The 111504-nt window shown below is 51.5% G+C and overlaps 38 protein-coding genes across 38 annotated transcripts; 21 read left to right on the plus strand and 17 right to left on the minus strand.

Moving 5' to 3' along the window:
* Positions 1–207: 207 nt before the first annotated feature.
* Positions 208–1756, minus strand: T310_2141 (uncharacterized protein; the record flags this gene model as incomplete). Its single annotated transcript, XM_013474948.1, has 7 exons — positions 208–246; positions 311–366; positions 442–549; positions 625–712; positions 762–1078; positions 1158–1173; positions 1406–1756. 7 exons carry the CDS (start codon positions 1754–1756, stop codon positions 208–210), a joined length of 975 nt encoding a protein of 324 aa, XP_013330402.1.
* An 824-nt stretch (positions 1757–2580) lies between these two features.
* T310_2142 (uncharacterized protein) lies at positions 2581–3519 on the minus strand (the record flags this gene model as incomplete). Its single annotated transcript, XM_013474949.1, has 4 exons — positions 2581–2805; positions 2880–3110; positions 3152–3361; positions 3454–3519. 4 exons carry the CDS (start codon positions 3517–3519, stop codon positions 2581–2583), a joined length of 732 nt encoding a protein of 243 aa, XP_013330403.1.
* Positions 3520–4220: 701 nt separating this feature from the next.
* On the minus strand, positions 4221–5795 carry T310_2143 (Multidrug resistance protein fnx1; the record flags this gene model as incomplete). Its single annotated transcript, XM_013474950.1, has 1 exon — positions 4221–5795. The coding sequence occupies one exon, from the start codon at positions 5793–5795 to the stop codon at positions 4221–4223; it is 1575 nt and encodes a 524-aa protein (XP_013330404.1).
* Positions 5796–9177: 3382 nt separating this feature from the next.
* On the plus strand, positions 9178–10067 carry T310_2144 (uncharacterized protein; the record flags this gene model as incomplete). The annotated part of the gene is made up of 3 exons (XM_013474951.1): positions 9178–9413; positions 9499–9715; positions 9828–10067. The coding sequence occupies 3 exons, from the start codon at positions 9178–9180 to the stop codon at positions 10065–10067; spliced, it is 693 nt and encodes a 230-aa protein (XP_013330405.1).
* Positions 10068–12944: 2877 nt separating this feature from the next.
* On the plus strand, positions 12945–15615 carry T310_2145 (C6 transcription factor; the record flags this gene model as incomplete). Its single annotated transcript, XM_013474952.1, has 4 exons — positions 12945–13261; positions 13390–13435; positions 13496–14226; positions 14292–15615. The coding sequence occupies 4 exons, from the start codon at positions 12945–12947 to the stop codon at positions 15613–15615; spliced, it is 2418 nt and encodes an 805-aa protein (XP_013330406.1).
* A 301-nt stretch (positions 15616–15916) lies between these two features.
* Positions 15917–17622, minus strand: T310_2146 (Oxalate decarboxylase; the record flags this gene model as incomplete). Its single annotated transcript, XM_013474953.1, has 3 exons — positions 15917–16584; positions 16656–16878; positions 17170–17622. 3 exons carry the CDS (start codon positions 17620–17622, stop codon positions 15917–15919), a joined length of 1344 nt encoding a protein of 447 aa, XP_013330407.1.
* A 430-nt stretch (positions 17623–18052) lies between these two features.
* Positions 18053–19826, minus strand: T310_2147 (uncharacterized protein; the record flags this gene model as incomplete). The annotated part of the gene is made up of 6 exons (XM_013474954.1): positions 18053–18206; positions 18270–19015; positions 19064–19089; positions 19142–19181; positions 19230–19619; positions 19674–19826. The coding sequence occupies 6 exons, from the start codon at positions 19824–19826 to the stop codon at positions 18053–18055; spliced, it is 1509 nt and encodes a 502-aa protein (XP_013330408.1).
* A 741-nt stretch (positions 19827–20567) lies between these two features.
* T310_2148 (uncharacterized protein) lies at positions 20568–21450 on the minus strand (the record flags this gene model as incomplete). The annotated part of the gene is made up of 3 exons (XM_013474955.1): positions 20568–20791; positions 20847–21148; positions 21197–21450. 3 exons carry the CDS (start codon positions 21448–21450, stop codon positions 20568–20570), a joined length of 780 nt encoding a protein of 259 aa, XP_013330409.1.
* Positions 21451–24195: 2745 nt separating this feature from the next.
* T310_2149 (Mrsp1) lies at positions 24196–24685 on the plus strand (the record flags this gene model as incomplete). The annotated part of the gene is made up of 3 exons (XM_013474956.1): positions 24196–24248; positions 24312–24605; positions 24670–24685. The coding sequence occupies 3 exons, from the start codon at positions 24196–24198 to the stop codon at positions 24683–24685; spliced, it is 363 nt and encodes a 120-aa protein (XP_013330410.1).
* Positions 24686–26372: 1687 nt separating this feature from the next.
* On the plus strand, positions 26373–28408 carry T310_2150 (uncharacterized protein; the record flags this gene model as incomplete). The annotated part of the gene is made up of 6 exons (XM_013474957.1): positions 26373–26922; positions 26983–27269; positions 27318–27439; positions 27495–28234; positions 28294–28308; positions 28386–28408. The coding sequence occupies 6 exons, from the start codon at positions 26373–26375 to the stop codon at positions 28406–28408; spliced, it is 1737 nt and encodes a 578-aa protein (XP_013330411.1).
* Positions 28409–31107: 2699 nt separating this feature from the next.
* On the plus strand, positions 31108–32010 carry T310_2151 (antigenic cell wall protein; the record flags this gene model as incomplete). The annotated part of the gene is made up of 1 exon (XM_013474958.1): positions 31108–32010. The coding sequence occupies one exon, from the start codon at positions 31108–31110 to the stop codon at positions 32008–32010; it is 903 nt and encodes a 300-aa protein (XP_013330412.1).
* Positions 32011–32595: 585 nt separating this feature from the next.
* Positions 32596–34577, minus strand: T310_2152 (Catalase; the record flags this gene model as incomplete). Its single annotated transcript, XM_013474959.1, has 10 exons — positions 32596–32675; positions 32746–33144; positions 33196–33280; positions 33331–33618; positions 33671–33794; positions 33842–33942; positions 33989–34223; positions 34269–34398; positions 34475–34508; positions 34566–34577. 10 exons carry the CDS (start codon positions 34575–34577, stop codon positions 32596–32598), a joined length of 1488 nt encoding a protein of 495 aa, XP_013330413.1.
* An 878-nt stretch (positions 34578–35455) lies between these two features.
* On the plus strand, positions 35456–36686 carry T310_2153 (choline dehydrogenase; the record flags this gene model as incomplete). The annotated part of the gene is made up of 5 exons (XM_013474960.1): positions 35456–35489; positions 35536–35617; positions 35671–35823; positions 35864–35942; positions 36000–36686. The coding sequence occupies 5 exons, from the start codon at positions 35456–35458 to the stop codon at positions 36684–36686; spliced, it is 1035 nt and encodes a 344-aa protein (XP_013330414.1).
* Positions 36687–40915: 4229 nt separating this feature from the next.
* T310_2154 (uncharacterized protein) lies at positions 40916–45170 on the plus strand (the record flags this gene model as incomplete). The annotated part of the gene is made up of 9 exons (XM_013474961.1): positions 40916–41053; positions 41113–41806; positions 42142–42584; positions 42698–42940; positions 43044–43379; positions 43439–43524; positions 43734–43894; positions 43950–44171; positions 44230–45170. The coding sequence occupies 9 exons, from the start codon at positions 40916–40918 to the stop codon at positions 45168–45170; spliced, it is 3264 nt and encodes a 1087-aa protein (XP_013330415.1).
* A 1288-nt stretch (positions 45171–46458) lies between these two features.
* T310_2155 (uncharacterized protein) lies at positions 46459–48476 on the plus strand (the record flags this gene model as incomplete). The annotated part of the gene is made up of 5 exons (XM_013474962.1): positions 46459–46518; positions 46575–47297; positions 47345–48084; positions 48265–48293; positions 48421–48476. 5 exons carry the CDS (start codon positions 46459–46461, stop codon positions 48474–48476), a joined length of 1608 nt encoding a protein of 535 aa, XP_013330416.1.
* Positions 48477–48957: 481 nt separating this feature from the next.
* Positions 48958–49954, plus strand: T310_2156 (uncharacterized protein; the record flags this gene model as incomplete). Its single annotated transcript, XM_013474963.1, has 6 exons — positions 48958–49114; positions 49189–49327; positions 49399–49552; positions 49610–49657; positions 49719–49874; positions 49904–49954. 6 exons carry the CDS (start codon positions 48958–48960, stop codon positions 49952–49954), a joined length of 705 nt encoding a protein of 234 aa, XP_013330417.1.
* A 592-nt stretch (positions 49955–50546) lies between these two features.
* Positions 50547–53615, minus strand: T310_2157 (2-deoxy-D-gluconate 3-dehydrogenase; the record flags this gene model as incomplete). The annotated part of the gene is made up of 9 exons (XM_013474964.1): positions 50547–50879; positions 50974–51524; positions 51777–51786; positions 51829–51832; positions 52175–52213; positions 52295–52636; positions 52751–53142; positions 53210–53422; positions 53484–53615. The coding sequence occupies 9 exons, from the start codon at positions 53613–53615 to the stop codon at positions 50547–50549; spliced, it is 2016 nt and encodes a 671-aa protein (XP_013330418.1).
* Positions 53616–54157: 542 nt separating this feature from the next.
* T310_2158 (Galactonate dehydratase) lies at positions 54158–55413 on the minus strand (the record flags this gene model as incomplete). Its single annotated transcript, XM_013474965.1, has 3 exons — positions 54158–54902; positions 54963–55184; positions 55238–55413. The coding sequence occupies 3 exons, from the start codon at positions 55411–55413 to the stop codon at positions 54158–54160; spliced, it is 1143 nt and encodes a 380-aa protein (XP_013330419.1).
* Positions 55414–56184: 771 nt separating this feature from the next.
* Positions 56185–60746, plus strand: T310_2159 (Multidrug resistance-associated protein/mitoxantrone resistance protein; the record flags this gene model as incomplete). The annotated part of the gene is made up of 4 exons (XM_013474966.1): positions 56185–56235; positions 56290–57094; positions 57227–59054; positions 59084–60746. 4 exons carry the CDS (start codon positions 56185–56187, stop codon positions 60744–60746), a joined length of 4347 nt encoding a protein of 1448 aa, XP_013330420.1.
* A 1214-nt stretch (positions 60747–61960) lies between these two features.
* T310_2160 (4-hydroxy-2-oxoglutarate aldolase) lies at positions 61961–62896 on the plus strand (the record flags this gene model as incomplete). Its single annotated transcript, XM_013474967.1, has 1 exon — positions 61961–62896. The coding sequence occupies one exon, from the start codon at positions 61961–61963 to the stop codon at positions 62894–62896; it is 936 nt and encodes a 311-aa protein (XP_013330421.1).
* Positions 62897–63995: 1099 nt separating this feature from the next.
* T310_2161 (Protein flp) lies at positions 63996–65679 on the minus strand (the record flags this gene model as incomplete). The annotated part of the gene is made up of 2 exons (XM_013474968.1): positions 63996–65423; positions 65473–65679. 2 exons carry the CDS (start codon positions 65677–65679, stop codon positions 63996–63998), a joined length of 1635 nt encoding a protein of 544 aa, XP_013330422.1.
* A 494-nt stretch (positions 65680–66173) lies between these two features.
* On the plus strand, positions 66174–68214 carry T310_2162 (Cytochrome P450; the record flags this gene model as incomplete). The annotated part of the gene is made up of 9 exons (XM_013474969.1): positions 66174–66399; positions 66451–66479; positions 66540–66749; positions 66814–66907; positions 66961–67160; positions 67211–67706; positions 67783–67936; positions 68001–68075; positions 68127–68214. The coding sequence occupies 9 exons, from the start codon at positions 66174–66176 to the stop codon at positions 68212–68214; spliced, it is 1572 nt and encodes a 523-aa protein (XP_013330423.1).
* A 1377-nt stretch (positions 68215–69591) lies between these two features.
* T310_2163 (Cellulose 1,4-beta-cellobiosidase (non-reducing end)) lies at positions 69592–71343 on the plus strand (the record flags this gene model as incomplete). The annotated part of the gene is made up of 8 exons (XM_013474970.1): positions 69592–69670; positions 69721–69789; positions 69834–70128; positions 70181–70434; positions 70489–70626; positions 70680–70937; positions 70997–71238; positions 71299–71343. 8 exons carry the CDS (start codon positions 69592–69594, stop codon positions 71341–71343), a joined length of 1380 nt encoding a protein of 459 aa, XP_013330424.1.
* Positions 71344–72843: 1500 nt separating this feature from the next.
* Positions 72844–73889, minus strand: T310_2164 (F-box domain-containing protein; the record flags this gene model as incomplete). Its single annotated transcript, XM_013474971.1, has 2 exons — positions 72844–73599; positions 73656–73889. The coding sequence occupies 2 exons, from the start codon at positions 73887–73889 to the stop codon at positions 72844–72846; spliced, it is 990 nt and encodes a 329-aa protein (XP_013330425.1).
* Positions 73890–74995: 1106 nt separating this feature from the next.
* On the minus strand, positions 74996–75705 carry T310_2165 (uncharacterized protein; the record flags this gene model as incomplete). The annotated part of the gene is made up of 3 exons (XM_013474972.1): positions 74996–75368; positions 75517–75539; positions 75586–75705. The coding sequence occupies 3 exons, from the start codon at positions 75703–75705 to the stop codon at positions 74996–74998; spliced, it is 516 nt and encodes a 171-aa protein (XP_013330426.1).
* A 2485-nt stretch (positions 75706–78190) lies between these two features.
* T310_2166 (uncharacterized protein) lies at positions 78191–78979 on the minus strand (the record flags this gene model as incomplete). Its single annotated transcript, XM_013474973.1, has 2 exons — positions 78191–78465; positions 78532–78979. The coding sequence occupies 2 exons, from the start codon at positions 78977–78979 to the stop codon at positions 78191–78193; spliced, it is 723 nt and encodes a 240-aa protein (XP_013330427.1).
* A 514-nt stretch (positions 78980–79493) lies between these two features.
* T310_2167 (C6 transcription factor) lies at positions 79494–80844 on the minus strand (the record flags this gene model as incomplete). The annotated part of the gene is made up of 2 exons (XM_013474974.1): positions 79494–80702; positions 80761–80844. 2 exons carry the CDS (start codon positions 80842–80844, stop codon positions 79494–79496), a joined length of 1293 nt encoding a protein of 430 aa, XP_013330428.1.
* Positions 80845–81137: 293 nt separating this feature from the next.
* T310_2168 (uncharacterized protein) lies at positions 81138–82107 on the minus strand (the record flags this gene model as incomplete). The annotated part of the gene is made up of 3 exons (XM_013474975.1): positions 81138–81252; positions 81308–81347; positions 81453–82107. The coding sequence occupies 3 exons, from the start codon at positions 82105–82107 to the stop codon at positions 81138–81140; spliced, it is 810 nt and encodes a 269-aa protein (XP_013330429.1).
* A 1076-nt stretch (positions 82108–83183) lies between these two features.
* On the plus strand, positions 83184–85747 carry T310_2169 (uncharacterized protein; the record flags this gene model as incomplete). Its single annotated transcript, XM_013474976.1, has 5 exons — positions 83184–83238; positions 83287–83362; positions 83431–83777; positions 83825–84501; positions 84596–85747. The coding sequence occupies 5 exons, from the start codon at positions 83184–83186 to the stop codon at positions 85745–85747; spliced, it is 2307 nt and encodes a 768-aa protein (XP_013330430.1).
* A 589-nt stretch (positions 85748–86336) lies between these two features.
* On the plus strand, positions 86337–87623 carry T310_2170 (Monocarboxylate permease; the record flags this gene model as incomplete). The annotated part of the gene is made up of 2 exons (XM_013474977.1): positions 86337–86874; positions 86923–87623. 2 exons carry the CDS (start codon positions 86337–86339, stop codon positions 87621–87623), a joined length of 1239 nt encoding a protein of 412 aa, XP_013330431.1.
* A 2763-nt stretch (positions 87624–90386) lies between these two features.
* T310_2171 (Cytochrome P450 monooxygenase) lies at positions 90387–92301 on the plus strand (the record flags this gene model as incomplete). The annotated part of the gene is made up of 4 exons (XM_013474978.1): positions 90387–90596; positions 90676–91296; positions 91543–92153; positions 92283–92301. The coding sequence occupies 4 exons, from the start codon at positions 90387–90389 to the stop codon at positions 92299–92301; spliced, it is 1461 nt and encodes a 486-aa protein (XP_013330432.1).
* A 1216-nt stretch (positions 92302–93517) lies between these two features.
* Positions 93518–95407, minus strand: T310_2172 (uncharacterized protein; the record flags this gene model as incomplete). The annotated part of the gene is made up of 2 exons (XM_013474979.1): positions 93518–94872; positions 94918–95407. The coding sequence occupies 2 exons, from the start codon at positions 95405–95407 to the stop codon at positions 93518–93520; spliced, it is 1845 nt and encodes a 614-aa protein (XP_013330433.1).
* A 409-nt stretch (positions 95408–95816) lies between these two features.
* Positions 95817–97432, plus strand: T310_2173 (uncharacterized protein; the record flags this gene model as incomplete). The annotated part of the gene is made up of 4 exons (XM_013474980.1): positions 95817–96027; positions 96104–96547; positions 96639–96757; positions 96824–97432. The coding sequence occupies 4 exons, from the start codon at positions 95817–95819 to the stop codon at positions 97430–97432; spliced, it is 1383 nt and encodes a 460-aa protein (XP_013330434.1).
* A 753-nt stretch (positions 97433–98185) lies between these two features.
* Positions 98186–98725, plus strand: T310_2174 (NADPH-dependent FMN reductase Lot6; the record flags this gene model as incomplete). The annotated part of the gene is made up of 1 exon (XM_013474981.1): positions 98186–98725. The coding sequence occupies one exon, from the start codon at positions 98186–98188 to the stop codon at positions 98723–98725; it is 540 nt and encodes a 179-aa protein (XP_013330435.1).
* A 588-nt stretch (positions 98726–99313) lies between these two features.
* T310_2175 (uncharacterized protein) lies at positions 99314–101442 on the plus strand (the record flags this gene model as incomplete). The annotated part of the gene is made up of 5 exons (XM_013474982.1): positions 99314–99378; positions 99411–99880; positions 99927–100331; positions 100453–100986; positions 101018–101442. 5 exons carry the CDS (start codon positions 99314–99316, stop codon positions 101440–101442), a joined length of 1899 nt encoding a protein of 632 aa, XP_013330436.1.
* Positions 101443–102909: 1467 nt separating this feature from the next.
* On the minus strand, positions 102910–103966 carry T310_2176 (uncharacterized protein; the record flags this gene model as incomplete). The annotated part of the gene is made up of 2 exons (XM_013474983.1): positions 102910–103859; positions 103909–103966. The coding sequence occupies 2 exons, from the start codon at positions 103964–103966 to the stop codon at positions 102910–102912; spliced, it is 1008 nt and encodes a 335-aa protein (XP_013330437.1).
* A 3791-nt stretch (positions 103967–107757) lies between these two features.
* Positions 107758–108829, plus strand: T310_2177 (uncharacterized protein; the record flags this gene model as incomplete). The annotated part of the gene is made up of 3 exons (XM_013474984.1): positions 107758–107894; positions 107951–108362; positions 108437–108829. The coding sequence occupies 3 exons, from the start codon at positions 107758–107760 to the stop codon at positions 108827–108829; spliced, it is 942 nt and encodes a 313-aa protein (XP_013330438.1).
* A 1005-nt stretch (positions 108830–109834) lies between these two features.
* T310_2178 (MFS sugar transporter) lies at positions 109835–111502 on the plus strand (the record flags this gene model as incomplete). Its single annotated transcript, XM_013474985.1, has 6 exons — positions 109835–110107; positions 110189–110314; positions 110370–110376; positions 110481–110772; positions 110827–110934; positions 110986–111502. Coding segments are annotated over 6 exons (1323 nt in total), but the record flags the coding sequence as incomplete, so codon positions are not given.
* Positions 111503–111504: the final 2 nt, after the last annotated feature.

Raw genomic sequence — 111504 nt, forward strand, 5'->3', positions numbered from 1 at the left:
CTGTTGACTCTGCTTGCACCAGGCGAGCTGGCTAGATCCATGGCATGTAGTTGGTGATGATGTCAGAAGGGTTGGTAATTATAGTATCTTCCCTCTCAAAGATTCACTCTACCATTGCTGTCTGAAGAGAGTTGAGGGATCTGTATGGCCATAGGTTCTGCCCATATCCTGAGGTAAATTTGCACAAGACTCGTTTTTAATACGCTCTCAGCGCCGCATCGTAGCGACAGCCAGCATTTGAAGCAACTATAGGACACAATTAGAATTGATATTATTTTGAAAAGTCCCGCAGTTCAAGATCTCAACATACCGAGGTGGAAAAGTTAGAGTTCTTTCCCTCTCTGGCGATCTGTTCATCCAGTTTTTCTGCAAGAAATATGCAGTTAGTAAAGCATATATTATCGATGCGAACGTCGGTAGAAGTTTGGTTGGCATTCTTACCTACTGTGCAGTAAACCAAGCGGCCAACTTGCGGGTCTGTCTCGAGACTTCGCAAAAAGTTCCACGCTCGCCTTGAGTGGCCGACTCGGACGAACTGGAATGAAACATCTGTCGAGGCATGTTAGCGATTTATATATCAAGAATATATATATCAAGAAGTAATAAGGAATTTGCGAGGCGAACCTCTTTCGTTATACCCCGGACACGCATTTAAGATACTCTTGCAACGCAGAATCGCGTTCTTCACCGCTGAGCGATGCTCCTGGGTAGGCTGGACACTGTCAGTCAGCATGGCTCCATGAGCGAAGGCAGATGCATACCTGGCCATCTGTTATGATAGTAACCAGGACAGGCCGCCGCAAGGTCCCTGCTTGTGCCTTCTGCAGGACAAAAGGCCTGATCACCTTATTCTCCAACACTGTGCCGAACTGCGTGGGGCCATAATACTGGACTTTACTCAGGAAGTTTTGAAACCTATTCAGGTATTTGACATGGTTCCAGGTGCTGTCAACGTTGCAGTTGAGGAACCTCATGGACATTCTATCGGGGTTCAGGACCAATACAATTTGTATGAGGCGCCTCAGTGTCTCGTTCAGGACCGCCCTTTTGTTGCCCATACACATCAATCTGCTGTTATCTGGGCAAAGTTATTTAGGAGACCTGAAGATAGTATTGGGTGCCTTACCACATAGAACCACAGTATTATGCGCACCTACCATTGTCAACGCTGGACTGTATTGCGGAGGTAAACATTCATTTTCAAGCATGTATATCGCTCCTTTGGTCGCACATTGAAGGTGGTGACAGAAACAAGAGGGGAGATCTCATAGATCAATGCATTCTTCGAAAAAGTTGCACAGGTCTTCTGGAGTGGTGTACTGATAACAAACAGAACTCAACCATTAGCCTGACCAAAAAAGAAAAAAAAAGGAAGGAAGAAAGAAAGAAAGAATGTGTTGCATACATCCACGCATTGAGGAAAGTACGCATTAAACAGATTGCATATCGATTCCGATGAGTCACACGGGTGGTAATAATCGTCGCTCTCGTTCTCGTTTTCGATCTCGTCGTCGTCGTCGGCCTGGTCATCAATCATCTCGTCCAGGTCATCGCCTTCTGCATCACTGTCAAGAGAATTGTCGTTCCCTTCTACGGAACCTGGGACACCGTTATAGGACTCGTCAGGAACGCTCCTGTATGAATTGCCAACATTGTCGTCTTCATCGAAACGGGAGTATTCGTGTTGGGCCTGATAGCCGTGGAATTCTTCGTACGAGGCGTCATACAAGGAGCGTTGTCGATTGTAATGCGACATATTAGCTTTGTACAGTACTTTGGATGTGATCCTTTAATTCAGTGTTGAGATCAACTGGATTTGGTTCTCTGCAACAATTGCAGAATGATTAACGATCTCTGCTCTTTTATGTTATGGAGACAGAGTCTTACTGTGTAGATCTGCGATCTGCCATCCTCAAGCAAGTGGGATAAATGCGCATGGTATATCCACCACATTTCCCGCTGGAAGGCATTGCTGTTGTAGATCATCTGCATGAATCGAATTGAGAGGGCAGAATGGCTCCACGTTAACACAGAACCCACACCTGCAATCTGTTCATGCCAACAAGAACGGCATGAACTGTCCCGAAGGCAATTCGCAAGTTTGTATTCAGGCTGCATGAACCAAAGTTCTGTCCAATCGATCGAGTCTGCCAAAGTTGGGAACTATCTTCATGTGCCGATCACTGTGATCAGTCTGTATGAAACAGGGAAGGAGCGAGTTGAGCAGGGTGTTGGGGCTGCACAGTTTACTCTTCACACATTTTCGCGATATCGACCTCAATCCGTATGGTGAGGCGGACCTCTGTCCGGTTCAATCCCAGTCTGCAGACGAACCCCTTCGATAGAGTGTTATTTCATCACGTCACCAGCTGAATGAAAAAATAATAAATTGATCGGCATTGACTCAACAAAACTGATTCGCAGAGTTTATACTATGGGAAGTTGAGAGCTATTATTGATCCCGACAGGAGGATTGAGAAAGTTTGCGCAAACTCGAGAAAATCGCGAATATAAGACTCGACTTTTTTTTTTCTTTTTCGTACACACTCATTGTTCTGGTACCACGAGGAAAGAAACGAACTAGCTAGCAAAAACGGCGACGCTACCTGACGACTGGTCTTCTGCAAGAGCCAACGGCCGTGGCCTCCCCCATGTATCGCAAGGCAGAAATCGCCAGGAACCAGAATGCTTGCGCGCGAACACATAGTGTACAATCCACTCGGACAGCGGCGGCATGGCTGGCCACTGGTTGCCGCCTTGGAAGGTCACGTCTCGCAGGCCGAGAACCATGGGTGGTATCACATTCTGCGAGATCAAATCAGCAGGGATGAATAATAAGAAAGGGGCGTGCTTGAAGGAATGTCTGTTTGCGAGCGCACCTTGTCCTGTTTCCCTGCTTCTGCCTCGCAGTCCTTGTACACCTTCAGCAGAGCTTCCCCGTCATAAGGCCGCATGGAGAGCAAGCTCTGTATCTCATCGCTCAAATGCTGGCGCAGCCCAGGAGCCATTTCCTCGATGATGCCGTGCAGCGTCGCCGCATTGTAATCCGCAGGCTTTGTCTCAGCACCATAAGCGAACAGCCTCTTCAGCGCAGGCTGGAAAGCATGGTGCTGGTCGACGTTTCCTCCAGAAAGCCCGGTATGCCAATCACCTTCTCGAAGCCCGGGAACATTTTCTCCTCCTCGAGGACGTGGTGATGCGAGACCCAGCCTGCCAAGGCCTTGACAAAGAAGAGCAGATCCGCCACGTCGCGGGGTTCATGCACGTACGGCGCCTGCAGGTAGATGCTGTTCAGGCCGCGGAGCATGGAGTTGTGGGCAAAGGCCATCTCGTTTGCGATGTAGACGGCCGGATGCGAGTTCTGTGTTGTCAGATGGGAATTCCATTATACAGTACGTACGGAGTAATAATATGCCGTTCATGCGATTGTTTCGACTGGAAAAGCTGGCTTACCACATCCATGGTCTTGGACGGAGTCTCGATCAACTCCCATGGCCCGCCGGCCCAGGGTTTGGACATGGTGGCTGCTTCTACAACTCAAGATCAGAGAGAATGAATCGAAGGTCGAGAGTACTCCGTATACCGTGGATGATCTTATTCTTCTAAGTAGGCTATTAATATTAATAGAAAGAAGCTCGATAAGTAGGCACTCTGTCGACTCGTCGACTGAGTCAGCTGTCAGTCCGCTGTTGGCTTAGCTGTCGCGGCACAGCACCAACACAGCTCAGAGAAAGAAGCCTGACTGGGGATCGACCAGTTACACAAGTGACAGCCTAACAAACAAACGAATGCTGCTAATATTAGGTATAGCAAGGTTGTCGCCAATCACGGAATCTGGATTAGATATAGCAAACGGACACCCGTGACAAAGAACGGGAGAAATGCGATCGATCGAGTAGGTTCTTAGGTTTATTAACAATCAGCTTATGCATTGCATATATTTTATAATTAATTGTACTTAAATGTCAATAGTCCAGCTTAAAAAAAAACAAGGGGCCTGGAATATAGCCATAGCCAATATTCACCACACACACCATATAAACCGTTCTATTTTGAGTTCCATCACGCTCTATCGACGCCTCTATGACACCCAAGTCTATGAGTCTATGTACAGTATATGCATAATATAGAAGACAGGTTTATAGAAGAGAGGTTAGGTGCAACCATGCTGTAGAAGTAGAGTCCTGCCCTTCCTTCTACCAGCAGCTAAATGCAATCGTTCATGACATCTCGCGGATCGAAACTCCCGACCTATCATCCCCCACCACATCACTCTTCGGCGTCACCAGCCTTTTGCCGTCCCATTGGTCCTTGATATTGACGTCTTGGTCTTTGATGTGGACGTCCTCCAGACCGTATTCGGTCTCCAGCTCCGTCCGGAGACGGACCTCTTTCTCGAATATGGCCAGGACAAAGGCAACACCCGCGAAGACGATGGCGATCTGCCAGACGAGACGCAGCGCGTCCGTGAAGAGTCTTTGGACCTGTTGCTGCGTGGCCGGAGCCAGAGAGTTCACAAACCCCCGGCTGGCATGCTGGTACGCTTGTCCATGGGAGAGACTCGCGCGCACCGACGGATCCTGCACCTGACGCAAGCCGTGCTCAATTCGCGTGTTGAAAACGGCAGCGGGTATGGCAAATCCCCAGATGTTGCCAAAGCAGCGGATAAAGGCCATGCTGGCGGTGGCGGCGGCCTGATCTCGTTCAGCAAGACCAGCCTGAAACGCTGGGAGGAGTGTGTCAAACACCATCCCGGACCCGGCAGCGGCGATGATCTGGAAGATGACCCATTCGGCTGTGGATGATGTCGGACCTAGCAAGCTGAATAGTCCCAGTCCCAGTGTGGCCAGAGCAAATCCAACAATATGGAGAATCTTATATCTGCCAAACTTCGAGAGCAGCAGAGCCGCGACGGCAGCCCCTGGAATGGCCATGAGAACGCTGGGCAGCAGCTGCACGCCCGACCGGGCTGGACTGGAACCGAGAATGACCTGGAAATAGAGGGGGAGGAAGAAAATGACCCAGAAGAGCAGGCACGAATTGATGAAGGTATTGGCGAACACGACCACGGATGTCCTGCTTTGGAACAGTCTCACCGGAGTCATGGGCTGAATGCAGAAACCAGATCCTTCATACAACAAATAAAGCACAAAACCGCTCAGTCCCAGCACCAAGGGGGCGATAATATGCCCTGATTCCCACTCGTACTTGGATCCACCGTAGGTGAGCGCAAACAGGACCGAGACACTGGCCATCACGAGGATGATGGCTCCGAGAACATCGATCCTCTTGAGGCGTTGGGCAAAAGTCATCTGCCGGTTGTAGCCGACATGAAGGAAGAAGAATAAAAGAATCGCGGCGGTGCCGCCGATGGGAAGGTTTAGATAGAATATCCATCGCCAGGTCGTCGTCTCGACAATAAGGCCGCCCAGAAAGGGGCCCAACGACGTTCCGAGGGCGAAGATAGCGAGGATCATGGCCATGAAATTGCCTCGCTGTCGCAACGGCACCAGGTCGGAGATGATCACCTCCACCATCATCTCCACGCCACCACTGCCCAGGCCCTGCACCACGCGACCGGCGATCAGCATGGCTCCGCTCTGTGCCGTGCCGCAAATCGCACTGCCCACGGTATAAATGACGACAATCGAGATGGTCAGCCATCGTCGCCCAAAGAGGTCAGCGATTTGCCCGCAAAGCGGGGTGACTACTGCACTGGAAACGGATCCCGTCAGCGAGAGACAGCACTGGACAAGGGCGACAAGAAGCAACATACCTCGACAGCGCAAAGACATTGTTCACCCAGACATAGCCATTGTCAAGCTTCAGGTCCTGGACGACGGTCGGCAGCGACGTGATGAGAACGGTACTCTCCAGCGCCGTCAAGAGACTTGTGATGCACAGGGCGACGATAATGCCCCAAAATCGAAGGCTGCGAAGGTTCCTCTGCTGACCATTGGGCGGTGTCGTTGCCGTTGTCTCTATCCTGTCCATCGTCTCCGTCATCTGCGCCGTCAGCTGCTCTCTCGACTCCATTGCACTGCCTGCCATCCTTGCAAGAATTTTTGTGATGGCGGTTGAATCAGAAGTCAGGTCGAGTCAAGTCGAGTCATGCCAATTCACCCACTCATCCACCGACGTTTTCCAGGATCACAAGGAGCGGCCGCAAGAGTCATCGTGGATTGACGACGCTCGATTCGTGAAGAGAAGAAAATATGACCAGGAGCATGGCTGCTGCATGCGATGTCTTCGGGACCCATTCCGTTTAAGGGGAGCTATGTCGCTGGCCGTGTAAACACAGCTAACCCATTGGGCATGCTGGCCATGCCACAGTGGGTCGATGTCCGCCATGGTCGAGAAGCTGGAATGATCGTCGATCGACCGTCGTTCCCTCAGCGACGAGTTGGGAATTGATCCACCGCTAGCCATGGCTAGTGTCGGCAGGGACGAACCTTGCTTCCAAGTTTGGCTCGCTGCTCCACCGGCAGAAGCTTGTCCTTGTTTGCTGCAGGAGAGACGCAAAGCATATTCTGATACTCGTCATGTTACGGAGTAATTACTCGTCATTCGTGTGATATGACGGCGGAATCCGTGACTCGGAATTACCATACTCCGTACGTCGTGACCCGTGACTGCCCGCCGACTCCCTTCAGCCAGAACAACAGCTCAATGAATCATCCTTTACAGTTTCAAATTCCATCAATCAACGTGAGAAATTCTCAGTCAAAAACAATATGGCAGTTTCTAAATGTTCTCACAATAGACGAGGCGCGAGAGATGATTCTATGTGCTGATCCTCGAGAAAGAATATATTTCCCTCAGCGCTCTCGCCGGCCGTGTCTCAGGCCAACCATCACCCAGTGTTGGCGGAACAGGAAATCAACCATGGAGCAAGACTGAATTCAAATTGATAGTATCATACTAACTAATCTGCATAATCATAAGAAGCAGTCTTCTGGGTGATAGGAGACCTGCAAACAGTGTAGATGGTGAGCATACACAAAGAATACCAACAAAATAGTGTACGGCAACAAAACACAAATCACCCAGCCCAGCCCAGTACACTACCAGGATAGATATCATATCTAGAAAATTCATCAGCTGAGGGTCAATATACATACATAATTCTAAAGTTGGCTGCCTACCTTTTGACCTTTCGAAGCCTCGTTGCAGTTAACTGCTCCTTGACTTATTACATTCGCCAATGCTGAAGCCAACGACTAGACAGACATAGAAAGTCAGCGTTACAAATCCAAAAAAAAATTGATCGCCTGGTAATAATAATAACTCTTTATCTTCGAATAAAACTCAAGGCTGTGATAAGACATAACTGCTCTACACTAATTTCGCCCGCTGCTAGGGCCAATTCTTCAAATTGCTGTGCCATCTCGGCAATGAGCTGCTCACATGCTTTCTGGTCATCGGTGTCGTTGCCTCCAGTGTTACCAGAGGGGGGAGGGGGAGGAGGGGGGCCAAGAAGAGGAGCCGTGGAGGCGAGTTGGAAAGTAAGGAGGATGAGGGCGAGGGCTTTGAGGACGTGCATGTTGCTTCGCTTTATAAAGATGAGATTATATAATTCACATAGAGATAATTTCAGATAAATGATGTTCAGTATTTGAGTATTTGCTGCTGTACAGCATCTATCTACTGCGAGAAGGAGAGGCCTCTCCTTTTATAGCTGTTTCCCTGACAATATAATATAGACCGTTGAACAATGACACTAATCCCCAAATGAAGACAAAAATAGAAAAAAAAAGAAAAGAATGCACATCAGCTTGGACCTTTTCTTCTGTATACTATTGTGAGGCTGAATTGCTAGCATCATGAACGATAGTTGTGTTGAGGATTTGATGTCCATAGAGGCCTTTCCTATTTGTTACGCGCTGGGTCCAACCGTAGTCGTCGATACTTAGCAATGGTGGTTAGGGAAGGATCAAGGAGTCTTCCGGACTCTATGTCGTTCACGAGCACGCGACGGTCTAACTAACCCGGGTCTCCTCTCCTCGAGACAACGGCCTAACTGGCGAAGGGCTCTTCCTCGAACGACCTCTTCTCTCAGATGTGATGGGGTCTTGCAGGGACATACAAACAAGTAAGGGTTTTCCAGGGTAAGATAACAACAGCGACTAGGTCAGCTTGGGTTAATTGAGGGCGTTGAGTTGCCATTACTCCTATCTTTTACTAGAGTATTGGGCTGCATGGACGAAAAGCAGTAGTACAATGAAAGATGATATGGTGGACATTCCCCTCGAGATTTCAGATTCCCTGCGTCAGAGCGTCATCGAGTCCAGGGATGTGAATGCCGCGACGGCACTCCTGAAACAGGTCCATCTCAGAAAGTTCGACATGGCCGTTCACACCTCGTCCAGCCAGTCATCGGAGGAAGAGCTTGATAGCACCATGCTGTGGAACACCACCCGGAAGAATGTCACCAAATTGGCAGGAGAGACAGGGACGGCTGGCCAAGCGGTATTTGGCTCGATTTTCGGCTCATACGACGCTGGCTATTATGCGTATCCGCTGTGAGTTTGCTTTCTTTCTTTTTTTCTTTGCACTGGTATATAATTTCAGCTAAGTCGATGGTCATCGCATGAGTATCTTCGCTGCCTCCCTCAAGTCCGATCCGATGGATGTGAACGTCGGCAGAAAATACCGCTATACCATGCTGCAGGCAGGGGGCAGTCAGCTGGAGGCTACCACTCTCGAGAACTTTGTTGGGTGTCGAATTGACGGATCGTTGATTGAGAAGGTCGTTGCAGAATATGTTGGAGTCCATGGACAAGAAAAGCAGATTTGGTAAGATAGAACTAATAAAGATTAGATTAGGTATATCTCAATGGAAAAATTCTGCTCAACTTAAAAATTCAATGAATAATCCTCCTACTGCTCAGAGATCTAGCCAGTAGTAATTGGAATAGAGGATGGCAGAGCAGATTGGTCGTCCAGTCAATCAGAGAAAAGCTCATTAGCTCATATACCAATCGTAAAGAATAGATATGGCAAATGAGATGGATGTATTGGACCTGTAGGTTATGGCGCGATGGAGAAATTAACTCGGCCTGTCGACAGGAAATGACAATGTGGGGCAACCCGCATCATGTGTTCTGGGCCAGCAGCAGTACAGCGTCCCATGTCCCAATGCACTCTGCAATTCATTAATTTCGACGCATTGCTCCAATGAAGGTTATTGTCACTGGCGCCACGGGCTTCATTGGCAGCCACATCGTCGCTGCATGCGTCGCGTCACCTGACATTTCCTCCGTCATCGTCCTCACCAGGCGGTCAGTGGTAGAGAACAGCAACCATGAAGCCGTCAGGACCAGCCCCAAGGTGACAGAGATCATCCACGACGATTTCAGCCAGTATCCACCGTCGCTGCTGGAGCGTCTCAATGGTGCTGGCGCTTGCATATGGTGAGTTGAGTCTGCATTCAGTATGTTCATTTGTAGATTAATCTGTTTTTTGTCTACCTGCGACTTACTGATGGTTCGCGTTCAGGGCGATTGGAGGCAAAGTGTCGCAGTTTCCCGATCTCGAGACTGCCAAACGCGTTGGCATCGAGTATACCCACGCCGCAGCGCAGGCCTTCCTCCAGCATGTTGCGCCCACCCTGGACGCGGGCCAGAAGTTTTGCTTCGTGTATTGCAGTGGCTGGGGGGCAGCAGAGGATCAGAACAAGACGCTGTGGATGATGTCTGACACAAGGAGGATAAAGGTGCGCAACAAAGGTCCTTGATTGTCCTCCTCGAGGGATCTTTCAACATATACGCTATAAAATATGCGAATAATACGAATGTATCAGCTCATGGCTAAGCTGATATCAACAGGGCGCCGCTGAAAAAGGACTCTTCGATATCGCTCAGTCCAATCCCGACAGCTTCCAAGTGTATTGTTTACGCCCTGCTGCAGTGCTTCCGGCCTCTTGCAAGACCCTCTATCCCGTCGCGGGGGCTCTCATGCCGGCAGTCGTCGTGACGGACCTTGCCAAAGCATTTGTCACCGTCGCAACCAAGGGATATCCGAAGCCGATCGTTGAGAACTCGGAGATCACCAAGCTGGCCAAGTGATTGGATAGAGATATGTGCAAGAAACTCATCCAGCTCGTAGGACTTGATTGCCGATGGTCTACCATGCAGGTTGAAAGCCAACTGATGGGCAATTAATTTCCTAAAACTGTTAGAAGCAGGATTTCAAAAGCCCTCTAGCCAGTCATGGTCCTGCAAAGCAGGGTTCTGATACTAATTGCTTGTCCTAAGTATTTTCCTGGGCTTCGACAAAGGAGATATCGCAAAGAGTCTCTCGTCGAATGTGTAGCTTGCGTCGAGTTGATAGTGTTCTTTCCTCAAGGCACACAGGGGATAGGCTGCTGCCATACTGACTGTGCAAATGTGGCAGCTAGAGCTCTCGACTGCCGGCTCGATTATGTCAGCTGGAATCTGTCGAAGGAGTATGTAGAGGGAGTGGTGTCAAATATCTGGATAGAAAGGCATGCGTATTTGAGCTTCAAGCCAACATGAACGTGTAGAATAAGGAAACTGACTTTGGACAAGCCATGTCCTAACGTTTTCGGAATCTGCACTTGTGCTCTAGCGGGAAATTGCGTAAGGCACGTAGATCATGTGGTCGGCAGTTCACCTGACAGAGTTCCATCGCGCTCAATCGGCCATGAGCAGGAGCATGGCGGCAGGCACAGTCTGAACAATGGCTTTCTCCTTCATTGCAGGAGGGATATTTGTCGCGACCTGGGTTGATCGAGGAGAATTGTTTGAGCGTAGCACGGCCGACTAATCAAGCGGCAGCCTTAAGTTCACAACCTCCAACCTAGTCGAGCCTGCATCGTTTCCGCCCACGGAACAAGGGGCCGCCTGTCAACTGCAAACACGAGCTGACCTGGCCAGTTCTCATCCATGAGGATGCCATCCAGGGCACGGATGAATTCAATTCATTTCAGCATGACCAGACAAGCCTGCACCAACGCGTTGACGCGGGAGGTCGTCTCTCGTCGCTAGTCGCCAGGCACAAACCGGAAAATGCGGTTCGCAGGCTGCATGCGTATCGCACATAACAGACAGGGCAGGTTGGTCGTGGGCAATTTTTCTGGATCACAGTGGGTGTCTAATTGCTCTGATAGCTCCCATGCATTCACTGATGAACTCGATGGTCTAGCTGATGTCGAGGACGACGCGTGCGGCGGTTTTTCGCCGTCGACGAGAAGCTATTGCCTTGACCCCGCCCCACAAGATCCATAATGGCTCCCGAAGGATGGAAGGTCACAATAACAAGATGAATGCTTTTCGCTGTTTTGATGGCTGCTGATACTGTCGGTGAGCATGCCATAGTGACAGTGGTATCGGGCAATCTCAAGACTCTGTCCGTACCATCGCAGAATAACTGGCACAGGTGACCGATCGCGCGTGTCATATCGCTAATTATTGGTTCTTCAACATGCGTATCTTGTGATCGCATGAGGGGACTGCCAACGACTTTGATGCGTCCTGCGAGCAACAGACATCTGATTATCTCAGGCACGACACATCCTCTGACTCGATATCTGTCAATCCTGTGAAGGAAACCATCAACATTCCTAGACTGGTATCCTGCACCCACGCCAATGACAATAGTCATGCTTGAGAGACGTCACCATGATGCTCGCCACCCCGCCATATATTCCTGGAGGTTAATAGTGGTCCGCAATGGGTCAAATGTGTCTGGAAAGCAGTTCTCTCTGTAGTTGAGCAAATTACTTCCCTGTGAAGTGAATTGTTCGGCACAAAGTACACTGGGGGTGCTTTCAACCACCCAAAGGCATCTGCGTCTTCCATTCACAAATGGCAAACGTAGACCACCATTTAGCGTCGTTTCATATCGACCAGATATGGGTTAAGATTCCAGTTGTTCTAGGTGATAACAATTGTTTCATCGCAGTTCTGAAAACTGATTTCCCGCTGCTGAATCCCGGGGAAAAATCCCGATTACAGGTTGTACTGAACGTCAAGCGGTCTCGGGTCATACTCGCGTCGTATGTGCCAATCAACAAAGTTTCGTCAACCAATCGTCAACTGGCATCGGCTTGCGGTATTCTCGATCGGTAGTTCCGATGGACAGTTTTCCTGTGTTAGGAAAAAAGACTGGCGACAATGGTCGACATCGACTGCTGGTTTTATGGCATCGTCCCAAGGAGTTGTGTTAGCTGATGATCAACCTGCTGTAGAAGTTTGGTTGTCAGGAGCAGTCAGTGGCTTTGTCCAGTTTTCTATTACATGCCAGCCGGACAGAAATACGAGTGATCCATTGCACGTCCCAGATATCCTCGGTGGTGACACAGGAAGGCCGTGTCACAGAAGCCGGGCAATACGACCTAACAGATGCTTCAGAGCTGCCTCATGTTCAGTCCACTGTCAGTACGACGCTGGCGGTGCTCGACCAGATCGGTTAATTATCGTGTCTCCCTCGGATATATTTGCCAGAATGCCATAATACATAATGCAACTGCACGCCGGACCTATCCTCGCGAGCTGAACAATTCGGCAATTTTGTTTTGTTGGTCTGCGAGTTGACCGACAAAAAGGACAGCACCGAGATGATCAGGGCCGAGAGATTGCGAGGACGAAGGCCAGGAGGCCAAGAAGCAGACCGGCGTGATGCGCGTGTTTTTCCTTAACCTCGTGGGTATTGCCGAAAGATACCCGACCCGCTTCGGGAGTGGCAAAGTCCACGGTACTCTTTTCCAGCCTACCACAACGTGGCAGTAGCAATGACACATGTTCACCGTGTTCCTGTTGCGTGAGGGCTTTCTCATTTCAGCACTGGATCCCCATCGCACGCGCCCGGTCTTGTCATTATTTACCGAAGGGGAGTCGGGCAAAAGTCCGGCCCCGTCTGACAGTTAAGCGGCTGGCAAGCGCCCACAGAGATATCGCGGATGCTTACCCTTCCTATGCGAAATGGACGACGCTCGGCGTCCGCGTCCTCATCGTCCATCTACATTCTACATAGGCTCTGAGCAGCGCGATTTCTCGGAATCCCTGGGCGGCAAGGGCGCCGCCCCCTCTCATGACCGGCCCGCGGGCGCCAAGGTTGCCATACCCAGGGCTACAACCACCGCTGACCTGCCGAGCTCGTCTCGACGTGTCGGCCATGCCTGTGAGCCATGCCGCGAACAGAAGACCAAATGCAGCGGCGACCGTCCAACGTGTCATCGCTGCCAGGATTTGGGCCTGGCCTGCTCGTATGGCGATCGGAAAAGGGAAAGAACCGCTAAGTGTGTACACTGTCGGACGCTTTCCGGCTGAATTCGGTCTGGCTGACGGGGAAAGTGGCTAGACAGCTAAGGGACCTTACGAGGCAGGTCCAGGACTATGAGCTGCTTCTAAACACTCTGCAACCTAGACTGAGCCCCCAAGACATGCAGCTGACCGAAGAAACACTGGCCAAAGTAGGTTTCTTTTGTCGACTGACTCGGGATTCAGAGAGTAACCTAACGTAGCTCCTGTAGTACAGGATCGATGGAGACAAGCCAGGCGCTGACGAGCTTCCTGTTGCGTCCTCCAAGTCGGGTACTTCAGAGGCTGCGGTCAGTGGGAAGCCTGTTCAGACGGTCTTGAGTGAGTTATTGGGCGGGATCGACTACACCGAGGAAGACTTCAATCGCAGCGAGCGATCCAAGGCGGTGGGATGTGTGGGAAAGCAGTCTGCAATGTCGTGGATCTACAGTTTGAAGCGAGAAATTGAATCTGAGTTCCCTGGCAGTGGCCCAGCAGTTTCACCGGAAGATCCTCAGGAGCGGCAGTCGGTTGCGTCTGTAAGCTATTTCCTCGATGATGCAGAGATCCCGCTCGTCGAGGACGTTGATCTTTTAGGACGTCCTTCTCAGATGGTTGCCGATGAGTTGATGAATGGCTACTTCAACATGATTCATCCCTCGTTTCCCATCATTGGGAAAGAGACGTTTATGGGGCAGTACAAGTCCTTCTACTCGACGCCTTTAGTGCGACCTGGACGACGGTGGCTGGCTATATTGAACCTGATCTATGCAATTGCGACGCGAAATCTGCGTCAAATCCAGCCGGAGCGGATCGTCACTGGTGACGATGACCTGGTATATTTTTCCCGTGCGTGGAAACTGGGGATGGGGGAAAATGCCATTCTTGCTCATCCTGATCTGCAACAAGTCCAAGTGGAGGGGCTAACATCATTGTATCTTATGTCTATTGGACATGTTAATCGGTATGTTAACCACCTTCCCTGTTTTTCTTTTCTTGGCTAATGCAAGGTGACTTCATTGCGTTCAGATCTTGGAGAGTTTGCGGCATGGCCATTCGCTCAGCAGCTGCAATGGGGCTCAATTTGCGGAGTGAAAGCAACTACGTCACGCACGTGTCTAAGGAGACTCGATACCGGGTTTGGTGGTCGCTACATACGCTCGAGACGATCCTAAGTAGTATGACTGGCCGTCCTCTCTTCACCCGAAAAGAAATTTGCACTACGCCACTGCCCGTTCCCTTTGAGGAAGAAGAGTTTTCGGATGGGAGGGTCACACACATCATGGCGGACAACAAAGCACGAAGTTCCTTGATTGCACAATTTGTCATCAGGCATCCATGTGAGCCCGCGGGGACTGGGACTGCTGGTGAAAATGAAAAAGCCAGGGGCGATGGGAAGGAGCCAGTCAATCCAAGTATGTCTCTATATTTTCTCTGCTTCGTGGACTTGGACCTCCTCATGCGAGAGGTCATTCATACGGTGTATGCTCCAGGCGCTGCTCAGAAGCCCTTGCATGAAGTTGAAGCAGCCGTCAGCGACCTCAATAACAAGGCTGATATGTGGCTGGCGAGGCTTCCAGGTGTCTTTCAATTTAGTTCTGAGCAGAAATCCCAAGGCTTTGAGAGACAGAGACTAAGTTTGGCGTTCCATTTCTACAGCATGAAAATGTTGCTGAGCAAACCTTTTCTTCACCATCCTGACCGGCAGGTGGCAGGTAGCGGCAAACCAGAAAGGTTCTGTGATAGGCTATCGGCACTCTGCGTTGGTGCAGCCTGCAGGATGCTGGATTTGTTCCCGGACGAGCCCGATACGACCTGGCTGTACCGGGTTTCTCCATGGTGGTGTGTCTTGCACTATCTCCTCCAGTCCGCTACCGTACTACTGATAGAATTGTCCATCGGAGCCACGTCGAAGCGCGAGGACCTGAGGGAGATACCGGCGAAAACGAGGAAGGCGTCGCAGTGGCTGCAGGAGATGGCATTGCGGTGTCCTGCGTCGCAGCGAGCGTGGTCGATCTGGGGAGAGCTCCTATCGCGACTGGGGGAGAAGGTGGGATTCGAGGTTGACGTGGGGACGGGGACGGATGAAGTACGCAAGTATCGCCGGATTGATGTCGCTGTGGGCGCTAATAATAATAATCGTCCTGGGTATTCAGGGAGGACTCCCCGGTCGAGATCTAGGCCGGTGCGAGCATCGCCGACGTCGTTGACCGGCCGGTTGTCAGTCTCTTTGCCGGAGAGTCCGACGTGGCGGTCTTTGCCGGCATATCGAGAGCGAGAGCGAGAGCGAGAGCGGTTTGGAAGTGGTCTGGGGGAGTCTGAAGAGGGGCATGACAGCGAGGGGGAGGGGTGAGCAGCATACCTTATTTTTATCATTGCCACTGCAGCACGGTCAGTGTCGAGTATCTGTGAAGGTTAGGAGTTGGGGTATCGAGGCGTATGCTCGATGGGGATGTCACGATGAATACGATAGCCAAGATACCTAGATTAGAATGACGAATGGTATATTTATACGTAAACGGTGTTTTCTTTCTAATCCTCGTTCGAAGAAGCTATGTCCGCTGATGCCATTATCAGAATACAACACCGCAGAATAACGTTCTGGCTGGATGGTCTTTGACTAGTACTGTACATATACTGTACTACTACATCTACTACAACTTCACCCTCCTAGGCGCCGCCTTAACAGGATCCTTAACACTCGACAAACTCTCCACAAACATGCTTCCCTTACGCTCATCCCCCGCAAAAAGATGCTCTTTGACCAACCTCCTCGGCGTCTCAGCAAGCCATTGCTCAAGACTAAACTCCTCGAACTTGCTCGCACGGAAAATCTCCAGAAACTCCACAGGCTCGTCACGACTAAGATTCTCGACGTAGTGCGCCATACCCTTGGGCACGACGCCCACGTCCCCCGCAACATAGTCGAAGGTGCGCGATGTCCCGCTGGCCGCGAAGATGGTGATGCGTGCTCGGCCCCGGATGAAGAACGCCCATTCGTCGGCTGCTGGGTGCCAGTGCATTTCGCGGAGGGCGCCAGGGTCGATGATGACGTGTGCGGCTGCCACGGTCGAAGAGATGGGGAAGTTGCTGCTGTCTGTGATCCGGACGTGTCCGCCGCTCGCTGAGAGGGGTTTCTGGGCTAGCATGTTGTGCGTGAAGCGGCGGGGGGAGCGCTTTATCTCGTCGGAGGGTTGCTCCGTCTGGGGGTCGGACGACGGGATGCTGCCTTGGAAGATGTATTTCTCTTTTGGGGGAAGATTGTCGAAGAGTGCTGGAGGGAGGCGGAAATTCTTCGCAATGACGGACTGGGGGGTGTGTGCTGCATACAAACATCTATCAGCGGAATTCCATATATCCCCAAGAAAGCATAGAATAAGAATGGGTGCCTACCCAACCAATCCGACAAGAGAAACGTCTCATCCTCACTGAAGTTTCCATCATCAAAAATGAGCAGAAACTCCGTGCCCCCCTTACCCACACCCTGCAGACTATGTGGCACGCCACGAGGGAAATACCACAGGCCGCCCTGGGACACGTCGTCGGCGAAATGCCGTCCTTCGGCGTCGATGCAGGTGATGCGTGTGGTGCCTGAGAGGACGTAGGCCCATTCCGCCTGTAGCAGTAGTAGTTAGAAGGAGTTTATTCCTGGGGTGGATGGATGGATGGGTGGATGAGGGTAGACTTGCCTGTTTGTGCCAGTGGAGTTCGCGAATGGCGCCTTGTTCTAGGCGCATGTTTACGCCTGCTAGTTCGATGCTGTGATATATCCAGGTTAGCATTGGCATTGGCATTCCTCCTTCATAGGAAGTAATCACAAGTTGACTGATTGATTGATACTCACCTACTAGGCAACTCCCTAACAGTCGTCTCTCTCGACCATCCACCCTCCTATATACACACATACAAAATCAAACATCAACACCTGCCTTTTTCCCTCTTCCACCCTACTAAATTTTGAGAAAAGGGAGGGGCCCACCTCAATCCTCATCCTCGAATCCGCAAAACTCCACTTCATGTTCGGTATGTGGCCTGCGTCTGTCGCCGGCGGCCGGATCATGTCTGGATCTTGTCGTTCGCGGTCGCGGTTGCGTGGGCCGAGGATTGATGCGCCGTGGTTGTTGCGGAAGGGTTCGGGAGGGAGGCCTGTGGTGTAGGGGTCGGAGGCGGTGTCGTAGGGGTTGTTGTCATTGTTGGTAGTGGTGGTGGTGGTGGTGGTGGTCTGCGAACAGTCTTCTGAGAAGAATGTCCTTGGTGAGATTGAGATGGTTTTGTTGGGGTTTGTTGTTGTGGATGAGGGTTGTTCTGGCTGTTGCTGTTGACGCTGCTGTTGCTGTTTGGCGTCGTTGTCGCGGGCCATGGTTCTTTTATTTATCTATTCAGACGAACAGCTAGCTAGGTAGCTGTCCATGAGAAGCGAGAGATGTTCCTGATGAGTAAATAGATAGCTCGTAGGTACCTAGCTAGCTAGCTACATTAGCTTTATTGGATATATTCTGGTGGACAGTATTTGTTTTGATTTGCAGTATGTATGCATACGTGATGGTGACCGCACCGCTGCGAATAGCCTGTCCGTTCTGTTGTGAGGTTCGCATGACCTCATATTAGCTATGGGGATAAGAACGATATCTCTGGAACGGCATACAGCTAATGGTCAATTAGGTTCTGAACCTAATTTATGCACTGTATTGAAGTTAACACAACAAGCATTCTATTCTTAACACTCCGGAAGTGAGAGCAAACCAAACAAAAAACGAAAAAAAAAAAGTAACTGCTCATATCGAAATTCGCTAAATATCCTGATGAAACTGCGGAGACCCGAGTTTCTTCCTCCATTCCTCCCCCTTGACGATCAGGGCGATAATTCCCGAAAACGGCACCACGGCAAGCATGGCGAAGGTGAACCATGCCCATTGCAGACTGATGCGGTCTGCAAAGGAGATGCTATCACAGCATCTAGTTAGTATTGTCTAGGACGCCCCAGGAAATGGTGGCGGCTGCACTCACGCATAAAACCCAATCGGAAACGAAAACACCTGGCGCGCGAAATTGTACAGTGTCCCAATCTCGCCTGACTGCGGCTTGTAGCAGTCGCTGCAGTACGTATACGTCACGGTCGTCGTCAGCTGTAGGCCGAAACTGGCAATCACCATCCCCATCACGGGCCCGATCCATGGCGTGTGGTGCTGCAGACACACGCCGTAGATGATGATCCCCGCGGGCGAGAGGAGCACGCTCGCGATGCACGCCGGTAGCCGCGCCTCGGGCTTGCGCTCGCCGTCGTGCCGCGCCGCGTACCGGTACATGACCCAGTCCGAGAACGGGCCGGATAGGAACTCGCCCAGCCCGGACCCGACCAGCAGCGGGAGACCCAGCATCAGGCCGATGATCCCCGTGCCGAAGTCGTACGCCTGCGAGAAGAGGATGGCGACTGTCACAGCGGGCAGCACGGTGCAGAAGCCGAAGGAAATCATATAGTGCAGGACCGTCAGCGCGACGGACGGGTACTGGAGCATCTCAAACGGGCGCACAAAGTCGCGCAGGAGCAGGCGTCGGTCACGCAGGCAGTTCTCGCGGAAGTTGAACAGCATCTGCCAGTACGTCCGCTCGCGGTGCCGCGCAAGGCTTTCTTCTGACCGCGAGAACAGCGTCTCCGGGAAGGCAAAGATCATCAGAACGAACATGAAGGCGCCGACGATGGCCGGCAGGTGGAAGCACCAGCGAAAGCCAGCCGCTTCGGCCAGATACCCGCCCTGCAACGTCAGTCGACCATCTTTGTTTTGATTGTTGAGCTTACTTACAATGATTGGTGCGACATGAGCGCCATCTATCATGATATCTCTTAGTACAAGTTCTTCTGCAGGATTGGGTTCACTCACTCGTCAGAAAGACCGTCCAGACACCCATCTTGGTGCCTCTCTACGCAGCGTTAGCTAGCAATCACCTACAGCAGGCATGCGGACCAACCTCATGCTGAAAGAACATGTCGCTGACAACGGCCGCCCCCAGCGCCATGGGCGCGCTGGTAGCCGCGCCGCTGAACACGCGAGCGACGAGCATACCAGCCCATGTCGTCGACAGGGCCGTGCCAATGGTCGCGCCGATCCCGATGAGCGTCGAGACGAGGTAGATGAGTCTCCGGCCGTAGATGTTGGCCAGCGGGGTCCAGAACAGCGGCGCCACGCCGGCGGCCAGGATGCTGATGGTCGTCTGCCACGAGGCCTCGACTTTGGAGATGTGGAAGTTGTCGGCCAGGGGCAGCAGGGCTGGGTTGATGACGGCTGAGTTGAACGGGCCCAGCAGGGCCATGACGGAGGCTTGAAGGAGGACCAGCCATTTGAGCCAGGAGGGCCAGTTCTGGACAGGACAGTCAGTATCGAATGGAATCTTTGGAACTAGAGACGATCTTACCAACGGGTCGTCTCTGAAATGGCTGGGAGTTGGAACGAGCGCGAAGCCATGAGGATCCAAAGGGGCGGTCACGCCCTTCACGTGCTCGTCCACGTGCTTCTCCTGGCCAGCGGCCACCTCGACGTGGACGGAGCTGGAGGCACCGGCATCCATGATCTTGCACACAAGCAGCAGAACGTGCAGCGGAAAGAAGACATCATCCTGCAGCCGGGGCAGGGGTCTACCCCGTATTTATTGGCATGCGATGTGGGGTCGGAGGATCTGCCGGTCTGGAGAAGGCCAGATCGACGGCCATGACGACGGCCACGACGCGTGTTACACGAGTAACACAGCAGGGGAAGCTACTGCAGACGTCATGTCGCAGATTCTGGTTGATAGGAAGAAGAAGAATAAGAAGACATCATTCGTAGATTTTCTGCGATGGAAAACAGCAGCATTGTTTCTCAGCAGAGCAGCACAATGCCCAGCAATGGACGAGCTGCAGACCGGACAGCAGACACAGCTCCCCGTATCGTGACTATCGTCGGCAACCGTTGCCAGCAGGAGAATTCCCCAGAATCAATTCCCACGAATACGGTCAGGATCCGCAGGCGAATTTCTCGAACGAGCAAGGGAAAAAAAGGGGGAAATGCGGGGGATAAGCTTAGACATCCACTTGCCTGTTGCGGACTAGCCTGCTTATGTAATGGACAGATAACTATCTTACTGAACATACTGAGAGAATCTAATGCTAGAAAGCAGGCAGTAATCCTCCATTGAACCTATCCTATCCTACCCAAAGAATCTAATCTATGTACAGAAATAACAGGAGACTTCTGACATACCGCCCTGCGGATGCTAGTCTGAAACGAACGATTCACCGCCCACAGCGCAGCATGTCGACCCGCCGGGCCTCTAGTCCAGCGTGCAGGTCTTCTGCGCAGTCACCCAGCCGGTCAGGCGGTTGGCAATGTCCGACGCGTAGCAGTGCGTGGCGACGCCCTTGCCGAGGTCGCCAGACGGGTCGATCGAGCCCGAGTTGTAGATCCGTGCAGCCTGGTAGAAGGCCTGCGCGCCAGAGCCCGCGGGGGCCTCGTTGAGGGTGTTGGCGAGACCGTCGCCGCTAGTCGTGCCGGCGGCTGGAAGAAATCATTAGCAGGGATCATTCTGATTGTGTATGTTTCCAGTACTCACTTCCTTCCGAGATCATCTGCGTGATGGTCGACGCTGGGCACGGGTTGACGTTATAGCAGCTCGCGCTGCCTGCGTGGTCCTGCATCAGACCCGGGTTGGCCACGCTGCCGTAGGTGGTCGGCGCGCGCACACAGCCGCCAGACTCCTGCATGATGACGGCCAGGATGAAGCGGTGGTCGACGTAGGTCTGGGCGGCGATCTGCTCGATGGCGTCGTGGATGGCCTGGATTTCCTCGTCGCTGTTGTTGGCCTGGCCGAACTGGGCGCACGACTCCTTCATCAGGGCCTTGTTGGCGTTGAACCTGCGATCGTCAGATCAGATCGAATGCAAATTGGCCGCAGTCACCTACATGTCCTCGAAAGAAACCCACTGAGACTGGGAGGGCCAGCCCGCGGCCGTCGAACCGTCACCGTTGTACTGCTTGTAGGTGTCTGTGCCCGCACCAACACCGTCGTTGTCGTTGACGGTCTTCACGGCAGCCCCGTTGGTGACCTTCTCACCGGTGGCAGCGATCGCGCGGGCGATCGCCTTGATGGTCTGGGTAGGAGCCGCCTGGGCGAGGCTGATCACGGATCCAGCGAGGAGCAGGTTGCGAACAAACATTTTGAAAGGATTGAACTGAAGTGAACTGAACTGAAGGATAGTGGTCTTTGTCTGAAAACAAGGAGTGTAAATGAACGCAATCAAAGGAATGGAAGGCTGCACCGAAACCTGGCTACTCGAGCTCGTTCTGCTTGATGATGGAACGAGAGCCTGATCCACGGCGTCTGTCCATCTTTTATACCCCAGACTCAACGGTCAGGAGATACAGAATCGAAGATGGAGGCCTTCTAGAAGCCCTGAGCGCGGGCTCTTGCCCCTGGCATCCGGGGCCATGGAGCATCGTACGAGGTAGCATAAGTCCAACTTGAACTGGGGGTCGTTCAGACGGGCAGTCATCGACCAACCGCGGGTCGAGATAGCCGTTCGACGTTGGGGAAGTGTAACTTCAGCGTGGAAGCCATGGTGGAGATGAAACGACACTCCGTCGGGATGCTACCTTCAGGCAGGGATCATGGCATCTCCGGACGAGCAGGATGAGCATGCCTGAGAGCCGCATGGGCCAATGCTCACAAATGCTCATGGCCATGTGACGGCAGCTGCGAATAGGCTCATCTTCAGCCAAGGATTTCGGGTCCTATACCGGACTCCACACAGATAGAGATGGATATGGCCGTAGACGATGGATTTCCGGGCCTTCCATCCTGGAGCACACGGTACGCTCCACTCCAGATACAGATGGGCAGGCAGTGAGGTAGCATGTCGGCTGTTGCAGGTTAAACTCAGCATTAGCTCCCCCTGGCGCTGCACAACTCAATGTTAATTGTCAATCGGGGCCAATGCCACGATGGGGCAGAGCTGGGGCCACGCGATGCGACCTAAGCCTGTTCCTGCGATGAGTCAGCAAATAATCCGAAATAATCCTAATCTTGATCGGAAATCTGCTTATCAGCGCCGACGGAGAGCCGCTATCTTTAATTTCCTTTGATTCCACGTTCCACGCTGCGAGTTGCGCATTTTCCGCCCCCGCCACGCGTCAGGAACCGTACAACAGAGCAGACCACAACAATTAATCAATTGCGTTCAGATCTAGCTCCTGAGGTTATTTTCTAGACGCGCTACTGCAAGGCTGCCGTTCCTGCGTATTCGCGCCATCGCCATGATCCTCCCCTTGCCCAGATGCGGCAAGCCGGCAGCCTCACCCCGCAGTTTTCGCCACAGCCAGTATGCACGCGCGTATCCTGACGCCACGGATCTGCTGGACGGGATGCCACTTCCTACGTCTGTGGTTTCTACGGAGTACTCCTCCGCAAGCCAAGATCTATCGACCTACATACGCAAGTTGTAGGAGCACTAACTGAGATAACGATATACGCAGGATCATTATTCTTGGCTACAGGGTAACTGATGAATTGTTTCACTAGGCTCCAACCAGTATACATCAGAACTCAATTCACTGACCATCTCCTCTTTCAGTTAGTGATGAGTCAGCAAATCTCAGCAATATAGACTGAAGACGGTATACATCGACAGAGCTATAGCCAAGCTTCACTATCGCCTATTTAGGCCAGGAAATACCGTCTGCCGGCGTCACTAATATCTCTCTTTCGGGGAAAATATCACCGAGATGCACTAATCTAGCCCTTCAGGGGTTAGCCAAGCGAATGCTACCTTAGGGACAAATACTAACCTTAGGGACCAAGGTACCTACACTAGCCGTCATACTAAACCATTCGCCAGGTACCTTAGGGGTGTACCTTAGTATCTGACTAATTGGCGATCCAAATGGTCCATCTTGTTCATTACACAGACAGAATAAGAATATACTCGTCAGGACAGCCGTGGAAAATTCATCCACCAAGACCCACAGTCTGACATTCACAGACACACCAATGGCAAGATGAAACCCGAGCAGGCGCGTCAGATAAGTTTTTACCCTCTGATTACTGCTGACAGAAGAAGCAGCAAGGTTCACGCCATGCCAAAGTTACAATCGTTAGGTCTGACAGCGGCTTTCCCTTCGGGGCAAGACCGTCATCTCCGAGCGTACCTTGAATCCTAGCACGGAGCCAGGGACGCACTCTAATCGCGGTGGATATTGATCTCGCCAATGACCGTTCTCGGTGCCTGGATTTCCCACTGCTACGGTTGCAGCAAGCAAGCTTACTTGCACCCACGCGGTCCGAGATTAGCTCGTGCATGCACTAACTAAATAGCCATGCCATGCTCTCGCGGAGAGCGTAAAATAAGGTGAGCTACTAGCCAGAGCTAAGCAAACGCCAGTCCCTCTAACGGCCACGACTAGAACCGACGCAGCAAGGATCTGGGGCCGAATCGATCCACCGGGACTGCTTTTCGTGGTTCCGGATTTACGCATCATGTACGACATCCAATGGCCTGCGTATGCAGCGGCAGATGAGAGCCATGAGAGCCATTCTAGAATCCTTGTCGAAGCGCGTTTCTCCCCTTGGCGCAAGGACGAAGGATTCGAAACGACTGCCGCTAGGCATGGTTTCGAATCCCGATAGGTCGTCGTAGGTCGTCGTCTGCCGGCGTCAGCAGAGTCAGCGTCAGCATCAGCATCAGCATGAGCAAGAGCATCGAGGGAGTATGACGCAGTCGCTGCGTGGCTCCTCCTGAGGTCGAAGACTGCGAATATAAAAGAGGCTCAAGATACCAGCATCTGGCGAGCTTCAACAGACATCAAGCAGCAACAGTCAGAAGACGAGAAACAAAAGCTCAAAGTCTCTCAAAGTTCATTCTCTTCATCTATATCCATCAACAACTTCATTCATTCCTCTAGTCAAAATGCTCGCCCAGGGTCTTGTTCTCTTCACTTCGCTCGTCGCTGCCGTGTCGGCGTAAGTCTCCTCCTTCATCATCATCTTCTTCTTCCTCTCTTCTTCTATACTAATTGTATACAGCTCCACCGGCCGCGGCACCGCCTACTACCAGTACGGCGTCGCCGGCTCCTGCGGCCAGGTGCACTCCGACTCGGACCTGATCGCCGCCATCGCCAACGGCAAATCCTACTGCGGCAAGCAGATCCGGGCCAAGAACACGGGCAGCAACGACGGCGTCGGCGGCCTGGGCAACGAGCTGACCGTGACGGTGGCCGACACCTGCCCGAGCTGCGGCGCGGGCGACGTTGACTTCAGCATTGGCGCGTGGAACCAGCTGACCAACAATTCTCCTCTGGGCACGTTCAACGTTGAGTGGTAAGTCATCTACAGGAAGAATGATCATGGATCATGGATTGATGGATGCTAATGCGAGGTGTAGGGAGTTTATTAACTAGATTCCACAAATTCCACAAGACTCGGCCTCGTCACACTGAGGGATTTATCCGAGAATTATCTCGGGAGTGGTGTTGGAGGTTCTTTCTTTCTTTCTATCTTCCTTCTGTGAGATAGATTGTGTATACTTGCTTATCTTGATTGTTTGTACTTGTACATATTTGTTTGTCTGTACTTGACTTGACTCGAGTTGAATAAATACACTCGCTTGGTTGTTGACTCTTTGCTTTCTTTCTTTCCTTTCCATCTAGCTAAGTATACTAAGTAATAGACTGGTAGACTAGTTACACTGGTCTGTCGATCAACGTGTAATACAATAACCCTCTTTGTCGTACATTACGTCTTCTACGCTGTACTGTACTGGTCCAGTATGAAATGAAGAAAGATAAGATCGACGATACTCGTCATTTTTGTACTGTACGTACAGTACCTCGTTTGTTCCTTGTTCCCTGTTTTGTTTGTTTCATTGTCTGTTTGTCCGTTTGTGACATTGTCCCATTGTTCATTGTTTCACCCTCTTGGGTACTTTATTATTGTTCATCCCTTGAAGAAATTATATCAGTGTAGCATTACTAGAAATTGTCAGCATTTCCAGATGCTGACACAATTATTCTACATACAGAACGACCTAATTAATGACATACTTCTCGTAGAACGCAGACGTGGACGTTGAAAAGACAAAAAAGAAGGACGAATCTTGCCCCAATGTAATCGGACGACTTCCATTTTTAATCACGTTGATTGTCTTGGTGTAATACATTATGGAGGTCACAAAGGCCCTAGACAGCAGCTATATCATTTTATCCGTTGGATTAGTGGAATTGGGGGGGGGGAATAAATGGAAATTGAAGAGTAATTGTATGAGTTATTTATTTATTTTTTAAATGGATTATTTTAAAGGGATTATTTTTAAGGAATTCTTTTTAAATAAATTCCTTTTAAATAAATTCTTTTTAATCTTCAGCACGATTGAAGTCGATCTAAACTTGCGTTTCCGACTGTTAAGGTTAATTCTAATTGTCCGAGGTTAAGACCTAGCTAGTCCTTACAGCTCGTCAATAGTGACTGCTTATCAAGAGAGATTAGTATTATATTACGTAAATTAAAGAGGCTCTGCTTATCGAGCTTTAGCTTTCGAAGTGTGCTCGTGACTAGAACTGTTCTTTCTACTGCAATTTAAGATAGTCCGCAATTATATATTTCTGTCTTGTCCGTCTTGTCAGCCTGCGGGACCCTCTGGAAGCACCGCATTGACTCTCAACGACAAACGAGTATATCAACAGAATGCCCTATACTCCGTATCTATTCAGTTCATCTTGTTTGTGATATCTTTTTGTGCATCTCCACTGCTCCACAGTGGAGGACGGCTGACTAAGCAGTGCTGCTTCCGACACCGCCGTGACGCAAGCTCGAGCTCTCTTCCTCCTTGCTGGCAGTCATCCAGCTCCAGCTCCAGCTCCAGTTTCGCTCCACCCGCTGAGCATGTCTGTGTTGGCTGTAGCAATCCGGCGTCGACATCTCTAGCGAGGCAGTTTCGATCCGGAGGTCTGCGCGTTTGTCTGGCCGTTCACAGCACGGCAACTCCGAGCTTGATCGCCTCCAGACCGACCTCACCTCGCACAGTAATCATGTCCTGCAGATTTGACCAAGAAGAGCTTCCCGAGTTCTGAGACCTTATTTCTCTTCTCCATGGCCGATGATTCAGATGGTAGCGATGCGGCTGCTCGCCGGAAATCCCGGCGCGAAGGCGTCGACCGTCCCGCGCAAGTCGGCGCTCGCACGTTCACCTTTGTCACCCAGCAGGACGACTCCCGCGCGCGCAGCCATGCCATGCGCGAGTCATGGAGGAAACGCAAGCAGCAGAAGCTGCTGCAGCAGAGCCAGAGTCGCTCCCTGCCCAGCAGCCGCCGTCTGGTGCCCAAGCCCGCCGCCGCAGCCGCCACAGAGCAGCAGGAAGACGTCTCGCGAACACATACTGTCTCCGATCCAAGCACTGTGAGCACCACCGCCGACGATCACCAGTCCCAGGCATTGACGCCGATGCAATGGAGTGCCGACGAGTCGGCTACGGCTTCTCACGGCGATTCGTCCCATCCTGACGAGCATCGGCAGCAGCCTCTCGGCGTCGCGGCGCAGGCGCTGACAGGCATGAACCATGCGCTGGCGGCCGTCAGTTTAGACCCGTTCGACACGTTTCCGGTCAGGCTGACGGCCAGACACCATGAATTGCTGCATCACTGTAAGTCCCAGCACGCATGCCGCCACACGCCGCCACACGCCGTCTTGCTAACGAGGTTAGGGCTGAGCACGCATGCGGCGATGATGTTTGAGCAGTCGCCAACGGTCGACTTCAATCCCATGCGGGATGTGTGGTTTCCTCTTGATCTGTCCAACGCGGCGTCGTTCAATGGCATGTTGGCACACTCGGCCGCCCATCTGGCCTACCTCCGCGGCGAGAAGCATTCCATGGAGGTGCTGAAGTACAAGGTCGAAGCCGTCAGTCTGGTCAACAAGTGGCTGCAGGACGAAAGCACCATGCTGAGCGACCACACGTTTGCGGCGGTGGTGAGATTGCTAACTTTTGAGGTGTGTCTGAACCTCATGCAGTGTATGTGCTTTGCTAACGCCGTGTAGAGATACTGGGGAACGGAAGATGTGTGGAGAGTGCATCGCGATGGACTCGAGAGGATGATCAAAGCGAGAGGCGGCATAGCGGCTCTGCAAGGCAACTGGCGTCTAGGACTGGTTCTGCAACTGTAAGTTGTCGCTTTGTAGTGGTCTGGCGTGTACTGACATGATGTATTTATGTAGCATCTCGTTAATGGCCAAACCCTCCTGGTTCTACCCGTCCAACCACATCTCCGAGATATCGAATTCGCTGGCCTACATGGCCTCGACGGGCGCAACGGTCGATCTGCGCAAGCTTCGCTCGCTCTGGCTGATCTCGTTCATCCAGGACATGCGGAGCCTGATGGGGGGATCGCGCTGGCTGCACTCGGAGGGACTGCGGCGGTATCCGACGCTGTACGAAGCGGTCAGCTTCCTGCGGACGTCGTTCCGGCAGAGCCAGCACACGTACACATCGGAGTCAGCCTCGCAGACCAGTCCGTTTGAATACGACCGCATCGTATGTCTATTCTACATCGGCGTGATGCTGCAGGAATCAACGTCGTCGTCGTTCCGCGACGTCGTGGCATCGACGTCGGCGCAAGACTCGTCGTCATGGCCCGCCATCCCGGAGAACGAGAAAGACGACCTCGCGGTGCTGGACGCCGCCCTGGCCGAGACGCGCGACTTCTGGGGCGGGTCGATCAGCAACCTGCGAGCGTTCCTGCTGGAGCACTTCATGAACCAGTCCGACAACGCCAGCCGGGCCAACTACGTGGTGCACATGACGGAGGTGCTGACGTCGCTGAGCAGCGAGGCGCGCATTGGCGTGGAGCGGTGTCTGCTCAACATGTTCAGCGGGAAGTTTGAGAAGGATATCTATAATGTTGACGATGACGACGAGTATTGGACTGTGGATTCGTTGTTGTCGTCGATTCATGGGGGTTAGCAATTAGGCAAAAAAAACGACAGAAAAAAAGAGGGAAAAGAAATATGTCTATAGACGGGCGGGATCATGGTATGTATTCTGGCGTGCTCGGTAAAATAACATATAACATATAACATATAACATGTACTGTACTGTACTAATAATAGGTATAAGCTATGAGTTACGATAGATAAAAGGAAAGAAAAGGAAAGAAAAGAAGAAGGAAAAGAAAAAGAAAAAAAAACTAACATAATGTCTTTATTCAGAACTCATGCTCACTGATCAGATATCAGTCAGCTATTGTCAGCTATTGTTAGATATCCAATCTAAATACATCCATACATACGACCTATTGTTACCACCCGGAGCTAAGTAGCAGGTCAGACGCAACGTTTTTCAGGGGTAATTAATGAATTAATAATAGTGATTATTAACCCATGTACAGTACAGTACAGTACAACTAGACAGGAAATTCAGTATAGTCTAGAATCGATAATTAATTAATCAATTAAGCAATTAATCAATTAGACTACCTAGTAACCTGCTCTGCATGCACACAGGTGCATACTCCGTAAACGGTTTTATTCGTGCTACCTAAAAATAAAATAAAATTAAATTAATTAATAATTAAGGCTGTGAATGAAAGGGGAAAAAGGGGGCAGTGTGCATAATGTACTGTACTGTACTGTACTGTACGTTTATAGGCAGGGATGGGATGGGAAGTGAATAAAATAATACGGAGTAGAGAGAATAATACAGTGACTTGGACGCTATTAGAGACTTTTTGTTTTTCCCCCTTTCCTTCCATTCATTGTTCAAGTCCAACCGTCGACATTATTATTTAATTCACTAGCTAACATTGTTTTCTACATGTGCGGTGTAGTTTACCTAAAAATAAAATCGATCTGATAGACGATCGATCGATCGATCATCGATCATTCAGCCCATGATCATCGAGATCAGCAGCATTATCAGGATTATCAGGATCGTCAGGATCTCCGCGTATTAAAATACAAATACAAATAAAAATCAATCAATCAACAGACGGTCGTAGTGTATTATGCACTACTCCGTAGCTACGTACTCTAGTAACTAACTACCTAGGTAGTTACGCAGTACTGAAGTAACCATGATTCTTGACTCCCTGAGTTAAGTGCATTAATGCTAGGATGAGACTAATTTAATTTAATTTAACATACTCCAGACTAAGTATAATTTTAGCGACGGGCATAAGATCCAATACAATGCGGGGTTGTATTTAAATTGTCTCCCGGCTTGTCTGAATCCCCGAGATCCGAGTATTTAGTGTTAGGTACAGAGTTAGAGCAGTAAAAGACATGCAGACCAATAGATGACAAGCCAACACTGTTGGTTGGCACCTAACTTAGTACTAGTAAGTACTCCCCGTACGGGGTACAATTTAGCAATTTACATTACGTGATGGAATTGTGGATGCAGTCAGGGATTGGATGTAGTAGTATATTAAGCGTTAAACTAACTGTATTGTTTAATTAGGCACTAAGGTATGTACCTAGGCTTAATGCTGTAAGGTAGGGTTTTAGAAGAAAGAATGAAACGGTGCGTATAGAGTATGGACACGGATTTGTGCAGATATGTTATGTCAAAGATCATGCAAAGCCAAGGGATGGACAGGCTGGTATGTATTGACCGAATCAGCATGCTGTCCTTCACAGCAGTCAGTCTACCGAGGGTATTGACTTGGCAGTAGCCCTAAATTCTATTATTGTGCCATTTGCACAAACTTTAAGTGTGTCTGCCATTCTGAAGAGGAATAATACAAGTTAAAACGAGAATAGAATAACAAGGCTATTATTATCAGGAGAAAGGTTCTAGATCAAACAAAATCCTTGCAAGCAATTAATTTACCTAGGTATTTTATTTTATTTCTTCCAACTAGATAGTTTATGCATGTGATCGATCCGGTCATTATTATGCATTCAGATACATGCTTTCCACCTGACTAGCAGAACCCTACTCCGTACGTAGACCCCTCAGAAACATGGCGTGTGGCGTTGCATTATTTGATGGCGCAACGCTAATCGCTTCCACCCCATGGGGTTGGCCATCTGTCTTGCATGGAGTTGCCTGATAGGTGGTGACATGCGCTAGCTGTTTAGTACTCCCAACAGAGTGTAGACCATGGTTAATGATACTATACTGGCTGGATGACGAGAATTATGCGATTCTGACCTCTAGCCTTGAGCTGCCGGAACAACTAACCAAAGGAAATTATTGATGAGCAGACGAGATATCATCACACGAGATTCAGGGAAATTTCAGGTAAATACCAGCCTGGCAGCAGCACAGTGGGACAACGTGTCTGGTCAGCGAATCTTGCGATATAACCTCGATGGATGGCGTGCAGACCCTCAGCCTTGGCGGCAGCTCGTTACTGGGAAGGTTTGATCCAAGTGAGACATTGCTATGCTGGATCGAGACAAGTCGCTAACCATCATCCAGGATGCCCTTCATGCGACTGACTCAGCACGATTCGACTGGCGAGCACATGCCAGCCCTCTTCTCAGCCGCGGTTGTCCGAACTGCCGAAATGAAGCTGCGCTGTTTGTCTGCCACCGATTGGGTTGATTTTTGGGCTGACTTTCTGGGGATGACCCCTGATCCATGTCGATATCGCGATGTCTGCGCCGGATGGCGAATCAGGGCGACACCTAGGGGGGGAGTGCAGTCTTTGTCGCTGGCTTTGTGGTATATAAAGGGTGTGAAACCCGCTGTCCACGATCGATCGATCGTCCAGTTCGATCGTCCAGTCTGAGAATATCCCACAGGCCGTTCTCTGAACTATCTTGATCACGCTCGTTCCGCACGCTCGCTCAGTACACAATCAGTACCAGACTCTCGACACTCAAGATGAAGTTTACTGCCATCCTGCTGTCCTCCCTCGGCCTCGCCGTCGCGACGCCCACCGTCGTCGTCCGCGACCCAACCCTCACCAGGCGTGACCTGGGCACCTTCACCAGCGTCATCGCCAACATCGACAGCAAGGTCAAGTCGTTCGACTCGCAGATCAAGAGCTACAGCGGGGGGTCGGCGTCGTCGCTGCTCGACGCCGGCAACGCCATCGCCGACGCCACCACGCAGGGCGTCTCGACCATCAACGGCCAGGACCAGCTCAGCGAGAGCGACGCGCTGCAGCTGACCAGTCCGGTCGAGGACCTGACCAAGGACGTGCAGAGCGCTATCGACGACCTCATCGCGAAGAAGAGCCAGCTCGTCGCGGCCGGCGCCGGCGGCCAGGTCGAGTCTAGCCTGCAGTCGCAGAAGACGGCTGCCGCGGACCTCGCCAATGCCATCTCGTCCAAGGTCCCTTCGTCGCTGTCGTCGGTGGCCCAGCAGCTGGCTTCTGGCATCACGGATGCCATTCAGAAGGGCATCGATGCGTTCCAGGGGACTGGCAGCTCGTCCAGCACGGGCACGTCTACAGCTACGGCTACGTCTACGGCTACTGGGTCTGGTAGCTCAACTACTGCGACTGGCACGACTACTGGTACTGCTACTGGAACTGCTACTGCCACTCCGACCGGATCTGCCACTGCCACTGGATCTGCCACTGCAACTGGACCTGCTTCCTCCTCAGCCGGAGCATCTGGCGTCGCGCCTTCGTCGTCGTCAGGAATCAAGCCAAGCAGCGGTCTGCCCGGCAAGCCGACCTCCAGCTCCTCGCCTCCTCTGTACACCGGCGCGGCGTCGGTGAACAGCATCAGCGGCGGTGTTGGCGCTGTTGCAGCGCTGGCAGCCGTGCTGGCTTTCTAGGCATCTAAACAAGCATGATGACTTTCATCAGCTTGGTGAAAGCTTGATCAATCAAATGCATTCTTCCATTCTTTCGAAAAGATTTCCCCTTGTCGACCAGTGCGCTGACGAGGTGGGATGGCATGGCAGCGTTTATGGATGTATTGTATAATTAATAGTTTAATAATAGCACAGTCAGTCAGTCAGTCAGGCAATCAATGAACCAACTACGACCACTCCTTGATTATTGTCGAGGACGGTATATATCCATACGATGTGATGTTAATTCATATAGCGAATGGAATTAAGTGATTGAAGCAGAATATTCGTAGTAAATTACTTTTGATGGCATTCAGTAGAGGTAGTTACCTATCTTGTATTTTCATCCATGTAGCATTCTTCCGCTATTATACCTGTGAATGCATTTATATGCCATATTTGTGTTGTTTAGGACGACTGTCATCCGTCGCAGGAATGGATACCTCAGCGATGAAGCCAAGACAAATAGTACTGTACCATCCTGTCTGATGGATCTTATAATCCGTATATTCCATATCCACAAATCAATCAGTCAGTCAGGAATCAGTCGGCCAGGCAATAAGGCAATTAAGAAGACCCGTTGTTGTACTTCTTGACCTGCTCCGCAATACGCCTGCCCAGGTCCTTGTCGACGCGGGAGAACATTTCTGCAAAAAGTCAGCCTAGCCATTAAAAATACACAGCACAGGAGTCTCCTAAAGGAGGAAGGAGGACTACCGTAAGTCTTCTTCCGAATATCCGGCTGCGCACCAGCCACAAAACTGGCCACGTTGTCAATCAGATTCTCCTGCTGACCGGGCTGCTTGGCCAGCACCCTCTGCCACAGATCGCGCGGCTGGACAAAATCCTCGTCGGTGACCTCGGACGAGAAAGCGGTGACTTGGCCGACCCAGTGGTCGTGGTGGTTCTCGGGGATGTCGCGCGTCGAGACCGGCAGCACGCCCGAGCCCACGTAGTTGAGATCGCCGCCGTAGTTGCCCTTGATCGACGGGAAGCCGTCGCGCTGGTACGGCGAGTACACGGGGCATTTGGCTGCGTTGGGTGGCAGCTGCTGGTAGTTGGGGCCCAGGCGGTAGCGCGCGGCGTCGGGGTAGGCGAACATGCGGGCTTGCAGGACTGTGGAAGAGAGTCAGTTTCCGTTTGCGGAAGTATTGAGGCTATACATACTCGGATCGGCAGACGGCGCAATGCCTGGGACCATTGTCGACGGCGAAAAGGCGGCCTGTTCAATGTCCTCGAAGTAGTTTTTGGGCTGCATCGTCAGCATGTCCTTACGATTTTTGAAAGATGTTGATGACTTACATTCTCGTTCAGCGTCAGCTTCCCGATCGGCCGCAGCGGATAGTCCTTGTGCGGCCACACACGCGTCAGGTCGAAGATGTTCCAGCGGTACTTCTCGGCGTCCTTGGGGTCCATGACCTGCACGTAGACGGTCCAGCTGGGGTAGTCGCCGCGCTCGATGGCGTTGAACAGGTCCTCGGTGTGGTGGTTGGGGTTCTCGCCGTTGAGCTTGGCCGCCTCGTGCCGGTTGAGCGTCTTGATGCCCTGGTTGGACTTGAGGTGGATCTTGACGTATTTGAAGGAGCCGTCCTGCGGCGGTTAGTTCGGGAGTCTCTCGACTTGGCAGAGAGAAAGAGCCCACCGGCTTGGTGAATTTGTACGTGTGGCCGCTGAAGCCGTGGATGTGACGGAGCGAGGCGGGCGTGCCCCGGTCGCTGAGGATGTGCATGAGCGCATGGATGCCCTCTTGGTTGTGCGCGTGGAAGCTGTCTGGTCAGCAGATATCACGAAGTGAGACTGACAGCCAACTCACTCCCAGAACATGTTCGGGTCATGGCAGTTGGTCTGCGGGTGCCGCTTGTGGGAGCGGTTCATTGACGGGAACTTGATCGGGTCGCGGACGAAGAAGACGGGCTGGCCAGTCAGTCTGCTGTGTTCTCTCTTCTGGGCGGGAGCTTACAATGTCGTTGAAAACCCAGTCGTTGTTACCCTCCTTCGTGTAGAACTTGACCGCGAAGCCGCGCACGTCTCGCACGGCGTCGGCACCGCCTTTCTCAGGGCCGACGGTCGAGATGCGCGCCAGCACGCGCGTCTTCTTGCCGATGCCGTTCAGGAAGTCGGCGGACGTGATGTCGGACACGTCGTGGGTCACCTCGAACTCGCCATAGGCACCGGCGGCCGCGGCGTGGACGACTCTGCAGGCATGAGTACAGATCAAGATGACTTGATGAGCATCCTACCGTTCAGGAATGCGTTCGCGGTTGAAGTGAGCCAAGGTCTCGAGCAGCTGGGTGTCTTGCAGCAGGAGCAGGCCACCGCCAGCGGGCCTGGAGATCTGCAGAGCGGTGTTTGGGTTGGCAACAGGCCGACCTGATGAAGTCAGCATAAGTACAGGATTCGTGTGTAGAGCTAGCATTAGGCGAAGGAGAAGTCAGGCAAAACCTACCCTCAGCAAGCGTGTAGTGAGGCCGAGAAGAAGTCTATCACAGTTAGCCCAGTCCTTCAGCCTAGTCCTCCAGGGGAGAGAGATAGCCTACGTGTTTCGACATGGTGAAGATTAGGCCGAACAGAGGGCTCTTCGGGCTTTTTGATTTGATTAGTCGGCTGGCTCTGACGGGCAGCATGGACATCGACATGTTCACTTCCGACTTGACTGACACTTAAGAGACCTAATATATATAGCCTCCAGGGGCGCCCTTCGCCCGTCCAGCGGGATTGCGCGGATATGTAAACAGCGCCAGACGCTGCGTCGATGGCACGATCAGATCGTTTTCATCACGCTGTGGAGACGCAAGCAATTGCATCTACGTCAACTGAGCTGCTCATGACTAACGACGCAGCGACAGGGCAGCGAGGATGGACGGACATGCCTGGGGAGAAGGGGACATGGATGGTGTCATGACTGTCGACGGCCGATGCATGCGGCGTCCGGGGGAGCAGCGACTTGCTGCATCCGCGCGTGCATGCAACGCTCGAGTCTGGAAACGGCGTGTGCAGTGCAGGCATCGAGGTGATTTCACGACTTTTTGGTGCAACGTCGCGGGGCGTCCGACAGATTTCCGCATTTGGCAAGGCGATGACCTCGCGATGCAACCAGCCCGCTCGCGCATCGCCGAGATATGCCCGTTCGTTATTCAGCACGCATGCGACCGGGATCGTGGATGGTTTCGTGGCTGCTGCACGGCAGTCGTCGACTCAGCATCACGCAGAGGTCGCACAGCTGGACGCGCCGTGACCACGCCAGCGATGTTTGAACGACTGATTAAACTCTAAGTCATCCCTTGATTGCCAGGATGCAGATATAAAGAGAGGGTAGAAGCCAAGCATTCTCGAGTTGCTGCAACTCGAGCAATCGAGTATCTGTGCAATCGAGTATCTATCCCGTGTTGCTATGTCCGCATCCAACATCCACACAACTGTCCCCAAAATGGCCTCTGAGTACGACTTCATCGTTGTCGGAGGTAAGAATCCTGCTTCTCCTAACAGCAAGACACGCTGACCATGCAGGCGGCACTGCTGGCAATGTCGTCGCTGGCCGGCTGACCGAGAACCCCAAGGTGTCGGTGTTGGTGATCGAGGCTGGGCGAGGGTATGTGCAGTAATATCATCTCTGACTTCATCTCCTCTGCTCACGCTGCGCAGCGACCCCCAGAACATCCCCGAGATCACCACGCTGGCGCGCGCGTTCGAGAACCACGGCGGCCCCAACGACTGGGCGTACAAGTCGACCATGATCAACCGCGACGACTACGAGCGCGTCGAGAAGCCCAACACGCGCGGCAAGGTGCTGGGGGGGTAGCAGCTGTCTGAACTACTACACCTGGGTGCGCGGCAGCAAGGGCACGTTCGACGACTGGGAGCCCTACGGGGGGTCTGGCTGGACGTGGGAGGGCGTCAAGGAGTACTTTGACAAGGTGTGCCAGGAGATACGCTGATACTGATGCTGATTCTGATGCTGATGCTGTTTCCAGCCCGCAAACTACCACGATGACCTGGGCCTCTACCCCAAGCTGAGGAACATCGGCCGCAACGGCCCCCTGCACGCCGAGCTCGTGCCCAAACTCGAGCCCTTCCGCGAGGCGCTGAAGAAGGCGTGGGTGAGCAAGGGCCAGAAGCTGACCGACGACATCTACTCGGGCACCATGTCCGGCCTGACGCACTGCGTCAACACCATCTACCGCGGACTGCGCTCGTCCAGCTGGTCCTATCTCGTCGGCAAGCCCAACATCACCGTGCTGTCGTCGTCACACGGCAAGCGGCTGATCATCCAGGGCGACCGCGTCACCGGCGTCGAGGTGCGCGGGCCCAACGGCGAGGACCTGGTCGTCACGGCCCGCAGGGAGGTCATCGTCGCCGGCGGCGTGTACGAGTCGCCCAAGCTGCTGCTGCTGTCGGGCATCGGGCCGGCGAAGGACCTGGCGCAGTTCAACATCAAGACCGTCGTCGACTCGCCGCACGTCGGCCAGAACCTACTGGACCACCCCATCCTGCCGCATGTCTTCCGCCTGAAGGACGGCTACGGGCTGGACGACCACCAGCTGCGTGCTGGGCCGCAGCACGACGGCGCCGTCGCGGCCTATTTTTCATGGAGTATACTTATTATTCGTTTCAGTCGAAAAGCATTATTATTGATATTGTTGTCTAGCATTGTATTGTAAACAGCCTGCCAGCGCAGCACTCTTTGCGATGTGGATTGTGGCAGATTTCTGTAGGAAGTTGACTATAGTATACCGGGAAGAAAATACTGAGAATGGCAAGGACCACATCTGGGCAAGTCAGTATATTACTTGATGGCGACGGCAGGCGCTTCAACCTGAAGGGTTTTGCATCAAGTAGTTTTTTTATCGTTTCATTTACGCACTAGAGAGGAGACATCCAGTGTCAGGAATCAATCAAAAAAAAAAACAACGACAGGGGGATGTTATACCATCATGTTAGCATACGGAGTAAATCACGACCTAATATCAAAAGCACAGTGGATACTTGCGTCTTGACTAAGAAACAGCCAACATGGGTGGATCTGTTTTTTTTCCCCCTAGTATTCTGATATTTTGAACCCTATTGCCTGGAATAGACAGAAGATCCAAACAAGCTGCAAAATATTCCAAAAGGATATCGAAAGATAAGTATTCAAGAGAGCATATAGTTTACACCTCAGTATGAAGGCTACGCGTAGAACACTTTAGTACTCGATTGATCAGTTGAACCAAGGTCAGCCGTCAGTTCTGACTTCTCCTTTCCCCAGGTAGGAAATGCAGTATACTTGTGATAGCAGGTCTCCAAAGGTAGAAAGTAACTAGTTAGTAACGACTTCTCAATTACAATTCACATTTGGACTCGCTGAACGGATTGTTACTTGCATCTGCTTGCACATGCTTCAATCTGACTGTTATTATCTATCAAGACAGGCAGCAAGTTCTCTCCAGACTGAAATTAAACTCTACTTGCATCATGCCTTCCCCGCATTCTACTCTGAATAGACTTCTGCTTCTCCGCACGGCGTGTAGAGCTAATCTTCTGGCTTCGATCAATGTCTCAGGAACGAGATGGTCACGTGTACGTCCGAGCCCTTGCAGATATTTGCAGCTACAAGAACACCTCCCGTTGATTATGCTGATTATGGCTCGCATGAGGTATGAGTTATGGGCTAGGCAGATAACTGCAATTAACCTTCCCTAGACGCTTTGACCTCTTATAGTCGATCTGGTTGTTGGTTACAGACACGAGCCATTGGGCCTGTATGTATGCGTTTGACATTTAGACAGCACCTTGTGACAATCAAACCAGACAAATCCTGTATATGACTCCAAGAAAAACTACAGCTGGAGAGACATCAACTACACGAATGCGGGACAGATCAGTTATGGCTAGTAGAAACCAGCTATTCTGAGTCATGCACACAGTATACCTGCTCTTATAGATGACGTTTAGAAGCTCCATATAGATAGGAACGGATACAGTACAAGTATGTACTCTGAACGATTGCCGTAATCGTCTTGATTCGGTCTTTACTCGGAGAATCCGCATGCATTCTACCCCATCACGGGAATGGAATGCTACCTCTGGTAGATACATATCTACCTAGTAGGGCATAATAATAATATAAGGTGTCGAGGTCGAAGTTCAATGACCTCAACACTATCCTTCCTTCTAGTACTCCATCCTGCGTCCGTCACCCGTCACTGGACTATGTACAGCTTAGGGAATATGTCAACCTGGCCAGCTATCATTCACACAGTCACACTAGGGGGTTCACTAGACAACCTAGGTGTTTCTTTTCTTTTATGCCCCAGTCTGGTCGATTCTCAGAATAATTTGGGGAATTCCCTCCGTATGGAGTACTCCGTATGTACTCCGTACAGGGTCAAAGACAAAAAAGTGGGCATGACTGTCATTGGCCAGATAGTATTTCCCGATTTGGTAGGGATACACGCGAGGAGATGAATGACGTAGTGGATCGCAGTGGATCCGGATGCGGTGGATACAACCCTAACCCTAATACTTTACTGATAACGTCCAGAATTGTTCTTAGTGAGGAGTCAGGTCTAGCCAGAGAGTTGTAAACTAGGAAGATATAGATTCTAGAATTTGATTCTTAAGATGCGAATTATAGGTCTGTTCACGGGATGCCTCGGTCACGAACATGTTTTCTGAGCAATTGGTGCGATTGCAGTCGCTAGTTTACAAATCGTAGTCTTCTGAAGACACGTTATTGTAAAAGGCACATAGTTCGATATCCATTCGACGATGTCAATTGATATAGGTACTGTGGATAATCGGTGGTAGAGTGTATATACTTCCGAGTATAAGGATTACTGTATGCACCAGCAAAAATCGTGACAGCTGCTCTAGGAACAGCTCTTTCAGACACCGTTCCCCAATTCTCCAGATTGACTCGATACAGACTTGAATTTGACTTCTACCCATGGAGATGATTGATCTGATGGATTGTGCGGAGGATGCGGAGTATACAGACTATTCCGCATATACTTGTCAATTGATACGGGCCTGTGAATAGCATCTACGAAAAAATACTCGCACTTCGAACATATCCTTCGGCTAGCTGGCTGAGGATCAAATAAATGAAAAGGGTCAAACTGGAATTGCTGGCCGTCCAGCTTCAAATTCTCGACTTTCAGCTTGCAGAGACTACAAGCATGCCAAGCATGTGCATACTTCTCTCCGGCTGCTCCGCGTGGATGCCGATTCCGTCCGTCTCGATCCCGATCTCGGGATCTCCTCTGATTGGATGGAAGGGTGATCCACGAATAGTGTTGTCGGGACTAGTGTTAGACATTGCGCTAGTGTTTCGTGCCTGGAGTTAACTCCTTTTGCGGAATGACCATGTGTCCTACATACGTAGTTGCAATTCTACGTCAGTAATCAGACTATCTGCCTACGTCTGGGAGGCAATTAATGAGAATAATATAGCTTCTGAGTAAGCTGCGTTAGATAGTCTACTGTAGCAGTTAACTGCGAGTCTTGTTCTATTCAGACTTTATTTTCTTGTCGGGGTATGGCAGATCCTCAGCTCCCTGGCCAGCTGTCTAGTCTACACCGCAGGCTGTCAGTAGACCGCTACTTGGCGCCATGATCGACAGTAGGATTCTAGAATTCTAGTTTAATCGTAGCTAGCTGTGCTTCTCCGCATGCGGGAGCAAAAGACTCGACAATACGCGGAATACGAGGCCGAGTGGGGAAGCCCGTGAGGGGTGAGGGGAAGGGATGAGGAGTGCGGAGAAGAAGCAGTGCATGAGTCGAAACAGCACAGATGTCAGATGAAAGTCAATTCATCGCAATAATTGTGATGACGATGAGTAGAATCATGATGAGGAGGATGAACAGGGGTGTTTTTCTTTCTTCAAAGAAAAAAAAAATTCATAGTTGGGTGGCAACGGCGAGTGGCGCAAATTCATTTCCTAATTTGGCACTGAAGATGGAATACAGTGAGTCGCATGTGAACATGGTCGCGTTGCATCGGAAAATATCCCTCGAAGAGACTTTTTGGGTGTTGTCTGTGAGTGCAGAATATTTCTGCTAACAGTGGATAGATATGTGTGTCTATGCATGGATGTCTGAATTTTATGTCTAACAGTTTCAGGATAATTAATCAAATCTATAGTATTGAATTAATACTACACAGCAGAATGAAGACAGCGTAAACTGCTTTATTTTATTCCTCCATCCCTGGTGCTTGCGTCCAACGTCAGCGGAACCCGGCATCGCAGCCCTGTCAATCTCAAACTGTAAAAAATCCCGACCGAGAGATTCTCGGAACTCGCTCGGCCGGTTCTTCCCCATCGATCGCCTGCTTTGCGCCAATCAGTGGCGGTGCCCCCCTGTCGATACTGTTGCCGTTCTGGGTATGTCCATCTTTTTGCCTGCACGGCCGATAAAGGAAGCATTGCATTGCGCTCCAGGCTTTAGCTTGCGGCTTTGCGTTGACGTAGGTGGGTCGATTTATTGCTGCGATCGCTCCCTTATAATAACTCTGGGCTGGCCATGCTCTATCCACGTCGGTCAATCTGTCTCCGTCAATTGCTACTGCAGTGACATTATACTGTGTTGTACAGTACATATAGCACATACCTTTTTTTTTTCAGCTTCATGACGATTGATCGATTCTTGTTGCAACTCTCAGCCTGCTTGAAGCTACCATAGTCTGCTCATACCAGCGCGTGTACAGCAAAGCTTACAGCACTATTTATTTCCAACGAAATAAAATAAATCTGCGGCATTTCCCGTTCAATTACTCCCTGAAATACTACAATTCGACCACAATCTCGACTGTAGGTATTCCTTCACAGTCAACTACTTTCGAACCGCATAGTCTGACCGTCCCAGGATTGAAATTCACTCAGCCAATCTATTGAGTCCATAATTCAGCATGGCGCACACCCCCGAGCCATCAGACGAGCCTCCCTTGTCCTCACCCACCAGCGAAAGCCTCCCCTCGCAGCCCAACACGCCTCCAGACGCCAAGAAGCAGAACCCCGACAAGAACGACTATGCCGCGATTCGCGCTGTAAGTGAACATACCAGACACGGTCTCATATCTGCGACATCACTCTGACTCAGTCTCAGAGACGCCGCGCCCAAAACCGCCTCTCGCAGCGAGCCTTCCGCGAACGCCGCGAACGCCACGTCAAGAACCTCGAACACCAGTTCCAGGACCTGCTCATCAAGCACCAGATGCTGCTCAAGTCGTACTGGATGCAGAAGACGGAGCTGGTGCAGCTGAGGCGGACAGTGGACCAGCTCACGGTGGAGCTGCAGCTCAGAGACGCCAGCAATGCTGCTACCAGCAGTAACAATAACACCACCACCAGCCCTCGAAACGCAGTCGCCAACGGGAATAATGCGAATAGCCGATGTAATAGACCGGTCAACAGTGCATGCACGCGACCATGCATGGACACGACCGCAGCGACACCATCCTCGCTATCCCCCTCCACATCATCAACGTCGTCGTCGTCGTCGTCGTCGCTTGGATTTGACGAGATGAATCCAGCGTTTAGCAACAATACCACCAGCAATAATAATGATATGAACATGCCCTTCTTCCCAGTGGACACTCAACTACAACCGCAAATACAACCGCAAGGGCAACCACAGCCATCGCAACCACGCTTCAACGCAGATCAAGTCAACATCCTATCGGCCGACGACAGCTACGGGTACGGCAACAGCCTCGCAGACTGGAGCTGCGGGATAGATATGGACAGTCTAGGACTTAATCTAGGTCTGAACAACAACAACAAGGGGTTCGACCTGATGGGTATGACGATGACAGCGACGGGGATGGGGTCTGTCCCGTCAAAGAATCCTAATGACGTGTGTTTTGGGTGGAGTTACTTATAGTTTGTGCTGCGTGGGCTGGACCTACAGCTGTCTATCTGTATTATTTCTTTTGTTTCTTTACTGTTTTTATATGTACTGGGACTGGGGTTTCCTCGCGGGGTATGCAAAACGATCAAGGTCGAGCGTAATTGGATCGAGTCGCTGTTTGTTTTATTAACCTCTGTTTTGTTTGCGTCTTGTATACATATAATCCATATCTATGCGATTGATCTCTATCTATTTCTTGATACCCTGTGTCGAGGAATTCATCAGATAACACGCAAAATCGATCTATTGATGGAAACTCTATTGTCGTGTCGATCAAGGAGAGGAGATGGGCGATAATAATGACAGAATATACATATCCCAGCAAACTCGTCACGAAATCGACGATCAGCCTGCATGCATCCACGTCAGAATCAGAATATGCACAGCAAGCAACAAACTCGTCCTTCGTGCTGGGTTTCGCACTCACTCATAATAATCTCCCTCAACACCCGCAGTCGCCGCTTACACCCCTCCGTTTCCTCGAGCAGCTGCGTGACGCGGCGCTGGAGGCCCTCTGCCATGAGATGCATTGCATGCAGCAGAAACGGGGTCATGGCGGTTGTTGTGCTGCTGCCGTCCGCAGCAGACGGAGAGAAGATCTGTGCCGTCTCGACCACTTCTTGCCATTTGTGCTGCTGTTGACGTGCGTCGAAGATGGAGGAGGATGGGTAGTCCTGGGGAAGGTCGTGTTGGAGGTGGTCCCAGAGCATGAGCTGCGCGCTAATAAGAAGAGTGAGTGAGTAGGAAATCCCTAACATTAAGTATATAAAAAATGTAACAGGGATTCTACCTATTAAAAATCCCAATCGCCCCCAAATACGCCCTCCAATCCTCCTCTTCTCTCGACGGCAGCAACGCAGCAAAAGCCCTCAGCGTCTGGTCCAACTGCACCGCCTGCGCCGCCTTGAACGACCAGACTCTGAACAACAGCGCTGCGGAGTTTGTCAAAACTAGGGCTGGACAAGCAATCATTGAGCGAATTTCCGAAGGCGATGAGGAGAGCGAAACCAACCCTCCGGAATTTGTGAGCGCACTGGATCGTTTCGTTCCAAAGGGCCAGGCTCCAAAGTATCGTCTTTCCGACTCCTAAGTTTGGGGCTGATAATCAATTAACACCACATAAGGAGACAGACTACTACAAACTGTCTAACGAGAAGATGAAAGAGTTCCAGGATACACTGAAGAGGTTCTCCGTTACCCTTAAATCAAGGAAAATTTTCAAGAAGCTCGGCGTCGAGATCAGAGAGCCCGGGGACTACAATCTTGACTACGTGCTCTCGATAGCCAAGTTGATCGAGGAGAGACGTGAAGGAGCTGATAATACTCGCGACTGCAAGCGATTCATCCGGAAATGTTTCCGAGGTGCTGCTAAACACAAAGATGTCCTGACAGGTATAATCAGCATGGCTCCGAGTGATATATATGGGTCTGTCATCTCGCGAGGCTTCACCCTTATTCTTGCCGTAAGTCTCACCCGATTCCATTTTGGAATAATTGTGCTCACCTTCGTATCCCTTGGTAGGCGGTGGAGGAGCACGAGAATCTTCGCAAAGACATCCAGGCAGCCCTTGCTGATATACCGCGAAAATTCAACAATGTGCACAGACTGTCCGATGTTCACGTCCAGTCACTGGCGCTCCATTCCTGTGCAGATTCGGTCTTCCTCTCAATTTTCATAGTTCTTGAACGAATCATAAACAAACTATCGATGAGCTTCACAGGCAAGCAATTCGTGTCCTTGGGTCGACTGCTGATCATATTGGCTATATCAGGAAGTTCTGATCCGATGCAGAGAAAATAACCTCGAAATTCAAAAGTCATGATGGCGATGTCAGAATTGCACTTGACGCGTTGGAAGACAGCATTGCTGAGTTCCAAAGAGAAGTAGATGTCTGCGCACAACTGAGAATGGGCAGAATCGAGGAGAATGGAAAACGCGTGAAGACGACTGTAGATGGCGTGGCAAGGAGGCTGGAAGGTAGCCTATGCCAGGATAAATACTTAACGGAGAGGAAAGACCTCATTTTCTTCAGGTTTTGAAAAGACATCCAAATCGAAGCTAAACGAACTCGAAGAGAAGTTGGACGAGATGCCGAAGAAGATAGCGGAGAAGATAATGAAGGGGCTATCTGAAAACCAACAAAAGTTCCTGGGAGGAAATCAGCAAGACGACGAGAAACTACTAGTCGTTGCCTACAATTGTGTATACCGATTCATTGCCAGCAACCCAGCTTTCAACGCTATTAATGGCACAGGTGAAGCTGATCTTCCCCCAAGGTGCACCACGCAGCCGACTGACGATTTGAATCTTAGTGAACAAAGAAGAAGCGCTAGCTTTCCTCTCCTCAATGCAAAAGGCAATAGAAGGACAACAAAGTAGCAGCGTCTCGGTCGACGAGAATGAGCAGCTGGTTGACACATGGCTCAAAGGCCTGTCTAATTTCGACCTTGCTCCAGACAAGCAGATCACAGAATGTCTGTTCCGCCTTGAAGACCTCAGCCTGGAAGAGCAAGACAAGGCTCAGTGGATCATGAACTCCGATAAAGTCTACGACTGGTTGACCCGAACTCAGTCCTGTGTCCTTGAGATCGAGGCCGAGAACTCACCCGACGACCTGATTAACTCCATGTCGTTCACTGACGCGATGCTAGCCATAACTCTCGGCAATACGATAGACTTCCCAGTCTTGTCGTTCTTCTGCGGGCTAAGAAGGAACAACTCCTTCAACGAGCAAGACTCCGGTGCAATAGCGGTTCTCAAGAGCCTCAACGGCCAGCTCCTCAAGTTTATTCTGCAGAAGCGGCCGACCGTCAACCTTTCGTTTCTGGAGAAGGACAAGTATCTCCACAAGTCCAAGGAGAAGCCGAGATACGCTTCACGTCTCTTCAAGAAGCTGTTGGACTCGCTACCCGAGAAGGACGCAGTCTTTATTCTGCTCGACTCATTCTCGCGAATTTTCGGAGACAAGGCCCAGGGCGACAAAATCATTGAGATGATCGGCAAGACTATTAAGAAGAATCCACATCTCATCATCAAACTGCTTGTCTCGGACCCTCTTCCGAACTGTCCCAGCAAGAATCTGGTGCATCTTCCGCTCTACGTTCCAGACGACGTTGATGGATGGCAGTGTGGCATTAACATGGAGTATCTCAAGCTGAAAACCACTACCCCAATAAAACAGTTCCAGGCCCGGCAGAAAGAAGATTCAACTTCAGAGGAGTCCGACGAGGAGTCCGATGAAAGTGATTGGTGAGATTGGCCGGGTTACGCTCGAGTTCGTTTGCTGTAACAATCTTTCTGAACTCCTGACGATCCAACATCAGGGAGCTTAAATGGCAAACGAGCTGTGATGGCGAATTGAATTGCATGCAGGAGACAAAAGTCCTAACCATGCAACTTGTGTCTGAGTAAGGATGTTAGTCGTGTCATATCATGTCATTATTGAGCTTGAATTTGTGACGAGTAATCGAAATTGAAACCTAGTTTGATGCTGTCCGGACAGAGATCTTCGGGAGTTTTTATTATATTTATAAAATCCATTCCCAGGGAGTAAAGGGCCCTAAGTCCCTGCGCAGCGCGTAGCAATGACATCCTGACAATCAGAACGAGCTCCCCTATAGGCTTCGCATGAGCTCCCATATAGGCTTCGTATGGGCTTCGTATCCTCCATGGAGGTGGCAGGTCGGATGGAGGTGAGGATGGTACCTGAAAGCGGGTAGCGCCTTGATCATGTGACTCATAGTTAGTTTAAAAGGAAACCCCTCGACGTCGAGGAACTTAGGAAATACAACTCTCTTACGACAAAGAATCCTACCTCCAAGTACGCGATTTTTCATCGATTCCCTTGCCAATTTCCACTGCTTCATTAGTGTGTTTGATCTATCCTGTTTTCTGTACCTAGGTAGGTAATGTAAGCAACATCACATGATTCTGCTTCGTATGAACCAATCAGATGAGCCAAAGTAACAATCACATGACGAATCTCTACCAATCAGGAGAGAACAAAGTACAGTCACGTGATAATTTTCTACCAATCAGATCAAAGGGATCACGGTGAGTTTCCGGGCAGACCGTTAATATTACGGAGTACTCCGTTTTTGCTTCGCTGTGATCCGCAAATTATTTCTGATTCCGATTTGAGTAAAAATGTCCTCTAGGTTGTTTCAGATCGATCCGGGATTACAGTAGAAACGATGCTGCCTGATTGTCTATCAAAATAATTAAATTATCCCTTGACACATCTCAAAAGACTGCGATACGATTGGATGATCATAATTTCTCCAGGCACAAAAAAAAATACGATGCAAAATAAACCCTCTGAGAAGCTACATCCTGCACAGCCACAGTTTCCATCTCTGAGTTGCTGACTAAGCAGGATTGCTATCACGGATAAGCCTCGTCTAAGATCTGTCTCTGCCTTGCACTCTTTCCTGTACCTATTCCTCGTAAACGCGATTTATGAGAGAAGAATATTCCTCAACAGCAGGGCCCTGACTTGCGATTACACTTCAGAACTATGTAATCCGACAGCTTGGTTCAGAATGGTCGGCGTGGCAGGCAAATCCAAAGGATGCAAGACGTGCCGACAACGGAAGATCGCCGTGCGTACCTAGCCATCTATCGTTTCTTTCTGATTCGATCCACTTACTTCGTCTAGTGCGGTCTGCAACGACCTCAATGCGTCCAGTGCGTGAGGTCCAACCGGGTGTGCGCCGGCTACGAACGGGAGAAGATCTTCGTGCCGGTTCAACCGTCCGCCAAGGACAGAAAGACTGTCATGAAGAGCTCTTTTGACGAAGTCAGAAAGACTGCATCAACGAACGGGGCGAGCGCTGGTCCAGCTGGATCTTTGACACGCGACAGCAAGATTTGTCCTCGTGTAGTAGGACCTGCAACGTCGGCTGGTGCCGAGATCTTAGCTACAGCTACCTATCGCCAATACCTGCTCAACGCCTTCGTCTCTTGCTGTATTCCAGAAACACAGCGTGGCCAGAACAAGTTCAGGCCGTGGTTCGTCCTGCTCCCCGAGTTTCTAATGCGCACAAAGGCGTTAGAGACATCAAGCTTGGCGATATCCGCCGCCGCACTGGGCCGCCTGTACGATGATCCTGTGCTGATTCGCGAAAGCCTGAAGCTCTACACGCAGGGCCTCAGGGAGCTCCGCAAAGCCCTCTGGAATCCGAAGCTGGTGTACGATGACGAGATTCTCGCCGCCTGTCTGGCCCTGAGCATGTATGAGCTTATGGAGTGTCCCGCAGAGGCCTGGTATGCGTATGCCAGCCATTGCAACGGCTGGCTGAAACTGGTCCAGTTACGGGGGGTGGATGCGCATACTTCTGGCATTGCGCATGAGCTCTTCGTCGGGCTGCGCCATCAGGGGGTATGACCATGTCATCCTTTTTATTGAGGCTGGTTAACACTTCTCAGATCCTGTATAGCATGGAGATGCGTCAACCGACTTTCTTGTCTGAACCTCTTTGGATGGAGGGCCCGTGGAAAGACTCTCCCAAGCGATTGCTGGACCGACTGGTCGACTGCCTCGCGCTGGCGCCGGGTATCTTCAAGCAGAGTGACGACTTTAAGAATCTCCGCTCGAGGGGACTCCTAGATTCGGCCCTCGATGTTACGCGCAAATGCTGGCAGCTCGACACCACCTTGCAGAGCATCTACAACGACCTGGAGAAGGAAACGCCGGGGCCATTGTACTGGTCGGTGCTGTCGGAAGAAGACAACCAGGCGGACGACCCTGAACATGGAAAGGTGTTTCCGGTAGCATTTCAGTTTCCGGATCTCAGTATGGCCGGCACGATGATGATGTACTGGGCGACCACGGTCGTGCTCTGGTCGGGGATGTGCGAGCTGTACCACTTCATCCCGACGATCGAGGTCGACGCCGTCGACGCGTATTGCTTCAATTACCCGAATTGTCTTCGCAAGCCCGACAGTCCCTGCCACTGCGCTGATCTGATCACGACATCTTCTGGGTCTCTGCGATTCGATCTCAGCAGACTCCCCCCGCTGGGGCATCGCACCGACTTCCTGTCCCATGCGCGAAATGTGTGCCAGTCGGTGGAGTACTGCCTGAAGAATCCGATGCAGATGGGCGGAGCGTTCACCGTGACTGCGCCGCTGAGCATGGTCTTCGAGACGGTCAAGCATGACGCGAGGTGTGCACGGGAGACGGCATGGATGAGGGCGGCGCTGAAGAAGGTTCAGAAGAGGGGGCTGAGGATATTAAAGTATCCCAACACTACGAGACGAGCACAAGGGAATTAGCTTAGTAGATGAGGATTCTATGATGCACATCATCTAAATGTACCATATACTCTACCACTAATTCGAAGCAGATACGTGTTGCGAACTGGATATATATACGGTATGTACCAGTGCTTGCGGGGGCAGGAAGTCATCAGGAATTACAAATTCCATTTGCACAAATATCCTGCTGTTTTCTCGTATGCTATGCTGCAGGCTAAGGTTGAACCAGACTGATATCAAATCAGACTTTTGTCAAAATTGGTCTTTATCTCCTAGCAAACAGAGCGTAACATCGTTCTAGAATGCTTGATTGCTGCCTGCAAGGCTGTGCACGAGGCTGTCAAGGCGAACAAGCCACATTACCTGTCCAATTAAGCACTGCAATTGGTCCTTTGACCACTAAGGTTGAGGCTAGTGAATTAAGGTTATTAGACTGCAGCCATTCTTCAATCTTACTGGCTGCTGCAACTGCACATTTCCGCTAACCCTATTCGGGCCGCAACATGCGAGCAGGCTAGCCCAAAAGGGGCAGGCAGCTCCACCAATCTGGACAGAGTTTGCCCTTTCGGGGCATCAACATGCGGACACGATCGTTACAAGGAGAATTGAGGAAGTCGCATAGCCTCAGCTGCCCAAAGCTTGTTTCTGTCATGATGGACTACCACCATATAAGAAGGGAAAGACCGACGATGAGTCGCATTCAGAGTACTCGAGGTTTTAATTATACACCTGACAACAAATTTCTCATTTAACACTACGGCGTATATTGCTCTATTCTCACCATGCTAAACGACCATTCCAAAGTCGGCATCGCCCTGATCATCTTTTACGTCCCTGCCGTCCTGCTCGCGGCGTGGCTGCTCTTCCACCGGCATGCGCATGGAAAGGGCAATGACAGACCCCGTCTGGCGTGGATTGTGTTGTTGATATTTTCCTTGAGTGCGTTCCTACTTGTCCTTGACGTTTCAATCTCGAGAATCTCACAGACTGACCATTCTGCGCTGTGTATTTAGTCCGTGTGGCTAGTGGCATCGTCCTGATCGTGCACGAGAATCAGCAACAGGAAATCGGGCCCACCATCGCTGCCGTCATTCTGCTGAATGCGGGTGTGTTCCCTGTCATTGCGGCGACAATTGGGTTGATTTGGATCATGTATGTTCTGTCCATATCCCCTTATCAGATACGTACAAGCGTATGACATCCTCGCTAATTGATATCTCCAGACAAGCCGCTGACTTCCAACACAACTCGTCCATACGCTATGGTCTCATTCTGTCACGTGTTCTGTTCTTCGTCGGCATCGCTCTGCTCATTGCAGGCGGCTCGCTGGAAGGAAACTACAATAACGAATCCTCAGTGATGACTGGTCTGAAGCTCGTAAGAGCCGGATACATCATTATCGCGGTGTTTGTTGGCTGTTTGCTGGCATTTCAGGTTTATTTCTGGCGGCGGGCAGCGAGATTGTCATTGACTAGCATGACGGTAAGTAACGTAAAAAAAAAAGACACAAACATGAACACCTCTGACCCGTGCATCTGGATAGGTCCTCAAAGGAGCCTCCTCAGCAATGCCCTTCTTCGTCGTCCGTCTTACCTACGCCTTCCTCTCGGTTTTCAAATCCTCTGACCTGACCTGGAATCCGCTCGCGGGGCCGGTTGGCCCGTTTGTCGCCATGGCGCTTGTCATGGAGTATCTGGTTGTGTGTATTTATCTTCTTACCGGGTTTAGCATTTCGCCGGCGCGGGATCAGCGGAACGACAGAATCGATGGGACACGTAGTCAGGGTCGTTCTTTGAAAGATAGGTTTGGGAGTGCTTGATGAATTCCACCATCAGGGTGCTATCGCAGGGCTGAAGACTCCATCAGCCGGGATGTGTGGGACTAGCTTTGGCGAAGTTAATCGATTATACACATGTGCAGAAGGTAGATTCTGACGAGAATAATTATTTCATAGGGTAGTTAGGTATCTAGTTAGTGCCAATCTTAGAAGTCCCCTATATTCGCGGTCCAATAAGGTATAATTCCTAGGAGCAGTCCATCAGTTGTTACAGCGTGAGATAGCCTCTATCTATTCACAAGAGCAAGTATTGCAATATGATGATGATGATGATGGATAAAACTAGGGTATGCTAGAGTAATTATGAGGGAAGGAAAGATCATCGTTATTTGATTAATATGGAAGCACATTATTTGAAATTATTTAAATAAACAGAGACAGCGAGATCAACTGCGTCTGGTCAAAGACAACTTTGAATGAAGGCCGTTCTGTCTACAGATGGGACAGCTTCTACTTTCTAGTTTAGCATCAACCCTATTCAACACAATATTATTTCCTCCAGCTCATTCATTGAGAACGTTCCTACTCTCTACCTCAGTCCACGCCCCCCTTATCAACTCCCTCCTCCCTCTTCCTCTTCCTCCCATCCGCCCCCGAACTTTTGTTCGCCTCAACCTTGGCAAACATAGCATCGAGCCTCTGCTGCCCCTTCTCCGGCTTGTCGACTCTGACCTTCTCCTCCGCCAGCACGGGCGGCAGGCCCTGCACGCGACGCTTTGCGTCTTCCAGCAGATCGATCTCGCGCTCGCGCTGCGCCTTGACGGTGGGGATGGACCAGGAGTTGGAGGAGACGGATTTGTGGGCGAGCTTGTATTTCGACCCGACGAGGTGCGTGTCGTAGGTGTTGGCGTCTAGTTTGGTGACGTACTGCCATAACACAAATACAAAGAGTATATTAATTAATTGCCAACTATGCTCTTCCCACAATTCTCTAGTATACCAGAGTAAGTAAATTACTCACCTGATGCGCAACAATCAACCAGTGATACCCCGTCCCCACAGGCGCACCACTCCCCCTAGGCGCCTTCCTCACCCTCCTCTTGGCCGTCTTGTAGTCAATCCTCCACAGATCCGGCTCCTCCTTGGTCTCCTTCCAGACGCCCTGGTCGTAGTTCCACGTGTGGGACCCCCCGACCGCCATGCCGGAGTAGACTTGGCCTTTGAATGTTTTCAGCGCGTTGTAGCTGCGGACGCCGGCTGGTCCTCTCGACGGTTCCGGCAGGACATTACTGTCTGATCCGCCGGGTGTTTCCTCCTCGTCGAGGAGGGCGGGATCGTAGATGTCTTCGTCTTCGTCTGCAGTTTCGCCTGCGGTTTCGTTTACGTCTTTGCCGGCATCGACATCCTCTGAAGAAAGAGGAGATGAGGGCATCGAGCGAACGGCAGAGGGAGACTTTTTGGCTCGTTTGGACGGGGGCATATTGTCTTGACTATTAATAACCTTCTTGTTGGATGATAGAATAGGTGAATCAAGATGCTTAAGAACTCGCGCCGAGTCCAGCCCGGCTTTAACTCAGTGACGTCAGTGATAAAGTTCAGATTGATAAGCTTCACGTATGTTAGATCTTGAATAGCATCTCTTAAGAATAAAGACTGCGCCAGATCAGCGATGCCATATCTAGATATAGACTATAGACATAGACTATAGACTGCATCGAGCAGTCCTATATATGAGTAGGAAACCACACGGCTGATTTACAACCCAGAAAAATATTAAGTACAGTACATTATGCTAGTTGAGTCAGACACATGAAGAGGTCTCACTAGTATTATTCTATTATTTAACGAGCATTAGTATTGATGAATAGTTTCATACCTGGCTAAGGTGAAATTTAGAATCCTTCTGTCGAAATATAAGGCACTATATCTGTTGCCCTAAAAGGGAAAGAAAATACGCAAAGAAGAAGTATCTAATACTTGGAAGCACAACGCATGATATACTACTAATACTGCTTGATACAGTAGTTGCGGTTTTCCAATACCTTATAACTGGCTCTCCTGGTTGTTTGTATCGATAGATGTCTTTAGGATAAGAACTTGTACTACTATTCTTAACTAATTCTAAGAAATACCCCTAGGCTCCCTTCTCTCTTGCAGAGTAGCACTCCGGAGTATAGGGAATACTCCGATGACAATAATGAAACTGAATATCGGCAACGTACGTTTCATCGTGGGGGTTACCAAATGAATGCATCTTGTAACTGTAAGCACAGTACGAATGTACCGTAATGTAACAGACAAGTCAAGACAGTGATGACAGAAAGGGATGAAGGACATCCCACGTCCCGTGGGGGTGCTCGTCCACAACTCGGATCGAAATACCCCGAATAGCCTCGCGTACACAGGTCAATCTATTTCTTTGCAATGGGCCTGGACTCGACTGTGTGTCGGAGACTTGTCCGATATTTAATGCATCTGAGTGGGCGGTTAAATCCGCGTGGGGGTGGGGAATGCAATCGACCAGCCGATCCGAATTATTTGAATTATTGTTACAAGCTGGATACATGGCTGACTGGGGCAGTTGAAGTGGGTTGTAGTGCGGGGTTTCTAGGATTACAGCGTACACAGTGTAGTCAGTATCGTTGACAATGAGTGATAGACACTTGTATACAACGTGTAGTAAGCTGCCATTGAATTAAATATATACACGTAAAGATAATCCGGATAGAATGTTTTTAGAACTGCACTACCGACCCATCCACCCCCCATCCACTGTCAGCACCTCACCCGACACATACAAACTCGCCCTGCTAGCCAGGTAGATAACAGACCCCTTAAAGTCCTCCGCCGTCCCCCATCGCCCCGCCGGGATGCGCGCCAGGATGCTGGCCGACCGCTCCTTGTCCTGCAGCAGCGCCGTGTTCATCTCCGTGGCCACGTACCCCGGCGCAATGGCATTGACGTTGACGCCCTTGGACGCCCACTCGTTCGACAGTGCCTTGGTCAGCTGCGCAACGCCGCCCTTGGCAGAGGCGTACGCGGGGACCGTGATGCCCCCCTGGAACGAAACTAGCGAGGCGACGTTGATGATGCTCCCGCGGTGGCCGACCTCGTCGGGCGTGCGAGTCAGCATGTAAGCGCCGATGTCGCGGCAGAGGGTGAAGACGCTGGTGAGGTTGACTTGGAGGACCTGCAGAGCAGTCAGTCAGTCAGAAAGTTCCGTAAGAACTTGAAATTGAGGAGCGGGACAAACACACCTCATCCCAATCCTCGTCGGGAAAGACATGGCACGGATGCCGCCGCTGGATGCCCGCGCAGTTGACCAGGATGGAGATGTCGTGTCCGTCTTCCAGGACCTGCTTGACAAGAATCTTGACCTCCTCCCGCGAGGCGAGGTCTGCGGTGTAGACGATGGCTTTGCGGCCGAGGCTTTCGATCTTTTGCTTCGTTTCTTGGTTGGACGTGTCTCTCTAGCTCGTCGTTAGCAAGATGCACACGTAGGCGAGATTCGGGGTTAATGGGAAGATATACCTGAACCAGAATAATGTCAGCGCCTGCTTCTGCCAGGGCGATGGCCATCTGCGCGCCGATGCCTCGCGTGCCACCTGTCACCAGGGCGGTGCGGCCCTGGAGGGAGAAGAGCTGGTGGATGATATCGCCCATGCTGGTATTGAGCCAGATGAAGAGCTTTGACTAGGCAGTAAAAGAAAGAGGGTAACGGTCGACAATATGATTAACGGGGATGCAGAGATGAAGTAGTAGCAGCTGAGAATATACTAGAATATGGTAATCTGCGACAGCTGCTTCGTTACAGATATTGACTGCCTCAGAAATACTACGACTGTATCGACTAGCTCGAACGGGGATACGGATTGGCACCATGCCACTATAATTAGCCAGGGAACTGAACTAGTCCATAGAATTATCCCCGGATAAATGCGACCCCCACGCCGTCTCCGCATTCCAGTCACTCGACTGACGCCTTGCTGGGACTGATGACATAATTCTGTGCCTGGAATCGATGTTTCCTAGCTCTAGGCTACTGAATAGATTCAAAGATGGTGAAAACAAGCTCTTGGGGAGCGAGGTACGAGTGATCAACTTTTCTTATTCTTGGTCATTTATATATTTTCTCGTGAGTATAGTATTCAAACGTATCTACACTGCTTAATTTTCAAATCATTTAATCTCGCATCTACCACTCTCTAATCGCCCCATCCGGACCGTAAAACTCCTTCGGCGGCCAAGGCTCCGTCTCGAGCAGCAATCTTGCGCACCAGCTCCTCATCAATCTCAATACCCAATCCCGGCCCCGTGGGCGCATTGACGTAGCCGTCGTGGATCTCAAACACCGACTGGTCCTTCACGTACGTGTTCAGGTCGATGTCGCCCGCCTCGACGTTGTAGTGCATCCCCAGCGACATCTCCTGGATGACGAAGTTGGGTGTCGCCAGCGCCACCTGCAAGGACGCTGCGAACGCCAACGGGCCCAGCGGGCAATGCGGTGCAATGGCGACGTCGTACGCCTCTGCCACAGCGGCAATGCGCCGTGTCTCGCTGATCCCGCCTGCGTGCGCGATGTCCGGCTGCAGGATGTCGACCGAGTGCTCTTCCAGGAACCGCTTCACGTCCCACCGGTTGTAGAGCCGCTCGCCAAAGGCAATCGGGATGCTCGTCAGGCCGGATAGCTGCTTCAGGGCTTCCGGGTGCTCGCAGAGCAACGGCTCCTCGATAAACAGTGGCCGGTATGGCTCGAGCGCCTTGGCCAGCTGCTTGGCCATGGGCTTGTGCAGACGGCCATGGAAGTCCAGCCCAGCATCCAAACCCAGGGACTTGACGGTCTTGAGGCGCTCAACGCACGAGTCAAGGACCGAAGGCGAGTCGAGCCAGTTGACGTCCTCGGTGGCGTTCATCTTGACGCATTTGAGCCCTTGGGCGATGCGTGCTTTCCTGTCGCGAAGTTAGCATAGAGAAAATATAATAGTCAATTGTAAGAATATGGCCACTCACGCCGCGTTCTCGACATCGCTGGGTCGATCGCCTCCAATCCAGCAGTAGACCTGCACCTTGTTGCGCACTTTTCCTCCGAGAAGCTGGTAAACGGGCACTCCCAGATTGCGAGCCTTGAGATCCCACAAGGCGATATCAATGCCGGACAGGGCAGACATGAAGACGGGGCCGCCGCGGTAGAAGCCCAGCCGCCAGACGGTCTGCCAGATGTGTTCGATGTCGCTGGGAGGGTCAGTTTGTAAAAATCATACGGTTTCTGTGTGAATGTGACGTACTCAGCTTCATATCCTATAATCCTCGCAATGATCTCGTCGAGCGCGCCCTCCACGGCCTGCGTGTGTCCCTCCAGGGTGCCCTCGCCCCAGCCAGAGCGGCCTTGTTCGTCGGTGACCTTGACGAACAGCCATCGCGGCTTGACGCGGAAGTATTCGATGGACTTGATTTTGGCCATGACTGCTGCTTATTGACGATTGTCAATTCAATTGAGGGGAGAGAAAGGGAAAGAAAGGAGGAATGGTGTAGCTAAGGTACGTAGGACGGTGAGTCAGGAATCAGAGCACGAGCTGTAGATGACCAATGACATAAATGAGCTGATCTTGCAGGTACATACGCAGCTAAACTGGCTAGAGTTGAGGTAAATGATTCTTGTACAGCAGTAATAATCAATCCAGTTGTTTTGTTCGGTGCATGTCCGTACCGTACCGCTTGTAACGTATTGTACTGTACTGTACCAACTGAAGTGACTGTACGGAGTAACTGGACAGCCAGCTGAAAGGAAGAATAACGTTGCATTTGGACCATGCCTAGTTACTAGCATTAATTAGCCTTCTTTCTGATCAATTCAGCGTAAATTCATCATTCAAGTACTCCGTACAGAGTAATTACGGAGTAGAGGCAGAATCAAGGCGAGGCAGGTGGTCAGTGTATTGGAAAGCGAGAAAACTACAGATAATATCTCGCATCAAGGGAACTGCTTCATTTCGTACAAGATTCTTCAATTACTTAGTATACTATTTAGTTCTACACTATTTAATGTTAATGTAATGTGGTGAATGTGATATCTTCATTGAATACTACTCTGATCGACATGGAAGGCGGTCGGGAGCGGCAGAACTGGTGCAACGCAACCCGCTTCCAGACGAACGCCCAACACGCAGTCCTCTAGCAATATAAGGCCTGGCTACCTAGGTATACTCAATCACTCGTTACTTGGAGCTGCGAAATGCCGCTGGCTCACGATCATGGCACGCAGCATTCCTGCTACCCGATCTGGGTACGTACATACATGCAATTGAATGGCCATGCTTGTATTATTGACTGCATGTAGGACTCGGCCAATGCGCGGCTATCGCCCTGTGCGATACCATATGTCTCCGCCATCCCGGCGGTAATAGTCCTGATTATTGCCATCAACTACCTGCACGGCCATGTTTTCCCTCGATGGGGTCCCCAGTGGACCAAACCTTTTGTTTCGGAGCATCCCCCAGAGTGCTCTGAGCTGCCGCCAGAACCGGCAAAACAGCCCAAGTCAGGCTGGGCGATCTCCCTTTTTGTCCTCTCTGTTGTTGGCTGCGCAGCTGAGATCGTCCAATTGCTTCCTCCGGGGTTGGATTTCACTGCTGTGACCCTTCTTGTCTCATGGGTAGGCATTTTCCCGACCTATCCAGCAACTATCACTGACAAGAAGCAGGGTGTTGCCGCGCTCGTGATCGCTGTCAAGCGTCCGAGGTCATGTCCTACGGCAATGCTAGCATACTTTATTGCAGCATTTGCAGTAGAATTGACGCTTGTGGTTAATCGTCCTTCTGCAGGGTTCAAACTGACTGCTCACTATGTCGCAATCGGCGCTGCGGCGGCCGCCTGTCTCACCCTTCTCCTGATGCCGCTTCGGGAACCCTCACTGCCCTCTTTCAACATCAGCGCCGTGGGCCAGCGGCCATCCAGCGACTTCCGCAGTCCGGAGGACAACCTACGGCTCTGGCAGTTCCTCACCGTGTCGTGGATGGCCCCGTTGATGAATATCGGGCAGAAAAGAACTCTCCAGGAAACGGATGTCTGGTTCCTGGCTTTCGAGTTCCAGCACAAGCGGCTGCATGAGAAATTCCGTCAGCTCAAGGGATCGGTGCTTGGCCGTGTGCTGCAGGCCAATGGCCGGGACGTCTTCATTGTTGGCGTCATTGCAATCGTGCAAATGTTCTGCGGTCTGGCTTGAACACTGTGCCCTTAAATAGAAACAGGACGGCTGCTGACTGACTGCCTTGCAGACTTCTCCACACCAATCCTGTTGCAGCAGCTCTTGCAGGCGATGAAGGATCCCAGCTCGCCGAAGCGCGTCGCTTTGACGTACGCTCTGTTGACACTGGTCCTTCGTCTCGTTGCTGCGCAATCACAGGTGTTCAATCTCTGGTACGGCAGACGGTGTTACGAGAGAAGCAGGGGTGAGATGATCATGATGGTTTATGAGAAAGCCCTGTCACGGAAGAACGTATTTGGCTCGGAAATAAACGGCAAGCCAGAGAGCTCTGAGGATCAGGACGACGAACTTGTCAATGGGAATGCCAACGGCGTATCGAGACGTAAGGACCAGAAAGAAAAGGCAAAAGAGTCCGCCTCGATGGGCAAGATATTCAATCTGTTACGAGGAGACGTCTACGAAGTGGCCCAGCGGCTTTGGGAAATCGACGCGTTGGTCGATAAGCCCGTCGGACTGATTATCGCCACGGTCCTCGTGTGGAAGTTATTTGGACCGTCCTGCTTCTTGGGTATCTTGTCCCTGTTAGTCGCTCAGTCGGTAAACGCATTGATCTCTCGCGCCCTTCTTCGATGGGAGCGCGTCCGGAGAGCAGCGACCGACGCACGACTGCAGATCACGTCTCAGTTCGTCGAAGCGATCCGCCATCTCCGCTGGTACGGATGGCACAATCACTGGCTCCGCCAGGTCATGGATGCGCGACAACGCGAGCTGAATCTGCGGATCATCACCAGCTTGTGGAACATCTTGATCCGCTTCATCAATGCCTTCTCCAGCGGTGTCTTCCCCGTGGTGGCCCTTTACGCGTACACGCTCCTCGCGGGCCATCCGTTGAGTATCGACATCATCTTCCCTGCGCTGCAGCTGTTTACGATGTTGGAGACTCGGCTGCGGGATATTCCCGGTTTGATTACCGCTCTGATCAACGCGTCCATCGCTCTTGGGAGAATCGAGGATTTCATGGCTGAACCAGACAAGGAGAGCAACGAGGCGGTCGAGTCCTCGACGGACTCTACTATCCGGTTGGAATCTTGTTCTTTTGCCTGGCCTGGACGCATGTCACCCGTGCTGGCCGATCTGAACTTGACCATCCCGAAAGGCCTGACCGTTGTCTATGGGAAGGTCGGCGCAGGGAAGACGGCTTTGCTCCAGGCTCTTCTCGGCGAACTAGACAAGCTCAGCGGGGACGCTCATATCCCCAATGAGATGGTGGGATATTGCGCCCAGACGCCCTGGCTGCAAAGCATGAGCATCCGCGACAACATCCTCTTCTCCGCTCCGTATGACGAGCAGCGCTACAAGAGGGTTCTGGATGCTTGCGCGTTGCTTCCCGATCTCGCCAATTTCAAGCACGGCGACCTGTCATTCGTGGGTGAGAACGGTATCGGTCTGTCGGGAGGACAGAAGGCGCGTGTCGCTCTAGCGCGAGCAGTCTACAGTACCGCCAGGATCTTGCTGCTGGATGATCCGTTGTCGGCCCTGGATTACAACACGGCAGAAGCGATCGTGCGGAAGTGCTTGTCGGGCCCCCTGATGCGGGACCGCACCGTCGTTCTCGTCACGCATCGCACGACGCTGGTGCGGCACATTGCAGATCAGTTCATCGAGATTGCGGACGGGCGGGCGACAGTCTATGACAAGGAGGCTATTTCTTCAGCTGCACCAGCTGATGGAGTCGGTCAAGCGCCGCAGCTACGGGCCGAGCCTGAGAACCAGGCAGCGCTCGAGGAGGAGGCGTCTGCGGCCGTGCCAGACAAATTCATTGAAGAAGAACATCGAGCTGAATGGGGAGTAAAGGCCCGCGTCTACTGGAGTTACATTCGCGCGGGCAAGCTGAAATGGTGGGCCGCGCTCGTCGCGGTTCTGGCAGTTTATCGTCTGACGGCCGTTGGACAGTCGTGGTTTCTCAAGGAGTGGGGAGAGGCCTACAATCAGATCCGCGTGGTGTTCAGTTACCTTGGTTCCAACAGGAAGACTTCAGGGGCGTTCAGCATGGACGTCCATTTCAGGGCCCCCAATCCTATCGACGAATTGCCGCCACCGCTGGAAGATGTTCGACCTTGGCTGCTGGCGTTCTTCCTCATCACGACGTTCCAGTCCGTCACCCTGCTGGTGGCCCAGCTCCTGATGCTGGTCATCATCTACTGCGCAGGGAAATCCCTGTTCCAGCAGGTGATGGTGCGCGTCAGCCATGCCACCTTCCGCTTCTTCGACGTGACTCCAGTCGGCCGGTTGATGAACCGTCTGACGTCGGATATCGGCGTCGTCGACGGCAACATCAGCGAGCAGTTCCAGATCATCGCCTTCCAGGCCATTACGTGGGTTTCGTCCATTCTCGTCATCGCCTCGGTGACGCCGACCTTCCTCGTTTTTCGTTTGCGCTCACCGCGGCGTTCGTCATGATCTTCCTGCGCTTTCTCCCGACGTCGCAGAGTCTGCGGCGCTTGGAGATGGTATCGCTCAGCCCGCTGATGTCTAATTTCGGCGAGCTGCTGCATGGCCTGACGACCGTGCGCGCGTTCCGCGCCCAAGTGCGCTTCCAGAACCGCGTGATCCAGACGGTGGATAAATTCCAGGGGATGGATCATTTCTACTGGTCACTGCAGGCCTGGCTGATCTATCGTTTCGAGAGCCTGTCGGCCATATCGACGTTTTGCCTGACGGCTCTGGCGCTGTACACGAACGTCTCTCCGGGACTGGTTGCCTTTGTGCTCATCGCGGCCAACAGCTTTGTGGAGTCTACGCATGCGCTGTGCAAGCAGTACGGCCAGCTGCAGATGGACTTTGTGTCGGTGGAGCGGGTCGACGAGCTTCGTCACATCGAGCAGGAGCCGGCAGGGACGATCGATCCGCTCGCGTCGTGGCCACGATTCGGCTCTGCCATCACGTTCGAAAACGTGACGATCCGCTATGCGCCCCATCTCGACCCGTCGCTGAAAAACATCTCCCTCCGGATCCCTGGCGGGTCGACGACGGCGGTCATCGGACGGACGGGGAGCGGGAAATCGACCCTGGCGCTGTCCCTGCTTGGCGTCGTCCGCCCGGAATCGGGGCGGATCATGGTCGACGACATGGACATTTCCGCCGTGAGCACGCAGTCGCTCCGCACGCGGGTGACGTTCGTGGCGCAGGACCCGATTCTCTTCCCGGGCAGCATCCGGCTGAACCTGGATCCGACGGGGGAGTACACGGACTCGGAATGCGCCGAAGTCCTGCAGCGCATCTGCAGCAAGCGGCACGGGTGGACTCTTTCGACACAAATCGAGGCTGGGGGGCGCAACCTGAGCCAGGGACAGCGGCAGCTGATCGGGCTGACGCGGGCGGTGCTGCGGCGCAGTCCGATTGTGATTCTGGACGAGGCGACGGCGTCGATTGACCATGAGACGTCGCTTGAGATACAAAAGGTCATCCGGGAGGAGCTGCGAGAGTCGACTGTGGTAACGATTGCGCATCGGCTGGAGGCTGTCAAGGACGCGGATTACTATGTTGTGTTGGATAGGGGGATGGTTGAGAGGGAGGGACGTGTTGTGTAGATCAGTACAGTGTTAGACGAATTCATATCACGTATAGGCAGGAATTAACACATAGAATGAGGGATAAGGACGTTGATGAGAAGATTTTACTGCCAGAAGCGTTTTGATAATCTAACTGGCAGTATTCGTGTATGCTAGTAGACCTTGATAGTCAATCAGGCACCGAAACTGGTATATATAAATAATCTTAAGTTTTATTCTGAAGCTACTACCAGAAGAGGTGTATTTTGGTCTGCCCTTTGCGTGCTTGTTCTCTTACTTCAGACAAATAACTACATCGTTACAGCCCACCAGACAACCCAGCCAGCAGACTGGAAATATTCTGCTACACATGCAATTATAAATTGTGAATAGTTGCGCTGCAGCAGCAATATTACACCATGTTCTAGCTATCTACTGTCTACATACTAACCTTGCCGTCAAGTCTTCGAACGTTTGTTCCGTAACATACCATAGCGTACCATACCATACTATACCATACATCCGTACCGTACCGTCCAACCCACGGAGAACACGCCGAGTGTAATTTACCATCGGCCGCCCAGCCGGAGGAAGCCGATTGTTTCCAGACTCAAATTATCCGGTCTGGGCCATCTACCCCGCCAAACTATTACTATTCTTACTCCGTGCCTTGCCAGATAGGGGTATAGCTGTGGGTCAGAAGCGTGGGGGTTCGCTTGTCTTGAGAGTGGAGGAAATAATGGAGCCCCGCCTGAAGTTGCTGAGAGGGGCACGGGGGACCGCCGACAGGAGAGTGGAATATGCAACGCAGGATGACTTACAGGTGTAGTTCGTTCGTCTGTACCTGGCTGGTTGTATAACTGCGTGGGGGTGCGCCCTCTCTAAGGCGTCTACGCTGTGGCAGGCATATCTGTATAAGAATTGTCTTGTCTTGGCAGATATCATTTTGCCTAATAGTTAATGGCAGGGTCTGTCGCACAGAGTGTCTAGCTTGGTATCGCCTGTTGCTTCCTCTTGCTGCTTGGACTCATTATTATCCTCCATAGCATTCTGACTATCAGGTGAGTGGGTTACCTCGGTGCTACTCCGGAGGAGACTCTGATCTGACTGCTTACAGCTCCATCGTTTAGAGACTCCTTCTGTCTCGTCTGTTCTTTTTTATTCTACTGCCTACCAAGCTTTGCAACAAGACTGTCTTGACGATCTAGCGATCTTATACATCTGTGACACACGAACTGCTTTACGCATACACGATGACTACGAAAAGACCCCTCAAACCCGGCATCTACGTCCCCACGGTGGCCTTCTTCCACGGCCCCAACGAAGACGTCGACGTCGCGACAGTCGAGAAGCACGCCGTCTTCCTGGCCCAGGCAGGCGTCGCCGGCATCGTCGCCCAGGGCAGCAACGGCGAGGCCGTGCATCTGGACCGCGAGGAGCGCAAGGCCATCACGGCCGCGACACGTCGCGCCCTCGACGCCCACGGCTTCGAGTCTGTGCCGCTGATCGTCGGTGCAGGTGCCCAGTCGACGCGCGAGTCGATCCAGTTCGCCCAGGACGCTGCCCAGGCTGGCGGCGACTACGTGATCGTGCTGCCGCCGTCGTACTACAAGACGCTCGTCGGCACAGAGGCCCTGCGCAACTACTTCCGCGACGTGGCCGACGCGTCGCCCCTGCCCGTGCTCATCTACAACTTCCCTGGTGCGGCGAACGGCGTGGATCTGACGTCGGACGACATCCTTGCCCTGGCGCAACACCCCAACATTGTCGGCGTGAAACTCACCTGTGGCAACACGGGCAAGCTGGCGCGCATCGCGGCGGGCGTGAAGCCCGGCTTCTTCACCTTCGGCGGCTCGGCCGACTTTACGCTGCAGACGCTGATCGCCGGCGGGCAGGGAGTGATCGCGGGCGTGGCGAACGTGATCCCGCGGGCATGCGTGCATGTGCAGGACCTGTACGAGAAGGGACAAGTCGAGGAGGCGAAGAAGGCGCAGGCGGTGGTCGCGCGCGCAGACTGGGTCGCCATCCAGGGCGGATTCGTCGCCGTCAAGGCGGCCCTGGAGGCGTATTATGGGTATGGCGGACTGCCGCGCAAGCCGACGGTTGCGCCGTCGGTAGAGGGCGTTGCGGCGATTAAGGATGGGTTGGCTGAGGCGATGGAGTTGGAGAGGTCGTTGGCGAAGAATTAGCTGTCGGAAGGAATTGCTTGCATTGCATTGCATCCATTGTGTTGTGTATGTATTTAGATGATCTAGATTATATATGTGCAGTATATCAAGTGGGATAATATGGCATAGCTACAATCAACTAGCAGATATCTTCTTGCAATACAGTAGTATAGCAGTATCTAATCTACAATCCAGTATCGAGGAGTCAAGAGATATTCCAATCGAAACCTGCACGTAGTTCATTATGGCCAGCCAGGACATCCCTTGCAGCCAATGTATCTAGATATACGTTAGTACCTAAGTACTGTACAACTGCGAACAGCAAATAAGGGATAAATCCAGTGGTTAGTAATAATCAATATTTATCCCCCTCGGATGATGGATGATGGATGAACACAACTACCAGCTACCCCCACGCCATGCCATTCTCGATAGAGAAACATTTGTCGAGTCAGTAGTCAGTTCATGGAGTGAGACTCGAGGAATAGGGAGTCTAGCTGGATACGTTTTCTCAGAATTTATGGTACATAGGGCTTGCTCAGTTTAAGTCCTTCTTACTGTACTGTATATACTGTCTGTACTTACTGCTCTGTACGCTCTGTACTGGATGGTTCATGATACTGACTGACTCCCCATGCCCAGTCTGACATGGAGAATGCATCTTGCTGCTTCTTGCATGGTGTGGATGGATGGTCAATATATGCTAGGCTCATTCAGAATAACCGTACTGCGTTATTTTTATTTACCCACGGATGAAGACGTTGTATTCATGGAGTACTGCTGTGGTCCGTATATCTAGAGCGTGCAGAGCACATACTACACGCAGCTGCTGACGTGACTGAAAGGAAATATCATTGCTTATTTATACTGTCTATCGCAGAACTATGGACTATTTATCGAGATGGGTTGGCAATACGGACCGGTAGAAACTGACCTGTATCAAACGAAAGCCTGCAGATACCATGACTGTGCACAATGAATCGTGGTTTACTAGAGGTATACCTTGTAGGTCAGTATTTGCAATCTCAACGATGAAACTAATGGTAGATATATACCATCTCCAGCCTTCTGCTAGGGCTAGACCGGCCACGTGCCTAGGCATATTCCACCAGACGCAACCTCATCTCGACAGACTGACGTCTCTCTTATACCAAATCTTCTCCTTCATCGCCGGCTCAAACTCCACCCCCAGTTGACGCACACTCGCATCCGGACCCAGACGAAACTCGGCCCGTCCGACCAGCGTCTCCCCCCACAACTCGGTCCCCAGCACCCAAAAATCGCCCGACACGTGGACCAACTCGACGGGGCGATCCTTGTAGTTGAAGAGGGACGCGATGCAGATCTTGGCCGTGTCAGACGGGCCCTGACGATGCGGAAACGGCGGTAGGAAGGACGCTGATGGCGGGCAGTCGGCGGTGATGTTCAGCGTCGGATACGCGGGATGCACGTAGACGCCCGGGTAGGCGGAGAGCTCTGCCGGAGGAGGAAGTGGAGGATCAGGCACAGAGGGATACAGACTGCGCAGCTTGTCCGGCGTGACAGTCGTGTTTGGCACGAAGCGATCGCCCCAGGACACCCAGTCGAAGCGCTCTTCCGGCGGCGTGCCCAGGAACTCGTCGATCAGATGGTAGGCCAGCACCTGCGTCGCAGCTCCCCCTCCCATCATGTTGTTTCCGAACAGGGCGACCCCGAACTGTCGTCCGGGCAGGTAGAACACCCCCGTGCCAAATCCCGGCTGCGCCCCGCTGTGCTCGACTAACACCTCGCCGCGATACGAGTGGATGAACCATCCCAGGCCGTAGGTCACCGGGGCGGAGTCCGGGGTCTGGATATCCGGCGTCATGATGGAATGCGCGCGCACGAGCGCTGCGTGGCCGGCAGCAGAGATGGGAGGAGCACGGTTGATCATCGCGCGAATCCACTTGGCATAGTCCACGGCGGACGATACGATATTGCCTGCGCCCCGGGCCTGGGGCCAGATCTGATAGCCCGTTTCCTCGTATCCCCCCGTGCGGTTGACCTCGTAACCCCGAGCCAGTTCCACTCCAGCCGCTTGGGCCTCCGGGATCGACATGAAGGTCTCCTCCATCCCCAGGGGCCTCCAGATGCGCTCGCGGAGGAAGTCGCCGAGATACTGGCCCGTCACTGTCTCGAGCAGATGCGCCATGGCCACGAACATTAGGTTGCAGTACTGCCACCTGGTGCGGATGGGCGCCGTCAGAGGCAGATGGCGCATTTTTCGAACAGCCTGGACGATCGAGACGTTGGAGAAATGCCAGGCGTAGTCGTGACGCGGCAGGCCGGAGCGATGCGAGAGGGCATCCTCGATCGTGACATGGGCGGTCGACCAGTCGTCGGACAGCACGAAGTCGTCGGGGATGATGCTGTGGACCGGTGTATCCCACTGGATCTGAGGGAAGTTGTCATTGTCGTCGACGAGGAGCGAGATGGCTGCCGCGGTGAAGGCTTTGGTGGTGCTGCCGACGACGAAGTGCGTGTGTTCGGTGACAGGTTGGAGAGTGGACAAGTCAGCGACCCCATAGCCCTGTCGTCGTCAGTAGGACAGGCATTGCTGAGGCGACAGACGAACTGACCTTGACAAATGTCTCATTCCCCCGGACCACTGCTATCGCCAGCCCCGGCGTCCGGAAATGGTCCAGCGTCGAATTGACGACCTTTTCGAAGTCGTTGAGAGGCGATGGCTGGCTGCTGTGATTGATAAGAGGGACCTGCGCGGTGTTGCATGGCTGCGCGGTCCACCACAGCGCCAGAAAGGTGAGGAAAACGGCCAAGAGCAGCATTTTGATCTTTCCTCTTTGCTAGAAAATTCATTGTTGAAGAAATTGTCAGTCAGAACTGGTTGCACAAGATGTAGCCTGCACTTTGTTGATGCCTAGCCTAAAAATAAAATACGCCATCCCCGCATATTCCGCGTTATCAGATAACAGTAAATCTTACCATGTCTAGCAGACAAGAATGAGGAATGACATATTGATACCATCGAATTGCCTGGATTGATATCCAGGTAATCCGTAGAACCATGAATTAACTGCACTCTTCATGCTCCGTACAGTACATCTAGCTGCGAAGACAAACCCACCTCATTCAATGCTGATACAGTATCTTTGTCTCTCTGCATCTTGTTAGTCCCGCCGAGGAAATGATCGTCTGCACTGCAAACCAATCATGGCAGCTCAAATGTTAGCCAAATGCATCTATCACCGATCCCCTCTTCTGCTACGTCGCTGGCAAAGTCGAGAAAAATATCCCATTGCCACAGCGTTACCTGCTCACCATGCTGCAGACCGTTGGTATCGAGAAGCTCGGGCTGATCCTGCTGGCCGTGGCGGGGTTCGCAGCATGGATTTTGTATCGAATGCTGCAAAACTGCGTCTGGCATCCTCTGGCCAGGTTTCCAGGACCGCGCATTGCCGCCATCAGCCCTCTGTATCGCGCCTATATCGATTGCGTTGCCCAAAGCTCCTTTGTGCATACCCTGGAGAAGCTTCATGCAAAATACGGTAAGCCGGGATGAATATAGATTCCACCGACTCCTGACAGGAGATGTACAGGGGACATTGTCCGTGTTGGGCCTAATGAGGTGTGTCGTCGAGCCCAGCAGCTGTTGTCCGATGTATGTACATACTTCTGACCTGCGCAGCTGCATTTCGCCAATCCTTCAGCCTATCTAGAAATATTCAATTCGAACAATCGCTGGGACAAGGAAGAAAGCGTCTACCACAGCTTTGGCGAGGATCGCTCCTCCTTTGGCTTCCTGACCTACAAGGAGGCCAAGGAAAGGAAGGATGTTCTCACGAAGATGTTTTCGAAGAAAGCGATTGCCGATGTCCAGGGACTCATCGTGGAGAAGGTAGTTATCTTATCCTTATCCCTATCCCCTTTGCACCGTATAGGACATGTTACTAATGTGGAAGGTCGTCGACCTCTGCAAATCGTTCGAAAGACGTGGCAATGAGCCTGTCGATCTCTTCTACGCTTTTAGATGCATGTCCATGGATGTCATTACTTGTGAGAAGTCTGACCTATAGACAGAATTCGCAGCTGACAGTTGTTGGTATGAGACCTGTGCTTTGGCAACTCCGTCAACGCAATCAACGCTCCTAACCACGAGGCGCCCATCATTCTCGCCATGGAGGCATCGCTGCCTGTCTTTGTCTGTTTCAAGCACTCGTCTCTGTACAAAGGGATGATCATGAACTGTCCGCCGAGGATTTCCAAGATTGTCAGTCCTGCGACTGCGGGTCTAGTTGACCTGCAGCAGGTAATAAATCCTCGATGCTCTGACTTTGGACAGCGTACTGACTGGTACAGCTCTTGAAAAAGCAGATCAGCGAATTAACCAGCAACCCGGAGAATCTCAAGAAGCTCCCTCATTCGACAACGATTTACCACGAGCTGCTCCGCCCAGAGGCATACCGCAGTGGCACTGCTCCGAGCTCCGAAAGCCTGTACGAGGAAGCGCAGGCACTGCTTTTTGGCGGGGCCGACACAACGGGGACGACGCTTATGCACGGCACGTTCTATATTCTCTCGTTGCCGGAGATCTACCGGAAGCTGAAAGAGGAGCTGCTTCGAGCATGGCCGGACTTGGAAAAGCAGCCGGGTTTGAGTGAGCTGGAAAAGATGCCGTATCTCGTAGCTCTCTCTGTCTATTTCTCTTTTTCTGGTGGTGAATTTGAGCTGACTGTGTTGCCAGACTGCCGTCATCAAAGAATCGCTTCGAGTAAGTCCTGGCGTTGCATCTCCGCTGCCGAGAGTTGTGCCTGCACCAGGGGCGACTATTTCGCAGACATTCATCCCGGGAGGAGTAAGTAAAAATAGCCCTCGAACCCATTCGCATCTAGAACCCGTTCGCCGTTCGCATCTGTTAACGTCACCTACAGACCGTAGTACAAATGAGCAGCCATTTCGTCCACCGCAATCCGGCCATATTCGAGAACCCAGACGCTTTCAATCCGGAGAGATGGCTCGACGCAAAAGGGAAGGATCTAGACAAGTGGCTAGTCGCGTTCTCGCGCGGGCCTCGAAGCTGTCTCGGTGTGAAGTTCGTGTCCTTAGACAAGTTGATTGATCAATTGTGAGAAGACTGACTGATGTCTAGTCTGGCGTGGGCGGAACTGTACATCTGCTTTGCGCATGTATTCCGCAAATTCGATATCGAGCTTGATCCGTCGAGGTGAGTGGTCCGTTTTCAATCGATTACGACTGACCTGACGTTTGTTTATAGTCCTGAGAAGCTTGTGTGGCGGGACTGCTTTCTGCCTGAATATCGGGGGCCGCATCTCAAGGCTAGATTGAGGAAGTGTCTCGTCTGAACTAGATTTGCTACATCTCAGGAGGAGATGCTCAGTGGAATGTTCCTGAGGCAGGCTCTCTTGTGTTTTGTCAGTACAAACCAAACTCATAGAGAATCATCTAAAATATAGCACATGATACTGTGGCCATTGCAATTGGTCCTTGTTATGCAGCTGAGCAATACTGGCATAGCCTGCAGACAATTGTTTATTGAATGACAGCACAGCAAGAGCTGCACGAATTGACCAATCGTTTTGTTTGTTTTAGTGCACTGTTTCTGAAATGACGAAATGAACCTATCCTACTAACCCCGCATTCAGGGGCTAGGAACAAGGACAGGTAGACTGATTCAATCAATGGCTTGGTCCAGGTTCTAGGCATGCTTCCATTTATCCGGTGACCCCTCACATACAGCACAGTAGTACTGTGCAAGGTACCAAGGTGTCTAGCAAGTACGACTACACAATCCCTAATACAAGCTCTGTATGTAGCGTCATATCCTCATATCTGACGAGATATCAAGTTGCCTATTCGCTATTTCACTAGCCTGTAAATCCCACTACCAAATACTAATAATTAATACGAAACCTTCTGCTCACCGGAGTCGGACATTCCCCGTGGGGATTATCCAGAAGGATCATCGGCAATTACTGCACTTGCCAGCAAGCAAGCTTAATTAAGCTAGGAACGAAAGCATGCAGGTGTATCCGACATTCCGCAGTAGTTTAATTTAGTTAAATTTAAGTAGCCTGCGACCCCGCATGTTAGGGGATGCTGATGCAACGGTGCCTGTGCCTAGTTAGTGGATTGTTTAGCTAGATACGGGAATAGGGGAATCATCTAATAATTAGCCTATGTCATGTGAGGATTGGTTCTTATGGTCTTCACATGCCATTGATGTTCCTGGCAGTGGGATGAAATGGTGTCCTTGAGATAGTCGAAGATTAGGCAATTGGATTGTATGTTGTTTCTCGCGTAGATGTTCTAGTCATATAGAATAGGGATCAATATGCTCAGCGTCAGCTACCTCAGGTCGATGTAAAGCACGAATATATTAGGATAGTTCAACTAGGAAACTCTAATGTACCCAGCAGTAGCAATTGAAGAAATCCGACATTCCCATTGTCATCGAAATCGGGCAGAAATGTGCAAAGAGAGACGATTCGGTAGGCGTGATCGAACTGCAAGCTTCAATCCATAGCTTAGTTCCAGACCATGTCGTTTCCACAAAGCTCGATCCAAGTTAGATGAAAGCTACTAGCAGCTCCGACACTCCGCGAGACAGCTCCATCATCCATTATAAATATGGCCAATAACCCTGCAGAACAGCTTCAATCTGCAGCCTGCTTGACCGTCAAGAACAGACATCATAATATCAATTTCAGAGAGAATCAAAGATGCGAAATCTGCTTGCTCTTGCACCGGCAGCGCTGCTTCTCGGCGCAGCGGACGCGCAACAATCCCTCTGGGGACAATGTGAGCAGCTCCTCGAACGTCTGTCTGATGAATTGGTCTGACAGCTTCAGGCGGAGGGAATTCGTGGACTGGAGCGACGGATTGTGCTGCAGGAGCGACGTGCAGCACCATCAATTCTTGTACGTCTGTTCTCTACTGCTGTCGAGCTCAGCTAACTGCGTAGACTACGCACAATGCGTCCCTGCAACGGCCACTCCTACCACGTTGACGACAACGACAAAGCCCTCGTCGACTGCGCCAACGACCCCTCCTCCGACGTCAGCGACGACCACAGGCACTGGATCGGCGACATCGCCCTCCATCACCGCGTCTGCGTCCGGCAACCCCTTTGTCGGATACCAGCTCTACGCCAACCCGTACTATGCCTCTGAGGTGATTAGCCTGGCCATCCCGTCGCTAAGCAGCGAGCTGGTTCCCAAGGCGAGCGAGGTGGCCAAGGTGCCGTCTTTTGTCTGGCTGTGGGTGATATTCCACCCTGTTTGGGACTTGCAGAGACTGATATTGTCACAGCGATCAAGCGGCCAAAGTGCCCAACATGGGCGAGTATCTGAAAGACATCCAGTCCCAGAATGCGGCCGGCGCAGACCCTCCGATTGCAGGCATCTTCGTCGTTTACGACCTACCTGACCGCGACTGCGCGGCGGCAGCGAGCAATGGCGAGTTCTCCATCGCCAACAACGGCGTTGCCCTGTACAAGCAATACATCGACTCGATCCGCGAGCAGCTGACGACGTATTCGGATGTGCACACCATCCTGATCATTGGTTAGTACGCTAGTGATATTTATCAATTTTTTTTGTCAATACTGACTGCCGCAGAACCCGACAGCCTGGCCAACCTGGTCACCAACCTGAACGTGGCGAAATGCGCGAATGCCCAGGGCGCCTATCTCGAATGCATCAACTACGCCATCACGCAGCTCAACCTGCCGAATGTGGCCATGTATCTTGATGCTGGTGAGCTTCCCTCACATACCAGGGAATAAAAGACAGAACTGATTGTCTTTCAGGACACGCCGGATGGCTAGGCTGGTCAGCAAACCTCCAACCCGCTGCGCAGCTGTTTGCAGAGGTCTACAAGAACGCCTCGTCGCCGGCCTCGGTGCGCGGTCTCGCGACCAACGTCGCCAACTACAACGCCTGGACGATCAGCCCGTGCCCGTCGTACACGCAGGGCGACCCCAACTGCGACGAGGAGGACTATGTGAATGCCCTTGCGCCGCTGCTTCAGAGCCAGGGGTTTAATGCGTACTTTATCACTGATACATGTGAGTCTCACCACACCCAGACCTCGACTGGACGTACCCAAATCTGACCTGTTCTGCAGCCCGCAACGGCGTCCAACCCACCAAGCAGAACCAATGGGGCGACTGGTGCAACGTCATCGGCACCGGGTTCGGCGTCCGCCCGACGACTGACACTGGCAACCCTCTCGAGGACGCCTTCGTCTGGGTCAAGCCGGGTGGCGAGAGCGATGGCACGTCTAACACGACCTCTCCGCGATACGACTACCACTGCGGGCTGAGCGATGCGCTGCAGCCGGCTCCGGAGGCGGGAACTTGGTTCCAGGTAAGTTGCAAGCAGAGATGTACTGTACATTGGAGCGTATGCTAATTATGTGTGTTACAGGCGTACTTTGAGCAGCTGCTTACGAATGCCAATCCGCCGTTCTGAATGAAATAAGAAGGGGGACTATAAGGAGGTGGAGAATGGAGACGACAAATTTGCCAAGAAGTGAAGTAAAAGAGAGAAGACCAAAAGTTGCTATGCTATGCCATGCTATGCTTGCTCAACACTCCCTCGCATATTTCTTCAGTGTATATGCTTGCTTCATCTACTTAGTGTGTGTATATACGCGAAATTCAATCTTATTTGAATGCAGACAAAGTCTCAAAATTCCAGCTAGCAATCAAATACACATTCCATGAAATCTGTAGAAATACAAATCAGCTAGATAAAAAATAAAAAATAAAAATACAAAAATACAAAAATAACATAAAGTCAACGCAAAGCCATAAAACGAAAGGGTTTCATGCTTTTGACATAAAGCGAATATCGGATGCTTTTTTTCTTTCCTCTTTTAGAAAAACGGGACATGCATGCCTAGTAAGCCGCATTGGCAAATATTAAAATCTATATGTGTACACACACTGTTAAATTTCTCGTCGAGTAATTATTTAATCCGTTGTTTTTTTTTTGGGTTGGCCTAGCAAAAGTTTAAAAAAATTATAACGCAATAACGCGCATATTGAGATTCTCCAAGGAGAAAAAAAAACAAAGTGTTGATTGATTTATTGAATAGCCAGGAGAACTGCGACAGCCAGCAACTTCAACAATTTGAACAAATCCAAACGTTTTGGTGATATTCGCTTACATTCGACAGTATCTAACTCACACCGTTGTGGATATAAATCACGAGTTTTGCAAAACTTCTATTAAAGGTTATTATATTGGCTAGAAACTGGTGTTTCCGCTGTAGAGAGAGAACTGGGTGACGGCAGTTGCACCGATAGCTAAAAATATGAAAAGCTCCCCTGTTGACGACTGCCGTAGGTGCAATCACCAGTTTAAATATGTATCGCGCTTTGCTCAGTATATTTTGCGCGTGTAGCAAGGATGCATTCATTCAAGCTGTTGCAGTTGACGTATAACCTCTCGCGGAGAGCCCTGACAATAATAGATTGAATCAATTTCTCAACGCTATCGAAGCCCCTGATCAAAGACTCCTATCGGGCTAGCTAGTTATATGCCAGGCGAGATTGACAGCGTCTCCAGATCTAGGCTTGACATCAAAGGTATCACCGAGAGCTAGGCCGTGCAGATTTCCTCACGTGGGGTTGGTTTCGTCAGGAAGCAGTGTGCAGGTCCGAAGTGGAGAGGAAAAGAGGAGAAGAGAGAAGGACTGAAAGCGAGAAGAAAAACGGTGTATAAGGACAAGAAGCAACATCTGCAGATTCTATCCATATGCCCCTGCCCGTCGCTGTGGCTGTCCATCGCGCTCCTTCCGTAACAGGGTGGCAAGTATACACGATCACTCGGTGCAGCCTGTAGTTTGCAACTGCAGAGCCATGCTATCACACAGAAGACCGTCAGAGGACATGGCAGCAGATTGTATGGAAGGAACCTAATTGCTCAAGGGAGAACTTAATTGGTATAGGACTGGGACCTGCCTAACTACAACCTGCTGAGCAACACTACCCACCACAGTATCAGTTTCGGATATGCGAAGCAAAGAAACAAAAACAAGATGACCTTGCACATCTTCCGTAGTAATGTTGTATATGGCTCGTCAGAGCTTTGAGTCAGACGTTTTCCAGCCTGTTGAATCCAAATGTCCTTCCCCCAACAATCTAAAATTCCGCTCCGGTCGTTTGGCGTCATCACGTAGGACTCATTCTGGCAAGAGAGAGCATCCTGTGATAACCCCTGCCCGTTTTCAAACCGCCGACGAACATCGCCAGCCTCACTGGAAGCACCGAGTTCTGCGTGTCTGCCCATTCCAATATGGACTCTCCACCGTGGATCATTCGGCGTCAACCCTGATCCTAGATCCAGCCATTTGGTAATAACCAAGGCCGATCTGTCATCAGGATACTCCTTAATTTCGAGTTGGTAGTCGATGTTGCAGTAGCGACATTTGAAGATCTCGGGTGATCGGGACTCAACGATTCGAGATACCACAGTATGACCAGATCCAATGTGACCACATATCAGAGTCGACGGTGTTTTGGAAAGTATCGTATCGGCCTTGACGGAGCTCATCACTACCCACTGCTGGATTCGCAGACATAAACTGGCTGGCGCTGGGCAGATCCGCGCTTCGACTGACAGCAGTGTCGTGGCCTCATCGGATGCTTGCACTTCAGTAAAGGACAACGACTCCGTCGAGGGCCCATGTCCGGGCCCATAATAGTGTCTTTTCATGGCTAGCTGCAGATGGACGAAACAAAACCAGTACCAGGATAACGATTCGTGCGTGTGCAGACACCGCCAGAGGCTTGGCCCAGCATCTCTATCCCGGCAACGCAAGCGTGTCCGCGGCTGGAAAGCTGGACCTGGAGGACCAACTTTTTCCCACGGATGCAGATGAGAGCACGAGTAGCAGAAGTAATAGCGAGGGAGATCTCGCGCCAGTCTCGTGAGGAGTAGTTCGCGATGTCTTTCATGGTCTTGACTGGAGAGAGACAGGGATGTCGTTCCAATCGTTCGCAGCAGGGCATGATTGCAGAGTGCCAAGCAGGCTATATCGACTGGTGATAAAGACTCGACAATCATCAGCAGCAGTTCTGGTGGTAGCTTCATGAGATTACTCCTTTCGGAATTCGTTCGCCTGGTCGCCCTTGCGGCGCGATAACGGAGGATCTGAGTGACGTGATTCATCTGGATCGGTGTGAAATACCAACTTTTGTACCAGACAAATCCACGCCGTCCTTCCTTGATATTTACGCAGGTCGTTGGTGGAGGGAAACTGCAGTGACGTTGACGCGCAGCCAGCACGCGCTAGCCCGATTCGACGTAAGACTTCCGTTCCAACCTCATTTCATCTCTAGAGACTTTTTCTCCTTTCATTCACTTTCTCCAAACGAGAAGCAGCATTCTGTCCTCGTCCTACGCTGCTGGCTCGGGCTAGTTCCCTTGCTCCCGATTACGATTACTCTTCTACAATGATTCGAGGCGGAGTCGATGCTAGAACCGCAAGCTAGGCTAACACAACTCCCCCTGAGTTGTGTCTGCGACTGGGACAGCGACTGTGAGAGCGTTTGCTATCGAACGAGGCTCAATGAGGACGACCGAATTGGGTGTTCTGCTTTGATTTGGAAAACGAACGCTTGTCCTGCCATCTTGAACGCCAGGAAGTTGCTCTCTCAGAATATCAAGCACGCTATATTTGCGGAACTAGAATCTTGGAAGGCCTTGCTGTGTGGCTACTTTCATGCGAATCCCTTATTATCCCGTTTTCCATTGCAAGCAGCATACGCACACGTCCTTCGCGGAATATTTCTCGTGCCATTGGACAAGGCTCCATCCTTGGTATGTCTGGACGGTATAACAATCCTACGAGTGAGCAATCACTAAAAGATAGATGTTCTGTGACGTTTCTCCACTAGTCACAGTTATTCCGTGTGAAGATGGGGTCATTATCGACTCATCAGAAACAACATGGGAGCATCTTGCGTTGACGTCTCTCTACCGCGAGTATCTACAAACAACCCATCCAGCATCCTCCCATTTCGGAAGCCGTAGCGATTACATATCTCAGAGTCTCTAGGAGATCCTATCAGTGGAGTACCGCTATGCATCTGCTTTAATGAGGTCCGCCGCTCGCTCAGCCACAGCATACACCGTCGTCATCGTGTTGCCGCGCGAAATCAACGGGAAGATGCTCGCATCGACAACCCGCAGATTCGTGTTGCCATACACCACCAGCTTCGGATTCACCACCCCGCCCTTGTCCTCTGGAAGCATCGCCGCCGTCCCCGAGGAATAGTAGGAGGTCGATGCCGTGTCGCGAAGATACTTCTTGGCCGACTCGAGATCGGTGAGGAAGGCGTCCGGATGGTTCCGTCGCCCGTTCGGCTTCGGCTCCCAAAAGTGATTCAGCTGGCTCCAGACCATACGTAACGTATTCCTGTGAGCACTTGCCAGAGAATGTGCCACTAAATGGGAGCTGCGCAAGGGGAAAAGCGATGGTGAGGTCTCTGGGACCTTTATACAGCAAATTGGAAGGCAAATAAGAGTCAGGACGCGTTCTTAGAGGTAGGAGGTGAAGTGGTATGAAGTGTCTTGGACTAAGTTCCCCCGAGTCGAGGGGTGAGGCATGGTTCTCCAAGTTCGGTAATGACGCACATCCAATCGTCCCTTTCGTAGTACTAAATTTCGTCAGCCTAATCCTAATATGAGCGGAAGGAAACTAACATTTTTGCGTTGTTGCTTCATCGCACAGCTTCTGCTTCTTTGGTGATGTGGTAGATTCCTCACAAGAGGCCTCTTTCCTGGTGACTTTGTCGAAGTTGGGCTCTCCTGCGCAGACGGCATGGCGGGGGCAAGTCTTCGAGCGGCGAGAGGTGAATTTGAGAATTCATTAGTTAACTGAGTTGACAAAATCCCAAGCTTTATCTGATTGGGGTCCAGGAGACGTGCATCCGGATTATACTGCAGCTTTGTTTTGAAGTAAAAGTAGCGAACGTATGAATATATATGTTCCTCTGTTTGAGACCTTGAATATCCGGGCACGTAAGCTGGAAGAGATTTTGTAAAATAATATTCACCCGAACGTCTGCTGGGAAATTGGCAGGGCAGAGGTCAGGTGACCTTGTCATCAAGTACCACGACTGAAATATCACGACTGAGGAGGAGGATGTTCGTTCGCAAGAAGGAAACAAGGTGATTCTGAAGGGCATCGTCTGATGCAGTTAATTGGCGATTCCGAAGCTTTGCAAAAAAATGTCACAACGAAATTGCGCTCGTTATTGCTCGACAATAGCATCTTTCAAACGTCAAGAGAAGCAATAGCTTGGGTGGACTAAATAGATGGTAGGTTAGTGATATCTCGGTATAGGTTGTTCCAATGAGCCAGTGGCGTAGCGACCCAACGTCAAGATCTTTTTCCGAAACGGGCCACGAGATTAACAAATCGCTATGCAGAATATATTTGATAGACATGAACGTCTTGAAAGAGAGTGGATGAAGTCGATGTTTCTCCGCTTGACAGTGCTTCCGTTCTTAGTCCCAATGCTGATGTATTAAAACCATCTATGTCGTCAATGTCGAAGTAGAAGTCCCCGGAAGCTGGCTGACAGGTCGTAGATTGAACAGCGATTCGAATGGAAGCTGATATGGCCAAATTATTGCGCATAGTTGGTCCTGGGAAGAGCCAGTCGTACTCTCGCCAGATTGAGGAGATCCATTAAAATTGGTACTCCTCAGACAGCATTTTCGCAGCTGAGTTCCCTTGGCAGGCTTGTTTCGTCTGTCGTGCGCTTGAGTATGAGGTCATCTTTGACGTCGACAGCATGATCTGCGTGCGTGCGAACAAAACCGAGATGAGAAAATTATGGACCGTAATATACCACTCAACGTGGTGATTGTTTAATTAAGGTCGTACAGAGTCTCCAACAATTGGCCCGCTTTTCCAGGTATGTGACATCCATAGGGAAGCTGAATAAAAACTGCTTCTCTGCATTTACAGCCAAGCGCGCGAAGATGTGAGAGGTCTGGGTGTTGTCCGTATAGAGCTCAACGACCAACTTAGAACTGGTACGCACAAGGGCAATCTGACTGTCTAATTAAAACATAGCATTGCGATGGCCAGAAAACGGTGTTTACGCTATGTGATTTCTGCCCGGTGCTCTGAATGCCAAAGTGAAGAAATTCAACCAAGCGCGGGTAAACGGCAGAAGTAACTATGACTCGACAAGCACTTCGTGGGATGGCTACTGAAGTAAGGGTCAAGCAGCGTCAAAGCCGATTGCTAGTGGAGGCGAGGGGAACTGGAGGGCTCGCCTCTGTCCCCGAAGCGATGGTTATCGCTCCGATCGGTGGGTAGTAGTCCGGAAATCACCAGCCAGTTGGATTTGGAGAGAAGAAAGGATAGACAATCCCTGGCTCATGACTTGATGGCCAATGCCCACCCAACCGAGATTGGGTCTCCCTCTGAGCACCCGATTTCATCGTCGATTGCATGCCTTTCTTGTCGCGTGCTGTGTTTGAAGCTCTTCGTGAAGCGCTCAATTTCGCTTACACCATGACAAGAGGGTCCTGGACGGAGTGGAGAGCCTGGAGGATAACCTGCAAGAGATGTGACAATAGACTTCCTCTCAGCGGCCAGGGTAGTGAGGTGGCATGAAGATGCTTGATTTCTCTATCTGAGAGGCAGAGAGAATCCTTTTTATACCTGTGGGACATGTTGGAAGGCCAGGCAGCCTACCTAGCGTTAGGCAGTGACTGCCAACATTTCCTTTTCTGGGCTTCAACATGCTGGTTTTGTGTATGGCAGGTGTTAAGATCAACTCTGCTGCCTTGATCTTCTGGGTAAATAACTCTCTAAGGACAGCCATGGTTGGAGATCGACCCTCTGGATCGGCAGATGACAAGTTCGTACGAGTTGGCATAGACCAACCACGCGGATTCCATCCTTTTTTTTATATAAAAAAGTTAAAAAAAAAGAAGGAAAAATCGAACGCTCTTAAAGATCTTTAATCAATAAAGCACTTATAGCAATTTTCGCGCTGTTGCTTCTTGCGTTGGGATGGTGAAATGTCCAGATATCCAAGAGTCGACAAAGTCAACAGTTTCGTTTTATGACGGCTGTTGATTTCTGTAAGCGACTGGGACTCTCTCACTCGTATCTATGTAAAGTCTTGTCGCGTGATCACAAAGAGACACCACTATGGGCCTCTGCTGTTGAATGTCGATGCTGGCTTCAGCTCACTGACATGATGAGGCTGACGCCATTTTGCGGGACAAAACTTGTTCTCCGTATCGAGTGAATGGGACTGGCTGAGAACTGGACGTGAAGATTTCATATCCTATCATTGCGTTTCGGACGCAGACATGGTGTGTGCCGCAGATTCCCCTTTGCAAGACATGATTTAAAATGGCATTTGGGGAATCGAAACAGTTGGACTCGTGATAGCTTCGTGTCGCGGTCTATAGACCAGACTCCAACGTGTTGGAACGAATAGTTTTGGACATAATGTAGACCCATGCGTCGGACAATCTTCAAGCTGTCGAATATATTGTAAGCAGGATTGCCGTCGGGAGAACCTGATTTTGAAAGTCTCCCAAACCGGGTACCTGGTCACAAGACAGTATAGGATAAATCCCTACTCTGCCAAGGTCAGCAATGATAAATAAACAAACTGTTGGAATTCAACCTATCCTCCTCTGCATCCTCCATGTCCTCCTCATCGGAGACTTCCTCAGTTCCACCACTATCTGGACCAACTGTGATCTCCTCCTCATCGCCTGTCACATTGTCGATTCGACATAGCTGCAAGGCAGTTCTCCGAGCGTTTTTGTCGGCATGGTAGCGAGATTCGTAGAAGCAGACAGATACTGTCTGTAGATCGGATCGTAAAACTGCACCCTCAACCCGCAAACGCTCAGCCAGGTAGGAGATTGTCTTGTACTGGAGAGGTTTGTGGGTCTCTTCAGTCGCCCATCTCATAGGGTATGCATACTGAGTAACAGTCGCTGGAGAGTATTGCGCTGTTCTCTCGCGACATGAGGAAATAGAAATAATTATAGAAGAGTAAGTTATATGCTGGCAGTCACTGCCTGCGGGTAGGTAGGCCGCCTGGCCTGACATATAAACGCTGCCTCTGCCTCTCAGATAGAGAAAGCAAGCATCTTCATGCCATCTCACTCTCCTGGCCGGTAAGAGTATATAATATAAAGTGGAAGAAGAAGTATGATATAAATTGCAGATATTGCAGAAATTGTTTGGAGAAGTGTGGCGAGTTGTGGTAGTTGAAAGAGGGAGGGAAAAGGAGGGAGGAAGGGAATGTATTTATAGCCGGAAGGGCCCGTTTGAGATCAGGCAGCGCGTAAGTGAATAAATACCTCCGGTGACTGTTCTTTAATTGGTTCAATCCTCTGATTGTGCCTGCAGGAGTGAATGATCCTGTTTTTCTCATTCACATGTCTGACTACTGTTGCTGTTGCTGGTTTTGTATTCACATGCAAGTAGGTCGTTACTTTCTTTGATTTGAATCCAGTTTGTCGACATTTTATACAATGAGACTGAACGAGAGGGAATTGAAAAAAAAACATTGTTCACCGAAAAATGTACATAACCCATCCGATGTATACCCATAAGATAGCTAATTAGCAGCCTGCGGAACCCATCCAATCTGCTCCATCGGCCACTGCAGCCACACGCGATACTTGTTATCGAGCAGCTGATACAGTCCCGCCATGAGATGGACGCTGCAGCCGGACAGCCACCACGCCCATTCCAGCCGGCGGATGATGACGCAGAAATAGGCAAAGACGACGAGCGCGACGGGCCTCGACTCGCGCAGCCGCGCCAGAAACTCGTCCGACACCTGCATCAGCCAGACAAAGACGTCGGACGGCTCGCAGCGGCCGCCCTCGGGGTCCATGACGACGCCAAACGACTTGCTCAGCTCGTCGAGCGCGGCGAAGTAGATGGCCACCTCGGCCGGATCCTCGACGTCCTCCTGGATCAGCTGCTTCAGCTCCCGGACGTAGATCTGCCCTTCGCTGGCGCGGGCCTCGCGCAGCTGCACAGAGCGGTCGCCGTTGATGAACATGGGCGCCATGGGGCCCTGTCGCAGCGCAGCATTGTCGTAGTGCAGGATGGTCCGCGTCGCGCGGAAGAAGACGAGCCATTCGCTCAGCTGGCCGCCTTCGACCAGCAGCAGATCGCCCGGTTTGCGCGGCCTTGCGCACGAGAAGAAGCACGTCAGCGACGAGAAGAGCAGCAGCGCGGTGCAGTTCTCGTCCATGACGGCGGGCAGGATGGGCGCGACGGTCTGCAGGGCGGCCTCATGGTGGACCTGCGCCTGCGAGACATAGATCTCCTTGTCGAGGGGCCGGAGATGGGCGATATGCAACGCCGCAATGGCCAGGATGCCCCGCAGGACAAAGTCGGACGAGAAGCCGATCTGGGGGGCCCGGACGCGCCACACGGTCTGCAGGGCCGGATGGCGCGACAGCGTGTAGCTGGTCGAGGTGGAATAGTGATGCAGCAGCTCGAGGTCGAGCAGGGCTAGCTCGGGGGGCGGCCCACGCGGTCGCAGAGCAGCAGTCGTAGCTGTGCTGGTAGGAGCAAAATCCGACGACGTCTGAGGAGAAGTCGTGCTGGAGACGTCGTCTCGATGGGTCGAGAGGCTCGAACTCCTGGACGCCGACACGGGCTCAAACGAACACTGTGCAGCGGTGGCATGGCGGATGCAGTTCTTGCAGACGGGTTTGGTCTCGTCGCACTGAAACTGATCAGCTGGATGACACGGCCAGACGTAGTTGTAGATGTGATGTACGACATGTACTGTACGTGTAGATGGAGACTAGATGTACAGCATCACGTGAAACGAGAAACCAGAAACCGATTCATCATCGACCTACTTTGACCTTGCGCCTTTTACACTGCAGACAGCCCGTTCGCGACTTTCGATGCGACCGCCGTCCGGTCGAGACATGCTCGGTCATGATGTTCTCAACGTCTTGGTCGACGAGTTGCGGTGTCGATGCGGTGAGCTTTAAGCTAGCTCAGGGCCGCTTCTGATTGGCTGGTTGCATATCACTTGGATGAGTACGAATAGACATTTATATGGATCTTGATTAGATATTAATTATTATCCGCTGAGAATACGTGTATCCGTGACGGGGAGATTGACCTTCTTGCAACGGTCAATATGAAGGGTAAGCGTCGAGTTCGACAGATGATCATAGTAGACTAGATTATATATAAAGCAGCCGACATCACGCCAACTCTAGAGGAATTAAGCCGTTAATGTAACGCAGTCATAAAATACATCCCAGAATTTACTATCAAATACACTTCTACAATACATAGTTGTTGAATAGCATTCAGTTTCATAAACTGGGCCACAAAACCTATCACCTGTGCAGTCCTAGTATGATGACAGCTGGCCAGGCTGACCATACTTACCTTGCATTGGAAAGCGTTAAAGGAAATACAATTCTGTTTCCTTTCCACGGATGCTCATATCAATCGATTGATCAATTCACCATTCCAATCCCAAGAAACCCTCCAATTGCAAGCAAGACCGGAAGGACTATTCCTTCCGTCACACGACTAGAGCTGGCAGCGCTTTTCGAAGTCTTTGCCGGCGATGCAGCCGCCGTCGTCGGCTCGCCAACAAGACCGCCAAAAGGCTCTGTGGGCGTGGTAGCCGTGGTAGCTGTCGCCGCCGCTGGAGAAAATGTCGGCTCAGTCGGAGACGCGGACGATCGAGCCGCACCTTTTGGAGTCGCCGTAGCGGTCGCCTCAGTCAAAGCAGGAGAGACGCTGGTCGTCTTGCTCTCCGACTCATTGGGCGTGCCAAAGCTGCTGTACCACTCGGCGCACTCCATGCTGTAAAGGTCGATTTCGGAACTGAGATCGCTAGACGCCATGGCGCCGACACTGACGGAGCACTTGTCGCATTCCGTGACGGCCGAGTAGTAGCCCGTTGTGCAGAGGCAGTACAGGTTTTTGGGGCCGGAGCTGTACTGGGCCTGGCAGGCGTCGAAGAGGGTCAGCTGCTGCGTGCATCCGGGAGCGATGGTGAAGCAGGCGAGCCCGTCGAGGAGGGACTGGCGGCGAAAGTTGTCGCGCTTCACTGCAGCGAGGTAGTCGTCTGCACTGGGCGCTGGAGTGACGAGTTGGGCGTGGACAGTGGACAGGAGATTGCAGGACAAGACGAGCAAGGTGGCGGTTGAGAACGAGGCGATGGTGGAGTAAATCATGTTGTGTGGTATATACAGAGAATGGAATTAGGGCTGGCAATGTCGATATAAAGAGCGAATCGAGTTGGACAGAGAATGTCTGAGTGACGATATAGACAGAGGAGTAGGTGATAATAGGACAGCCAAGGCCAAAGACGGATTTCAAGCCAGTAAAGAGTGCTGATGGTATAGGGGAAAAAAAAACACCACGTCTGATATGATTTTTTTTTCAGCTTCTATATGAAGTTAGCCGGATGAAACCTCACAGCAACACATATCAACAACACCACTAAAAGTCATCGAATTGAAGCAAATTGAAGCAATTCCTGGTTCAGGGGTTCAGCTGCAAAGGCTAACTTAATCTGCATCGCCTGGCCAAGCAGAGATGGCCTGGAGAGCCTCATCCTCGACTAAAGTTTGGCACCTCGTATTCCGGGATGTAGTGTGGAGCTCGCTCGTATTGCGGAGGAGCAGTGACTCATTGCGTTTCCAGGCATATGACCTTTTCAGAGTCTTCAACTGCCCGAAAAGGCACTGTCAGACATGCTAATCCTTTTTATTCTTCGATTTTCGCCCAACGGCTGCGTGATGTGCATTCCTCCTCGTATCTGCACGCCAAGAAAGGCCAACAACTGAAAACGTCACTTAAACCTCACGATGCTCTGTCGAGATTGCATCCAGACTGCGCCAAGATGGGATTTCCAGCCATTGCAATCCTCTGCCAGCTGAAAGAGACTGATCTAGGAACCGAAAGGGTTATTCGTCAACCCAGGAGTATTTGGGATTGTCCAATGAAAAAGTTTGCTGCTCCTTCTGGCAATATCGCCCCCGACTGTCGAACTGTCGATAATGCATGTACCCAGGAAGGCAAGGCTGGTATTACCTTCCATTTGGATGATACTTCATACGGCGGTGCCTCGTTCACTTCATTGAAGACTGGATGCTGCGTCCACCACAGCAGGCGATTGCTATCTATCTACCGTTCACTCGTTTCTCTCTTGCTGTCCTTTCTTACGCTCTTCTTTCTTACCCTCTTTATTGTCTTCTGTTCCATATTCATTCAAATCTACCCTAATATGTGATGCGTGATCGTCAAAATGTCCATCACAGTAGGTCAAGTCGCCGGCTTGATCGCCCTGGCGTCGACCATCTGTACGTAACTTCGCTCGATAACTGTACTCGTCGTTAATCCTCGTCCAGTGCACATTCTTCTTCCGCTGGCCATTGTCATTCTGGTCGTGAGTTTTCTGCGCAACGAGCATAATGCTGCGACGTGGTATCTTCGTTGCCTCCATCGCACCAGATGTATATATATGTCTGGCCTGTCTGCTAAGCGAACAACAGGTCCGTCATCGACAAGCAACTCCAGTCCTCCCCCTGGCCTACCCTCCTGCAGACCGACTCGGTCAACTCGCGCCACGTTGCCCGCCACGTCCGCTTCCTGGCCGGCCTGTCGACCGCCGCCGTCGCGCTTCTCTCCATCGCCGGCTTCGTCACTCCTCTCGGCCTGCGCGATGCCATCGAGCCGGGCGATGTGACCCAGGCGCCTTTCCAGTATCTCCCGGATGCCTCAACGTTTGGATACGGCACACCGCCGCGCTACAACCGGTTTTCGCGCATGTGTGGCGCGCTCCTGCCCATGAACTGTCCGGGTGCTTTTGCGGGCTTTCTCACGTTTATGAACGAAACAGGTGTGTAGAGCCCTGCGCCTGTAGACATCTGGCTGACCACCGCTCAGGCGAATACAATATCCCCGTCACCCCGCATGCGATCATCAACACGACCATCCCTGCCAATATCACCGAGGTCTTCTCCAGCGCGACATCCGGCCGCGGCACCACCCTGTCCGGACCGTTTGACATCCAGTTCCGCACCTGGAGCGTCACCGTAGACAACTCGCACGGCGAGATCGATGGCGGCAGACCGTACGCCTCCGGAGAATACCGCAGTCTGGGCAGCCTCATGCTGCGTAACGATATCGTGCCCATCGAGGGCGTCATCGCCGACATGACCGCCGGCGGCGTCGGATTTCGCAACCACAGCGTGCCTGTCGGCCTCCCCTACGGCGGCACCTGGCAGGAGGACCTGACCTGGATCGAGCCGGTGACGGAGTGCGTCGACACGAACCTGACGTTCCACTTCTCCATGGGCGACAGCCCGGACAACCTGACGAACATCTTCCTGGTGGACAACGGGGGCTTTGCGAACCTCGAGCCGGAGTACCCCTACCCTGGCCTGTGGAACGACACGCAGAACCCGGACCTGCGAGCCCGCGCCTACATGGGCGCATGGCTCAGCAACGTCTTGACGGCCATCTTCCTCAATGTGACCTACCCCGGAAGGGGGAAGGATGGACTCGTTTCTCGGCAAGCAGTTCAACCTCGGGGCGGACCTGATCGGCTACCATCCCGATATGTATGCGATAGGGCTGAGCTACATCGACGGGGGCTATCTCAACATGGGGCTGACGAGCAACACCACCGGCCTGAATCTCACGGCGCCTGCCCAGGCGCGCATGAGCATCACCTGGCAAAACTTCACCGACGACGCGGGCATCGTCTGCCGGGGCTGGGGCGTCGGGGACTATGCCAACATCACCAACGTCGGCATCCGCTGCGGCTATCTCTACAGCGCGCCCCGGCGTGTCGACGGCGTGGAGTCGCTCATCTTCGAGCCTCAGACCAACTACACGCAGAACCTGTACGTCTGCGCCACCGGCCTGCGCGCGTCGGTCAAGACCGTCGGCTTCTCCGTCAACGGGACGTCCTCGCTGGACCAGCTGAAAGTGATCAGCGTCGCGGACAAGACGTACGCAGACAACGCCTCGATGCCGCTGTGGGCGGTGGAAAAGTCCAACCTGACCATCGGGGTCTTCTCGCCTCTGTGGGGGATGGTGGACGACCGCTACGAGAACGCGGACGGCGTCTGGACGCTGCGAGCGAAGCAGTTCTGGCTGCCTGCCGGCAAGGATCTCTCTGTCTACATCTCTGCCGACAGTCTGGCCGCGCCAAAGGTCTTCCAAGCCGCCCTCTATTCCACCTATACCGAGTCGATGGGCGAGAGTAGCAAAACAACCGGCATTGCCGACTACTCCGGCAAGACGAACCTGGCGCTGTACAAGCTGTGGACGCAGCTGTCGCAGACGCCAGCGGCCGCGTCCAAGATCATCAATCTGATCTTCACCGAGATAGCGGCGACGGCGACGGTAGGGACGAAGCAGGTCGCGACGGACGGCAGCAGCAGCAGCGTGCCGCCTGTCACGCAGTACACGAAGAAGATCAAATACAACATGCTGTACGGCATCCCGGCCGTCATCATCCTGGCCGTCGTCGCCATCGTGGTCTCCGCCGCACTGCTCATGTGGCTTCTCTCGCGGTTCTCGCTGGCGATGATGCGGCAGCTGCTGAACCAGACGGCGACGGGGCGTGTCGCCACAAACCTGCTGTATCCCTTGCTGTGTGACCCGGCTGCAGAGACCAAGCAATGGGTCGCAGAAGCCGGGCAGGCGAAGCTGTCGTTCGCACTGGTCGAGCAGAGCACAGCCCACCCGCTGATGCCGGTCCGTCGAGCGCCTACACTGACGTTTCCCCGGGTTGGCACGACCAAGGCGCCGTTGTACACGTTGATCAGGGAGAGTTCGAATGAGAAGGATACCCAGTAGAAATATACATCTCGGACATGTCGGGTGTCAGATTGCTAATTGACATGGTATCTTCTATGCATGACCAGTATTGCGATGGAAATGGGATTTCAGTTACGCGGTTGCAGAAATGATGTTATTCGAAACAGTCTTTAATGGCTTATACCCCGTTGTCCCTTTTGTATCTGAATAAATCGGATATACCACGTCTAGTGTTCTACTTTGTAGTTTCTTTGCCTGTCAAGATATAAATTCCGTTTCCTGACCCAGTTCTTCTTAATACAGTGTCCTAATGTTGATGAGGTCGTAGGGCCAGTGGAGATTATGCTAATTATACCCCAGCAGCTTGTTGGTGTAGATCTATATATGGTCAATCACTTAATTTAAATTCAACGACGCTTAATCTGACTGGATCAGCTCTACACTGGTGCGAATATCTCTTCGGGAATTGCTGTTCCTGGAAGTTTTCTTCTTCTTCTTTTTCTTTTTTTTTTTTGAAAAAAAAAAATCCCCCGCAGCGGGCTACTTGTCATAGGGCGCGATGCTAGTGCCACTCCGGGAATGTCTTCGACATCCACCCCAAAAGAGGCTTCATGAGCCTCACTGATCCATGAATCGTCGTGAATTGTCTATGGACTCGAATTCCCTCTCTGACCCTGGGCCACCACCAGACGGCGGCCTTCGCGCCTGGCTACAGATCCTAGCCGGGCACCTCATCAACGCCCTAACATGGGGCTACTCCGCCTCGTTCGGCGTGTACCAGCTGCACTACACGACGACGCTGGGCCTGCCGCCGTCGCAAGTCTCATGGATCGGGTCCATCCAGATCTTCCTAACGTTCTTCGTGGGCGTCTTCTCGGGTCGATTGGCGGATGCGGGCTACGCGCAGCACGCGGCGCTGCTGGGCTCGACGCTGATCGTCCTGGGCACGTTCTTCACCAGCCTCGCTGGGAGATACTGGCAGATATTTCTGGCACAGGGCTTGTGCACTGGCCTCGGTATGGGCGTGCTCTACATGCCTGCTGTCGCGGTCATTGGGTCGTATTTTGACAAGAAGAAGGCCATGGCGCTGGGCATGGCTGCCTCGGGGAGTGGAACGGGCAGTATTGTCTTTCCACTTGTTGTGCAGAATCTGCAGCCTAGACTCGGTAAGAACTCTGTCATCTTTCTGAAGTAATGTTGCTGACTATCGACAGGCTTCCACCGAGCCGTCCAAATCCAAGGCTTCATCGCCCTAGTCTTCGCCATCATCATCAACCTTCTCCTGCGTCCTCGCCTTCCTCCGCGCAAGTCAGGCCCTCTCGTCGAATGGCCCGCCTTTCGCGAGCCAGCCTACTCGCTGTTCACGGTAGGCATGTTCCTCATCTTCTGGGCGCTGTACTTCTGCTTCTTCTACGTCAACACGTACGCGACGGCCATCATCGGACTGTCCGACATCTCGGCCGTGAACCTCCTGGTCGTCATCAGCGCCGTCGGCATCCCCGTGCGCCCGCTGCTCGGTCTGGCTGCGGACAGGTACTTCGGCACCCTGCCGACGCTGATCGTCTGCTCGACGGCCCTGGGAGCCATGCTGTACGCGTGGACGGCCATCCGCTCCGTCGCAGGCATGTACGTGTGGGCGGTCCTCTACGGCCTGGCGACCGGCGCCACGCAGGGGATTTTTGTCGGCGCGCTGGCGTCGCTGACGGCGGATCTGAGCAAGATGGGCACGCGGTTTGGCATGGTGTGCTCTGTGCTGGCATTTGCGTCGCTGGCTGGGCCGCCGACGGCGGGGGCTTTGATTCAAAGCGAGCAGGGAGGCTTCATGGCGGCGCAGATCTGGGGAGGTACGGTGACTATTGCTGGGGCGGTATTTATCGGCGCTGCGAAGTGGAGTAAGCATCGCTGGGAAGGTTAAACGGTAATAAAAAGAAGATATGTAGGCGAAATTGAGTCGAGTGGTGACGATCAAACGAGAAAAGATTAAATAAGACGATTTCGATAAATTAGAGCAATCAAACAGAAGTTGATAGAGATATACGGCAGTGTATATAGTGTAGTTCTGCAGTGCTGCCAACATGCTTCTCATCTCTTCTGCAATTCCTTCCATCCTACCCTCTATACCAGGAACTTATGCTCAAGAGCTTGAACTGAACCTAGCGCTCTGCTGATCCCTCTCCAGGAGAAGGTATAAGATAGCCATTCTCTGTGGAAGAGTTGCACCGACAGTCCTGGAACCTTGATGTTTCGCTATACAGCTGAATAGGAAATCAAATTTGTGCTCGTAGACTAGCTCGCAGGTTGATTGCTAGACTGTGTGGTACACGAGTTACACCAGAAAAAGCCATAGAAGTAAACAATCCGAAAAGGTGGCTTTGGGTAGTACATTAATGAGCACTTCTACACAGTGGTTTTATGTGGAATGTCCGAGAAGCTGTTATTTCAGTCCCAGGGCTAAGTAAGAGCTTGAACGAATAACGATGTAAACTTAGTGGGGGAAATAATACCTACATCTGTCTCTCTTTCGTGGTTTTCCCTGCTGGACTTGATGTTGTATGTACAGTACATACAAAGATATAGGACTAGATGCCTTTCTTTTACAGTAGAAAAGGTTCGAGAGCCTTGACTCGTAGATCCCCGTGATACTATCCTATATTAAATTAGCACATGCATACAAGATCATTCTCGGTCTGCAATATAGCTGAAATGCTTCGCTTGTACTCTACTGTAAATTCAATTTCTCTTCTTTCGTCTCGAGGGTTAACGCGAGAACGTGCCGGATTTGGTATTCTTTTCATAAATGTTTTAACAAAAAGGAAAGGAAAAATGATTCAAATAGCTGAGAAGAAAGGAATACGTCGGTCATGTGACAGCAGGTCATGAACCAGGGATCTTGTCACCTGTCGAGGCAAGAACACTCGCTATAATAACAATCTGTTTTGGGTAAGAGATTTCGTATAGAATGTTTTTTTTTTAGTCGATTATCAGCAATTTCAAGAATGATGAGTTTTTTCATTCTCTATTGCGGTTGGGGAACTGGTACCTGCCTAGGTACGGAATGTTTAGATCTGCTTGTAGATATTTTATATTATTGCGTTTCTCTGTTTAGAGAATACTGGCTAGTTAGCGAACTTGATGAGGTTGCTCTACCGAGTCTAAGTCTTTAGACTGGATGGGAATAACCAGTTGACTGTCCAAATAATTCCCTAATTTATCCTTGCAATTTATTTATTTTCTTTTCCCCTACATGATTTCCCATTTATTACCCTGCAAAAAAAAAGACTACGGTATTATTAATAACAACTAGCCTGCAGAATCCAGCTAATCCTCGTCAAGACACATACAGAAAGGCATGCAGAGAGGCATCCGATATTCTGGTTCCACAGCCTCAGGAGGAGAGCATACATACGCCACCGTTATCACTCTCCAACCAGTCAACGATGGAGAAATTCGCCGGAAAAAAAAGAAAAAAAAAAGCAAAAAGAGGGGTTTCCCTAACCTTGGGTCCCGGATTTTTTTTTCCAGGGGTTTAGCCTGGGCTATCTGGCTGGCAGGAATACTGAAATCCAACCCATTCCGTTTTTGGGATCGGACGCGCCGATCACCTGCGAGCCGAGGTTTTTCACGTGAAATTATCCTGCCATAATAATTTAGCAGGAATTTACTCCGAAACAATGGCCTCTGTTTACATGGAGTTAATGGATCCAGCACATTGGGACTTGGATGGGGTAATTAATCGATTCATACCCCGGTGAAATGATAATCTTGGATGGATGATGTGCATGACATGGCCATGGCCATGACAATCGTATACATGCATGCATGATCGATACACTATGCTTATCGATAACTGTAATGACGCTCATAATACGAGTACGAATACTCAATGTGAATTAACGGGCTTGTTGAATTAACTAGTTCGCCTTGCCAGAACATAAATCCCAGAATTATCATCCTCAGCACAGTGACTTGTTCGTACAGAGTACGGTCCCATGCTTAAACAGATCTTGAAGTACACCATACAGAAGTTTGCAATTAGTAATCCCCTCGATCCATTCACCATTCACATGTTGTTGGGAAAGAAATCGTTCGTCAGAGCCAAGGCAATTGTGCATAAATCCAGAAATAAAAATTATGCATTGGTAGCTAGACTACGGGGTAGTTTGCACCCCGCATTTAATTTTTTTCCCTCCAGTTCAATCTTTCTTAACATGTGATAGCATCGCATCGCATCGCATCGATGGACGCCGTGTGGGTGTGGGGAATTCTCGTCCCCGGAAAGAAACAAAGTATAACTAAAACTAAAACTAAACCAAGCGTACGGAGTATCCTTCTAACTGTCTAGTCTAGGCAGCCGATTCCAGAAGTCGTCATTGGAAGATATCTTTTTGTTGGACGAATAACACAGCCGAGGTTCCGATCTGCGTCGATCAGCTGAATTGATTTTAAATGCCTGGATTATATTACACAGCCTTGCCTAGCTTGAGCGGTGTTGATCTTATCGTCGTCTGCAACTTTTTTATCGCTTAACTATACTATCTTGTTGATATAGAAATAAGATAAGTCGATGGTCTCTTGTCATTGAGTCTGTCTACGTCCTTCTCTCTGCGGCTGGTCTTTGTTTTCCACTTACATCTGGAATGATTGCCTGCTAGTCGCTGATATAGTCAGTTTCGGCAAAATGCTGCTCTTCAGCGAGGAGCTCCAGGTCAACGCAGCCTTGACCCTGCTCGAGACCTTCGTCCTCCTCTGGACCGCTGCTTTCCCCCAATACAGCTTCACGCAGCTGTTCCTGCGCGCGTTTGGCGTCAACCTGGCCATCCAGATCTTCTGGGATATGGTCATCTACCCCCACTTGGTCAATCCGCTCCGCCATCTCCCTCGCGTTAAGGTATGAATCCCTGGCGTGCTGGTCCAACTGCTGTCGCTCGCTGTCGCTTGCTGACAATGTCAGGGCTCTTGGAATCAAGTCCATATCATCTTCGACTCCCCCGCGGCCGAACCCCCTCGAGTGGATCCGCACCATCCCCAATGACGGCCTCATCCACTTCCGCGACACCTTCAACCGCAGCTACCTGCTAGCAACGAGCCACCAGGCCCTGCTCGACATCATGAGCACCAACACGTACGACTTTGAGAAGCCGTGGCGCGTGCGCGAGTTCCTCGCCCGCATCATCGGCTTCGGGCTCATCCTGTCCGAGGGCACGGCGCACCGTGTCCAGCGCAAGGCGCTGACACCGGCGTTCCATATCAAGAACATCCGCTCGCTGTACACGCTCATGTGGGACAAGACCACCATCCTGCTGGACCAGCTCGAGAAGGAGATCAAGCTGAACCCGGTCGACGGCATGAACGCCGCCAGCGCCAGCGGCAAGGTCGAGATGTCCGTCTGGGCCAGTCGCCTCACGCTCGACGTGATCGGACCGGCGGCCATGGGGCGCGACTTTCAGTCGCTGACGCACGCCGAGAACAAAGTCGCCGACAGCTTCCTGGCCATCCTGGAGCCGACCAAGGAGAAGCTGATCTTCCTGGGCATCAACTTTCTGCTGCCGCAGTGGTTCGCGCGCCGCATTCCGTGGAGGCTGAACAAGGTCGTTGACACCGAAGTCGGCTACCTGCGTGACCCTGTGCCATGACATCGTCCAGGAGAAGCGCCTCAGTCTGGCGGCCCGGAAGGCGGATGCGCAGGAGCTGGAGGCCGATATTCTGGGGACGATGATGCTGCGAGGAGACTTTTCGGACAGCGAGCTGGTCGATCAGATGCTGACGTTTTTGGCTGCAGGGGTATCATCCCTCTTTCCCCTCTCTTTCTTCGGGATCACGCTGACACTCGACAGCACGAGACTACCGCCAGCGCCCTGACGTGGGCCTGCTATCTGCTGTGCTTGCATCCCGATATTCAGACCCGCCTCCGCCAGGAGATCCACACGGTGATCCCGTCTGCCAACCACCCCATCACCTGGAACGACCTCGAGTCGATGCCGCTGCTCAACGGCGTCTGCCAGGAAGTACTGCGGCTGTACCCGACGGTGCCGGCGACGATCCGCGAGGCGGTACGCGATTCGTACGTAGCTGGCAAGAAGATCCCCCGGGGCACGCGCATCATCCTCTGCCCGTACGCGATCAACCGCAGCCCGGACTTCTGGGGCGAGACGGGCGAGGAGTTCCGGCCGGAGCGGTGGATCGACACGGACGAGAAGGGCCACCAGGTAGTGAACCACCACGGCGGCGCGCCGACCAACTTCGCACAGATCACGTTCCTCCATGGCCAGCGGTCGTGCATCGGCAAGGACTTTGCGCGAGCAGAGCTGCGGTGCGCCGTGGCTGGAGTGGTTGGCCGCTTTGCGATGGAGCTGCAGGACCCGAATCAGAAGGTCCACATCTCAGGAGCAGTCACGACGAAGCCGCGCGAGGGGATGCACTTGAAGCTGACCAAGGTGGAGGGGTGGTAAGGCAGGATGATCGTTGATGTCGGCGAATGGAGCCATGTATATGTACAGCACAAGCTATGCGGAATGACTCATGACGGATTTCACCTAATGTTAGTTCAGGACAGACGATACAAAATAATATATAGCATTGCAATGTTGTCTTGAAAGGATATCTCATTAACAGTTGTTCTCGACTGAGTGATGTCGCGCATATTCGCAGGACTGTTCGCATTGGCATGGTTTCTTCTGTCTTTCAAGAAAAAAGGAGAAAAAAAAGAAAAAGAATAAGAAAAAAGAACAAAGAAAAAAAAAGAAAAGAACAGAGTGAGAGAGATGACAGAGGGAATAAATCAGAATAAGAAAGAGAAATGAAATGCGCGTCTTGGATGTTGATGTTGAACTCCCGAACCGGCCTAGTGCAGCTGACACGTGCCTCGGGAATTTCCTTCACGGACTCTCAGCAATTATTTTAATAATCTTCACTTCTGCAAGCATCAGCAGCGCAGCGCGTGGGCCAGGATCCGCTGTGACTGTGCGATACAGGCGGGTCCTGCCTCGGCCCTCGGTCTAGCACAATGCACTGTCGACTGATTCCTGTCAGCAAGATGTCTGCATCTTCTTAGGTACGTCTTGTCTTCGCAAGTCACTTCTTGATCGGGCTAAAGGAACAGCTTCACGTGCAGGACTCCATTCCCAACACGGCAGGCCGGCTTACATCCAGCGTGTCGTCGAGGCTGTCCGCTGCAGATTTGTGCTTCTGGAAGTCCATCGCCTGCCAAGAGGCTATCTGCTGCGCGTGAATGGCTCGTCAGCATCGCTGTGGGGAAGACGCGCAGGGGCCGCGCGATAATAAGAATTAATCCGCAAGGCAAGGCCCGCTTGCCGGAAGCAGTGATCCCCGCGGTGGGTGTAACGCAGTAGCTGACTGCTTGATTACTAGATTATTTTTCTTTTTCCTGCCATTGAGCGCAGGGATCTATTTAAGCGCCCTGCTGCTCGCTCGCCGTCAATAAGCGCCGTCCTGTCTGTCTCGCATCCGCCGCAGCCAGCTGGGTCCGCTGCCCACTTCACCTACTGCCACGGAGTACCCCTCCTACTGCCACTACTAGCAGGCCTAGATGCTAGATAACGCTGTATTGATGCCATTGAGTCCATCAGCCTGGAGATTCATCGAAATCAGCCCTGCACCTTAAGACTGCCGCCCATTATTCGCCCTAAGATGCGCCCGTCCTGAGTCCTGCGCATTTCCTGTACAGTCCGCCCTATACTGCCTCAGCCCAACGCAGTCAGACAGGCCCTCACGCAACAAGATCTGCCTGCCTACACGCCCTCTGCCTCGATAATTCCTGCCAGGATCCTTCCGGAGCCCATCCCGCCTCTCTTAGCCACCAGCATCCTGCTGTAAATAGACACCATGGCGGATCCAGATCACTCGCCCACTGCCACCGCGAACGCCAATTCCCTGCCGGCTCTCAAGTCCAGCGATGACAAAATCCTGGCCCGCCTGGGCAAGAAACAAGTCCTGAAACGGCGCTTCGGCTTCTGGTCGCTGTTCGGCTTCGCTGTCTGCGAGCTGATCACCTGGGAGACCGTGCTGGCGCTGTTCAGTCAGGGGTTCAACAACGGCGGGCCCGGCGCGCTGGTGTACGGCTTCATCATCGCCTGGAGCTCGACGCTGTCGGTGTACACCGTCATCTCCGAGCTGGCATCCATGGCCCCCATCGCTGCCGGCCAGTACTACTGGGTGTACATGCTCGCGCCCGCGCGCTACCGCGTCTTCGCCAGCTACATCATCGGCTGGCTGACCTCGCTGGCCTGGGTCGCCACGGTGGCCACCGAGTCCATCTTCGCCGGCACCATGCTGCAGGGGCTGCTCATCCTCGACTACCCCGACTACGAGCCCAAGCAGTGGCAGGGCACGCTGCTGACCTGGCTCGTCGTCGCCGTGTCCGTCTTCATCAACACCGTCATTCCCGGCGCGCTGCCCCGCATCGAGATCATGACCGTCATCTTCCACGTCGCCGGCTTCATCGCCATCATCACTGTGCTGTGGTACTTCTCGCCGCACAACTCGGCGCACTTTGTCTTCGCCAGCAGCCTGAACGAGGGCGGCTGGCCGACGCAGGGCCTGTCGTACTGCGTGGGCTTTCTGGGCAATGTCGCGACCTTTGTCGGCGCCGATGCGAGCGTCCATCTCGCGGAGGAGGTTGCCAATGCGCCCGTGACCATCCCCCGGGTCATCACATTCAGCATGCTGATGAACGGCGTGGTGGGGTTTGTCATGATGCTGACGCTGCTGTTCTGTCTGGGCGATGTGCAGTCGGTCCTGGACTCGTCGACGGGTTTTCCTTTTATCCAGATTTTTTACAGTACGCCCCCTCAACCCTTCGTATGACTGGATGTTGATGGTGCGTGGTCGTCGTACTAATACCCCGCAGACAGCGTCAAATCCATCCCCGGAGCCACCGTCATGGGCGCTGTCGTGCTCATCCTGACATGGGCCTGCGCCACGGGCATTACCACTTCGTCGTCGCGCATGACGTGGGCCTTTGCACGCGACATGGGCACGCCGTTTTCCTCCATCGTGAAAAAGGTCGACCGACGGACGCAAGTGCCCATCATCGCCGTTGGCGTCGTCGTCACCTTCGCCTGCCTGCTGACGCTGATCTACATCGGCTCGCCGACGGCGTTCAACGACGTCATCTCGCTGACAATCACCGGGTTCTACGGCTCGTACTTTGTCCCGTCAGCGATGCTGCTCTACCACCGCATCAAGGGGACCATCCTGCCGTGCGGATCGGTCGTCGAGGGCGAGAGGGTCAGCGACGAGACGGACTCTCCGCAGTCGACTGGCCCGGACGACCAGACGGAAAAGCCGAAGCTCGCTCCGCAGGAGCCCGCGCAAGACGACAGCACCACCCCTCCACGACCGCGTCGCGTTGCTTTCGCGCCCAGCCAACTCGTCTGGGGGCCGTGGCACCTGCCAGGCGTGGTGGGCATCATCAACAACGCCTACGCATGCGTGTACATGCTGTTCGTCATCTTCTGGAGCGTGTGGCCGCCCGAGACACCCGTGTCGGCGTCGACGATGAACTACAGCGTCGTCGTGACGGGCGGGGTGATCATCTTCAGCGTGGTCTGGTACTACGTCCGGGGGAGGCGGGAGTACCAGGGACCGCTGGTCGATCGCGAGGTAGCGGAGATTATCCGGGGGGTGGCAGTGGAGGTGTAGACAGATACATATCGTGGAGATGTAGATAAGTATATACATATCTGCAGAGATGTAGATATAGAATATAAACTGTGCCAATGTGCTGTCCATATCAATACATTTATACGAGCTATATAACCAGACTGACTGGCATACCTCGCGACTGACATGACTAAATAGTATGTTTCTAGAAACCTACGGTTATTCTCCTAGATATCTTATTTCAAACCAGCTTTGAAATAAATCCTGTACTGTAAATCACGTGTTGCTCATCGGGTTTATCTCATCGATATCTCCGACCAGGCAGCAGAATACTGACACGACAATTCATTCCTACTCACACAAACATTGTCTATCATTACATCTAACAAGCTGACATGCCAGTCTGATCCTAATTTCCTTCCCTCCTTCCTTCCTTTTTTTTTTTAAGCGCCATGGTAGGAACCCCCCGAAGCACGGGATGCGCAACATGTCGGCGACGAAAGAAAAAGGTAAGTTCCCTACTAGTACTACTACAAACTCACTCACACTGAAATCTAAATTAAATTTAATTAGTGCGGAGAGGAACGCCCCCAATGCCATGCCTGCCTCGCAGCAGGCTGGAAATGTCCCGGCTACGTCCGACGATGGAAGTTTGTCGACGAAACACCGCAGCTGGCGGAGCATTACAGGGGGAAGAGGTACGTTTTTGAGGATGATGGTGGTGATGATGAAAATGATCTCCATAATCAGTCTGGACTGTCTCTCTCCTATGAGGATTATTATTCTGTCGGAGGGAGGAGGAGGGGGAAGGGGAGGAGGTCTTTCTTCTCCGTTGGCATTTTCCGTCCACACCCCTGGACGACGACGATGATGACGACGGAGAACGACCGCAACGGCGCGTTCCTGATACAGTGTATGACAACAATTCTAGATGTCGACAAAGACAATCAGGCTGTCTTCTTGTTCCCCCTGCGATTCCATGGAAGCTACCTCCATTTCATCCCCGCGCGGCTGGGTCGCAATCCCGCGCTGGACGCGGCAGTCTCGTGCCTATGCGCGATGTACATCGATACGCAGGCGAAAACGGCCTCGACTCGCCGCACGGCGACAAGGAGGTATGTGCAGAGTCTGCAGGCTCTCCGGCTGTGTGTCGAGGATCCGCAGGTCCGGTTGCAGTCAGAGACGATTTGCGTGTCGATTCTGATGCAGCTTTGCGAGGTGAGAAGCTTTATCACGGAAAATACCTCCTGACGGGAATGGATCTGACCTGACCTGACGTGATCTGACGCACAGCTCCTGACCAACGCAGATAACGGCCGCTGGAACCATCTCCTGCGCGGGACAAAAATCCTCATTCAGGAACGTGGCCCCGCGGCGTTTACGACTCCGTTTGAACGCGCGATGTTGGAGTCGCAGCGGGCTTTCTTTGTACGTTTAAGAAGAATTCGAATTCGCTAAGAGTTTCAGACTGGGTAGCGCTAAGAGGTGAATAAGATTGCTCAAGACGCTAATTCTGGAGAGAGGTGTTTTCTCTCCGATGCGCCGTGGAGGGAAGTCCTGCGGCGACCAGCTGCAACTGCTCAAGAAGAGTTACCGAGTTTTTCTCTGCGATCGCAGCTCTGCGACTTTGTTGTTGATATTCTGGATCTAGTCGACGACGCGTCGAAAAGTAATTCTCTTCATCGACTCGACAGTGACACTCTACACGAGCGCATCCTGCATCGTATCATCTCCCTGCATCACAGCCTCGAAGCGTGGTATTTCAACCACTTGAAGCCCCTGCTTCTATCCAGTAACCAGTCAAAGACGCAGACCGGAAGTACCGTCTACCCTGACATCCTCCTCTTCGTGCTCGACGCCGTCAGCAACTCGGCTCTTGCGATGCTGGAGCAGTGGTATGCCATCCTGGCAGCGGCGTCGCCGCATCGACACATGTTGTCAGACTCGACGATCTGCTTGACCGAGACTTCGACTGCAAATCGAGAAGCTGCTGCCCGCTCGTCTTTGGATTTTGTCCGTCGTAAGGCTCCTGTGGCTGCGCAGCCGCTTGTGTTTGGGCTGAAGCAGCTGTCATGCCGTCTTGACGGTTGTGAACGTGTCTGATATGATCTAAATGGTAGAGATATTGAGTCAAGTTGGCCATTCACGTTGAGGTTTTGCGAGTAAGCGGCTGGTGATGGCGATTTGCATTTTAATTCAGGTTCAAGTGATTATGGCTTCTGCCTGATGAAGCAGCTGTATACCTATACTATCTAGCTCGTGTAATTGGCTGTTATCTTCGCCTTAGGTCCATCTACCTATGCTAATGTATGTCGATGCAGGAACTTGTAGATCGTTTGATTGGACAGCGCGCAGAACGCAAGTGCTGTCTGTCTGAAAGTATTTATTTATAGATACCTATGCAGGAAATACTCTTGGTTCACTTCAGCACACATAGATCTTTTGATTGATTGATTAATGATTGGCTGGCGCGCAGAATCAACCCTATCTGGGAAATCTCCTACCTTCCCGTCTGCGGCCCGCAATAGCCGCTCCGCGGACATCACACGATATACTTCTAGAATTGGTAGAGAGTGGGTTGTGAGTTAGTGGCATTGGTTCGTCCTACTTGTATTGTTATCTGATTCCGTCCTGCTTATTAGCATGCAAGCAGGCAGCAATATTCTGTTTCTGGCTGGTTATAGTTCAATGATAGTGTAGTGGATATCGTTACACAGTACGGAAGATCTGCTGGCTATATAAAGAGACTGTCCGTCTCGAGTGATCCTGCAACTTGCGATAATCGTCTTTGATCATTCGAGTTCTTGGTCTTAGTCGACCGTCTCGAGTACTACTGCAGTTCTTGTCAGCTATACAATGTCAACAACAACCACCACCCCCGTAGGCATCATCATCTGCAGCCAGCGCTCGCCACGCGCAGGGCCACAAATCGCCCACTGGGTCAAGCAAGCCCTGCAAGACGCCCTGACACCAGAAGAAGCTGGAACAGTCACCCTCAACCTCATCGACCTCGCCAGCTGGAACCTGCCCATGTACGACGAACCAGGCATCCCATCACAGATTACCTCTGTCGACGAGTACGCGCACGAACACACGCGCCGCTGGTCGGCCGAGATCAGCTCCCACGACGCCTTCGTCTTCGTCACCCCGCAGTACAACTGGGGGTATCCGGCCAGCGTGAAGAACGCGATCGACTACCTGTACCACGAATGGTCAAGCAAACCCGCGCTCATCGTCAGCTATGGAGGCCATGGGGGGGTCAAGGCCGCCGAGCAGTTGCGGCAGGTCCTGCTGGGGGTCAGGATGTATCCGGTGGACAGGAGTGTGGCGTTGACGTTTCCTGGGAGGGAGTTTATGGTGCAGGCTGCGAGGGGGAGGGAATTGGGGCTGAATTAGTAATCATGATGGTGAGGGGATTTGGGTCGAGGAGCGCGTTCAAATCGGACAGGCGTTTCGTGAGGTGCTTGCGCTGTTGAGAGAGAGGACTGATGGGGAGTGAGTTGAGACATGGACTGAATTGGGATTATTTACTTTTATTTTATTGTCTGATTTTTTTTTAAAAAAAAAAACCCTGTCACCTCCATCTAAGTGTTGATATTCATCTCGACGTGACAACGCAGAAAATGGGAAATGGCATCACCTTCTATAAAGGGAATTGAAGAAATTACAATTATTGCTCGTAAGGACGGAAATTTGCAAATAAAGTCTGAAAAAAATGAAATTGCAACCTATTTCGGCAACTTAAGTGGGGCTAATCCTGCCAAGGCGCTAAAAATTTCAATTCAGTGAAATTTATTTACGAATTTCACGCGTTCGACTCCCTTCCTGCATGTGAAGAGTATTGAAGCTGCTGTTCTGTCATTTCATGACGTATTTTACACTCCATAGATATGATAATGACACAAGACTTCTCAATTGTAGCAACAATAGCTGAGAGACAATAGAGTATTTTCTATTTGTTTCTAAATATACTTTCATGTCTGCATGATTCCTGGGTGGAATGCAGCAGGTTACATTCTGTCACCATACCGTACCGTATCTCTGCGACCGTACGTTACTCGGCAGAGTTTGACTCGTGCAGCTCCTCCATCCTGCATCGCGACGTCGACCAGCCTCAAAGCACGGCCAGACCTGTGCAATGCATCTTTCATCCATTATTCCAGGCTATCCATCTCGTCGAACTCGATGAGGTGATCGCGATGGTCGTCACCTCGCGGTCGTCGCTGCGATCCTCGGTGCGACCCCGGCAGCCCGCTGAAAAGAAGACCAAGAACACCCGTGCCAGACAGCACGCCAGCAGCCAGCCTGTCGACGACGACAGCGACCACGACGTCCTCTCCCATCCAGAACCTATCTCCGAAAGCAAGACGCTGTCCAATGTCGCCCATCCGCAGGAAAACCTCCGCAAGCGGCCTCGTGCCTCCCCGCCGTCGCCCACGCGTTCGCGCCGCCTGCGGGCCCCCTTGGCCGTCCACCAGCCTGCGTACGACGACGACGACATCGCTGACGACCATCTCGACCATGGCCATCGTCCCGTGAAAAAGCCTCGCCGTGAGCCCGTCACGCCGTCTGCAAAAAATCCCTCTCCACAGCAGAGACTCTCACTCGCCTGACCCCCTCAACACCATCGATGGCCCCGACCATCACGACTCGTCGCGGAGACCCAACACCTTCTCCTCCCCTACGCCCGTCGCAGCAGTCTCGTCCTCGTCCAAACGACGGTCTGCCCGCACGGGCCAATCCCGCCCCGTCGTCATCGTGAACGACGGGGAATCTCACGGGGTGACTGCGTCGACCGGTCCTGAAGCTCAGGGAAATAGTACTCATAAGGATGCGGCGGGACAGAATGAGAAGTCAGCGGCAGGCGCAGCACCGCAGCCTGCTCCCGTCCCAGAGAGACGGTCGTTGCGGTCGCATGATGGGGGGTCGCGGACCAAGAGCGAGTTGGCGTTGTATTTCCCCAATTACGAGCAGATGATCAGTCTGGAGCCGCCGAAACCTGGTAAGCTTGTCTCGACAGCGAACTTGCTTTCATTCCCGTCGTTTGCAGACTTCTACTACTGCCTTGCAGCTCTGACAATGCGCAGAATTTCTAGCCCCGGATACTACTGTCGTTCTACTAGACGACCTCGCCGAACCACCCCTTCCTCCCTCTCCCGCCTCGCCGTCAAAATCCCGAAAACCCAAGTCCGACTCGGACTCGCCGTTTGGCAACCCTCTGGTCAATCTGCATGCGTGCGAGGTCGTTGAGCTGCCGGAACCAGCGGATCCTACCAGTCAAACGGATCCGCTGGGAGAGGAGGTCTACTTCAAAGCCCACCGGCGCAACGAACGCCAGGAGAAGCAACTGCGGAACATTGAAAAGGAGCGTGCACAGCACGAGAAGGTGCAGCTAGACCGGCTGCTCGACGAGCTGCAGGGCCATGACTGGCTGCGGGTGATGGGCATCAGCGGCATTACCGACACGGAGAAGAAGCTGTACGAGCCGAAACGCGACCTCTTCATCAAGGAGGTGGCGGCGTTGATTGAGAAGTTTCGCGTCTGGAAGGAGGAGGAGAAGCGGCGGAAGCAGGAGAGAGAGCAGATGCTGGCGGCGGCGGCGGCAGCAGCAGCAGCAGCCTCAGCACTGTCAGCGAAGGAAGAGAAAACACAGCGCGGTGAGGAGGCTGATGCAGGAGAAGCGGAAAGAGGAGAATGACGACGAGGGAGAGGAGCAAGAGGAGGCAGAGGAAGAGGCCGCGGAAGACGTCCGTCCTCCATCGTCAGATCTCCAGAGTTACGGCGACCCGCCGGACCCCAACGACGTCGACGCCTGGGCAGCCCGTCAGTTACTACAAGAAGCGCGGTCTGCGTCTGCAGCGCCGAAACCAAGCCAGCCGCCGCCTCCCCCCGCGGTGCCAGAGCCAGAGCCATTCCGATCGTTCTTCGCGAAGCGCTACCTGCGCGATGCGGCGATCGGGGGCCACCGACGGGGCCGCTCCCGGATGGCGTTTGGCCAGCCTATCCCGGAGATGCAGGAGCGCGAGTTCCAGCTACCGGACGACATCCTGACGCCGGAAGCCATCAGTTCGGTGATGCGCAAGCGGCGGCGGTTGAAGCGGGCGAGCCGGTAGAAAGAAAAAACTGGTTTGGCAGGGTTAATTAAAGCCTCTTCGAAGGCTTTTCTTGCTGTGTTATTGTATTTGACATTATTATATTGTATTATATTGTTCTTTTTTTTTGTTCTTTTCTGATTCTGGGTTAACAACAGGTATGGTAGGTAGGGATCAGGGTATTCTCAGGGTGAAACGATCATCAAAGGCGTTCTGTTCGTCTTCCTTTGTTTTTGTTTTTTAAAACTAAAGTATGTCCTACATGCGGGATATATAGATAGAGATATTAATTAATTAGCGGTTCTTCTTGTGCTGGAATTGAGTATAGACTATATAGACTAATAATACTACAAATAAGAATGTTCCTGGTTAGGAATCTGCTAGAGTTTAGTTAGTTATATTTTAGGTAGGCATATTGCGGATTTCGATAAACGAGAGGAGGAAACAAAGTAGAAAGAAGGCAAATTCAGTGTTCTCGTTCTTGTCAATGTAAGTGGGAAAGATGGTTTTTTTTTCAGCTGAGCGACGGATGTAGAACTGATGATATGTGAAATGTGGAGGAATATAGATTCATAGCCAAAAAAAAGCAAAAAAAAGGATGGGTAGTACACTATCAGAAGAGCAGGAAAGATACAAATAGCCAGCCGTTTTAAAGTGATGATAACGAGAAAGTAATAACATCGGGAAAAAAAAAACAAAACAAAACAAAAACAATGAGCAAGGAGCAAGGAGAGCACTCATAGGCGATTTTATGAATGAAAATGACTACTACTGGAAGGACTTCATAAACACAAACAGGCACAAACAGGCACCTTGGGCACAATTACAAAGAAAAGAGAGATAGAAAGGCAAAGACAATAAATAATAACAATTGCTGTAGCTTCGCTGGAATGGTAGCCTGCTCTCTCCCTCTTTTCCTACTATTCTGTCCGATTTGTGTTTGGCGAGTATTACCTTACTCTAGTTTTATATATCTGTTTTATCTAGTATGTATATCGTCCTGGATGGACGAATGATGCCTTTATGAGGGTATGGTTGTAGGCCTCTCATTCTTGTCAATTATTATTTCGTTTGAGAATGCACTGATTAGTCTAACTACTCTTCTGTACTGTACTTATGTACGTGTTCCTATGTACGGAAAGTGGCGTATCAATGCTGCTAAGTAATGTCCTGATAGATACAGAAGAAGACCAGGTAGGAGCTTTTCCTCCTCCTCCTCTTACTCTCTCTTCTTCCTCTGTTTTCTTCCTCTCTCTTAGTCTTCGTTTTCTAGGTGCATTCTAAACATTTTCACGTTTTCGCTGTGTCTATACAACCCTAGTATGGGCTATGCGAATGCTTCTTGTCTGGTCGATTGTCTGGGTCATATTCTGAAGATATTTTTCATGGCAAGTCTGACATCTAAATCATGTTTCTCATACTACCTCGATCAACTTTTCCTCATTCATATAAAACTAATCTGACAACAGGTCTTTGCTCGCTTGCTCGCTAATGCCAGTACTTTGGAGCAACGGCCTTCACTCTCAACCACGCTGCCTCCACCGCCTGGACCACCTCCTCCGGCAACGGACCCTTCTCCAGATCAGCCAGATTCTGCTCGAGATGCTTTGTACTACTAGCCCCCACGATGATGGCGTCGTCCAGCTCCGCCCGCAGCTGCGAGTGATGCTTTAGCCACCGCAGCGCGACCTCCGCATCCGTCAGGCCGTGCTTCTCCGCCACAGCGTGGATGCTCTCCAACGCGTCAAAGTACGAGTCGTTCCAGTAGCGGTTCCGGTGCAGCGTGCCCTGCCAGATGCCCGGGTCGAAGCGCGAGCCCGGCTCGAACGTCGTCTGGTCGCGCGTGTATCGCCCCGTCAGGAACCCGCCTGCCAGCGGCTGGAAGGCGTACAGCGCGATGCCGTAGTGCCGCAGACAAGGGAACAGCTCCGGCTCGATGCTGCGCTGCAGCGCGTGGTAGACGCCCTGGTACACGGACGGCCTGATCCAGCCGTTCTTGTCGCAGATCTCGCAGATCTTGGCCACCTCCCACGCCATGTAGTTGCTGATGCCAAAGCGGGAGAAGTATCCTTCCTCGTGCAGCTTGTTCACCTCGCGCAGCGTGTCTTCCAGCGGGGTCTGCCTGTCGGGCCCGTGGAGGTAGAACATGTCAATCTTGTCCGTCTGTAGCGCCTTGAGACTCTCCATCAGGCCCCGGCGCACGTCTTCGGGTTGATGAGTGTAGGTGACGGCAGACTGGACGGGCAATCTAGCATTGGGGTAGAGCTTCGTGTCCATGACCAGGCCGCGACGCTGCCATTCCAGGCTGGCGAGCATCTCTTCGGACGAGCCGCCGCCGTAGAGACGCGCCGTGTCGACTTCTCTGTGCCCGTGCTGCTGGAAGATGTCGAGGACGCGACCTGCATCGTCGAGGTTGTGTACGCGGGCGCCCAGGGTGTCTATTCCGTTAGTATAATCCAGCGAATAGAGGGGATTATCCAGACGTACTGGGCTTGCCAAATGTCATAGCACCAAAGACAATCTTGAGCTTGGCGTTGCCAGCCATGGTGTCGATTGCGTGAGATAATCTTGGAATTTTCTCCTCTCAATGTCTTGCTTCAAGAACAGACTTGTTGAAAGAAGAATCGTGTTCGATCGTAGCTCAGTAAGTCGAGTTTCAGCACAGCAAAGTTCTCTCTTATATACCTACACCAAGGAATTACATATATTTCACTTCCGGCTTCAATGTCGGTGATTACTGTATATCTCCGCCAAAGTCCGCCTCCTCCGTGCCTGGCTGCTGCGGAGGTAGGAGTACTTGTTATGGGGAACCTTGGTTTTGCGGGATGATAGAATCTGATGGATCCTATTGCTGTGGCTCCAAATATTTATTTTACTTTTATATGGCCAGGCTGGTTGAAACTGTAGTCGCGAAGTAAGAAAATTGAGCAATGTCCCCGTAATAGACTGCTGGTGTGGAGTATGATGTCAAATAATGTTTCTTTGCACTCTCTTTCTTTCGGTATTTCAGATCTATTCTACTCACTTCTAATTCACTCAGTATGTAAAACAGATATGCAGCTTTTAAATCCTATACTTGATTGTGAGCATCCGATGCATGTGTCGTTTATATAAAAACATCCTATAAGCAAGCAATTTTCCGTATTTTCGGCCCATAGCATCAAGCTCCAATTCAAATCCTGAAAGAAAGCAATATGGAAATCCTCACCTGTAGTTATCCCAAACTACCTACGCAGTAATTAGCTGTATGTCTGGTCCACGGTCTTTGCACGTAAGCAACTTGCATTAGCGCTGTGTTTAATCCGCAAATCTAACTCGCCTATTGGTCCGGACTCGATCCCGCCTGTGCGCATTGTCCTCCGCCCGCGGAGGAAATGATTCTTGGCATGCTCATGCTCCGCTCGTGCTCTGTCTAGCTTGACTGGATTGGCATTGGCAATACGTGAAAATAACTCGAGGGTGATGTCTTTGGACCCTGCCCACGTAAGATATATAGGGCAGGGAAGCGCAAGGGTTCAATATGTATGTGAAGATTTTGTCTGGGAGTCCAGAACGAAGTCTCTTTTCTCAAGGAGAAGGTCAACACATGACCAAAATCATTTGAACAATCCTCCGAATACACACGACTCGGAAGACAACCAGTTCCTACGCTCTACAGTATAATCCCCATATCCCTCCTCCAATACTCTGCCATCGCCATTTAATCGCCTGACAAGATATATCCACTACATGCGACCATAGGGTGTGGAAAACAGGGCTTCCCGTCCGCTCAGCCGTACTTAAGCCACACGCCGGCTGGTTAGTAGTTGGGTGGGTGACCACCAGCGAATCCCAGCTGTTGCATGTTTTTTTCCTTCGAAAGGATGTTTTTTTTTGTGCCCATCTCAAGGGTTGTCTTACTTCCTCTGCGTCTTTTTTTTTTCTAGATAATTATGTCTCCTTACGAACAGCAGTGTGTATTCCAATGGAAAACTTTTGAAAAGGAAAATGCAAGTACATACATACAGTAGAATGAGCGGGTTTAATTGACAAGAGGTGTCTATATCAGGATGCTATATGTTTGGAGGGTGTGGGTATAGACGCAAGTATTGCAAGAACGATGAAGACGCAAAGGAAAGAGCTAATACTTTTTTTTCTTGAACACATGAAGATATCAAGAAGCCAGTCTATGCTGAGCTCTAAGAGCATAGAAGATATGCTATGTTCCTAAGAAAGTCCATGAGCCGTCGGCAATTGAAGGGTGAAGTGTTTAACGCCCAGTATGAGTGAGTTGCCTATTTAGGCAGTTGACTGACTTTCACAAGCTCAGTCAAATGGACGTAGACGTATTTAGAAATCAAAGGATGAGAACTGATCTACGAAAATTAGCAGACTAGGCACCTGAGAGAAATGAAAGCGGTGGAGCTGATGGATTATGGGTTTACAATCAGCTCATTCCTTACCTTATTGATATTCTGTAATTAATCATCGTTTTCGGTCTTTGTGATGCCGGGAGATCTTTCCAATTTTGGTTAAATTCATCGTCTTGATTGTAAGTTTGCGCAAAAAGGGAAAATAGGACGCGTGTCGAGTGCCTCGCAGAAGGGAGATCTGTTGTATGTTGTCTGCGCCAGGAAAAGTGCAAATCTTTAGCATCGCACTGCTAATAATTGTTATTGACTACGTAGCTGCAGAAGTTTGAATTGGCGTGTCGGGAAACGCCTGGACATATCCAGAAAAGCAGTCTGGCTCAGAATTAAAAACGACTCGTCATCACCAGGAGGCGACATACCAAACAATCGTGTAGTATATTTCGTGCAATTATAAACCAGCTATCAAACTTAGGAGAACTGACAGCCTCACCAGGGAGGCTATGCAATTGCAGCGTTCCAGTAGTAAAGTAAACCCAGAATGAGCAATTTCCTGCATAAGGGTCCACAACGAAAAACCATAGACAGAAGATTAAATGGCCTAAGCAGCTGCTATTTTTGTAGCATAGCAGGACAGGAGGTCGAACAAAACAATTTACTATACAGACGGCAATCAGATCAGCTTACAGATATAGAGTGACAACAGTGGGGTTGTTTTTGTTCAGGATTCCGAAAATGTCAGAACATTAGCCTCGAAGAGAAGTGCATATACCAGCTGACATCTGCCAATTTGTGGCTTGAAAGTGTACTAATCCACCTGGATGGTGCCAGCCTGCAGGTATTGGAATATTTGGAACAATTCCTCTGATGCTAGACTCGAGTAACGGCGAATTGACTACCTAAAGTCACCAAAAATCTCCAAAAAGAAAAAAAAGAAGATCAAAACTACATAGACTTTTCAGCCTTCAGGACCTATTTTGCTCTCTCTGGAGACGACATTATGAATATATGTCTGGCTATGCCAGTTGTACAGAAGCTCAGCCCGAACTGGGCGAGCATCAGAGGTGGGTGAAATCCGCTTCTGGTGTTCAGGCCAGCTGCTCACTGGACCGCAAAAGACGCTGTTAATCCTCTATGCATGCATAAAAATTTGAATATGCTGTAATATGTGACTATTTCCTGAACGGTGGTTGATGTGGGTGAAAGCCGTCGAGAAAGCGGACTGCAGTTGGATGATCCTGAGGGCGAATTCCGTGGCGGACTGTTCTGTACGCCTAGTTCACTGTCTGATTAATGGCAGTTCCTGTGTAGGGTGTTGATGAAGGAAAGCAGGAAACAGTTGGGGTATTGGCGTGAGAGATTCCCTTTTTTTATTTTGTATTCGTTCAAGTAGCAGCTTCAGCGGGTACAGAGATAAAAGATATATCGGATGTTATACCATTTCCTATGTATTCTTTATGAGAAAGTCTCCAGTCCAACTTGTTGAACTTTCATCTATATACATCGTGTCCCATAATAGAATGTCCTCGTATTGATGTTATTGTACGTAATTTTGTCCGTTGAAATAGATGTTCCTAAATCCGGTTTCGACATAATCTCGAATGGACGCTTCTACAGGTCCAATTTGAGATGCATGCATACATGGGTAGAAATATAATATAATAGGTCTGAACTGATTTAGCACATTAATAAGACCAATATCATTGACGACTGTCGGGAAATACCCCCTGCTAGATCAGTATTTTCTCCCCTTCCGCGGCGCAATTCACCCACATCTGAGGAACCAGACTGCCGACGGATTTAGCCGGATTTCTTTTTCACTCCAGCAGGAGCAGCAGCGTGCTGTACTGTACATATATACATAGACGTGGGGAACCCTCAGCGGCATACTTATATAAGTGTATATATATACTGCATTGGGTTACCTCCTTACTTCCATTCCTTCACTGCATCTTTCCAGGGCAGCTTTTTGCTTTCCGTTTCTGCCATGGTCACTAACGTCCGCACATCTACCTCTGTTTTCAAAACAGTCAATGGGCTTTCCTTGACTATTGACGTGTCTATCCCGGAAGACTTCCAGCAAGGGACGGGGATCGTGCTTGTTCATTTCCATGGTGGCTTTCTGTGAGCAACATTGCAAATATCCTTAATTTCCAAGCTAGCCATGCAACCGTCTGCAGACAGCTGATATACCGCCTACAGGTGCTCGGCGAGAAAACCACCTTCCCGCCGCTTTGGCTGATCCGGGCCTGCCATCGACGCGGATGGGCCTATGCGACAGCCTCTTATCGGCTGTTACCAGAAGCGAGCGGATTGGACATCCTATCCGATGCGCTGGACGCCGTGCGCTGGATCCATGACCACATCAGCAAGAACATTATCATCGCGGGCTCGAGTGCAGGCGGCTATCTGGCACTGGCAACCGCCGCAAACCCGCACGCTCCCCGCCCACTGGCCGTGCTATCCATCTACGGCATGCTCGATCTCGCGAGCCAGAGATACGTCCAGCCCGCACTCGAGTTCAGCGGATTCACCGTCTCGGACATAACAGCGTCGGCGGAAGAGATCACCAAGGCAAAGACAGCCGGCCAGGTCCTTGACGGATACCCGTTCCCAGAAAATCGGCAAGAGGACAAAAGATACAACTGGATCGCGCGATGCACCAGCTGGTCTTGTTTCCGGATCTTCTAACCCGGATTCCCGGACTCGCCGGACGCATCCTCCAGGAGGGTGTGGAGGTCATCCCCGAGGATGTCCGGGCGATTTTCCCCGCCACGTTTGGCCTGGATGCGAACTTTCCTCCAACCGCTCTCGTTCACGGTGATGCGGACGTCCTGGTTTGTTTCGACCAGAGCGCGGCAGTGTCGCAGAAGCTGCGATCGAAGGGTGTCAGTGTCTTATTCGAGCAGGTAGTTGGTCAGGGACATGGGTTTGACGTGCGAGTCCCTGATGACATTGATATTGATGACCCCAAAGCAGGGGATCCTCCTTTCTATGACAATCTCAGACGGATACTTGCCTATTTAGAATCTGTCTGCAAGGAGCGAGCTTGCGCGTAGTGTTACGGCGAATGAGAGAACTGCTTATATTATTAGTACTACTCCGTAGCTGGTGTCCTAGCATGGAAGAAATCAAGTTCTTTGTATATCCACTCCTTCAAGTCGTCAACACTGTTCAGACCTACCATTTCCATCTATCGATCCGTCCGTTAGAAGAAGTCTAGAACTCACACATGATCTGTAGGTATGTATGTATCCTGGAGTACTATCTAAAGACAGACTATGAAGCTCATAATCACTATAAGGCATGAACACACAAGGACAAATTCCATATCGCAAAGAGACAGGAGCCAATGCTAGTTAGTTCATCATCCGTTTTCGAAGCAAGCTCAACACAGCTTCCTGAGCACGTAAACTTAGCCTTGACGAATCCGTATACAGTCCCGTCGCGCTTCATCGGTTGATCGTTGTAGCGATAGACTAATAGACTAATAGTCGGACAAACCCCGACCTTACCAGCAAAAAGATCGGCCAGTCTCGCCGTACTCGACGATAATCTCTCGACTATTTTCGTACTTCTCCCCGAATTGCATTATTATTGTTCGCATGGTGTCATGTCCGTCTTCTCCGGACTTTACCCCACGCATTAGCGTGGATTACCCCGTGGGCCTCCGCTTTTATATATACATATGTGACGGGTAAAATAGGTACTGTACTAAGTATGAAAGTACATATTTACCATTGCTTATCCATGGAAGCTGGTTAGATGATACAGCCCTAGGCCAATTGACTGCTGATAGAATTATTCTTCGACATACTGTAACGTCTTTTTTTATTTTCTTATTTTTTTTTCTAACAAGGCGATATTAATCTTTTTAAAGGTGTTTGCCTTCTTTAATACTGCCATGCAGAACTTCATGACCGGCTCAGCCCGCATCACGGGCAAGGCACTTTCGCGACTAGTCAGCCTGACCTGTTCAGTGGCATTCGTGCTGTTTGGATATGGTAGACAACCTTATACTCTTGCTCGTTTTTCTCATATCATGCATCTCTGCTGAGCACGGTATGGCTACAGAGCAAGGCGTGATGGGCGGCATCATCACTGGCTCCGCCTTCACCAAGCAATTCCCCACGATCAATACAACTACCGGCAACGGCAACGCCACCCTGCAGGGGTTCGTCGTCGCCATCTACAACATCGGCTGCTGGGCGGGCGCGCTGCTGACGGTATTCATCGGCGAATCCCTCGGGCGGAAACGGACCATCATCTTGGGCGCAACCATCCTCACACTGGGGACAGTGATTCAGTGCTCGTCGTATGAGTTGGCGCAGCTGATGGTAAGAGACGACCAACCCCGAAATGTCAAGTAGAATCCTCCTTCTCGACAGGTCGGCATTTCTCACTGCAAATCTTGCCAGATCGGACGAATCGTCACCGGCGCAGGCAACGGCGTCATCACCTCGTCAATCCCCGTATGGCATGCAGAGCTGGTGTCGCATAAATCGCGGGGGAGGTTCATCACCACAGAGATTTCGACCAATGTGGTAGGTGTTTCGTCTGACTCTACTGCTGATAGTATACCATTGCTGACGAAATTAGGGTGGAGGTATGTCGTGTCGATCCATGGAAAGAAAAAAAGAAGGAAGAAACCTGCAAGAAATACGTAGAAACATCAATCTCCATTCAGGACAACTGACTGAATTTGTGCAGTCGCTGTCGCATACTGGGTCGACTACGGCTTCAGCTTCGTCCAGAACGGCGCGCAATGGCGCTTCCCTATCGCGCTGCAGGTTTTCTTCGCCCTGTGGACGATTTCCTTGATTTCAGTCCTCCCAGAGACACCTCGATGGTTCCTCTCACGCGACCGCGCCGAGGAAGCAGTCGAAGTACTGAAACGCATCCACCATGGCGAAGACATGACTGTCGTTGAAAAGGAGCGTCTCGAGATCGTGACGGCCATTTCGCAGGAGAGACTTGCGCAGGAACATTTGGGTGGGAAACAGTATGCCAGTCCACATCCTCTCTGCATTTCTTATATTTAACTGTGGTGTTTCAGCCCAATCCGGATGGTCTTCACCAACGGCGAACAGCGCGTCTTCTACCGGACCACGCTGGGCGTGGCGGTCATGATCATGCAGCAGCTCACAGGCATCAATCTAATAACGTATTATACGCTCCCGCCTGACCAGTATAGATCTGTTATCTGACCAGCCAGGTACTATGCGCCATACATCTTCATCAAGAGCGTCGGCTTCTCTCAACGCTTGTCCAGCCTCATGTCCGGCTTCTTGAGCCTGTTCTACTACCTGACCACGCTGATCCCGATCTTCATCATCGACCGGACCGGGAGACGGCCTCTTCTGCTGATCGGTCTCGTTGGCATGGCGATCGGCATGTGCGTGCTGGCGGGGACGACATCCGTCGTAGCCTTCACCCCCGGCGTCGTCGCAACAGTGGCCCTCTTCTGGTACGACTTCTGGTTCGGCGTCGGCTGGATCCCTGGTCCCTGGCTGCTGGCGGCCGAGTACGCGCCGCTGATGACGCGATCCCAGTCGGCTGCGCTGGCGACGTCGGCGACATGGATCTTCACCTTCCTCGTGGCGGAGATCACGCCGCCGGCGATCTCGAACATCGGGTGGAGGACGTACATCATCTTTGCTGTGCTGAACGTTGCCTTTATGCCGGTGATTTATTTCTTCTACCCGGAGGTAGGCACCCTCCCCGTACCTAACCT

This window comes from Rasamsonia emersonii, assembly GCF_000968595.1.
Source record: "Rasamsonia emersonii CBS 393.64 chromosome Unknown ctg1118621760016, whole genome shotgun sequence".
NCBI lineage: Eukaryota > Fungi > Ascomycota > Eurotiomycetes > Eurotiales > Trichocomaceae > Rasamsonia > Rasamsonia emersonii.